This window comes from Lacerta agilis, chromosome 4 (assembly GCF_009819535.1).
Source record: "Lacerta agilis isolate rLacAgi1 chromosome 4, rLacAgi1.pri, whole genome shotgun sequence".
Lineage (NCBI taxonomy): Eukaryota > Metazoa > Chordata > Lepidosauria > Squamata > Lacertidae > Lacerta > Lacerta agilis.
The window spans coordinates 51,925,049-52,069,227 of NC_046315.1; the positions used below are offsets into that span (position 1 = coordinate 51,925,049).

The 144,179-nt window shown below is 40.6% G+C and overlaps 2 protein-coding genes across 2 annotated transcripts in view; one reads left to right on the plus strand and one right to left on the minus strand.

Annotated features, from left to right (window-relative positions):
• The first annotated feature begins 13,173 nt into the window (after nt 1-13,173).
• Nucleotides 13,174-70,352, plus strand: DYRK1A (dual specificity tyrosine phosphorylation regulated kinase 1A). Its single transcript, XM_033147017.1, has 11 exons — nt 13,174-13,261; nt 52,566-52,765; nt 58,937-59,029; nt 59,437-59,625; nt 60,101-60,248; nt 61,998-62,284; nt 63,100-63,246; nt 63,499-63,639; nt 65,069-65,375; nt 65,732-65,856; nt 67,092-70,352. Exons 1-11 carry the CDS (start codon nt 13,252-13,254, stop codon nt 67,710-67,712), a joined length of 2,268 nt encoding a protein of 755 aa, XP_033002908.1. The 5' UTR covers nt 13,174-13,251; the 3' UTR covers nt 67,713-70,352.
• Nucleotides 70,353-87,660: 17,308 nt separating this feature from the next.
• KCNJ6 (potassium inwardly rectifying channel subfamily J member 6) overlaps nt 87,661-144,179 on the minus strand; it is a 61,097-nt gene continuing 4,578 nt past the window's right edge. The window contains 3 exon segments of the mRNA XM_033147018.1: nt 87,661-88,433; nt 88,435-88,564; nt 106,853-107,770. Of these exon segments, the coding sequence (XP_033002909.1) occupies nt 88,241-88,433; nt 88,435-88,564; nt 106,853-107,770 (1,241 nt within the window). The 3' untranslated portion in view covers nt 87,661-88,240.

Consider the following 144,179-nt stretch of genomic DNA (forward strand, 5'->3'; position numbering starts at 1 on the left):
CCCTTGCGGTAAGACTTGGAAAGTATACTGTCTTCCCTCCCATGTAAAAGCAAACTGATCTTGCGATTCTGCATCAATTGGGATAGAGAAGAAGGCATTTGCTAAGTCAATTACCGCATGCCACACCCCGGCGTTCTTCTCAATATGTTCTAACAAAGTTACCATATCAGGTACAGCTACGGCCAGGGGCGGGGCATGTTTGTTCAGTTGACGATAATCTACCGTCATCCTCCATGTACCGTCAGGCTTTTTCACTGGCCACACGGGGGCGTTAAAGGGAGATGCAGCCGGCCTTAATATCCCCACCTCAAGGAGCCCTTGGATTGTACGAGATATTTCTTCATGGCCACCTGGAAGCCGATATTGTTTAACATTTACAGGCTTGGCAGGTGGTGGTATCTTGAGTGGGGTCCACTTGGCCCTACCTACTGTGATTGCTCTGACCCCAAAAACGTATCTTCCTAGCGGGGTATAAAACTCCCGACCTTGCAACAGGTCTATCCCAATGATGTACTCTGGTACATGGGATATGTAGACTCTTGCCCAAAAGGGGAGCGAATCCCCCAAAGCCACACGCAGTCTTACTCGGGTGGTGAGTTCTTCCCCATCCCCATACGCGTTAATATATACAATCTCTCCCTTATGTTTTGCTGGATTACCATATATCAGAGTGACCTCAGCTCCAGTATCCATGAGAGCTAACACTCGCTGCACATTTGCTTTGGACCAATGAATGGTTAAGGGAATGTGTGGGCGCGGGTCCCCAGGGATAGCCGTCTTTATTGGCCTCACCGCTGGAGCCCTGCCACACCCCTATCCAGTAGGTTGGGGTATTTCCCACCTATGTTCTGACAAAGAGGGGTACAGTGACTCCGGGGGTGGGGCAGTCGGCGTAACCGTGCCCCTGACCCGGGGGCCAGTCCCCTCCTTTTTAATTTTCCCTGCACATTTTTGCTTCCACAAGTTGTACATTTCTGCAGTGGGAATGCCATCTATATCTTCCTTGCGAACCCCTGCTTCCAATAATTCCAAAAACATCTGCTTCCTCGTCACCTTAGGGGTGGAGGATGTTTTATCTGTCCTGGTGAAGGACTTCTTATCAGTCCCTGACTTTCCCTTCTCCTGTGCTATTCGGGCGCGGGGTTTAGCGACATTTTCTCTCTCTGCCTCCCCTAATTGTCCTATCAAGAGAGCAACTTCACCAACAGGTCTCCCTTGGGCGGGGCCCAGCAGCGCTAACAATGGGCCACGCATATGTGAAGGTGCGCCCTTTAACAGCCGCGCCCTCATGCCGGCAGTGAGACGCTGACTCTCTGGTCCCTGGAACCCTTGCTGATAGATCCCAGCCTGCAAAGCCATGCCACGCAGCTGTTCTATGGCTTCCTCAATGGTTTGCCAGGGGCCTGGCTGTTCTTCCCAATCCATTGGGGCGGGGTATCTGGCGTATACAGCCTCTACACACCACTGAAATAGGGAACCTGTTGCACCCAAATTAGGCATGCGCAAAAACTGATTAACCAATGTATCACGAGATAGGGTCCCCAATTTTACCAACTCCTCCCCCGTCAAGTAAAGACTGGTAGTTCCCTGGTCCCACAACCTAACCAGCCATTGGCTCAACCCCTCCCCGGGTTTTTGCCTGTTTGTCTTTGCCATTTCCGCCAACTCCTGCTGAGTGTAATCCCGTACTATCCGGGTGGCCTGGGCCGCTTGTGGGTTACCTGGCGGTCCCTTACTCTTGTTGGTCACTAGAGGACGTGCCTCAGCAACCCATTCCTCTTCATTCCCCTCATCTTCTCCCTCTGTCCATTCTGACTCCTCATCACTAGAATCCCAAATGTCCCCACTCCATGTCTTGGGGTCCCATTCCCGGGAAGCAATGAGGGCTCTAACCTTCCGAGGGTTAGGGATACACTTCTTTCTTACCCGCTTTGGGTGTTTCATTTTAGCGAAGCGAATAGCCATAGTGGCAGCCCGCTCCTTAGCCAGTTCTTCCCTCCCCCGAGCGCTTTCTAGCACCTCCTTAAGAATTGCCTGCTGGTCCTTTAAAGCAGCGATGTCCTCTAATTGCTGCTGTACCTTCCTCTGAGAGGCTTCTAATTGCTCCCAAACACTCCGGAGCGCAGTGAGTAGGACCCATCCAAGCCCCCCCACTGTCTTCTGCCCCGCACCTTTCTCTATCCCCATTAGCTGCAAACACTTAGACACAGCCATAGGGGTAGCACCTCCAAACCCAGCCATCTCAGCATCCCATGACACTGGTGGGGTCAACTGGTTCAAAATTTGAGCCACTGGTGCCCAAGCACTAGTGCTGGGCCAACCAGGGATATGGCTCTGGCCATCCTCCTGCCTAGGGCTTTTCTTCTTCCACCAGGGCATTGTCTCCAGATCCTGCTCACAGCGCCAAATGTTCTGCCAAGGGGCAGGGTTCTCCTTTTTTTGAATCTGGATCCAATAAAACACACAGATGGAAGAAGAACACACAAAAAAAGTATGCTTTAATTTTCTAGATACAATCAGACAAACGTAGCGTACCTGACCAACGCCCAAACACAAATCTCCTCCTCTTCTGCCGCCCGGGGCTTCAAGAGAGCAGCGGGAGAGATCCCTTACACCAGAAACCCCACAGCACCCAAGACCTAGTCTGTGGCGAAGCCCCCAATCTGTCCCCTCCATTCCCTTGCTTATATAGCTGACTTAAGTTTGATTGTTTTCACCTGGCTATCAGGCACCATTCCCGAATGGTCAGGGAATCAGGCACCTGAGTGTGGCTTGGCCAAGGTCATTGGCAGCTGAAGGTGTTCTCGACTAATTGCATCCTCCTCACAAGCAACCTTACTTTGCTAATTAGAGGAGGAAAAGGGAATAGGACATGTAACCTGACTCCTCGTGATTACAAAGATCTTCCGCGAGTTTCCACTACAACCTGTCAATCACCTGACATCACTGTGGCCCAACTTTGAATGAAAGAATTTGATTTGATTTATTATATTTCTATGCCATTTTCATTCAAATGAATCCCAAAGTGGTTTACATACAATAAACAACAATAATATGATGGAACATAACAGAACATCACAAATACAGCCTAAACAATATAGAATGAGGTTGTGTTTTGGATGTGGTTGTATCTTGTATGGTTTTGGAATTGGAAGGGCAGTCTAAGTGTGCTTCTGAATCTTTGCAGCCTGACTTGAACTCCAGCTGAGTTGCAAAGGAAGATCTGTGCCAAAAGGGGTTTGCAGTCAGTGCTAATCAGCTCTCACTGCAAACCCTGCTGAGATCGGATGCACTCAGATCAGCTGATAGCGCTGACTGCAAACCTCACTTTCAGCAGGGATCAGTTCAACTTTGGAGCTTCCAATTAGAACTCCCAAGCGGAACCAATCCCAGTGTGACTTGCATTTAGCATCAAGTTTCAAAGGTGCCAGATGAAAGCCTCACTTGCAAAGGAACAACCAAGAGCTCATGTCAAGGCTCCCTATTTTTCCTTTTCAGTTGTGTTTTTACCTTTTCCACACCTGACATCATATGTGATGTAGGCATGACTTGGGGAAAACTTCCCTGAAGGTCAAATCAACACCCATGCAGGCTGGAGGTTCTCAATTTCTGTTGTTTTATCTACTCAAGTGAAAAGAATGTAAACATGGGATGAAGGGAAAGATGAAGACCTGCTAGGTAGGAGATAGATTCTGCTGGGTGTGTGTACACTTCACATCTGTGTGACAGTGTTCGCAGTGCCATGAAGGGACTGTCAGTGCAATGCAGGCAATTCATGTGTTGATTGGTTGTTGCATGTTGCAATCGTTGCATGGAGAAAGCTGCATCGTAAAATCTCCAAGCAAGTTGCTGTGATCTCCAAGCAGGCCTGTGAAGACCCCGTCTAACAATCTGTGGAGTTGCCACAGTTGTAGATATGGAGCTAGATGGACCAATGATTATCTTACCTGGCATAAAGAAGCTTGCTGTGCTCTATCATTTTGCTTCTACTAACTTGGGCAAGAGACTGTTGTAGACAGCTCCCTAGAAACTTTATTGCAGACTCTGTACAAAGTAAGGAAGAATTTACACTTGATTAGGAAGTGGGCAATAGAAATATAATGCAGCTATAAAAATCAAGCATGCTTCTTCATAAAGTACATTTTAAAGTATGGAAAAGTGCAATAATAAAATAATTGGGAGATTGGAAAATATTATTTGGAAGAGAACTATAGAAAATTAAAATTCCTAAAATGTAAAATGACTGCTAAGCAGTTTTTATTTTGGAGCTGTGTAAATATATTGTTTAACAATTGGTGAATTATATATTTTCTTATTTGAAATTAAAACTAGAAAAAATTATTCTTGTAACTCAGTTGTAACCTGGGAAGAAGAAGGTGTAAAATGCTCATTTTCTGGAAACTACTGGGAAACGATGACTGAATCATTGTGGGTTGCTGGCTGTAGTCTTTTAATACAAGTGCCTCACCCTCCATGCAGTACAGTACAGTAACTGTTTTAACTACCGGTAACTTCTCCAATGTAGGGGTGCTTTCAATGTCAGAAAGTGATCTAAATCAGTGTGCGCACACCAGTGGTTTTCAACCAGTGTGCCATGGCACCCCTGGGGTGCATTGAATAAAGGTCAGGCATGCTGCAGGCAACACTGGCCTCCATACCCTTTTCCTTTCCTCCCTCCTCTGATGCCCTCTCTGCTTCCCAAAGTCTTGCACAGCTGTTGGTTGCAGTAGCCCTGGCTACAAGCTCCCCAGGCAAATGCTGCCTCATGGGCTGGCCTAGGGATGTTGGTTGCCAGGAGCTGAAGTGGCCTCAGAGTAAGCAAGCAGGTGGGCAAGGGAGCCCAGCCAGCCAGTCCACCAGCGCTTGCTGTTGGGAATGGATGGACAAGTGGGAGGTCGGGCAGGCAGGCAAGTGCCGCTCTGGCCTTTCTTGTGCTTGCTGTGTGCATGGCCTGCCTGGGAGCTGAGTGCCTGGTGCCGAAGGGGAGCCTTTCTGCTTTGCAGGCCTGGCAGTGCCCGCTGCTGCCTCCCAAGTTAAGGTTCTAACCTCACATTCACCTTTGGCCAGTCTCCGTTGGGCCACTAAGGCTAGGCGCATCCTCTTCCCAGGCGCCTGTGGGGCAGTGTGACAAAGCACCTCTCTTTGGGGCAGCTCAGAGACCAGAGGCGGCAGCAGCAGCTGCCCAGGGGACTCCCAAGGTGAGAGGAGAGGAGAGGAGGCTGGGGGAACACTCTGCAAGGTAGGGTGTTCAAAAAAGAGTGAGAGGCAGCCAGCTCTGCAGGCAAGGGGTGACATAACTGAGCTCCTGAGCCCCACAGGGGTGCCACAGAAAGAATGCAGTTGGTCAAGGGAGTTGTGGACTCAAAAAGGTTGAAAACGTCTGGTGTACACCACTTGAAAATTGCTGGAGACCTTGGGGGCTATATAAACTTTTTCATTTGATCAGTGGAAATAGATTTTTTTTTTGTAATGGATCCAGCAACTCCCTTTGTATTAATCTACAAGAATTTTCCCCAAATATTTTATATTGTATATACATAGCACCACAAAAATAGCAACTATACACCTTGTAGTTAGGAATATTTGTTGGAAATGTTCAGGAAATGATCCCAATTTCACTCACCCATGATGAACTTGTAAACAAATAACAAACCCCAAAACAGGAAACTGGTAAACTGAATTTATTTATTGTATTTATATATCACCTGGGTGGCATACAACAATATTAGTTAGATGGGTCCTTAGTTTTGCCTAGTGCAAGTCTCTTTGGAGTTTATAAACAAACAAAAAACAAAAAGCCCAATGTTGAATAATCTTGATTATAAAGTTAATCTTAAAGAATTTTGTAACTTTGCAATATCCCTGGTTATGTTAAATCAAAGAAGTATGTTTGTCCATAAGGATAGGCAGCGTTAATACAATTATGCCAAGGTGGCCTCTGAGCTTCCTAAGTGAGTAACATGATGCGCATGGACAACACAAAGCTCTCAGACATCCCACTTGGTCCTTGTCACACTTCCTTCTCCAGTTTTTAGAAATTGAGGTATTTTTTGCTTCCTGCCTTTTGCTTTTATTTGATGAGTGCAACACTTGCTTGTAGGAGAGATGTTGCCTGCTTATTTCGGGGTGGGGTGTAGATGTTTTGCAACAGTTTTTCTTCTGTGAAATGGGTGGATTGTTGTGTCCACAGCAGCTTTTTAGATTTTCAGATGTGCCCCAGGCCCCAAAAGGTTGGGGACCCCTGAATTAAAGGGACTGAGGATGGCAGAGGCTAAGTGCCAATGTATCTTCACAACAGGCCTCAGAAAAAATTATTATGCCAGACAGTCCTATGTGAGAAGAGCCCAGGAGCCAGTCCTGCCTCCATTCTAGATTATCAGTTTTTTGCTTCCAGATCTTTGACAGAGATGATGATTTCTAGTCCAGTTGAAGTTAGCATTTTAGGAATTCATCTTTAACACCAGCCATTTTCACAGAGGATGGTGGGGTTAGGGGCAACAAGCCTTACAGGAAGCCTGAGCTCAGTTGATTCCAGATCTCTGCTTGAGTAATACTTCCAGTTGGTTGCTTTGGGGTGCTTTGCATTCAGCTTGAGCTTTGCCCAGTCTCACTTGGAGCTATCTGTGACTCTGCTTCCCTGCCTGAACTCTTGCCCTTCTTTGCAAATACAGGCTTGTAGATGCTGCCTGTAGCAGGATAGTCTCCACCTTGAATCACTCCCAGCTTCACTCAGAGCTGTCCGTGGTACTGTTTCCTTGCTGAACCTTTGTTCTCTGCTTATTCTCCCCATGGACTCCATCTGAATATCTTTCTAGCTAACTGTGGTTTGAACAAATCACTTTCCCGTTTTGAAAGCAGTGGGAAACTGGGTTATTCCAAACTGCAAAAGGAAGTGTTACAAATATGCTCCCCTCCTGTATGAAGGAGGGTAGAATGTGAGCCAAGGCTTATTTTTGCATATTCTCAGAACAGGAAACAATGGTTTCTGAACTAGGTCTCTGTGTTACTTGATCAGGGATATTTTTGGTTGTTCTCATCAATAAACACAACCTGAATAATGACAAAACTAAGTTGCTATGAGCAGATGGATCCCACTTTCAGTTAGTTGCTTTCCTTCTAAATAGGCAGGTTTGAGATTTGTGGGCTACCCTAGATCCTCAGTTATTTCTGCCCCATGGAGTGTCTTTCACCAGCTATGGCTGGTTCACTTACTGCAACTGCTTATGGACAGGGTAGTCTAATCACACTTATCTGTGCTCTAGTAACTTTCCTCTTGTGTCAAATAGAAATCTCAGGATAGGGGATTTTGGGACAATGGTGTGGGTAGAAAGAATTACTCTGCCCACTTCCACAATTCTGGTGAGGAGTGCAATGGATGCTACATGTGATTTTAAATACGATGTCAGACTGCACCTTTGACTTTACTAGTTGTTTAGTCCTTCGATATTTAATAAGTTTGATAAACTTACTCAACAGAGACAAAAATATCTGAAGTGCCATGAACTCAAGCACAGAAACATTAGGTTTTGTATATGGATTTTTCACTATTACAGCATTTACTTTTGCATGGTTTGTGCCCTTTTGATTTGCACATGGATGTTCTGTGACCCATGAATCACACTTGGTGCATCATGCATACCTGAGGAGTAAAACAGATTTAGATTTCAGTGTAGTCCAGCTTTTTCCCACCTCACAATGACCCCTCTGATGGTGAAGAGGGCCTCATATCACCCTTGCTCCTAAAAGCATTGTTGGGCAGGACTGGGGTGGAGGCTGAGAGGCAAATTACTTCCTGTTCAGATATACAGTGAGGAGAGACAGCCTTTGCTACCAAAAGGATCTGGGTGGTGAGCACGGGTGTGTTATGCTTTTATTGGAGAAGCCCTGTAGCATATGTCCTCAGACACAAAATCCTCTTTTTTTACAGTAGTGAAGGTGGTCTCTGCTGTCCTTTGGTGCTGAAGGAGAGAAGTTTGGATTTAGAAGTAGCCCACTTTTCCTTCCTGTCAACCCTTTTTCATGAAATTGGTAAATGGGATAATACAAAATATCCTGATGATTCTTTGCGGTGGCATAATAGAAATCGAATTTTCTCAACCCTCACAAGTGCCCCACCCCTTCTGGGCTAGTGCATGTATGCTGTCCTCTTGTCAGATATATTTCACAGTGGCATGAGGGAAGTGCATGTGTACAGATCATCACCACAGTAGTGGAGCATTGGTATTTCTTATCTACTGATCTTTACTTGGGGCATTTTGTGGTCTTGTTGCTTATCACCGTATTCCTGTTTCAGTTGAGAGCAGCGCAAAGAGGTTTTCAGGTTGCATGGAATTTGGCTGCTTAAATTAAGGAGCCTCAGAGTGGAAACAACACACTTTCACAGTTGTGAACAGTATTCTCACAGCACTTGAGGGCTGAAACAGCAGTGTATACAAGCTCAATAGCGCTGAAAATCTAAAAATAGCATTGGTGCTATTATGCTTGCATGTGCTTGCATTGTGCCATTTAAAAAGTGACAGAAGAACAACATCCATTGTGTTTCAGTAATTGCTACTTCCTCTATGTAAGTGTGCAAATAGCCTTACTTGGATTAGGCTTTCTGCAAGAAACCTTAATCCCATGCATAGTTAAATTGTGTTTAATATTGAAGGAAGTCTATGTTGTAGTAGCCTTGGTGTTTGGTTTCAACCATTATTTTAAACTTTTATTTCCTCATTTTTGTTACTATTACTGAGTACTTTCTCCCCCTTTAGTTCCTGTGAATGTGTGATCTTTCTATCATGGGAATTTAATTCTGCATTCATGATACCCTTCTGGCTTGTGATCAGCTGTGGTTGGTTGAAGAATTTTCACTTGCCTTAAAGGAAACATCCTTCATTACAATGCTGGTGTTGCTTTTCAATTTATTTTTAATCAATGATTTAATATATAGTAAAAGCAGAAAACTGTTTAATATCTTATTTTGTACAAACATTTAAATAACAATCTATCTGATCACCTGTGGTAAGAATGCTTTCCATGTATCCAGGAAGTGAAACTTTGCACAAGTTGTTCAGTTCTCCTTTTTGAGTAAAAAAATTGATAGGTATGAGTGGGAAGGTGGGCTAGTATTTTTTCTGGGCTATATCATATTTGTGAGTTTGTTTTTATAATTGTTCTCAAGAGAGTGAAACAGTTGTGAGGAACCTTTGGCCCTACAGATATTGCTGAATTACAGCTCTGACAATCTTCTGCCATTGGCCATGTTTAGTGGGGCTGATGGCAGCTGTAGTTCAGCAACATCTGGAGTCCCAAAGGCTCCCCATTCCTGGTGTAAAATGTTTAGTGTTATGAACTGTATCTTTGAATTGGATCTGTTTAAAAATTCACTAGCTTTCTCAACTTTTCCTAAATTTCTTTGTCTTGGCTTGTAGGTAAAGCTTTTTAGAAGTTGTAGTACTATTTCACTGGTGTTGCATATTTTGAATACTCAATGCTATTATCTATAGCTCTTAGAAAAGTTTATCATAATATAAAGGCTGTTGTCTGACAAAACATACACTACCGAAAATGTCAGTAAAATAAATCTTGCAATTATAAACACCTTGGCTTTTAATGTCAAAATAATTAAGCATGCTGTTGTTTGTAGCATGCTGCATAGACTTGTTACTAAAAGTAAATTTGTTAGGACTGGGACCAGATTGCCCTGAATCCAAAGAAGTATACAACTAGTTCTGTGTGCCAGAGGGAGATTTAGACTTGTTTTTCTTTCCCCTCCTGTATTCCACACTGTAAAGTTTGCCATCCAAAGGTTAAAAAAAATAAATCCACTGGCTATGTTCAGCTCTTCAGCTTCTTCTACCACCAGTCTACTATTGTTACAGTATAGTAATAAGATGCTGCATATCCTTTGTTGCTCAGTATCATCATGTTTGTAGGTTTGTAATTTATTTTAAATATTTTATCCAACAGAAAAGGTGTCTTCTGTAAACTGTGTGATTAAAGCATTTTGGTCAGTATCCAGTTAACTTGTCTAATCAGTGCAAAGGTGTACACTTGCACAATGGATCTTCCTTCTCTTATCCCCCTGTGTGCCTCCTAAATCTGTCATGTGTTCCCCCCTCCCCAGCCCTCTGCAACAGATGTGGGAAGGACACAAGACATGTATGAAGAGAAGAGAGGTGGAAATTTTGTTGCACAAGTGTAGATTCTTGCACTGATGGAACAAATTAGTTGGATATCATCCCTTTCTGTGTAAAATACCAGTAGGTCTAATGAGTAATTAATTGCCTATGAGATAAGCTTGATTTGGTTTGTTTATCTAGCGTCCACATTTTTCTCAATTAATTTTCCTATTCATAGTGTTAACTAATATTTTGGAGTTCACTGGGAGTGCTTTCTAGTGTGTTTAAGCAACTCATGCAACTCTCATTGTGGAGCTTATGGGAGCTGAACAAAATCTGGAAGGCCACAGGTCCTCAAGCCTCATTCTAGTAAAAGTGACAGTTCTAGACCTGGGGTCAGCAAACTTTTTCAATAGGGGGCCGGTCCACTGTCCTTCTGACCTTGTGGGGGGCCGGACTATATTTTGAAAAAAAATATGAACGAATTCCTATGCCCCACAAATAACCCATAGATGCATTTTAAATAAAAGCACACATTCTACTCATGTAAAAACACGCTGATTCCCGGACGCTTCGCAGGCCAGATTTAGAAGGCGATTGGGATACGTTCGGCCCCCGGGCCTTACTTTGGGGATCCCTGTTCTACACAATAAACTATAACTTAAGAGGAAAATCAGATTCAAAGCCTAGAGTTTAGCAGAGTATATTAGCATGCATGTGTGTATTTTTAAAGTCCCTGTGACTGAGATCTCAGTGTATGACAAACACTTTCAGGAGAAAGTGAGTATAATATAATAGATATTTGTTAGTCCATTTCAAATGAAGAATTGGTTTCATTGTGTTGTGCCTTTATATTTTTGCCCCATTCTTTTAAGCTAGTGACTTTATTAACTGAAGTGTGATCAAGGTGAGTTTGAATTCATAAGATGGTAGAGTTCAGCCAGGATTTTGGTCTTTCTCATGACTAGGCTTGGGTTTAATATTGATGTATCATCCAAAACCTGTTTGAAATCCGTATGGTGATATCAGTATCATAATTTTTGACGTGGCAAGATATTGCAAATCATGGTGTGTGTGTGTGTGTGTGTGTGTGTATGTATGTGCACGCGCTATGCAAAAATCACAATGTGGGAAGCCAGCCAGTGCCGCTACATAACTCCATCCTTATTTCAGACACCGTGATATATCAGTATATAATGATATTTAGCTGGTGATGTATCATGATGTTGAAAACCAGATATCGCCCAGTCCTACTCATGACAAAGGAATGTGCTTGGTCTACAGTCTGGTAAGCAGACATAGGAAGTAAACAAAAGAAGCAGAGTGTGGAAAAATAAGTTACATTGTACAGAGCAACATAAATGACCCTTCTGAATTTATGGATTAAGGTACATAAGTTGATTCAGGAAATTATATAGATGTTGATAATAGAAAGAATCCTGCATAGGGCAATTATAACATTGTTACCACTTGGAGATGGCTGAAGTACTGTATTTTCCAGCGTATAAGACGACTGGGTGTATAAGACGACCCCCAACATTTCCAGTTAAAATAAAGAGTTTGAGATACACTTGACTGCAGATTCTCCACCCGGCATATAAGACGACCCCCGACTTTTGAGAAGATTTTCCTGGATTAAAAAGTAGTCTTATACGCCAGAATATACAGTATTTCAATATGACAGCAGCTCCATGTGAAAACCATAATTTCTGAAAGCCACTCTCACTATGTGTATTGTGTTTATTGTGGAGAAGAATGCATGTTGCTGGCATTGAAACTCTCTATATGATTTAGACAGTTTTCTTGATGTGTGAATTTCAAATGCTCTGACCAATATTTGGAACCATTGCACACAGAATTGTTTCCAGCTATATCAATGTGCTGGTCATCGGCCACACTGTACTAAGTCATCTGACTGTAATAGAGAATGGCCATTCTGGAAGGATGGTTAGCACAGACACAGTCTGGATGAACATTTCTAGGGTAGGGACCATGTTTCAGTTGTAGAGCACATGCTTTGCATGTCAAAGGCACCAGTTTCAATCCCTGGCATCTCATATTAAATAGGATTACAGAGCAGATGATGTGTAGTTCCTTAGGGCTACTCCAGTCTTGTCAGGGAGGCTTAAAACCTGCCCCTGTCCCATATCCTCTCTCTCTTGAATTTTCTTTGTCATTGCCTAAGAATGTGAGGAGGAGTTTGTCATCCTGTTTTGGCTCCCACCCCCCTGTATACCTGCCATGTATAACCCCTATATAAGGATGTAAGTGTGTGATTCCAGGCATTGTTAAAGACTTTTGTTAAATATCCTGGACAACTATTACTAGTCAAAGTAGCCTTCACTAGTGCTAGGCCAAAACTTGAAATTGTTCCCCAATTTCACAGGGCCATTCACTCCTGGAGAATTTGGGAGCTATTTATTGCACCTTTCATAGGTGGAATGCAGATTTCTCATAACATTTTAAAGAGATGTATATTCTCACCTTATTTTACTGTACAATGTGGCCTAGGAAGTCTTTTTTTAAATGTTGTGAAAGTAAAACCACTTTGGCCATTCTGGCAGCATGAAACTCTCATTCTGGCCTTTCAGCTTGGCAACACTTCTTGGGGTGACAACATGATGTTGTGTAGTCATATGGGTGCTAAGCTCTTAAGGTGCTTTTAAAGCTTTTTAAAATCATCATGCACACACTCAGCCATGCAGGGCTTCCAGTGTGGCAGCACTTCCTGAGTTTCCCACATGACTATGCAATGCAGCTGGCATGAGAGCTTCATTCTGCTTTTACTTTACACAGTGCTTGAAGAAAAAACAGTAAAATGAGGTAAGCACAGCCCCCTCCTTTGAAAACAGGAATAAATTTATCTGAACTTTTCTCCCACTCTATCCTTTTTGAAAGCATGTTCTGTGTCTTCCCCTTCTCAAATTGCTAAAAGAAAGGCAATTGAAGGTTTTGAACATCTCTAATCATTACTGGTTTAGATACTCTGACCTGGGATAAGCCAGGTTCCTGTGTTCTTACTCCATTAGATTTTGTCTGAATCCACACAGGTAACTAATGTTTTTTGTTTTCACAGTGTTTGCTGCTGGCCTCTCCCCACGTCCCCACCCCCCACCCCACAGGATGGTATGATATTTGAAAGAAGACGATGCATACAGGTAACTCTTTAAGTTTCAAAGTACCTAAAAGTTTCCTGATTTATATTAATCGCTGTATAATTTGATTTTATTAAGTCAGACTTGTAAATAGGCACTCTCTTGGTAACCTGTGGCAAGTAAGTCACCAAACAAGAAAGCTTGTCAATTGGAATATAATTCATTGTTGTATTGATGTGCTAAAACTGGTTAACATCAGCTGGTTGTACATGAAGCATAATGAGGTGGTAGAATATTTTTATGTATTTAGTTAGCTTTATATTCCACCCACCACGGAAGCCATGGCAGGATACATGTTTCAGTAAACTAGCACATGAGGTTGAAAAGTTCTAGCTCAACCGTTTGCTGTTCTGTTCCATTTACATAAAACATTTTTAATTAGGGGATTGATTGTCTGGTCTGAAGTGGTATGTTCTCTTATATTGTATCTGTGTGCTACCATTTCATTCTGCTGCATGTTGTGGGCAGGAAAATCAGAAACTTGCTTGAGAGGCATAACTTAGATAAAAATATTAAAATGGCAAGTTTGGCATCTTGTAAAATAATGGAAAAATGGTTTCAAGTTACCGGTATTCAGAGTTTGATCAGCTTGTGAACCACAATCGTTTCCCCCCCAGTAACATGGATTACAGAATAATGTTGGCAAAGATTATTTCTTTTCAGATAGTTTTGTACTGCATTTTTTATAGTGAAAGTAAAGGGCATTCCCATCAACTACAGCCAACATGGCCATTGGTCAGGGATGATGGCAGCTGTAGATCAACTGCATGTGGAAAGCCAAAGTTTACCTACCTCTACTGTTTATGTATAAACAATATATTGTACAAAAAATGGTTTCAACCATCACAATGCCTCCCCTAAGGGTTCTCAATATTATAAAGCATTTTTCTTTGGCTGAAGTTCTATTTTATAAAACAATTCATAATGAGAAGACAAATGAAGTGTGTTTTTTGGGAATAGTGCAGAACTGGAAAAGTTTGTGGTTCATTGATTTATCTTGTGTTTTTGTATATGTAGTTTACAGTGGAGTCTTCAGGCTTTGCTGTCCTGAGATTTACCTTTAACCATCACCTGGAATATTGGATATATATTTTTTAAATTAGCAAGCTGGTTTTTCTCACATCTCTTCCACTTACCTCTTCTCCACCTTTTTCTTTTGCTTAAAAGTGTGTTTAAAAAGTGTTCACACTTCTTGAAGCATCAGATGGACAAAAGTGAACTTGAACACACAAGACAGTGATGGCCAGCAACTTGAATGGTTTTAAAAAAGGATTACAGGATAACAGTGGCCACCAACCCTGATGGATACCATTTTTCCTCCAGTGTTGGGAGAATTTAGTACAGCAGCTTGCCCCACCCCCTTCCCGCATGACACAGCTAATTTGCTATAGAAGGACTCTGGTTTACAATCAGATAATTTTTTTTGAAAGATGGATATCATTTTTCATGTGCTGAATCCTAAAGTTCCAGAATAATGTGTCACGTATCTTTTTAGCTCTTTTGCAGAATGATTGTAAATATATTATCTTTATAATGCTTTTTCTTTTGTATTTATCTAAAAGAGAGTGGTGTGTGTATATGTATACACGGACACATTTTTTGGGGGTGGTGGTGGTGACCCAAAGCCTTTTGGCATTATCACTGTGTCCTTGGAGAACTTAGTGTGTCCCAAGAAAGAAATTAATGAAAATAGAGGCTCCTATAAACCAAAACTACTCATCTAAAGATATGGCTGCATGTTCTGTGTTTGCTTCTTTCCTGTAAGGAGGCTCGCCAAGACCAGAGGTTCATTTACCTAGTGGGTGGACTCTTAGAGAAAAGGTAATCATTACTCCTCTGGAGAGAGCAGGTTAGAGTGAAATATACTTCTGAATTTAATTAAAAAAATAAGAATGCTTTGGCTGTTCAGAAATACTGGTTTATTCAGAATTTATGTATTTCCAAGTGTTGTTGGTGAGAGAAAACTCATCAGCTGGCAATAGTGGCAGTAGTACTTTAAGTCAAGTATCAAAAGTAATGACTGTACTTGATTGTTTTGGCTTCATACATTTGCTATCTTTAATGGAGGGGAAACTTCCTACTTTGAGGTGTTTGGGATTTGTGCTCATTGAGAGGTAAGAAAACTAACAGTTTATTAAGTGTAAGTCTTGACTAATGCACAATAAGACATTGGTTACCTAATAAACTTAATGTATCAAATCCTAAATCTGAGCATTTATGACTTCAGTTATGACAGATTGTACTGACAGAAAGCTTTATCTTAATATAATTCATTTTGATACTTTATATTAAGGCTTTACTTAAATATAATATGAAATTCAGAAGAATATGAATCTGTCAAAGCTGTAAATACCAGTGTCTCACATCCCATGGCAGGTCTTCAGATTTGTTTGCTTCTGTTTAAAACCTATGCATATTTAATTGAGGGAAAGAGGAAGATAGAGGGATTTATGCATGCATGCCAATGATCTCCTGATTGACAATTCTTGGTTGCACTAGTCCTTCATGCAGAAACAGCTTTACAGGTTATATTTAAATGAAACAAGCAACACAAGAAATTAATATTTTTCTCCCCAACAGTTTTATTTTGACTGTCTGAGAAACGTATAGTTAGACAATTCCTGGTCTAAATTATAAAATGTAAATTTATCTCTAGATTATGATTTAGGCCGTAAACCTGTACCTACTTACCTTAGAGTAAGGCCTAATGGGCACACATATATAGGATTGCATTTTGCAGCCCTTAGCCACTTAGCTTATTGGCAGAGCTATCATTTAGGCTTCGTTTTCAGGAATGAATTTTTCATTGGTTATTGTAAATCAGTGCACTCCCATAGAATATAGGGGCATGCTTGCAGCAATAAGAGAATAGGCTACTATTAAAGTATCATGCTTTATCCTTTATTTGGTAGAAGCTCAAATTCAAAATACCTAGCTGAGAATGTAGAAGAAAAAGACTGTCTTTTTCTACATGATAATAAATATTGAAAATAATAATAATTATAATATCTATACATATTAGATAATAAAATAAAGCCTTGTTGTGTGAGAAAGTCTCTAGCTAGTCAAGCTTCCTGTTTCTACAGAAGGCTAGTTGCAGACCTTTATAGATGTTGAAATATTTTGGCATTATATAATGCCAGCAAAAAATGCCTCTTCATCATTAAGAGTTAATAAATCCACTCATGAATCTAGGTGGAGAATCCTTTACCCTGATGACAACACATTACAAGTCACCATACATCCATTGAATTGCACACTGTTCTTCTGTGCTTATTTCCCAGCACCAACCAGTGAAATCAAATTATATATATTGTTGCTTATATATTGCTCATATAATATATTGCTTATATATTGTTGTTATACAACTCTGTGGTGCAACCACATTCAGAATACTGTGTATAGTTTTGGTCCTCTCATCTCAAAAATGGTATTGTAGATAGAGGAGAAAAAGGTTGTAGAAAAGGGCAACCAGAATGATCAAGGGGATGGGAAAAGATAACAGTATTTGGGACTTTTTAGTTTAGAGCAGGGGTAGGCAAACTAACGCGGGTGGTGCTGTGAGTTAAATCACAGAGCCTAGGGCTTGCTGATCAGAAGGTCGGTGGTTCGAATCTCCGCAACGGTGTGAGCTCCCGTTGCTCGGTCCCAGCTCCTGCCCACCTAGCAGTTTGAAAGAATGTCAAAGTGCAAGTAGATAAATAGGTACCACTCCAGCGGGAAGGTAAATGGCATTTCTGTGTGCTGCTCTGGTTCTCCAGAAGCGGCTTTGTCATGCTGGCCACATGACCTAGAAGCTGTATGACGGCTCCCTTGGCCAGTAACGCGAGATGAGCGCCGCAACCCCAGAGTCGGACACAACTGGACCTAATGGTCAGGGGTCCCTTTACCTTTACCTAGGCAAACTAAAGCCCAGGGGCCAGATGCGGCCCAATCACCTTCTCAGTCTGGCCTGTGGACGGTCCAGGAATCAGCATGTTTTTACATGAGTAGAATGTGTCCTTTTATTTAAAATGCATCTCTGGGGTATTTGTGGGGCCTGCCTGAAGAAGAGGAAGAAGAAGAAGAGTTTGGATTTGATACCCCACTTTATCACTACCCGAAGGAGTCTCAAAGCGGCTAACATTCTCCTTCCCCTTCCTTCCCCACAACAATCACTCTGTGAGGTGAGTGGGTCTGAGAAACTTCAAAGAAGTATGACTAGCCCAAGGTCACCCAGCAGCTGCATGTGGAGGAGCAGTGATGCGAACCCAGTTCACCAGATCACAAGTCTACTGCCCTTAACCACTACACCACACTGCTTGGTGTTTTTACATGAGTAGAATGTGTGCTTTTATTTAAAATGCATCTCGGGGTTATTTGTGGGGCATAGGAATTCGTTTTCAAAATATAGTCCAGCCCCCCACAAGGTCTGAGGGACGGTGGACCGGACCACGGCTGGAAAAGGTTGCTGACCCTGGTTTAGAGAAAAGAACTCGTGGATATCCAATGAAGCTGAATGTTGGAACATTCATGACAGATAAAAGAAATTACTTCATGTAGTGCATAGTTAAACTATGGCACTCGCTCCCATGGGAGTCAGTGGTGGCCATCAACCTCGATGGCTTTAAAAGAGGATTAGACAAATTCATGGAAACGAGGGCTATTAATGGCTATTAGCTGTACTCTGCTTCCACAGTTGGGGACAGCAGTGGTTCTGAAAACAGTTGTTGGAAACCACAGGAAGAGAGAGTGCTCTTGTGCTCGAATCCTACCGTATTTTACGCTCCATAAGACGCACCTTTTCCCTCCTAAAAAGGAAGGGAAAATCCCTGTGCGCCTTATGTAGCAAAGGCTTCGCTCCGCGGCCTCCCCCCATTCCCCACCACATTCGGCGGGAGGTGGGGAGAGGCAGTGGCGATGTTGCTGGATCGTGCCAGTACCTCTGTTCGCCGAAAGAAGCTTCTTTCTGCGAGCGGAGGTGCTGGGCACGATCCAGCAACATCTCCGCTGCCTCCCCCCACCTCCCGCCGAACGCAGCGGGGGATGGGGGGAGGCAGCAGGAAGCGACGGGGATGTTGCTGGATTGTGTCAGCACCTCCGTTCGCCTAAAGAAGCTTCTTTCTGCAAACGGAGGTGCTGGGCACGATCCAGCAACATCTCCGCTGCCTCCCCCCACCTCCCGCCGAACGCGGCGGGGGATGGGGGGAGGCAGCAGGAAGCGACGGGGATGTTGCTGGGTTGTGCCAGGTGCTGCCACGATCCAGCAACATCCCCGTCGCTTCTTGCTGCCTCTCCCCATCCCCCAGTGCGTTCGGCAGGAGGTGGGGAGAGGCAGCTGCGATGCCTGTTTTTGGGATTGGTGGGCGGCAGGGAGGTTGGTGGAGGATTTCCTCCACCACCCCACGCGCTGCCCTCCGATCCCAAAAGCAGGCTTTTGGGATCGGTGCAAGGTGCGGGGTGGTGGAGAAAACAGTGGGGATGCTGCTGCTTTCTCCACCACCACGCGCGCCAATGCCAAAAGCAGGCTCATCCCCGCATGCTTTAAAGGGACATGGGGAGGAGGGGAGAAACGGAGCGTTCTCCTCTCATCCCCATGTCCCTTTAAAGCAAGCGGGGATGAGCCGCTGTGAAGGGAGAAGGGGCTCCCCCTCCAGCGTTCCCCTCCCTGCCTTTTAGAGGAGGAAAACCAGGAAAATATATTTTTTCCTGGTTTTTCCCCTTTAAAAAACAGGTGCGTCTAGTGATCCGGAGTGCCTTATGGACCGAAAAATACGGTATTTGCAGGTTTCCCACAGGCATCTGTTTGGCCACTGTGAAACCAGGATGTTGGAGCAGATGGGCCATTGGCCTGATCCAGCAGGCTCTTCTTATGTGCTTATAAGGATATCCTAAAGACCATAAATTTGGTTGCAAAGACCAACCAAAATGCAGGGACCACTGCACATCATGGTATTCTGTGTAGCAAGCATGTACTATATAGCTTGGACATTTCATATCTGAACTACTAACAACCTGATGCCCCTAATTAGCCTACTCTATATTCCATAGAGGCTAGCCTAGTAGGAGTAAGGATTTTAAAAACAGTGCTTGCTTTCTAGGGTTGCTTGCCATCCCACTCACTTACTTTGTTCAGAAAACTAGTTAAACCTTTATCGTTTTTTAGAGCTTTGGAACTGGATGGATAAATATTTCTATTTATGTCTAATTGTATTTACTTTCTACTGTGTTTAACAGTATATAATAATTATGATAAAAAACTCTGGGTTGGAAAGCTATGTTAACTGAATTGTGTAATCATTTTTTTTTATACTTCAAGCTTTTCTGTTTCATCTTTTCCTTGTAAAACATTTGAGGGCCATGTATATATAAAAGCGGTCTCAAAATGTAATAAATAAAATAGCTTTAGGTGCCCAAGGTGGATTATGAGCTTCAAAATATTTTTATTTAAATACTGAAAGTTAATGTAGAGGTCCTTTGTATAAGTATTCTTTACTGAAAGTGAAAAAGATATTGGAAAACAAGTAATAAAAACTATGCTAGCTCTTGTGGAAGGTGTAGGTGGGACTGAGGTGATACTTGTTTCCATTAGGGTACTTCCAGGAGTGAAGTTTTCCTTTCTGAGATTCATGTGGCTAACAAAGAAATCAAAGTATATGAGCATTTAAAAATTGAATTTCATTCAATGTGCGTGACAATATTTTGATTATAGCTGGAGATGACAAACTGTGGAATGATAGATGTCTGGAATGTTGAGAGTTGGAAATTTATGAGCAGCTGTGTGACTTTTTAAAGTTATTTCTATTTTGAAACTCAGACAGCATAATAATAGTTTGTTATTTTGAAATTGTTGACCAAAGTATTACTGCCAACATGAGAAAGAGAAGCTATAGCAGCCATAATTTCTGACAGTATATTAAAATGTACTGGGTATTCTACAGTACCATGACATGCTCTGATCCGAAAGTTGAAGACACAGTGGTTTAGACATCTGAACCCAACCAGGCTAACTAACTACTGATTCCAGGTCTGCTAGTGTTTCTATATGCACATATGCATGCACATGTGCTCACAGAAAAGCTAGTATGTAGTGGGAGGGAGCCAGTCGGGTTGGGCTTTAGGGCCCTACAAAGTGATTGAAGGCAGGCATAATGTCTTAGGAAGCAGGTGACTCCCAGGATGCACCATGTCACTTCAGTCTGTCATGTTCTTGCTTTGACATAGGCAAGTCTGTCTTTCCTGCTTGATTTGCTGTTTTCTCTCAAACTTTTCCTCTATTAAGGCTTGTTTTTCCATTTCTCTCCCCTCCCCATATCTTTGTGTATGTGAATGGGGTCTGGTATGGCCTCCTCCCGCACTTCCCATGTGGGTGTATGGTTGGTCTTGTCTCTCCTTTGTTACTCTGGCTGCCATTTGGGTTGTTCTCCACTCTGTTTCTTTTCTCCTTCTACTTCCTTCAACTGCCCAGACAAGCAGGCCATCGTCTCTTGCCACTTGGTAAGGATATGTGGATCCAGGGTGTGGTCAATGTGTCTTTGCAGAAGTGAGGGATCCCAACTGCCTTGAGAGAGATTGCCATCCAGCCGCTCCTGAAAAAGCCCAACCTGGACCCATTTATTCATAGGAACTATTTGTCCAGTTGCAAATACAGTAAGCCTGCAACTTGTGTGCATTTAACTTGTGCACGTTCAGCTTTACATGCTTGGCATTTTAAAAATCTAAAATAAATAAAATGGGCAGAAAGAGGAGAGGCACCCAGGAAAAACGTCATTGGCAATCCCAATGTGTTTTGACTTTAAATGCAATCCCTGAAATGTAACCCCTGCATAAGTTGCAGACTTACTGTACCACTTTTGCGGGGTAAGGTGGTAAAGAGGATTGTAGTGCGACAATTGCAAATACTCTTGGGTGAAACAGATTATTTTGACCCATTCCAGTTTGAATTCAGGCCTACATATGGAACTGAATTTTCCTTGGTCACTCTGACCTTTATTGGGAGAAGGATGGCAGGAATGTGACTATTATTACTTTATCTCTTGATGGCTTTTGATACCCTTGACCATGACTTCCTCCTGAGCTGACTTAGTTTTCCAACCACCCAAAGATAATAATCTCACTATCTCCAGGAACTGTTTTGGTAATGCAATGGAGTGATTGTATTTTGGTCCCCTGGCTATTGTGCTGGGGAGTGCCACAGGATAGCATTCCCCCCCCCCCCCAATGCTATTTAACATCTGTTTGACACACTTGGGAGTGGTCTTTAGCAGTTTTGGGTCAAAGTGTCATTAGCATAAAGTCATACCTCTGGTTACGATAGCTGCAGGTTGCGTTTGGCATGGGTTACGAACGCGCCGAACCTGGAAGTACCGGAACGGGTTACTTCTGGGTTCTGCGTGTTGTGCATGCGCAAAAGCGCTAAATCGTGCTATGCGCAGAAGCGCATATTCTGTGCTTCATGTTGCGTTCTGCTCATGTTGCAAACGGGGCTCCAGAACGGATCCCGTTCGCAACCAGAGGTACCACTGTATTTCTTTGTAACATCTGAATTAGTAGAGGCCATGTGTCATGGCAACCTTGCCTTTGGTGTTGCTGTGAGATAACAGCCGGCTCGTTTCTCGACTTTCAAAGCATTTTATTGTCCTTACTAATTACAGAGCTATAAAACACGTCTGCATTCCATTGCTACAAACATCCTAACTGCTGTCTTCCGTTTTGCGCCTCTTCCAGCACAATAACCTCCGGGTGCCTCGGAAGTGACGCGTAAATCTCTTCCTGTCTCTCTTTCTCCCTTCCCCCTGTTTATTACTGACGTCAGTACTCCCCCTTTCTTCTGGCGATATCTCTAAGAGAGGGCTGTCATCATCGGACGTATCTGTTGAGATTAATGGGGCCGGTTCTCTATACCCAGCCCCCTCCCCCTGCCTGTCTGCTGTGCCGCTTTCCCTCACTGTTCCTCCTCCCACGCTCCTTTTCCGATCCAGGCTTGTCTCCGTGACACCATGCGAATGCTGGCCAACCCGTGCCTGGACTTGGTGGTGGACTGGATGAGGGCCTACAACCAGAGTCTGAATCTGGGCAAGATGGCAGCCCTTGTGAATGGGTGGTTCACAAGTCTGGATATTTGGTTAATTGCCTGTTTTGAATGGGGTTGTACTCTTCCTAAAAGAGCAGGTTCATAATCTGGGGGTGCTCTTGAATCCATCTGTTGTTAGAGGCCCAGGTGACCTTAGTGGCTATGAGTGAATTTTACCACCTGGTAAGAGAGATATCTGTGGCTGTTTCCAGACCTGGAGAGCCTGTCCACTGTATTCTATCCTCTGATTGGTTTATTGCAATGCACTTTTATGTGGGGCTGCTGTTGAGGTTGGCCTGGAAGCTGCACGTAGTGTGAAATGTGATGTCTTGACTACTCACTGGGTCAGGTTATCTTTGACATACTATGCTGCTTTTGAAAGTTATCTGCCAAGCTAATTTCAAAGAGCTAGTACTTGTGTAAAAGCCCAGTACGGCTTGGGACAAGGATAACCAGAAGATCATCTCACCTCTTACATACCCAACTGTTCACTGCACTCTGCATGATAGGATACCATTTTATAGGAATTGGGACTTAAGTGTGGTGGCACTTGCCCTTTGGAATTGCCTCCAGCTACTTATTAGACAGGTACCATTTCTATTGCCTTCTTGGTGCCTACGAAATAACTTCCACGCTCAATAAAGGATATCTTTATCCTAGTCTGCATCTGTATTGGATCTTTTTAAATTGCTTTTACGTATAGAATTGTATTTAATTGTTTATATATGGATTTGTTTTTGTTTTACAATTTTCTTATTATATGGTTGTAAGCATTTTATAATTGTGTCTTTCATTTTTATAACCTATCCTGGGACCTTATGGTAAAGGACAGTCAAGAAATATAATAAATAGAGAAACTAGAAAGAGCTAATAATGCATCATACATTTGGTCCATATGTCTGCTACCTAGCTCATATACCTAGTTACTGTTGTATAGCTAGAGAGGGGAGACAGAGGGTCATCTAATGGGGCAGAGTAAAGAACCCGGAAGGGAATCCAGCAGGTTCTTCTTACGTTCTTAGGAAGTGCAGTTGCACAGTTTTTTGAAAAAGTGCCCACCAGCCATACTCTATTCCTGTTGTACTCTGTTTTTGTTAACAATCCACCCACCCACTTTCATATCCTAAGGACCCAAGTTATTCCTAACACCCTTGTTTTTGCAATTTATGGGTGAAATTTAGTACAGAACTGAAAAGTAACAGGGTCTTCATTGCAAGAATGACCTCAATGAGAAATACATTTGTTTTCTGGGCAAGAGGTTTGGGAGAAAAGAGTTCACAAAGGGAGCTATCAAGGGAGAAGTGGGAGAAACCCTTAGGATGGCATGTTGCTTAGGGGCATGCCAATAGTGGTTGATAATCTCTTGGAAGGAGAGTGTTGTGTTTCCCACCCCATTTCTGTGGCTATTTAATGTGATAGAACTGATGATACGGTGATAGCTTGACTTTGCAAAGGTCCTCAGTATAGCAACTAGGTGTTCATAGGAAATGGTAGTAAAACAAGCCAACATTAAGCAAAACAAAACATGGCTTGTTTAAATGAGCCTGGCCCTGGCTTGTTTAGCAAAGAATGTTAAAACAAATTATGGTTTAGTGTTAACATCCAATGTGGGTCATTTCCCCCCCTTCTGTTACTTAGTTAAAATGTTAAACCTAGAAGATGGCAACTAACCATAATTTCCTGTTTCCCTCCAAATCAGGAATCTATGGTTACAACATTTGGAAGAAACTAGGATCTTTAACTTCAAGCTGTGGTTTAAGATTTGGCTTTTTGTAAAACTGGTAACCACTGTTTCCTAATTCAGGCAAAATGGGAAGCTATATTTAGTTGGAGATCTCTAGGTTTAATTGAGGTGCACCAACTTACTGAAGTAGATATCTGCAGAAGACTCTTTACTCATTGTCAGATAATTGAGGAGCATCTTCCATTTAAATCTGAGGTGTTAAAACTTATGTTCTTTGTGTAGCACAAATTACCTTTTTAGAAAAATACAGACAAACCACAGTTACATATACTAGATTGATTTTAATTTTTATTAACTTTAAGACAGATCTTGCATTCCATTTGCTTACTTCTACAAAATCTGTTATGCTTCTCCAAATGTAAAATACTATGGAATCATCCAGCTATCCCTTAATTTCCTTTACATGTGTAAATCCCAGCTGTGCCCCAAGCACAAGCACACACCCTTTCTGAGGCTGAAGCCAGACGGATTCCTTCACCACTGTATCCTGAGGACTAGAATAACATGTGCATATTCATGTAATATGTGGCTGATAAATCATGTTTTGAGTATATATACATGGAAGGTAATATGAGGGTTTATACAAAATTATAACTAAAAGCAGTTTAAAAGCCACAAAATTAGCAGAAAAGATGCTTGGCACATATTTATAAGTGAATATGCTTAGGTCATAGTGTTAAAATAAAGAATTGATGAACACAGGTTTTTAGCATAACAGTCTGGCAATTGTATAGGTATTGGGAGGAACTGGGAATGCATGATGCACTGGGTTCTTGTCTGGGAAAAGCAACATCAGGACAAGAAGTTGTCGCCAGGGGAAGACAAAATATAGGGAGCCAGTTATAAAAGGCTCTCCTGAATTTGAATTGAGAAAGTGAAAGTGATGAAAAGAGCAGCTGGCATGAGGCAGAAAAAGAAAGGAAACGTGAGTATATCAGGGCCCAGAAGATCTAGACTGGAACACTTGAGGCAAAGTTGGAGGGCTCCTGTGCAGCCAAGCTAAGAGATCAGTACATGCAATAATCAGTATCTTTGTATACTTATTTGATTGGTGGGTGGACTCCTATGGACTTAATAAGTGCATATATTTAAACAGGGTTGTAGGATGTCTGCTGAAAGTTTTCTAATTCAAGATCTCACTACAAAATCCTACACTAATTGGTCTTGCACTGTGAGAAAAGAAGGGTGAAAGATAGGGAATGACAGCCAAGCACCCTCTGCCAACTGCACAGGATAGTCATTACCGTATTTGCCTGAATATAAGCTGCACCCACAAATAAGTCACATCTTTAAAATTCAAGAGGGGGAAAGAAAAAAGACATTACCCGATTATAAGTTGCTCCCTTAAAATTCTGCAGGTGCTCACACCCGTAAATGGCAAATGTAGAAGAAAATACTACGGGTAATAGATAGGACCCGCAAGTGAAAGGGATGAATGACATTAGAATTAATTGCACAACAGTTTCAAGCTCACAAATCGGCAATAAAACATTTTTTGTTCCATTTTACCATATGTCTGTTTCAGCAGAGATATTGTAAAAGCCAATTTTTGTAAGGTCGCGCATATAAGCCACACTTTAACTTTTCATGGTCGGAATTTGGGGGGAAAAGTGTGGCTTATATTCAGGCCAATACGGTATTTAATACTGAAAGCAGTTGGCAATTAGAGATTAAACAAACACTTATTTTAAAAATTGACAGGCAAATCTATTGATCACTAAGTTATTGGTGTCTCTTCTAAAACTACACTCTTTGAAAATAACTTCTGTGTCTTCATTAAAGAGGGTATCATTATTATAGATATTTTAAATCAACAATTTGTAGTTTAGTGCATGTATTATCAATGCTTTGGCTCCAGATAAGGGCATTTGCTAATGTTTGACAGACACATTGACCAGTAATGGAGGTTGGAACACCCCCCCCCCCATTTTTTTCATCAAGTGTATAGGTTACTTCATTCTCTTAAGATGTCCTGATATTTGTTCTGTAATCTCAGAGTGCTGCATCTTGTTTACTAAGAGAACAGCATCCTGTTCTCACAGTGCCCAGCCAAATGCCCATGGGAAGCCTGCAAGCTGGACAGGAGCACAACAGCACTCTGCCCACCTACAGTTCCTAGCAACTGGTATTCAGAGGCATATGGCTCTGACAGTGGAGGCAGAAAATATTTTTTGTGGCTAGTAGCTGTTGATAGCCTTGCCCTCCATGAATTTGTCCAGTCCTCTATTAACGTCATCCAAGTTGGTGGCCATCATTGCTTCCTGTGGAAGCAAGTTCCATAGTTTAACTATGTGTTGCGTGAAAAAGTACTTTCTTTTATCTGTTCTGAATATTGTAGCCGAGATAGAGGCAAGACTTAATGAGCGATGAATGAGATCAAATTTAACTATACATACTGAGATTTTATTTTGTTTGTAGATGAGAACTGCAAAAGAGGCTTTATAGAAAAGGTACATTTTAGGAGGGACTTGAAGGAAGAGGGAGGTGGTAGTATGTATTTCTGAGAGGGAATTCAAATCATTTAAAGTTTACGCAGGCAGCAAGAGAGAACAAGCAAAGCTTTATAGAAGAGCTGGAGACCTTTGGATGGTTGACAGTCTGGAAGAGTGAAGGTTTTGAGCAGATTTGTATCAAAAACCAAAAGCAGAAAGATAGAACTGGACAAGTAGATTCAATTCTTTAATGATCAGGAAAAGGAGTTTGCATTGGATGTGGAAGACAGAGAGTCACTAAAACAATTTGAGGCTGCATAAGCTTTGAGAAGGTGGGTGTGACAATGGAAGCTCAGGAAGGAAAATGTAAGTGGTAACAAGAATAGAGCATGAATCAGAGCATAAATGGTATTATAAGGCAATGCTGTATAGAGAGAAGCAGCAGGATTTGGTGACAGATTGAATATAGGAAGGAAAGCAGTGGGGAAAATTGATGATAAAAGCCAAGGCTATTTGCCTGTCAATGCTGTGATATCAATGGATACTGAGCAGAAGGCATGGGATGCATTTGGGAATGCCAGTTTATGTGGGTGTTATTTGGACTTTGTTCATTGGACTAGCTTTGGCCCCTATTGTGGCTGAGTCATGCCAAATGCTCATCACATCAAACTTCTCATAGCTTGATGATACCTAGGAATTTGAAATTTCCTTCCAACGATGTGCTGTTAATTGTTCCTGATTATTTCCTTGTAGTTTGTCAACTTCCTTTCACATCTTTTTGTCTGTTGCAACTGATGCCATTGGTGCACAATTGAGGAGGGTGCTACATCAATATGTTATGAAGTTGTTGCATGGTGCCACAATATTGTACTGAGTATGTGATGTGTGAAAATACTGAAGTCTGTGTGTACTGTGCACTAAATCTCTGGCTCTCTTTAAATTGATTTTAACTGCTTAGGAGTTGTGAGAAGGCATTGCTGTCATAAAAAATTAATAATTACTAAGAAATGCCTAAATGTTTTCCATTGATTTGATCTACAGTCTTTTTTTCTGGATCAGGCATATTTTGTAGTATTACATCTGCTTAGCTACTTTGGTCAAGACAATGGCAATATCCTGAGTAAATAAATTACTTATTCATAAAATTTTAAACCTGACTTACAGGTACACTGCCCTCACAAGGCAGTTTGTGAGAATTTAAATCCCACCATAAAATGAAATATTCCATCAATTTAATAATTTGTAAGTAACAACAATAAATTTTTTAAAGCACATCACATTATAATTAACAAAACACAGACCGGAACAAAATATCTTTTGAAGTTCTCTAGAAGACCAACAATGACATAAATATTTCCCTAGGAAGGAAGTTCCTATGGAGCAGGATCACCCCTGAAAAGATATTGTGTCCCCAACGTTTACCAGTCCAGTAACAAAGATGAATAAATTATTTAAAAAATATTGCTAAAGTGTTCTCCTAAAACATAATGCTATAGTGTATTGGAGCTTCGCCTGGGTATAAGGTGTGATTAAATGTGGGGTGGCAAAGGAAGGGGTTTACCAAAATATGTCACAGCTGTACTTGGTTCTGAGTGATGCATTCCAGATTTTAGAGACAGTACTAGGCCTCTGTTTTATTTATATATAAATACTTTAAGGCTACTTTTTAGGCAGTACTCATCCAAAGTGGCTTATAAACATAAAACAATAAGAGAAGAGGCAAACAATAATACATAAGCTTAAAAACAGTGACTCAGTAAAGCTCCTCATGAAAATATTAAGAGCCATAAAAAACAACTCAACCAAGCCAAACCACAGCCTGTAAGACATCACACATGGAAGACCAATAGAAAAGGAAAGGTCTTCAGTGCTTTCCAGAAACTCAGCAATGTCAAAATTGGCACCAGTCTGATGGAAAGGAATTCCAAAGTTGTAGGGCCACTATAGAGAAGGACCTCTTCCTTGTGGTCACCTACCTTGCCAACATAGGATTATAAACACCCCAAGAGAGGCTCTGAAGCAGATCTTAAAGTGTGGGCAGGAAGGTGCAGACTGTCTAATAAATGGCTGGGGTCCAAAATATTTTGGCCTGGAAATGCTGTGCAGCTGATATATTAAAAAACGTTACAGATGCTGATTGTCCAGCCACATACTGGACTAGCTGAAATTTCTTTAAAGGCAGCCCCATGTAGAGGTCATTGCAATAGTCTTTTCTTGACATGACCAGATGATCAACCCTCTCCAGATAGGGTCACAATTGGCATAACAGCCAAAACTGGTTTAAAAACAAACAAACCAACAACAACAACCTTGCTACTGATGTCCTCACTGGATCCAGGGGCATTCCTAACTGCATACTTAAGACTTGGGGGGGGGGGGGGAAGTACCAGTCCAGCTTGTAAATTGCCTTCTGGAGCTGAGGCTATGCACAGCACCTCTGTATTGCTCAGATTCTACTTCAACTAGTTTGTTCACACCCACTCTAAAACTGACTTCAGGCACTAGTTCAGGATTTCAACAGCCTCCCTGAACCTGAAAAGGAAGAGGAAGGTAAAGCTGAGTCTTAACATACTGATGATCTTCAGATCACTTACCCCAGTGGTTTCATGGAGACCAGGGGTCAGCAAACTTTTTCAGCAGGGGGCCGGTCCACTGTCCCTCAGACCTTGTGGGGGGCGGGCGGACTATATTTGAAAAAATAATAATGAACGGATTCTTATGCCCCACAAATAACCCAGAGATGCATTTTAAATAAAAGCACACATTCCGCTCATGTAAAAACACCAGGCAGGCCCCACAAATAATCCAGAGATGCATTTTAAATAAAAGGACACATTCTACTCATGTAAAAACACGCTGATTCCCGGACCATCTGCAGGCCGCATTTAAAAGGCGATTGGGCCGCATCTGGCCCCGGACCTTAGTTTGGGGACCCCTGATGTAGACGTTGAGAAGCATGAAGGACAAATTAGAGACCTGAGGGACTCTGCAAACCGTAGGCTCTGAGGCAGAGCAAAATTCCCATAGTGTCACGATCTAAGTTTTATCATCCTAGAAGTAGTGGAACTGTTATATAACAATGTGTCCTAAGCCTGATCCCAACAGGTGACCCAGAAGATTACCATGGTTGATCAGAAGCCATAAATGCCTTCTGTAGTTGTTAAGTGAATTCAAGGTAGCATAGATTCATGAGACCTATTCCCATTGCCCATCACTGCTCATGCACTGGAGCGTTCAAGGCCTCTGAAGTTTCAGTTTGTATATAGTCAATGCACACTGCTGCCTAGAAGCCTCTTCAAAGGCCTAGTGAAGCCCAGCTAATCAAAGAGCCTAGGGACATTGGTATGCCATTCAGTTCCAGTGGAATTTATATTGCGTCAGGAAATTCCATGGAAGCTGTCCTGAATTTGAAAATAATGGATTTGTCAGCATGATTGCTACATGGGGTTTCATCCAGTTGCAGGCATATTTCATATTCTATTACCTGGAATGATTTAAAAAAATTATGTATACATGATGACTATTAATCATAAGTGAAATCCAGGAGAGGTGTGATTAAGGGCTCATATTTCAGACAATTAATGGATATCCATAACTTAACAATCTTTAGCCACATTATGATACTTATAGTCAATATTTTTAAGGACTGGTAATGTCTAACATGCTTATGAAGGAAATGAGAATGTGAATCACTGTTTGTTTCAGATTCATTAACGATAGAGTACATGAATAAGATTTTTATTTGTGGTGGTGAAAAACATGGTAGCTCTTAAAAAGAGCTTTTGAGATAAAAACAAAACAAAATATTTCTTAAAACCTTCTGTATGTCAGATCTCTTCTAACTTGGAGCATACAGGCTTTGTTGAGGAATAGAGTATCCCCCCTCCCCCAAAAAATATTCATGTCCAGTAAATTGGACAGGTCAAATTTCTTCCAGCACAGTTTGGATTAAAGAAAGGACACATAATTATGTTGAAGATGATTACCACATATCTTATAGTCTTGGATGAAGCTGATTATCTGAATCTGTTTCAGTATGTTTTAGGCCTGGCCCCTTTGGAACTGCAACCCTACAATTTCTCCTGAATCTTTCACTCTTGGGCATCATCAATATGCAATATACACTCAACACTATTGGTTGCATTCAAAGTAGCATTAAGCAGATTGTTGTGTCAGCATAAATATATCACCCTGCACAATTGAGCAATCTCCCCCTCTCTTCTCCTATGCCCCCATCTGTTCTGGGTTTCCCTTCAACCCTCAGGAGGAGATTTGGGGATGGTACAGGTTGCTTGTTGGAGGAGGAGAAAGGGAAAGCCCATTGTGCTAGTGCTAATCCTTGTGCTAGTGCAGTTACTTAGTTGAATACTGCCCCATACCGTAACACCCCATTTCTCTTTTGTATTGGATTCAGGATTGATGTTGAAAGGAGATTCTTCCACTTTAAAAAGGTGGTCCTCTAGTCTTATAGAAGTATATATTTTACAGTAAGTGAATTTCTACTCTTTGTGGACTAAAAAGTTACTACGAAGCCTAGATATAGTCATTTAAAATTCCCAACGCCAGGCACACAAGTGAGAAGAAAGCTTACAGGACCATTTCTTTTATCTTAGTACAATCTTGTACAAGGAGCTTTGTGTTGTTTTGTAACCTGTATTCACATGCTCATCAAGAGAAGCTTCAAAGATTTTTATGTTTTACCACTATCAAGTGATCTTTCTAATGCCCAGCAGTGAATGGTACCAGTTTAGGTTTAGTTTATCCAGTTTGGTTTCTATTCACTAGGATCATATATTAGAATGATCTCCCCAGGGGCATCTTTCCTAGCTCCAGAAAATGCATATGGATGGTGTTTCTTTATTGGTGTTTCACTACATTTAGATTACTAGGTAAAACTTATTTTTACTCCAATGTTTACTTTACACAATAATACTGTATGTTATAAAGTGATAGATCCCGAGAATTACCAGTAGTTGTTCTTGGGTTCCAAATGAAATATGAGACTGAACTGTACAAACACTCAGACCTTGTTAATGTTGCTTCAATGCTTTCATTTATCTCTGGGGGGAAATGATGTTGGGGACACATTTGTTCATAGGAGGATTGATGGAGTAGTAAATAACTATATAATTATTTTACTATTCAATTATTTTATAAATAGAAAAAGAATGATTTATTGGAAATTTGGTGAATACTTTCTGTATGTGATATGTTTTAGAATGTATTGCCTCTCAGTTTTTAGTGTTATTTGAAGGATCAAGGCCTGTCCAAGACATTTCTTTGCCTGAGGCAAAGGCCAAAATGGCACACACACGTACTTATTCCACATATAGTAGCAAATTCTACTTTAATGCTAGCAAAGGGGCATTACACTGCCTCTGAGGGTGATAAGCAGGGTAGCTATAAAGGTGGAGGGCTAGGTGCATGTCAAACAGCTTTTTTCCAAGGTATGGTCAGGACGTTTGGGAGGAAGAGCTGAGGGTCACCACCGCCTCCCAGCATATGCTGTCTGAGACACTCACCTCACTCTGCCCAATGGTAGGACTGGCCCTGTGAATGATGTTTTTATTATATTGTAGTGTACTGCCCTGAAATTGATCAAGATGGTGAGTAGCTATGACAATTTTAAAAGAAACAAAAAATAAGGGACGTGACTCACATAACAGACATAACAAGAGACGGCTGTTAGTGGAAAACAGAAGCCAAAGCTTCTGTCTTCTCTCTGCCATACCAGAGGAGGTGAGGGGTATGATAAAAGTATGGTTGAGCATTATGCGAATGTAACCAAGAAAAACCGAAAGGAACAACAGAATGATATTAACAGAATTCATTTAAGTGGAAGCAATTTGAAGGATGACATAGTTTCAATATACTCAAATTTTAGAAAGCAAATTTCAAACAATGCAATATAACATATCACTTGCTTATCACAATTTTTCTATACTCACTTACGGATTTTCCCCAGTCTCTAGACTGTTTTATGGAAGAGAGTATTAAATGATTTATGTAATGTGGGTATTGCACATGATGTATTCATCCCTTGTTTAGCTCTTGCTGTAATGGTTTGGCATGCTTGCTGTACATTGATAGGGTAGATGCTTGCCATTTTTCTCTACCAACTGTTCAGATATATCTTATGTCTTTGCATCTACAAGTGAGAAATGGCTTGATTTAATTTCTTGACTTTTTTTGAGAATTTACACACATAGGTAAAAAAAATCTAATTTGTATTGAGGACCAATAAAGCTTTTGATTAGAAAGTTCAAATGCTTTTAATTAAAGTTGCAAAATGAAAACTAAAAAGCACTATTTGTTGCCCACAAAAGAGTATACATTTATGTTTGAATTTAAATTCAGCCATTTAGAATAGAGAATTGAACAACCTGTTAACAGTTGTACATTTATGCAGTATTTCCAATTTATACCCCGCCTTTTAGATTTGCCTTTGTAACCTGATTGGACAATAATCTCAGACTTCATGAACCATGTGCACTGGAACCAAACCCTCACACACCCCCTTGCCTCATGAGCTGCTTTGGTGTTTTGTTTCTGGCTTGTATTAAGCAAGAGTTCTTGGCTGTAGCGCTGTAGCAGTACTGGAGAACTCTGGTAAAATCCCAGTTAGGAAGCCAGAATGGAGAGCCAGGGAAATTATGGATTAATACAAGTCAGAAATACAGTAAAGTGCCAATGTAGTGTACAAGGGAAGGAGCATTCAGCCTCTATGTCCTTTCCCAGCTTTTAGGAAATACGGTACTAGCTTATGAAGCCCGGACCAACTGCCTGAACTGGCCACTGCTGCATACAAAACATTAAATTAGCTTAAATGTACTTAAAGCAGAACAAAACATCTGCATCATCAAATTAACTTAAAAACAAAATAGTAAATGCATAAGGTAGCCAACTGTTTACTAAATGGCAAAACAAAGTTTTTATCACATTAATAAAAAGTATTGTATTCACTCTGTTTTGGATAGGACTGTACTCCAACTGAAGGAGCAGGTTCATTCAGCCACCCTGACCTTTCGCCCCTACACCATCTCCATAAGCAGCAGCAATGCCACTGTTTGCAGCTCAGCTTTGCAGTGCCAACCAGCCCTGCTGGCTGCTCCTGTTTGGAGCTGCCTTTTGAAGACAGTTTGGAAACTGCAGTCAGCAAACTATCAGCTGCATTCTGGGCTAATTGGGTGTAATGATATTGCATTGGTGCTTCACTAACTGAGCTGACACACTGCTCATTCTTGGCCCAATTCAGAGTCATAGCTTAACCCTTTGAAGTCTTTTAAGTATGGGCCTGTCTGTTTTCACTTGTGCTTGTCTGTAAACCAAAATCTACCTGGTTGAATTGGAGGAAATTCTGTGAATAAGGTGACACCTCCCTCTGAACATGATGGGCAGGTTTTTTGTTTTGTTTTTTAAAACTTTGCCTCCTCCTCCATGGAAGGAATCATCCTGCCCTGCAGATCTTACCTTCTTCAGGAGATTTAGGTCAGGTCTTTTGTTCCTTAGGGAGAAAAGTCAGCTTTTTATCAGTGTTGTGAGTTATTTGAAGTCTGGGGGTTTTTTTGTCTTGTGGTTTCCCCTTTTTATGAGCTAACTTATGGAGTTGTCAGAGTTCTAAAGGGTTTGATTAGTTGGGGGTTCAGAAGTAATTTCTGCTCTTCTAGTTGGATCCGGAGGGTAGGACAACTTCTCTTTCTGGAAGAGAAGGCTTAAAAAGAAGAAGAAGACAATACTTATTGTGTTCGGAGGAAAGTGTCACCTTATTCATAGAACATCTTCCAACTCAACCAGAAAACAGAAATTACTGTATATACTTGAGTATAAGCCTAGTTTTTCAGGACATTTTTTGTGCTGAAAAAGCTGCCCTCGGCTTATACTCGAGTGAGGCGGGCGGTGGGGGCGGCGAGAAAGAAGCCCTTTCTCTCCGCTCGTGCCGCCACCCGCTCTCCCCAGTCAACCATTCCTTAAGAAGCGTACAAGAATGGCGGTTCTTTGCTCTCCCCAGGCAGCTTGTTCCATTCCTGAACTGCTCGCATAAATGCAAACTTGGCAAAGGAGGAAGAGGAAGGAGCAGCCCAAAGGGCTGCTTTTGGGCTGCTCGTTCCTCCTCCTCCTCCACAGCGGCAAAGGTGAACTGGCTTATACTTGAGTCAATAAGCTTTCCCAGGTTTTTGTAGGAAAATTAGGTGCCTCGGTTTATATTCGGGTCGGCTTATACTCGGGTATATACAGTAAGTACTAATTTCCATTTTTTTCAGCAGAGGCTGTTCTTTGGGTACAACTGCCATCTGAGATATGTTAAGGGGTTTCTTGGGAGAAGGTCTTCTCATTGATGACTTTCTGATTGTGAAATATTCTCCTTGGGTGTGTTTGCCTAGTGTCTACCTTAATATCATTTTGGTGCCAAGCAAAGATCTTTTAAATTTCTCAGATCTTTAAATCGCTCTCTATCTTGGCTGTTTTATATGCTGATCTTATATATTTTGCACCCTCTAGTATTTTTTTGCATGAGTTTAAATTGTTTTCTTATGTTTTGGAGTTTTGTAGGGGATAATTTTGATTGAAGGGCAGTATGTAAATCCTTAATATTAATAAGAAAATGAACATGAGAAAGACTGGTCTCTTTTTTAGGAAATTCTATCCCAGAGAATGCTGTCTTCTGAACCCCAATTCAGCTTGCAAGAGGAGGGTAGAGGACAGCTGATAGGGCTATCATCTGCCCACCTCTTGTGAGTCAGGGCTGTTAGAAGTCATTCCCAAAGCATGGAGGTGTGGATTCATGAGGGAGAAAAATGTCTCAAGAATGCTGAGCCTAGTCTGTGCAGACTTTTCTAGGTCATTGACAACACAGTGAATCAAGCTTGGAAACACAGTAGCAACATACACAGGCACTGCTTGCTTTGAACCCCGGAAAAGAGGCATACTTCTGTGTTTTGTACCACGTGAAACTTCTGAACAGTCTCCTGGGACAGTCCTTAAAATGGAATTAGTACAGTGATACCTTGTCTAGCATCCGTCTCGTCGAGCGCCCATTCTGTCGAATGTCCGTGGCAAATCCGAAAGTACCGGAACGGGTTACTTCTGGGTTTGCCACTCACTCGTGTGCAGAAGCACTAAATCGTGCTTCACAAGTGTGCGCAGATGCAGAGCTTTGTCCAGCGTCCTTTTCGGCCAGCAACTGGGACTCTGGAATGGATCCTGGTCACAAAACAAGGTACTACTGTACTCTTAACTGTTGAAAAATATTTATTCCTGGGGAGAAGGACTTGGTTGACATCCCAGATGGAACTGGAAAAAGCACTCCTGGCCACTGCCACAAAATGATCCCCTCAGAGCAAACTAAAGTCCAGGAGCATACCCAGGCTGCAGCCCTGCTCTTTTAGAGAGAGGAAGGACATGCAGTGATACCTCTCCTAGATTGACTGGGATACCAAACATCATCATTTCAATCTTTCCTAAGTCAAGTAAAAGGAATTGTATCTAAAGAAAACAAACTAATATATTAATTTGCTGCACAATGTGAGGTTTTTGGTTTTACGTGCGCATTTGATGTTCCATTTATAGGTTTATTTGTCAATCTGTTTGTACCGCTATTAACTCTGACACAGCTTCTGATAGTGCTTCAGGGCTTCACCTCTTCTCCTCATGCCTACCCCAAATCCACTGTAGATGGTCAGGAGACTGCCTAGAACAGCGTGTAGAGGGAGGAGAGTGGGATTAAGTTTGTCTGGCAAGCAGAAATGCTTGTGCTGATGGAACAATAAGAAGAGTGTGACATTGAATTCCTTCCTGAATGTTGAAATATCATAAAGAAATTTGGTACAAACATCTAAAATACAATTCTGTGTTTCATGGTTGAATATCAGTGTAATCATCCCTGCATCTCCTGTTCAAAATGGAGAGGAAAATGTAAGATGTAGCAGAATGCAATATTGGCTATGAAGATTTGAGACATCAGGATGAAATAAGGTGTGAAAAGTTTTTGTACTTCAGTGATGAACCCCAGGTCAGCTAGTGCAACAATTTTGAAAGCAGGCAGGAAAGAACTAGAACACATCTTAATATAATAACTAATTTTAAGTTTGAGAGTTCATTATGAAATGTGGTGTATATGTCATACTTCTTCCAACAATTAAAATTTGCTTCAAGCTTACATGACTTTATAAAAGTTAGATGACAAATTCATGGATAAGATAGTTATTGATTCCTGTTGGTCATAATGGCCATCCAGGACCAGAGACATCATGGTTCTGAATACCAGTAATGGGAACCAGTGCTACCTTAAAACTAGTTATTACCTTCAATCTCGTGACTTTTGTCATCTGGGTTTCTCCTGTTGTTATTCTGTCTCTCACAGCTACAATAAACCTACCATTACAATTATGGACTGGTCATTTCTTCGTCAGAGGGCAAACAGGCAAATTTAGCAGGGGATCAAATACTTTCCCCCCTCACTGTACTAGTGCTGTTGTCCTTTTTAAGTCTTAATAATAAAAGGTATTAAAATGAATAAAATAAAATAAACATAAGCAGAAATTGCATACCCACCTGGAAATAGGTTTTATTGAATTCAGTGGTGTTTACTTCTGAATAGACATGCATAGGATTTGTGCTGACAGTTTCCTGTGAGTTAAATAAGCAATATAAATAAAGACTATTTCAATAAAACAGTATTGCTGAGAATTCTGAATTGTGGCTATATTATATTTTAAAAATGGTTCCCAAACGTTTTAAAACTTACGGACTACTTAAGGTGCTTTGCATGTTAAATGAGTGGAAAACGCATAAGTAATTTGCACATTCTGTTTCTACAAGTATAGACAACTGGCAGAGTAGGTTCTGATTAGAACTAGGGACTTAAATTTTTGCAATGAAATTTTTTCTGGAGATTTACCTAGCTTGCAGTTTGCATCAGATTCCTAGAGAGCGATCTGATTTACAATGTTTGTTTTTCATGTATTTAGTAAACAAAGCCAAACACTTTGAAACTGCAGGACTGGTCTAATATTGTATTGGCATCCATTCACTTCTACTTACGAACTTATGAAATGGAAATCTAGTGGATCTGCATTTGTCTTGAAAATTATAACCTTTCCATCCTCCCAAAGCAGCCCAGAGTGGCAAACAGCAAGCACATGGGCAGCAAACAAACAAACAATAGAATTATCACCACCACTACTACTACTACACAGAGATATAAAGCATTGGAAATTTTTCCACTGCACGTCTCTAGTTTGAATGTTTCATAAAACAAATCCCCAAAACTGAACAATGAATAATATGGTACATAATACTATTCTCATTTCGCTACGTATTTGCTTATCTTTTAATTGAGCATGTGCCACTGATATTAACCTAAGGTGGGAAGATGTTGTCCAAAACAAGTGATTGGGTCGTACTTTTTACATACTTGTCCTCCTGTGGCAGCCATAGTGCTGTTCCTCAGTTCACTGGTGCAGTTCACTGTGAAGGCCAGAGCATACCACAGCCATAGGTATTATAGTGCTATGCTATGTACAGTTTTTCACACATGGCCTTTCCATTTTGGCTTTATTTCTGTTAAATAAATCATGACATGGTGTAATATGTCATGTGTTGTTCATCTGAGGTTGCATTTACATAATTTTAAGACCACCTGAGGAACCTAAAACCACAGAATTCAAAGAGGGTGCACTTTCTTTTCCCCTTGACTGTATGTAACAGTGAACTGAAGCACAGCACTATAATGCCAGTAGCTGTTGTATGCTCTGGCCTTCAACTTTTTAAAAACAAGATGACAAAAGAGTTCTAGGAACAGCTGCCATAGTGCTTTGCTATGAGTGAAGTATAAGAACACTATGGTTAGTCTCTTGCATGCTCCCCAATCCACACTGTTTAGGCCAGAGAGGGAGGTGAGTATTCACTCTGTAATGAGCAACTGTAACTCTTTCTCCAACTTGGGAAAATAAAGCACTGTGCAGTGGCAGTTGAAAATATTTTGTGTTTTTTATCCTGCCTATACAAGGAAACTTAGTGCTGCTGTCCTGTAGTGGCAAGGAGAGAAGGGTAATGTGCTAGTCACCATCCCATGGAAACCTAATTGCAGAGCTGCTTTAAACCCAACCAAACAAAATAAATCAGGGTGTTGTTTAATGTTAATTGCACAGTTATTCAGAACTCTAGAGTTTATAAGCTTATATTTTCAAAAAAAGAAAAAAGAAAAGTTATGCATTTGGATCCTGAGATAAGGCGAGTCAGCTAATGAAATGATAGTTTCCTACCCTGCATCTGCTCCTTGAACATACCATTTGAGACCATATGTGCACATTTACACATTCTGTTAAACTGCACAATTTGCATTTTCCTGACTTGAATAAGGATTTTCTTGGTATGCATCAGGTTATATTTTGGGAAGAGGTGGTGAGTTTAAAGGCTATCTGCACCAAAGTTAAGGAAAATCATGGTATGATTCCCCCCCCCCATCTCTTTCTCCTCATTGCAGCTATCCCTGACCCCCATAAAGCATTTTTTAATGAACTTGCTGCCAGATTTTCTATACCATTTAGATAATTTGTTTGTAGATTTTGTGTGCTCACATTGGTGTACAGTATTATGAATAGGAGGGGAACATGTTATGGAAAGGAGCACCATTTGCATTCTTCTGCTCACACCTTTTTTAACAAAGAAAAAAGGGGAAAGTAGGGGAAAAGTACAAAGATGTATATATGAAAGGGGGGAAAGCAATATAAAAAAATGGATGGCAATATACCATACATTCTTATATAAATTGATATAGTGTTATTATCCTAATACATATTTTGATGTTAATAGCCTTCAACATTCCGTATAAACTCATTCCAAATGTTGTCGTATTTATCCAAACAAAGTCTACATCTGTAAGCAGTCCGTCCATAAGTTGCAAGTGTTAACATATTGTCGGTACATTGATTAAAGTGTATCATATCTTTATTCTGCCATCAGTATCAGTCTATTGGCCACCATTAGGGCACATAGAATCCATTTTTGTTGTCCCAGTGTTAATTTCCATACAATAGGAATACTCTCCTGTTCATAGTGTCTGGGGTAGGACAATGCAGCATCACCAGAGAAGATAGAACCCATAGACCAGGGCAGAAGCTACCATTCCAGCTACATTCCATTTCCCCCAACCCCTTCTGTACTTGCAACCTACTATGGGAAGTGTCTTACGTAGGTAGGAATGCAGCAGTGACTGTGCATTCTGTTATTGCTAGCTGGTAGATGCTGTGCTTTGCATGTTGCAGAAATGTGGTGAGGCTGAGACAAGAATGGTGTCCCTTGCCCTGGCATAGTTCGTTGATTTACAAATGAGTTGTTGCAGAAAGTCAGGTTTCTTGCCAATTCTGAATAGTAAGATACTTTATAGAACTTTTCACATACTGTATATTCTGGCGTATAAGACTACTTTTTAATCCAGGAAAATTTCTCAAAAGTGGGGGGTCGTCTTATACGCCAGGTGGAGAATCTGCGGTCGAGTATATCTCAAACTCTATATTTTAACTGGAAAAGTTGGGGGTCGTCTTATACGCCCAGTCGTCTTATACGCCGGAAAATATGGTAGATCACAGTTGTTCTAGATGTTATCACTGCATTGTTTGCAATGCTGTCTTTCCAATAGCGAGGGCTAGAAACTTGTTTTAAAACTAAAGCTGGGTGTCTTTGGATTCTGTGTCAGCTGTTACATGTTGTTAAATTCTGTGAGGGTTTTTTATATATGTGATGAGCTATCAGTTCTGATTATGTTGCTCTTGACACTAATCCACTGAATTTGTTAGTTGAATTGTCGAAGTTCCTAGGAGGAAATTGGGAAATAAATATATGTAGTTGATAGTTAACATACTCCGAAATTTCATAATTTAGGAGTTTGGGGTTGCATGATAGTACAGATACTACCCATCTCACTTACTGAATGAAATGCTTCTCAGTTGGTTAGAGTGTGGTGCTGACAACGCCAAGGTTGTAGGTTTGATCCCCGTAAGGGACAGCTGCATATTTCTGTATTGCAGGGGGTTGGACCATATGATCATCAGGGTCCCTTCCAGCTCTATGATGCTATGGGAAATGGACCAGTATTTCTGTAAGCATGTGCAAATTTCGGAGGTGGATAGGGTGTTTCATCAAGGCTTTTAAGCTATTATTTGTACCTTTCTCTTAAAATTTAGCAGCATCTGTTTATATCTGTTTTGATAGTTTGAATCAAATTTATATCCCACCCTTTCTCCTGAAGGAACCAAGGGCAGCAAACAAACAACATTTCAAATACTGAAACCAAATAGCTAAACATTCTAAACATTTTCTATGACTATCTGATGCTTTTTACAGGTATTTAGGTGAGGGAGTAATGAAACAACAAACACAGATGAAGTGAGTTGAGTTTTCTTGTAATGATTTAATAATACGTTTGACTTCTCTCAGATCCTCCCTCCTTTTAAATACATTAAAACACCTGAATATCACTTTAGTTTTCAGCCTGATGTGGAGCTCTGCAGCTGCATTGCACTTGTTCTTGTAAGAGGTTATGCTTTGAAAGTAGAAATTAGTATTTGTGTCTTGTAATAAGACTTTTGGGGCACTCTGTTAGGAAACATATCAATATTTCATAATTCCCATAAGAAATACTGATGGTCACAATATTTTTTGGTTTTATGCATATTGTATCACATCTATATTTATACTTATTCATGTTTTATTGTCCATTTGCACTTTGAAATGCAATGCATTTGTGCTTGTCTTTACATACCATTTTTTTGCTACCTCATTATAAAAACCTAATCATGTTGAATGTTTTCCTCTTATATGAAGTTGATGTATGAGTATTCCCAATATTATTGTTCCTTAGTAATTCTGGATTGCTTATAGATTGAAGAGAGACAACTTAAAGTAGTGGATTGCCAGCAGCATAATGTCTTGTATATTTTCTGAGTTTTTAATTGCTCTTTTTCTTCACAAGAACAAGCTATGGTCTCTATTTCTCCTCTGTTCTCCTTAGACTTAAGTGTTTTATTTATCTTAATAATTATTGAGAAATATTTTAACACCTCTAAGACTAATTAAATGCTCTAAAATATCCAGCAAACCTGCTGTAATACAGCTGTATTGTGAAAAGAGAAATCTAACTCGTAATGCAGTAATTAGCTCAAATTCTTGTGTAGCATTATTGCATTGCACTGCCCTTTCTTTGGGGTGGTGAAATTTAGAACACTATTCTAATCCTGTGCGGTTGTGGCTAATTTTGCTGTAAACTTGAAAGTGTTAACAACAACTTGAAAATGTGACAAAGCTCAATTTCATTTCTTGTTTATTGCTTGTTTTCCTATTGGACAATGGGAAGCAGCTCTACCCTGGCAACTAAAGCTTCCTATTTGCATAACCTGCTTTGATTGGCCAGCTCTCTGACTAACTCTTCCAATCATACGGTGTCGTTTTAGTGGTAGGCTATGCTAATTAGCTGCTGTTGCTGGGGTTCAGGGTGGTTTCTGTGTGCTGTTCTGCTGCATTGTGTTGCCTGGTGAGAGACATTGATAAATGAGTATTTAATGATCTGCAGCAGTTTCCACTCACTGCAGGCAGACACAGATTTTAGAACAGAAGTAGAAATAAGGATTTAATTTCTCTTACCTACCTACATTGAAAAACACAGATATTTAAAATCTTTATGCTAAGATTTTTATGCAGACAAAATATTTACCATTAAATGTGCATTTTATAGGATTTTGTGTTTAGAAGTACAGTGTTTGGTGCTTTTGAGGGAGAAGAGTATTGCAGTTTTTATCTTTGCTACTATTTACGGAGATGAGATTAAGGACATTACTTACTGTATTTGAGAATGCTAATGCAGTATTAAAACCTGGGATACTTAAAGGAACAGAAACAAGTGCTTGAGGATTCTGTTTGAAATAGATGTGAATTGTGATATATTTGTGTACGGACGGTTATGTTTGGAAAAAATGGCTCTTTAAAAAAATATCTGATTTTATGGATATTCATAAAGGGGTTCATAATATACTGTAAAGTACATAGTTCTGTGCTTTAAGAAAAATGTGGGTTGTTTCCCCATGCAATAGAAGTCCTAAGCTCTGTTCTTTCCTGTCATCTCCACTTATATGTACTATCTAGCCATCTATCAAATTTTACTTGTCCTGCCTTTTTTCTCATCTGCTGATCAATGACTGTCATCTTTCTTGCATGATACTAATAATCATGGGGTTATCTTATATTTGCTCTTAATTTGTACTAAGAATGTTAAATTTATTACCTTTATGTCATAATGAGCTTGCAGTTATTTGATTAGATAGGACAGAGCAGTCTATAATGTGTGTCAATGATTTTCTACACATACACGCAATTTAAGAAGCAGAATATGACTATGCATCTCTTCCCTTATTAGTAGTATTGGAGTTGTATTGATTTAGGGATGCACTACAAAAATAATTTGGATATTTCAGTAGAAGGAAAGGAATTAAAGTTTGATTGTGTTTGAACACAGAAGTAAAATAGTAGAGTAGAATCACACTTTTATTTTTAGCACACTTGTACAATATAGTGTTTAATGGAACAAGGCCAACAAAAAGTTAATTCATGACTTGATTTTTTAAAAATAATAATTCCTTTTGTTCAAGAACATTCATAATGAGATAATTGTACACTGCCCTCTGACAGATGTATACTTTATGCAATAATCCTCACTTGGAAGGATAACTTGGTGGTTGCCTATGGTGGGTATGAATTGCTTCCAGGCAGCCATTGAAGGAAACTTGGTCAGTTGGAAGAGAATTGCTCTTTTGGATTGGCAAAATATGCCACAAATTTCTGACACATAGGTGGATGTGGGCAGGTGTGCCAGTAATTGTTGCAGACCTATTCAGTGGTAAATAGCATGTCTGTATCAATGTAAACTGTACTTGGTATCATCAAGTTTTATCCCAAGTTCTAAACCAGGGGTTGCCAACCATTTTGGTCCTGTGAGAGCATTAGACTTTTGAGAATGCAATAATTCCCTCTGGTTGCTTGTTTTCCCTCGTCACTCTTCCCCTTCCTCTCTCAAACAGGCAGACCTCTTTTCCAAGGTATATAGATGCTAGTTGGATCCAGTATAATTTAAACATAACCTCTTGAGTTCACATGATTCTGCATGTGGTCCTCTAAGAGCACCTACAAATTAAAGCTTAGAGTAGACCACACAGTAAAATCCACAGATCTAATGTTTCCAGCACCACAAAAATATTGACTGAAGGCACAGATTCTCATGGATCCCCCCTCCTTTTAGATAGGATGATCAGAAAGCCCACCAACATATCACGTTTATGGACACAGAGAAGACCTATGATTTGATGATAGTTCTGAAGACATCCTTTAAAAAAATCGTGGTAGCATTGACTAAATGCATAATCCATGGCAGATCTGTGATTTGATAACAGTTTTTGGGTGGTGGTGGTGGTGGTGAGAAACAAAAAAGAAACAATTTGCAATGGAACCCTTTTTACTGGATTCAGCTTATGTGCACATGCACATTCTGTCTCCTGACTCCTGTGGAACCCTACTTCCTCCCTCCTGTCCACTCTGTTTTTCTCTCCCACCCCAGTCAAACTGCTTTTGTTCAGCTGTTGAAAGCAAATAGAGCTGAAAGAGGAAGCAGGAAAGAACATCATCTTCCTTCAGCTTCCTTCTTAAGCTCTATGAACATTTAACATTGGAAACAAAGCTAACCACCTCAAGAAGAATGAGACTGAGCCATGGTGTATATATGCAGAAGCTTCATGGGCACCAGGGAATGTCTTCAGGGGCACCATTGCCTGTGTTTGTACTGTGCATAATCATTTCCCCTGTATTTTACAGCCTGAAATATTGAAAATTATATGTCACTGATAAAAGAATTATGGTAAAATAAAGTTTGTACTCAAGGCAATTCTTTTTATTATTATTTATTAAATTTGGATTAACACCCTTCATCTGAAGATCACATGGCAATATAAAAATACCAACAGCATATATACAGTAAGTAATGGTCATTGAATAGCATGGTACTCTGTGCACAGTGTCAAAGAGTCAGCATACATATCCTGATCTCCTTCATATAGAAGCAAACCAAATTATGTTTCTAGAAAACAGACTTCAGCTATCTGCTGTGTCTTATAGTCATGTGCACTCTTCTAAAGTTTGCATTACTATTTTGCACATTTCTTTTGGGACAATTCTTAATAAGATAAATACACCATCAGAGCCTGCTGCATCCAGCCAATGGCTCATCTAGTCCAGCATCCTGTTTTCAAAGTGGACAACTAGATACAGGTGGGAAACCTGCAAGAAGAACCTGAGCACAAGATCTCTCTCCCCTCCTGCACTTCCCAGCAACTGATATTCAGGAGCATTACTGCCTCCAACTGTGGCGGAAGAACATAACCATCATAGCTAGTAGCAATTGGTAGCCTTTTCCTCCATGAATTTGTCCAGTTCTTTTTTAAAGCCATCCAAGTCAGTAGCCATCACTGTCTCTTGTGGGAGCAAACTCCATAGTTTAACTATGCAGTGTGTCCTGTATCTTCCAGCATTCAGTTTCACTGGATGTCCACAAGTTTTAGTGTTATGAGAGAGAAAACTTTTCTCTATGCATAATTTTATAAACTTCAGTCATGTCACCTCACCTCTTACTCGCATTTTCTCTAAACTAAAAAGTACCAAACACTGCAATCTTTCTTTGTAGGGGAATTTCTCCATTCCCTTGATAATTTTGGTTGTCCTTTTCTGAACCTTTTCCAACTCTACCATCTTTGAGGTGAGGTCACCAGAACTGTACACAGTATTCCAAATGTGGTTGCACCATAGATTTGCATAGCCTCATTATCACAACAGCAGTTTTGCTTTCAGTACTTTTCCTAATGACCTATAGTTGGGAAGTTAGATTTTTCATAGCTGCCATGCACTAGGTTGGTATTTTTATTAAGCTTTCTATTATGACCCCAAGGTTTCATTCCTGGTCAATCACATCCAGTTCAGACTCCATAAGCTTACATAATAAGTATTCTTTTATTCCAACATGCATCACTTTTCATTTATTTATGTTGAATTGTGTTTGCCATTTTTGCTACTCATCCAGTCAATCTGTAGAAGTCCTTCACAATCTCCCCTTTTTAAAAACAACAACAACCCTGAACAGTTTAGTATCATCAGCAAACTTGCCCCCCTCATTACTCACTACTAATTCTAGATTGTTCAGGAATTATAGGAAGTCAGGTGATTACCCATGCTCTCTTCCTTTAACCATAGTGTTGCTTGCAGAATTAATTGGTAAAAAATGAGTAAATTAGTTATGTTTTCTTTATATAAAAAACTGATGTGCATTGCTTTATACAGTTTTTGCATAATTGTGCATTTTAAATTTTAAGCTACTAGCTTTTGAAAAAAACTTTAAACAGATGGGGTGATGGTATTTTTCAATTATGGAAAGATCTAATATAAGTCCTGATTTTGAGAATGGGATCAAGGTGTTTTGTAAGGCAAACATGCTATAAACTGGAATGGAAGTACTAGTCAGAACTATTCATTTTCTCTATTGTTTCTTTCTAATGAAACACTCAAATAAGATTAGAAAGGAAACTAGAATATACATGCAGATGATACTGTTTCGTATACAGCAACATATTATATCTTTAGAGGAAATAGTTATAGATAATTTCAACATGCTTGTAGTGTGGAACTGCTTCACCACAGACCTATTTAACACCCTGAGCTCTTTTGAGAGTTGGGACAAGATATAAATTTAATAAAAAATAGAATAATATAATTAGATCCACCAGGCCTCTCCATGTGACCTGCAAGTCCACTTTATCCAATGTATGACCCCAGGTGTAGGATAATGGTTTACTCTGAAAGTAGTGTTTGTAGGCACTGCCAATCAGTTGTGCCTCCGCCTGCAGAATTTGATGTCAGGCTGTGCAGGCAAACAAAAATGGGTCACATAATGTCAAGCTGACATCAGGTGCATGACAAGTGACTGACCCTGGCCGCTTGTTGAATTTGGCCCATGGGGTTGGGGGAACTAAGGATCCAGCTAGTTGGTTGGATTTTGTTCCCCACCCTTGCAATTTGGTTTTAGTTTGTATTGTCATATCAAAAAAGGAATGCATTACTGACGTCACAATTTCTTTATCTCCAATTCCAGCTACAACAAATAATACATAGCTGAGTTTTTTTGAGTTACATGCATGTAGGAATTTTCAAAAAGCATTTTTTTCTTTCCTAACCTTTATCTAGATCAATCTGTGTTGTATTCCAATCTAATTAACAAATTGTGTTAAATCATGACTACCTATGGAGTAAGGGGAGCGAACCAGTGACCGTCTAGATCAGTAGTTCTTATACATTTTTTCCTGGCCCACACTTTCAGAATAAAAATTTACTCGTGTCTTATCTTATTGATAAGAAATACATTGGAAAACAAAAATAAACAAACCCTAGCAGTACTTGATTTATAACATAGAACACAATTACTTTATAATATGATCATGGGACATAACAATGCACCTACATAAGAACATTAATCATTCCCAAAATATAAACAAGTTTCTTTGATTTTCCTTGAATCTTCCAGCCACACTTGCTATCCTCTCCAGTCACACCAGTGTGGCGTGCCACACCCTTCAAGAAGCACTGGGTTAGTTGTTAGTGAACTCCCAACTCCCAACATCACTAACTAGCATAGCAAATATTCAGGGATGATGAGGGTTGCAGTCCAGCATCACCTGGAGGGTCACAGGTTCCCTGCCCCTGCTCTAGAGCAAGACTTTTTTAAGGGGGGGACCTATACTCCCCCTCTTTGGATTTAGAATTTGAATGAGAGATTGTGATAGATTTGCTACCACCAATGTGCTGTGACAACTCAAAAATAATAAAGTTAGATTTTGACATGGTACGTAATACTTTACACTTGTACCATTTTTGTTTAAAATTTTTCTCAGAGAGCTCTTCTCTGAAGTCTCTTCCTTATTGTAGGGGGGGGCGGGAATTCTAGGACTTAATAGCTCTTTCAGATATAATAGGTAAGATTATGGGGGAGGGGATTCATCCCAAACATTAAAAGTAAAGCATGCCTAAAAAATAAGGGGTGAATTTTGAGTACTGTCTCTCCCCACATATGCTCATAGAGAGCTCTTCTCATGGGGCCTTACGGAGCCTGCTGTCCTTTCTCCATATTCCCTGTTGCACATGCATCAGAGCATACTGGTGATTACTAGGAGCAGGAAGTCCTAGTATTTCAAGTAATGGACAATGTGCTGTGTTGTTTGTGTGCCCATGGGGGCATGACAAGGTGGTGGTGATTTTTTCTGATTCTGCAGTTATGGTTATTTTATTACCTATACATTCATGCAAAGAGATAAAGAATATTCAGTATACATATAGTTGGAATCCTTACAGAATCCAGTCATGTATGTCTTCTTATAAATTTTGAAGGGGTTTTTTTTTTTAACACTAAGTTAGAATAGGATCTGATTTAGCACATGTGGATTGTGTATTTCTTGCCACCTTTACAATTAGACCTGATTAGTCTTGGGGTGTTCTCGAAGCTACTAACATGAGTTTGGCCAAACTGCGGGAAGCAGTGGAGGATAGGGGTGCCTGGCGTGCTCTGGTCCATGGGGTCACGAAGAGTCAGACACGACTGAACGACTGAACAACAACAAGTCTTGGGGTCTCTGTCTTGCACTCAGACTGTCTCTCTTATATAGCCTTCCTAGGGATACTGAAAATAAGTTACATGCAACTTTGAAACTTGGCAATTTCATTGGTTATTAGTAATGTTAATTATGTTTTAATTTTATGAAATAATTCCATTTTAGAAATGGAAATTGTTCTGTGGGAAAATATAGTACACTCGATTCTCAATTTAACATGTGTTTAACATGTTCAAATTCAACTTTACACTGTTGAAAGCTGGCTGGTTGAAATAAGATACATGGAAGGCAGAGAGTTTTCCCAATGCAGAAGGTGCTTTGAAGCTCCTAGACTGGCTTACTCGGCTCTGGGAGGCTCTTGCAAGATCTTGGATGGCCCTGTGAAATTTCGTGAGAGCCTCCCAGAGCCTGGTAAGCAAGAGCTTCAAAGATCTGTGCCTTGCTTGGGTGGGGTAAGATCTGTTCAGTGTGTCAGCTTCAGAAGGTAAGATTGCTCACATAGGGTCAGTTCCAATGGATTGTTTTGACTATATGCAATTTCAGCTTTATACGCTATCCCTGGAACATAACCCCTGTGTAAGATATGACTGATTGGTAGCAGGAAATTTTCCATTACTCATAATTTCCCATCCGACTGCAGAATGCCAGTACACTCCTTTTAAGTAGCACATTGCCTCTAAGTAGAAGCTAAATTTTCTAGAGTGTTGATGAGTGACTGTTTACTTCTGTCATCTAGGAAACATAATACTCATAAAAGTCAAATCCTGTTTAATTTTGCAACTTAGTGTTGGCACTGAATTTAGTATTACTTTCAGTTTTTCTCCCAGAAGTGTGGGTTAGAGTGCTGATAAAAACAGGTCTGTAGGATGCACAAGTTTTAGAATTCTTCATTTGGTATTATTACTTTGGGAAATGCACCTATTTTTGATTGCAGGATATGGAGAGAAGCAACTGATCACAGATCACTTTTAATGGGAAAAAATAATTTTCTCTTTTCTGTTGGGCCCTGAAACAAATGTTAGCTTTGTGAACCTCATGCAGTTAAGTGTGCTAAGAAGGGAGGAGTTCATGTAAGTTAAGCTGGGAACAAAAGAGTACGCAGCTGCTGCTCACTTACTCTTCCTCCTAAGCCTCCATGCAGATCAGCACTATTGACTGAACATTGCTGCCTCAGGTTGGAAAGGAACATGTGCCCTGCCACTTGTTCCTGTTCAACTCCAATCAAGGCTCTGTTTCTATGTCTACCCTCTGGTTTTGGGGAAGCAGGCACAGAGAATAGCTGCTGCCTCTTAACCCCCTTGGTCCCCAAACTCCCAAATTCAGTGGTTAAAGTGGCATTCAGGGGTTCTACCAGCTGTTTACTAGTAGCAGCATGCTGAAGGAAGTAACAGCTGGATGGAGCTTTCATTGGTTGTCACTCACATGTGATTCTTCTTTGAAGAAGCCCCCATCCTTGGCTAATCATTTCTTAAAGGGCATATTTTTGTTCTAATTCCAATTTAGTGAAAGGCGAAAGATTTATACGATCTGAAGAGAAACCAAGTAGTGACTGTATCTCCTGAGGGTTTTGATGTAATAGTTCTGCATTTAATCTATCACTCATTGATTTCCTATAAGAGATTTAGCATGGTTAATTCAGAGTTCTGGTCCTATTCTTGGAGTTACTGTGTCCATCCCAGCCTGCATCAGTGTTAGATTTTTACTTGATCTCAACCCAGATGGAAAAATGCATTGGGACTGGAATACCCCCTTTCCTGGAATTATAGTTAAGAATTGAGAGAACATTAATATTTCAAACCCTTCTAATAGCAAGGCACTGTATTTCTATGCATGCATACTTGGGAGTAAGTCTTACTGGACTCAGAAGAGCCTTTTCTGCATGTATAGGTTCATACTGCAAGGGTTATAATAGGAGTTGTTTTGTCAACAATCTTTTGCTGTTCCAAAGATCTGAACCGGACAGTGCCTGCCAATTTTACTATAAAAGGGTCTTGGAGAGTCCAGGCTTGAATGGAGAGTTTAGCACCAAATCTTTCCAGTCAAGGAATGATCAAGAATTTTGAAGAAGAGTTGTGTGTTACTACTGGCTGCACCCTCAATTGTAGTTACTCAAACTGCAATTGGTAGTTTTGAGTTCTTGGTATCTTTTCAAATAGAAATACTGCTTTAGCATATATGTTAACATGTACCAATCCACATGCTGCTTCTAGAGAAATCAGTTTTCCTATGTGCATGTTAGCTTTTCTACCTGTGTTAATACATGAGTCATGTAAGTGTAAGTTTTCTCTAAATATTTTAATGAACTCTAGTGTGTGCATTAATTTTGCAGAGCAGTTTCCTAGTTGAAATTTTGTAGAGTTTTGTAAAGGTGGGTATACTTACTACAATGCTATTTTCCATCAAGCAAAACAACTACTGTAAGCTTGCTTCTAGTAAGAGGCAAACTTTTACTTGATGGAAAACATTAAGTTACTTACCAGAAACAAACAAAATAATGTTGTCAAAAACATTCCTATTATTTACAACCCTTGTAGTATCTTATGTTTATCTCTCTCTTTTTGCACAGCAGTATGATGGCTTCAGGCTGTTTATAAATCTGTCAAACAAACAAACAAACAAACAAACAAACAAAACTTCCTTACAATAAGATGGTGACTGCTGCAATATGGACATTTATTATCTAAAAACAGAAATTGGTTTAGGAATTACATCAGATACCAAAACCATTTTCATGCAACAATAGATAGATGGAAACATTCTGTATTATATAGTTTTACATATGTAGAAACACCTTCAGTTTTAATGATGCTAATGAGATTACAGTACTGGTATCTTGCATCTTCATCCCCATAGTGGCAGTATAATATTATTGTTGAAAAATTGTAGCAAGGATGTCTTTCATATGTATATACTTAGTGTCAAGTGGACTACAGTCAGATAGCAATATCTCACTGGTCGGGGAATGGATGCCAGTTCAGGTGTTTGACATTAGTATCTGAATAGACTTGGACTTCTAGAAGTGTTTAGACCTCATCTACACTATGACTCACAGTACTGATATCATCTTTCTAAATAAAACAGAAGTAGAACCATTACAAATAACTTTTATTGCCTAAGAGTTTCAAAGTTATATTAACAATTAAGGTGCAATCCTATGTATGTCTGCTCTATATCATTGAGTTCAGGGGACTTACTCCGAGGTGAGAAAAATTTAATCTTAGTGTCTTTTTGGTATACATCATAGTATGGCATTGAAATTTCACGACACTTTATATAATTTTTGTATTGTCCAAACTGATAACAAAACTCCATAAAGCAGTTACTAAAAAAAGAAGAAGAAAAAGAATGACCAAGCAGTTAAAAACAGCCTATAACTGTGCTATATATAAACAACAGAAGCAAAGCCATAAAATATTGTCATAAAATAAATATATTTTTAATGTGTTCATTAAAGGTGTCTGCCTCATCCCCTGCTTGTTTTGTGGGAAAGAATATTTAATAATTAATTTAAATCAAGTTTCCCTTTTATACTTCACACAATTCTTAAACAAACATACATATTCATTGTTTAATGAATATTTACAGCTAAATACGCTCTGAACACAGTCAGGGAGAAAGTCTCATCATTGGAGTGGTTGTAGTTAGTATTGCTGTTAAACTAACATTTATTTTATTTTAGGAAATTGCATATATGATAGTGCATTCTGTGCTCACCACATTGGAATGCTTATTAGAAGTCAACCACATATAACAAACAACTATTTTTATTTCAAAGTCTTTATATATAAAAGGGCACTGTCAAAGTACACTGACTTTCAGGCAACAAGGGCTGGTAACTACTGCCAGGTGCCAGGGTGGAGGTGCAAGATACCCCAGGTCTTCCTTTCCTTGTTATGGCCCACAAGCTTTTGAACATGACCAAGGTAGGAAGGGAAAATGGGCCCCTATTGAGTCCCATGAAATTCCCCACATGTAGACTGCACCACTGGTTGGACTGGCCATATCGGTTATTGAAAAGGCTGAAGAAAGTAAATGTTGATGTAAAATCTAGTAAGCAGAAAGGTGTATCTGTAAATTATATATCTGTATCCATCCATATAATAAAATCAGTCAATGCATACACATGCTCGCACACACAAGAAAATAAATATTATACAGACATATGCAATTTCCTCAACTACGGTAGGTTAATCAACAGTTTTTAGAAATGAGAAACTTTGACTCACCCATATCCAGGTGTGTTTGTTTGTTTGTTTGTTTGTTTTAAAAAACCCTAAATGAAAGCTGATCCATACTGAAAAATACCTCCCCCTTTTTGTATGTTTGACATGAAGGTAAAGCTCAATGGAATTAAGAAAGCTATACTAAATTCTTGTGCTGTCCTTTCTAGGAGGAGAGACTTCAGCATGCAAACCTTCATCTGTTCGGCTTGCACCGTCATTTTCATTCCATGCTGCTGGCCTTCAGATGGCTGGACAGATGTCCCATTCGCATCAGCAGTACAGCGATCGTCGGCAGCAAAACTTAAATGACCAACAAGTTTCTGCCTTATCATATGCTGACCAGATTCAACAGCCTCTCACCAACCAGGTATGCGACATTTAGGAAATAAATATTTAAGCTGAGATAGTGCTCATACACATCAGTCTGGAGTTCCATACCCTCCTGCTAATAGTTCATATCACTCCCACCTGACTCCGCTTCTTCACTGCAGAGTGGCAGCTGGGCATTTGATGGTAACACATGATTCTACTATCAAAATATGAGTGGGAAAATGCCTTTTTCATATCTCACCTCAGCCATTAACTCACTAAAAGTATGCATAATGTTGCTGATAGCTTAACTATTTCTCTTAATTGTGCTTGGAACTTTGTTTAGTTCTTGGTTAAGGCAAGGAGCTGGGTTAGCTTTAATCATGTAATGTGTTGCTGACAATAACTCATGGTTTAGAGTGGTTGTAGCAAGTCATACTCCAGGAAGGATTGTGGGGTTTGGAGGGTGGAGGTATGTGAGGGGGAAGAAAGATTCCATCTCTCTCTTGATTTCTTAACCATGGTCATGTAGCAAATGCTACATTTGTACTAAACCTAAGTGGCCTTACACAAGCCACATGTATGTGCAATATAAAGATAATTATAATAATCTATAACTTAGACCCATAATATAGATAGGGATGGATCAAGGGGGAGAAAGATACTGATAGTAAGCAATATGCAGTGTTTTTTCTGGGGGGATGCAGGGGTATTGCATACCCCTAAACATTTTGTGAATCTAAGTTTGGCCTCATTGAGGGCAGTATTTCAGTATGAGTAGGAAAATTAGAGCACCCCAAACATTTTTTTAAAGAAAAAAGCACTAAATATATGTATTGCCTTGTGTATTCAGGAATTACAATAATTAGATTTTAAAATTTTTACATGGGATGGAAACTTCAGTCCTGACTTTACATTCACTGATTTTCTATGTAACTAATACCAGATTCTTCTTCCCACAACCATTAGTCCACTGTGATTATAGTAGTAGCATGGTGTTTTTTAAAAGTGTAGTGTAGTCTCTAAAATACGTCATGATATTATTCCTGAGGAGCAACTTCATCAACTCAGAAACGTCTATCCCAAAATTTACCTTGCCTATTCCTTTGTGGTTCTATCTCTCCATTCCACAAGGTGTTCTTGCATCTTCAGTCTTCATTTGGGTACCCAAAGCCAAGTGTTTGTTAAACTAGCCTATCTATAACTGCAAATTAGACTTCCTTCACCACTTAGATGATACTTGAAAGTAGAAAGTAGAAGATACTTTCAACCCATTTACGGTATGGAATTAAGCAGTTTAAAATATTTGATAATTGGTGCATTTAAGCAAAGGAACCAGGAACAAAGTCTACCAACTAATAAATTGTGCAGTCTTACAGCCTACCACTGGCCTCTACTGGTAAGAGTGCATTTAGTATGCATCCTAATTCTATGCTAGTTGACATTTTATTGTTTAACTGTTTAAAATCAAGCCTAAAACACATAGTTCTGAAGTTACTACTTCAGAAACAAATTCTCTTCAAATGGTAATAATTTGTTAGACATCTTTGCTGCATAAGATTTCCAACATATAGTCTCAGTGGATGAGATACAGTGATGTCTTCCCACTTGTGCAAGAGGAACTCCAATAGTGAAACAGAACTTGTACTTTCTTTCCTCCAATCCACCCATCCCCAGATCTGCTATGCGGGTTCCCCCAACCCCCTGGAGAATATTTGAGGTGTGTGGGGAGGGGTGGAAATAGAAAGGGAGACCAAGAAACCCCATTGTGCTGCTAGACATCTATTCATACAATGTTGGATCATACCTAGTATTTCTATCTATTATCATTTCTATATTCTTCATTCTTGAGGCCTTCACATCCTGTTCATAGTTTTCCTAGAACAGGCACGTCCAACAGGTAGATCGTGATCTACCGGTAGATCACTGGACACCTGTGGTAGACCACTGGCTCCTCCCAAAGAAGCTCAACAACTGTGGCTCCCCTAAGAAAAGCTCAACATTTTTGCCCTGCACCCCGCAAAAAGGGGCCTCCCTTCCTAATAAAGCTCAACAACTTCAACCTGGAAACCCCCCCAAAAGGGGGTAGATCACTGTCTCTTGGGAGTTGGCCACCCCTGTCCTAGAACATTTGGCTGGCCTCTGTAGGAATGAGATTGTAGACTAGCTAGAATCTCAATCTGATTTAGTGGGGCTTTTCTTTATTTTCTTTTAGTCACTCGTCTCCTGTTTTAAATCTTCATTATAAAATTCTAAATTCCTTGTCTTGGGATTTAAATTAATCTTATCCATAGCATACAGTTTACTTAAAACCCCATTGAAAGTCCTCCTAATTCAGACCAAGTGTCCATCTAGAATTGAATGCTTCTGGTATGCTTCTGCATGGCTGCAAGCACACAGGAAGGCATTAACCACCTTCAACTGTTTCCTTCCACCCCCTGACAGGTTTTCTCAGGAACACCATCTCTGAATCTGGAGGTTTATTTTGGCTGTCATGTCTGACCCATTGACAAACATGTTCTCTATGGATCTGTTCAGTGTCATTTTAAAGCTTTCTTGGCACATGGCAATTGCTTCATACTGCGGCAGCCGTAAAAATTGCTGATCAGTTTTGTTGGTGTCCCAGAATTCTAGTTGTATTAGAAAGGGAGAATTTCCATCTTGTTCTACACCATGCTCTCCCTCAATTGTCTTTTTTCTAAGTTAAATTAATCCAAACACTTTTCTTTATCCTTCTACCCTTTAATAATTTTGTTGACCTTTTCTGCACCAAATCCAACTCAATTATGATCTCTTTGTGATGGGATTGTCCAAATTACATAGTATTTCAGGTGAGGCCAAACTGTATATTTCCACAAGCGCATTATTTTAGTTGTCTTTTTTTTAGTCTCTTCCTAATAATTCCCAGCAGTGAGTTTGCCTTTTATACTGTTGCTTCTCACTGAGGTGACATTTTTCTTGAGGTGTCTGCAGTGCCTGTAAGATCTCTTTCCTAGGTATTCATTACCATTTCAGGCCCCCATCTTTGCATATGTGATTTTAGGATGTTTTGTTCCCAAGTGCATCACTTCCTTACACCAAACTTAATTTGCTATTTAGAAAAGTTATTTTGGTTTGTTCTTCACTGTCTTCTTGAGCTTCTGCTATTCTGAATACAGGTGGTGACCATTTCACACGGGGCTCCTGTCCGTCCGTCCCCATGTTGGTGGAGCCCCACCCCCTTCTGTGTCAATAAGGACCTGTGTGCTGGCAATCACACATCAATTGGATGCACTTAAAATGGTCACCACCTGTAATTTGAAGTCATCAAAAGTTTAGCCAACTTCTTACCCCAATTTCATGTCATTTATGAATAAATTAAATAAAACCTATCCCTATTGCTTACCTTCCTATTGTAAAAACTATCTGTTTACTTCTATGTTCTGCTCCTGTTCTTTAACCATCACTAATTGCTAAGATTGTGCAGGAGATGTTGGTTGTGAACTTTGTCAAAAACTTTTTTGAAATCCATATGTAGAATGTCAGCTACACCCACACATTAGTTCTCTTAAATAATGTGAAACTTTTGGTGATGCAGAACTTCCCTTCACAGAAAAAGTCTCCTTCATGTTGGCTAGTTCTTCTATATTCATTATATATTTTGGAAAGTGGGCCTGTTTGCTGTGTATTTTGACACCTCTTAAGATACCACAACCATCTTTTGCATGATGGTTCCTGAGATCAAGGACCAGGTTCTTAATTGTGTTTGGATACAATTGAACACCATTTTGAATCAATATATTGGACTGAACCTTTCAAAACTGCACTTATTATTTGGCTTCTTAGAATTTCTGAGCAGCACCAGCTATGAGACTAATAGTACCTAATATTCCCAGCTAATACAGACTAAGTGGCCCGCAACTTCCTGACTCCCCTCCAATACCCCTCTTTTTTAAAAAAAAACAACAACAACACTGTTGTTACATTAATGTGTAGTCAAACTTCTAGTACAGAAGCCAATTATAGTGACAAATTGCAGATTTATGTAAGGAAATCAATATACCATCTGGATCTGCTGGCCTGTTAATGTTCATTTCATTTTCTCTGGAACTTCACCTTTCATCACTTTGATTTGAAAAAAACCAAAAACACATCACTTCAAGCATAGATATCTTCTGACCAGTATCTTTTGCTGTTAAAAAAATACACAATGAATGCATTGAACTCTTCAGTCTCCCCATTTTCTTTCAATAATCCTTTCAATCTTTGTATTATCTAGTTGTCCAACATCCACTAGACCATCAATCACAATTCTATCAGCATTGTTGGCTTGTGTTTTTAAAGGAGTTGCACTCCTCTTATATTCCAGTCCTATGTGGATACTGGAAATATGATTACAACTGAAAAGCTTGTAGGATGATTCTTCAGGAGTCATTTGGTTTTAAGGTGTCTTAGTGAGTCAGACTATGAAGATTTCTCCCTCTTTCATTTCTTGTTGGAAAACTGTTATCACTCACAAGGAATATGTTAAAACCATTTGACAACTTGTTTTACAGGCTTTAGGCTCCATCTGCTGGCCAGATAAAATTGTAACACATAGATCAGGTTCACAGCCTCTGCTAGCAATTATATTTATTTTGCTGTTATAGGGTATTTTAAAACTTGGGAAGATTCACTTAAAATAACAAAATCTCTCAACCCAGTATCCCTTGTTTCTGCCACAACCTTTAAGTCAATAGAAAGTAGCCCTATTTGCCTCTAGTTTTACCTATTCAGATTAAGTTTTCACTTTCCCGCCAGAAGGTTTTCACTTTCCTGTTTGCCTGTGTTCTATGTCCACAACTTTATTTCCACTTCTTTTATCCTAAGTAGCTTTAACACTTGTGAATATCCCATAGCATCACAACAGCTCAATAAGTGGCTGGGATAAAGAAGAAGGTGGACAGCAACCAGTTTTTATTTATTTATCTATCTGTCTTTCTGCCTATTTCTCGTCAGTTTATATTGGCATCTATAAATATAGCAACAAAATTTTAAAAATTCCTTCCAGTAGCACCTTAGAGACCAACTAAGTTTGTTATTGGTATGAGCTTTCGTGTGCATGCACGCTTCTTCAGATACCTGTAACTATAAATATTGAACTATTATAATGTGAGCTTGGAAAAAATTAACCTTTGAAATTCCAAAGCATTTTGAATTCAGTATATTGAAAAATCTTGCATTTATGCAAGGTATATGGACTGGTGCATATGTCTGATATATCTGGGACGAGTGATACATGAGCAATAGCCAGAGCAGATGACATCTGCTATTTTGCATTCTGTGATGGGTATCCATGTACATCTGTTTGGAATGGCTCAACACTCCTTCAGATACCTGGTCAATCCATGTTCACAAACCTTCAAAGGAAAAAACAAACCCAAGCCGCCTAAACATATTTTGAATTTTTCAAAATACCAGAATACAGAAATATATATGCTCCATAATATGACTTCACAAAGTCTCTTTAAGTTTCAAGTAAAATAGTTAAATTCGGTTGTTAAATTCAGACTAGAAAATCCAGTGAAAATCAGTAAGAGGGCCCAAGCAATATTTTTACCTTTTTTGGGTAAGGTAATAGTGTAGTGGGTAGTTATTAACATCCAAGCCAGGTCTTCAGTGAAGTGACATAGACGTAACTAAAATAGAAGCTTGGGAAGTGATACAATGTAGTTCTTGATAACCTGAGTGGCCAATCATCATTAGAGAGGAAAAATACAGGATCAACCTCATGTTGAAGTCTGTGAATCTGTCAGTAAAGAAAGAATTATATGTTTGCTGCAAGATCCAAAATGTGATGTGCTTAATTGGTTAAGTAGTATATTGGAGAATTATTTTTTTAAAAATAATAATAATAATAATACTTGTGGTATTGTTTCAATGCACCATTTCTGAACATTAAATGTTTGAATGCACCCTTTCCGCGTGCCACTGAGGCACGCTTTCGCTATTGGGGCCCCCCCACTGCCGCCGTGCTGCTGCTGCATGATTTCCGTTCTCTTCCTGGGGCAAAGTTCATAACCCGAGGTACTACTTCTGGGATAGCAAAGTTTGTAACCCGAAGCATTTGTAACCCGAAGCGTTTGTAACCCGAGGTACCACTGTACTCTTTTGAGGAGCATAGAATAAGATAGTCCATTCATTTATTTTAGATACTGTGTTAGTCTTTCCCCATTTGCTTAAGGTAATATTTGATATTGCCGTTTTACAGAGGCGGATGCCCCAAACTTTCCGTGATCCAGCAACTGCTCCTCTGAGGAAACTATCTGTGGATTTGATCAAAACTTACAAACATATTAATGAGGTAAAATTTACATAATTCACCCAGTTGCGTTTTATTTGCACACAAATGGTTTTGTTTATTATAAGTAGCATTTTAACAGGTTTTGTGTTTTCTGTACATGATGCATTTCCTGATACTAAGATGCTAATTGAGTTGTATAGTTTTACTCTAATAAGGTGGTGGGTTCCTGTTGGCATTAAAGATTACCAGCAAAAGGTAATCTTTTCTTTTCAGTAGTCATTTTGGTGGCCTTGTTTTGCTTTCAGAGTGATTGGCATGGGGCCACTAGGTCAGTATTAGAAGGCATAAGTTGTGCTTCATTACAATTTCCCTGAATTGAGTTTTTTTATGGGAAAATACAGTAGTGTTTTAAAACAACAAAATATTGTCTGGTGATTGGTTCATGTAATTATGTTTTGTAACTTCAGGTTTACTATGCAAAAAAGAAACGGCGACACCAACAGGGCCAAGGTGATGATTCGAGTCACAAAAAGGAGCGAAAGGTTTACAATGATGGATATGATGATGATAACTATGACTACATTGTGAAAAATGGGGAAAAGTGGATGGATCGCTATGAAATTGACTCTTTAATAGGCAAAGGTTCATTTGGACAGGTAAGCAACCTCATCATTTGGATATGGCAAGTTGTAGCCACTGTGTGCACAAGTTGCTTCACCATTTATATATAATCCGGGCTACAGATGGGAAAAATATGGGTGGCCTTCAGCGCTGCACTTTGATGAATGCTCTGTCTGCACAAGCATTGACACTTCCCAGATGGAATGATCCCACCTCTCCTTTCCCTGCATGACGGGGGAAAGCTCTGTTGTGCAAGCAGAAGTCCTTGCACACGGCTTACACCGATGGGGCTCATTAGGTGAAACCCACCCATTATTAATTTTACCAGGTTGACTCAGCATTTGATATGCCCCGTCCAAAGTAAAGCTATGAGGGATCATTGGTTCTTTGTTCAAACTGCTTCTTTGAGAGATTCTATTGCTTTGAAGAAATATTTTATATAGATAATGATTTTTGTGCTAGAGATCTTAATATACATATGTGAGATGATAATGTATTTTCATTTTACAGGTTGTAAAGGCATATGACCGTGTGGAACAAGAGTTTGTGGCTATTAAAATTATAAAGAACAAAAAGGCTTTCCTAAATCAAGCCCAGATTGAAGTGCGACTTCTTGAGCTTATGAACAAACATGACACGGAAATGAAATATTATATAGGTATTACTGGAGAACTTTATATCTGCATCTTTATCACAATGATGAGGCATTGCATTTTCTTTTTCTTTTTTAAGTAGTTCAGTCAAATTTTTCAATAGGAAGAAATCATCTTTGCCAATAAGCACTTTATAACTAATGTTTGGGAAACAAACTATAGGAAGATCTCTTACTTAATCTTTCTTGTAATTTCTTGTTCTCTTGCTTCTTTCCCCTTTTATCATTGTCCAGATGTGTTTCCTCACTTGGAAGGCCAATCTATAACATCCTTCCCTGTTGTGGTACCCTCCAGATGTTTTGGACTACCGGCTAACATCTATCCACATCAACATTGTCCAAAACATGTGGAGGGCATTAGGATGGGGATGGTTGATCTATAAGTTATAATTACAGTCATACCTCACGTTACGGCCACTTCAGGTTGTGCGATTTCGGGTTGCGCACCGTACCAAACCCGGAAGTACTGGAACGGGTTACTTCTGGGTTTCGGCACTCACGCATGCGCAGAAGTACTAAATCACGCTATGCGCAGAAGTGCCGAATCACAACCTGTGCGTGCACAGACGTGGCGCTGCGGGTTGCAAATGCTGCGGGTTGCGAACGTGTCTCCCGCATGGATCACATTGGCAACCCGATCATCCACTGTACCTATAATAGGAGAAATTCATTCAAAGATGCACATTTCAGATGACTGCAATTGTCTTGTTCAGAGCATCACCTCAATTAATTGCAAACAGATTGCAAAAGGTATCCAAAGTTGTTGCCAAATCATTTCTCATTATTGATCCAAGTGTGGAACTTTTGACAGCTATATAATCTGTAGCTATTTAAACAACTGTCCATTTGTGTTGATTGCTCATTTTAGGTTGTTCTAATAGTAATTATATTTTGGCAGCAGCTTTATATTAGTAGCCAAAGCTTGACTTTGCTCAAATTCAGACACATTTATATTGCTGCTTTGCTAACTTTGCTTGGCAGTTAAAATTCCTCACTAGTCAAATTCAAAAGGGACTATGTTGCTTGTGTATCTGGAAACAATTTCAAACCACCTTTTACATAGATCTTTCTCAGTAACTTATGTCCTAAATGACCACCTCAGTTCTGTAGAACAGTTGCTAATGGTGGCTCAGTAGACACAGTTTTTATGAATGAGCTGTTGGGTCAATCCACCTCCTTTCCAGTAGTAAAATTTGGGTTTTTAGGGTAGAACTAATGGTCTGGGGAACTTCCAGTAGGTTTGTTCTTTTTTTTAAAAAAAAAGAACAGCAACCACCCTCTTTCCAGTGTATTTGTTGAACATGTCAGTTACTGATTCCCCCCCCCCAATAATCGCCTCCTGTCTTCACTTACAACAAATCATATCTGCTTATACCTCCTAGTGAAAAGTGGGTTTCTAACACTTTCCTTAGACTACATTGATGCAAGTAGTTTTAATTTATCAGCAGGTGTAAAGCATGATCCTTTGGCCAAATTGGTAAATCTTCCGTAATAGGGAAATGTAAAACATGTTGGGGCAGACTTTTGTAGACACTTTAGGAAACTTTGTGCTCTGTTGACTTGTCATCAATACTGTTATCATCTGGATCATTGAATAATATGTATCTATCTCGACATACATGATGTAGGATGCTCAAATAAAGCTTTAAAGCATGAAAATTTATGGAAATAAATTACCTTAGCAACTGACAATTTTGTATTTATGATTTTCACTTATGAGAATACATTTGTAATTACATTGTTTTCTTCTTTTAGTGCATTTGAAGCGTCATTTTATGTTCCGAAACCATCTTTGTCTAGTTTTTGAAATGCTCTCCTACAATCTTTATGACTTGTTGCGGAATACGAACTTCAGAGGGGTTTCACTGAACTTGACACGAAAGTTTGCACAACAGATGTGCACTGCACTGCTTTTTCTTGCAACTCCTGAACTTAGCATCATTCACTGTGACCTAAAACCTGAGAATATCTTGCTCTGTAACCCCAAACGAAGCGCTATCAAGATAGTTGATTTTGGTAGTTCTTGCCAACTTGGGCAGAGGGTGAGTATTTATAAATGTGTTAACATTTGATGCAGGGCAACTTGAAAAGCAGTATAAATTTCAGGATATTTCAATAAATAAAACAGATTTTAGATCCATAATTTGTATGGGGAAAGGATGTAAATAATTTCTTCAGCAGATAAAAAAGGAATGCCAGAGCTGCTGCACCCCCCCAAGCAAATCCTAAGAATTTTAAATGATTCACTGCTTTTATCATGACCAGTATATAAATACTTTGCTTTACTAAAAAGATTAGTTGATGTGTTAACATGGCATTCAATAAATCTTGAATGTGTGGTTCACATGTCAAAGTACTTCCATTTTTTGCAGGGAAGAAAGGGAAGCTGCAGCAGTTTAATATATGAAATATTTGGTTTTTGAAAAGTTGATCAGAACTACCTTTTCTAAAGTTGTAATTTCAACATAAAGTAGGGTTTTCAGTTTTTGAGTGCAATAGCAAAATGAACTTACAATGTATACTAAAACAAAATATTTTGTAATGTTTACTCTAATACCTATCACATTGGTCACCTTGAGATTTCTCTGTAGTTTTTTAATAACTGCCAAGCTTTCTTGCAAATAGTTTTCATTGTTTCCCCCGTATCTTGTACTTCAGATAACAATGCTTGGCTATAAATGATTTAATACCTAAACTAAGAATGAGTTTGGCCAAACTGTAGGAGGCAGTGAAAGATAGGCATGCCTGGCATGCTCTGGTCCATGGGGTCACGAAGAGTCAGACACTACTGCACGACTGAACAACAACAAAAAGAATGGACTTAACCTTATCTAATAACATTGTTTTTACAATACAGATATACCAGTATATCCAGAGTCGCTTTTATCGATCACCAGAGGTGCTATTGGGAATGCCTTATGATCTTGCAATTGACATGTGGTCCCTTGGTTGTATCTTAGTAGAAATGCACACTGGAGAACCCCTCTTCAGTGGTGCAAATGAGGTATGTAATTCCAAAAAGGTGGGGATAATATTATGGAACTTTTTAATGTTGTGTAAAGCAAAGGCTTAATGTTATCTGGAACAGACAGTATAAATTGTGTGATTGTGTGAATTAATCCTTAATTGGTATCTTGGAATGCAGTCTAGAGTGTAGGGTTTAAGCTAACCTCCACATGCACTGATGTTACATGGTGTTGCTTAGTATTTTACCTTCATAGATTTTCCTAACTGGTTTCTTCTGCTTCCTAAACAGGTGGATCAGATGAATAAAATAGTGGAAGTTTTAGGTATTGCACCCGCTCACATTCTTGACCAAGCACCAAAAGCAAGAAAGTTCTTTGAGAAGTTGCCAGATGGAACTTGGAACTTAAAGAAGACCAAAGATGGAAAAAGGGTAAGTTGCTAATTCGAACCTCAGTCTTATACTAATTTGTTTATAGCTCCCATTGATTTAAAGATAACTATTTCTAAGGAAGAGACAATGGAAATTTGTCTTACCATATATTTCTGTTCATGGACAAAGATGGTGGACATTTCTCTGATGGGGTGATGCCTTCTTCTGGAGACAGCGGACAGTTCCTAAACAGCCTTCTGCCTCCTCCCCAGGGGAAGGGGCCATTGCACCCACCAGACCAACTGGCTAAGATTGTGAGGGAAACTCCAAAGAAAAAAATGCAGGAGAACTCACACCACTCAGGAGAAAAACTTCCCTAAAACTCACACCATTCAGGAATAAAACAAGCTGAATGGAAGGGAAAGAAACACAAACATGCTATAGGGCCACACACTCAAATTTGAGGCTCAACTTTATAGAATAAAAATGCCAGGACAAGAAACCTGGAGAGAGCAAGTCTGACCCAGCTACCACCAACTGTAAGCAGGGTCATTGTGGTGAGTGGGATGTCTGCTGGAGAAGAAGCAGGCGACTATTCAGGACCATGCTTGTAAACACCAGTGGGAAATTATCCCTATCAGAAAAATGTCCTCCATCCTGATCCAGCAAAATTGGCTTTTGATACTGGTCTGTTACCAATTCTCAGCCATAGTTTCTTTCAGCTATGGTTTGTTCAACAAACCACAAGTCATCTCATAAGTAAGTAAACAAGTCAGCAGCTTAGTGTGCTTTCCAGCTGGTTTTGCCTCGTGCCTTTGGAGCCTGTCAAACATCTGGAGTGAGGTGGCCAAACAATCAGTGGTTAAGTAATATGGTAGGGTTCAGAAGTAACACAAAATCATAGTTAAAACAAACAATTGTTTGTAAGCCAACAACAAACCATGACCGTGTTTCTCCTAAAATAAGACACCGTCTTATATTTTTTTCCGCTCAACAAAACACAGTATGGCTTATTTTCAGGGGATGTCTTATTTTAACCGTGTCGCATTGGTACGCTGCATAGCCATGCCTCTCCAGGCTGTTTTAATGGGAGGTACCACGTCACTATGGCTTATTTTCGGGGTATGGCTTATTTTTGGGGAACGGCTTATATTTCGCAAATGCATAGAAATCCTGCTATGGCTTATTTTATGGCCATGTCTTATTTTAGGAGAAACAGGGTGACTTTACATTGTGGCTGGCTGCCAGAAGACAAACGAGGGTTGGGTTCAGAAGTTCAAACAAATCACACCAGCTAAACAAACCATGGTATAGCATTCTGTGTAAATCACACTACTGTATTATATCATAAAATATGTGGTGCTTATATTCATTTTACAAAGAGAGTCTTTTAAGTTCAATGAAAGTAAAATTAAAGTACTTAATATTAAAATATTGTCAACAATATTTTGAGAACTGATAGCTTAAGGAATTTCTAATTTCTTAACAGGAGTATAAACCACCTGGAACCCGTAAACTTCACAATATACTTGGAGTTGAAACAGGAGGCCCAGGGGGACGTCGTGCTGGGGAATCGGGTCATACTGTAGCTGACTACTTGAAGTTCAAAGACCTCATCTTAAGGATGCTTGACTATGATCCGAAAACTCGAATTCAACCTTATTATGCCCTGCAGCACAGTTTCTTTAAGAAAACAGCAGATGAAGGTACAAACACAAGCAACAGTGTGTCAACAAGTCCAGCTATGGAGCAGTCACAGTCTTCAGGAACCACTTCTAGCACATCTTCAAGCTCAGGTACATTCTGATTATCACATTTAGGGGGGGAAAGCTAAAAATATCCAATGTTAATCATGCTCACTATAGACCCACTGAAATAAATTGACTTAAGTAACTTAGTTAGATACCACCCTAAGCTTTTGTCAGTATATTTGCTGTCTGAATAAAATGGCATTATTTTCTCTAATCTTAAACCTCCCAAAAGATTTTAGACATTGCTTTAGATTCCTTTCAATGGCAACAGCAAAGTCTTAGCGGACTGTGTATCAGAAACTTATTTTTAGATGGAGCCTTGCTTTCTTGACTCATTATGGACGTCTTGATTATCACGTTAATAGCATTTTCCATACATTTGTTCTGCTTAAATTTAAAAGGTGGCTCTTCTGGGACAAGCAACAGTGGAAGGGCACGGTCAGATCCTACACATCAGCATCGACATAGTGGTGGACACTTCACTGCTGCTGTACAAGCTATGGATTGTGAAACACATAGTCCACAGGTAAGACTCTTGAAGTCTCTCTCTTTCAGACCCTTCTGATTTCAAAGAATTGAACTGACCAAATAGTTTGTTGGGCTATACCTCAGGCTGGCCTGTTCTCTCCTACCTCTTTTCTTGCTCTGAATTCCTTTGCATCTTCTGGTAGGTTAGGCTGTGAAAAATAGTGACATACCCTTGCCACTTTGGGTGTAATTCAGCTAATGAATCCCATCAGCAGAAGCCCCATGCAAGGACCCATGCCCTCTGCAATTGTTTTTGGCAGGTGGGGGGGGGGTTTAGGAGGAACTCCCAGAAGAGTGCTTGTTCTGTCTGGCAAGTTAAAATGTTTGCCCTGACAGAATGATTGCCTTAGCACAACATTGAATTCCTCTCTCTGTGAGCTAGTAGCAGTATGGAGATTTAAACGAGGGCCTCCTACATTCAAATCCAGTTCAATTTATATGTTATCATACTAATAAATTGCCTCTCTTTTCTAATCCTTAATTTGGCAACATTATTCCTGAAGTGAGCTATCTAGATTATTGCACAGTAAACCTCCACATGAGGATTTGCAAGTGTCAAATCAGTTATCAAGGTCTTAGATTAGTATTTGTTTAATATACAGCAATGACCTTGTTCACATCTGCAGCTTGTTTCATTATCTATGTACTTTGACACCTAAATTATTGCCAGGATAAAGAATAATTCCTTCTAGGTCAATAACTTGTTAAACTGCTACCATTTAAGCTACCCTGTGACACCTAGGAATATGTGAATGTTCATTGTATGCATTTTAAAATGCAGATCTGCTAGTCTGAATTAGAACTTAAGTGTATTGCAGAACAAGGAAACTAGTGATCAGTGCAGCAAAGTGTATCACTTCTAATTTTTTACTCTGTGATCTGAAATTTTACTGCCCCTTTTGTGTTTGAATGTATGGTATACAAATGCCAGACTTGTTTAGATACCTATTTGGAAGTATGGTCTGCCTATATTAATGTTTATGTTTAATTTAGGATTGATGCAATAGTTTTATTAATGCCAGCTGACATTGTTTCCCTCCTGTTATGATTGCAACAGTGTTTCACTTTTGAATGTTCATACTAAAGTTTGCTTTTTATATTTTTTCTTTGAAAAAACAAGCAAGGTATCAAATAAGGGTCAACATGTTATGTTTAAAAAGCTACTTTTTATATTTAGCTTGAAGGGTATGACATAAAATGGAAGGATTTTAATTTATTTTTTTTAAATAATAGGTTCGTCAGCAGTTTCCTCCTCCTCTCGGTTGGACTGGCACTGAAGCTCCCACACAAGTCACTGTTGAAACCCATCCAGTTCAAGAAACCTCCTTCCACGTAACCCCTCAGCAACAGAATGCATTACACCATCACCATGGAAACACCTCCCACCACCACCACCATCACCACCACCACCACCATCATGGACAGCAGGCCTTGGGTAGCCGGACCAGGCCAAGGGTCTACAATTCTCCAACAAACAGCTCCTCTACCCAGGATTCTATGGAGGTGGTTCATACTCACCACTCCATGACATCCCTGTCTTCCTCAACTACTTCTTCCTCCACATCTTCCTCCTCAACTGGTAATCAAGGCAATCAAGCCTATCAGAACCGCCCAGTGGCTGCTAATTCATTGGACTTTGGACAAAATGGAGCTATGGACGTCAATTTAACAGTCTACTCTAATCCACGCCAAGAAACTGGCATAGCAGGACATCCAACATACCAATTTTCTGCTAATACAGGTCCTGCTCATTACATGACTGAAGGACACCTTGCAATGAGGCAGGGAATTGATAGAGAAGAGTCTCCCATGACAGGAGTTTGTGTTCAGCAAAGTCCTGTGGCTAGCTCGTGACTAAACTGAAACATATTTGTTTCTTGTGTGTTTTTATAGAAGTGGTGTTTTTCCAAAAAAAAAGTGCAAAGCTGCTTGAATCAGAAGGAGATAGACTAACTGAACCGCTACAGAAGGGCAAAGCTGATTATTTTTTTAAACTTGAACAGATTGCAAAGGGACAGTAAAGTTTTTAGAGCCATGATACGTATCCTAGATAGCTTTGAGGTGATGTCTCACCTTGCTGCCCCTATTTTAATTACCAGAACCAAGTCATAGATTCCTTCCCCTCACCCATTCAACAGGAGTAAAAGTTCAAATGTTGGTCTTAGTTGCAAACAGCTTTTTAAAGGCACTGCCCAGGATCATATAAATGGGCTTTTGGGGAGTGTTTTTTTATATAAAATAATAATAAAAATATAGAGGGTGGGAGAGAGTCATATGAATTTTAATTTCCCGAACACACATGAGCACGAAAAGGCAGTACTGGGAGGAAGAGGGACCTTCAGATTACAAAATATAGTCTTCAGCTGTTAAAAAAAAAGGGACGGTTGTAATGGTGTTCATGAGGCACATTGAGCATGCTAAGTGGCGGTGATCAGGATTCTCCTAATCTGAACCTACTGAGAATCAAAGCAGCAATTATAATGGGATTCTGTGTGTCTCGTATTTTGAGACCACAATCAGCTAGTATTGAAATATGGCTGGTCTTGTAACTAAGGTGCACTGAGAAGCAATCAACAGGTTGGTCTTGGCCAGTCCAGGGGGAAGTCTAAGTGGTGGTCTTTGGGATAACCTTTGGCCTTATGGATTTGGACTCTAACTTAGAGGAGCCTACCATTTCAGATGCAATCACTTTTGGACATGCTTTTGCAGACAGTCCTTAATGCTGAAAACACAGAATGGGTAATTCAAGAGGCCTTTCTTTTAAAATAGACTTTTGTGACCCACTTATTGTAAGGTATTGCAAGGTCACTTTGCGTGTGTCATAAAGTTGACTTCCTTATTAGTTGAAGGTCACAGGAGTAGTGGTTTGCTTTTGATGGAAATAGCTACAACTGTGTCCCTCCCTGCTTTTTACTTTTTTTGTTTTGTTTTGCTTTTTCTGGGCACGTGGTTTCTCCACCATTACTTCTGCACAAAGATGTCTTCTGTTCATCTTGAACATTTTTAAAAATGCAGAATTTTATGTGACTGCTTTTTTGCCTCACAATTATGCTGTGAATTTTACAAAAAATTATTTTCTTTTTTGATAATTTATTGTACCAAAGCTGTTTTTATAGCACATAGATGTCTGTAACCAATAATGTAGCAGTTCTGCACTTTGACACAAGGTGTAACTAGACCATTTTTAAATGTCAGTTGAAAATTATGGCTGTACTATTGCTTAAACAAAACTGGAACTGTTGTTGAATTCATAGCCAATACATTTACAGCAAACTGTGTACTGAACATGATAGATTTGACATCTAATTCAAGACTATAACAACATCTGTTACATTATAAATGTGTTCAGGCTTCTGAAAGTAAAAGGGACACTAGATCCAGAAGCTATGAAACCAGCAGTTGATTCTTGTATTCCTTATTAGCATAAATGTAAACTTGAAGGCAAGACCTTGATTGCATGAACAGGTCCAAAACGTTAGTATGAGTAAAGCAAAAAGCTTTTGAGACCTGAGGTTAGCAGGCTGTACTTAACAGGTGCCTAATGTTTGGGTTCTGCTGCCTTAATATAACACAGTCAGCTTGGCAGTTGCTAAATTTGTGGACCCACATAAAATATTAAAATTATGGATAAAAACACAGTGAATAAAATTGAGGGATTGGGGTAATTAAGTGATTATCTTTCCTTAACACTGTTTGCCCTTTATGTGTTAACAAAAGCAGTAATCTACCTCTGCCAGTAAACTAGTTTTAAAAAGGTCATTCAGCAGAAAACCATGTACTTCATACTGGTCAGTTTCACATGACCCAACTAGGTCAGGTCTTCTGAACAAAAGGTGTTTTTTTTAAAAACTAAAAAACTAAAAAAAACAAAAACAAAAGCCAGTCCTCACAATGGCAGCAGAGAGGCTGAATACAGTGCAAGTGTGAAAGAATGCTTTGGGAATTAAACCATTTTTGTAAATCAATTTTTTTATCAAGGGATCCATATTTCTTTTGTACTGAAATGTCAAGCATGTGAGTTAAAGTATTTTTGAACTTTTGTAGTTCAAAGATGTTTGGTGAGTGAAAGGCTGTCACCTTAGAAATGGAACACTGAGCTTAGCAATGCAAAAAGGAATCCAGTAGTTACTGCTGTCCAGGAATATAAGGGTATCAAATATGGGTAACTTTTTTTTTCTGTGCTGGTTGCCACACCTTAGCAAGCACCAAAAACTAATACTGTTTTTAAACCTACATAATCAAAAATCATAAATTCCAGTGCTTCTGCATACTGTGTTATGTTACAGTCCAGTTTTGTGTGCTTTACTACACAGTTTGGTTACAGGACTTCTGTGCATTGTAAACATAAACAGCATGGAAAAGGTTAAATACCTGTGTTCAGATTGTAAGATCTAGTCCGGACTTGCTGTGTATATTGTAACGTTAAATGAAAAGACAAGCCCTTTGTATTATAGTCATGCAGTCTTATGTATGATAAACAGTTGAATAATTTGTCCTCAGACTCTTTACTGTGCTTTAAAAAATAATTTAAGAAAAAAATGTAAACATAGTAAAATCTTCCTATGCAATTAACGTACTTTAAGGCCTGGTCTGCTAGGTATGATTATAATCAACATGTCATCATAGATACATTTGACACAGAATTTTAAGGATTATAGAATTAAAAGTTGGAGGCAGAATACATTATTTTGAGTTTTTAATTGAAATAGCAAGGTACTAATGAAATGTTCACACCTTCATATTGAAAGGCAGTATTATTTTTAGTTTGCAAATTGTATACAGTTTTGCACACACTATTTCCTTTTGTCTAACTTAGTTCATAAAGCAGGTTATATATGTACTCAAAAAGCTGGGGCTAGATTAGTCTAAGGGCACAATCTATCCCCATAAAGGTTCAGTCTACTTGGAGGAATTGGCAAAGGGCTTGATGGAGCTCTGTGAACCCTCAAGTTTATAGTCTCATGCTAGTGCCATTACCAAGAATTAGGAGACACATGTGACTCTCTGTCACCATCAATCTTTTCTTTGCAGCCAGGTGAGCAAGATGGGGATGCAGGTAGAGACTGTATGAATCCTATTCCCATGGTGGCATGTGTGTTTGCCTTGGAGAGTTGACTCAAACAAGCTGCACTGAGAGTGTTGCCCGTCCCTCCATGCAGCTATGCCTGTATTAGGGCTGGATTATGTTAGAAGGACAGGTTTTGATCTTGGTAGCTGAGTAGATTCTAGCATGCAGAAGGCATGGCACAGCCCTTGAATGAGTTGCAGAAAGGGGATAGGCGGCAAGGATTGGGGGAAGGACTGTCCATATCCATTCATCTTCACAGCAGTGCAACTCCCCATACCTGCAGCTTGAACTCTCATTGCCTTTTTATTCAGTTTGGTATACAATAGGAAGTTCCAGGTTTCATTTGTATCTCCACAATTACTGCTGTTTTCTCGCTTCCAACAAAGTCAGCTGATGCATTTTCTTCCAGCACTGGCTCTGTATTGTGCTTTTGTGCCTTATACCTTTGAGCCATCTTTGTCCTCTTTTCTTTTTCAGTTCTTCTAGCAATTGTCCTTTTCTAACTGCACCCTTTTTGAAATATTTCCAGAGTTACATTTTACTTCCTTTCCAACCTGGCCTCCCTTTGGTCTGGGCATTAATTCCATCTCAAAATTGCTGTAGTATTGCATTATTACATGCCCCAGATAGAGCATGTGGCCCTATTCAATAATTTGTGTCTAATGTATAGCTTCTGCAAGAGTTTTGATCATTTGCTTGTCATTGCACCATTTCTTGATAATCAAGTGTTAGTAAAGCTAGTTTGCATTATTTATACTATGCACGATGAATAGCAATTGGAAATGCAACTAAAAGTTAGTGATCAGATGAATTACAATTGGAAATGTAACTAGAAACTAGTAATCAGAGAAGTCCACATATATTGTGTCTTATTTTTAGCAATTTCCCATTGACAGCCCAGCAGGTATTATCAGTGCATTTGCCATGAAGACCAGAGTAAAAAAGGATAGATGCTTCTCCCCTAAAATTTATCTCTTGACCAATTAGCTTAGTAAAATAACAAAAGAATAAAATGGAACAGTTGCAAGTGAAATAAATGAAACCCAAGCTTCCAATCATTCCTGGTGGAATTTCTTTTTCATGATCCCACATCTTGCCCTACTGATTATCCAAGCTGTAAAAACCCCAAATTCTTCACTTTGCATATATGCACAGACCTAGTACCTCACTGCTAGGTTGAGTATCTTAATTGTTATAAAGTCTACATAAATGTTTAGAGTGCTCATCCTTTTATGTACTCAACAGAATTTAAAACATGGTACATGGGAACTGGTGTCACAACTGAAGGTACAGTAATTTAGTTCCATTTGTTTTACTTATTTGGGCCAATTTTGACTTTTCAATGTTTACAGTTCAAGGGATTATAAAAATGTACAAAACCCAACAGTATACTGGGGCACCCAAAAATAGCAAGTACACTCGCAAAGCTCTGCATTGCTCCCTCAAAATTTGTAAAGCTATAATCTACACAAACTCAGTAAGTATTGAGTTAATTAACATCCCACACACTGCTAACTCTATGGGTAGGTGAAACAATAAAAAAAATAAAAAAAATCATTCCAGTAGCACCTTAGAGACCAACTAAGTTTGTTATTGGTATGAGCTTTTGTGTGCATGCACACTGTTAGAGACAGACATAGGAATATGTAGAATAAACCCTCAATGGTCTGGTTCATACATCACACTAAGTCAGATTGTGGCATACTGTAACTGCATGAATGTGCTGCCTCCCACCAGTGAGCTTGCATATACTTTGTGCCTCCTTTGACTTTTTAGGTCAGCACCTTAAAGACAGAAGTTTTAAAAAAGTTACTCAGCTTTTCTATTACAGTTTATTTAAATAAGACAGAAGTAAAGGCCAGCACAACTCTTACTGTTAAAAGAAAGTGCATATTGGGCAATCGGCAACATAATGCAAAACATAATACTAGAAATCTCATTTTCCACCATGCATGTGCTGATGTGTGTGAGTACATAAAATCCCCCCTAGCTTCCCTGCAGCAAAAGGAGAACAATAGCTTAGTAATTCTCATTTAGAATTAGATCTGATTTAGAGGACTGAATACACAACTTGCCAGAGCGTGTTTATGTTCAGATATGTTCCATTTGCAGAATTGGTCTTTTGAAAACCACCGGCATTAATACAAATATGATGTGTTTTGCACATTATTTTATTGTTTAATGCTGTTGTAACAGTATACAAATATTTCCCAGGGCAGTTTACAACCAGAATTTTTTTATATTAAAAATATACCAATTGTGTAATCACAATTGACATTAAAAACACAATTAAAATGAATGTGCTTTCCAAATCCACCAAAGGAGCCAACAAACATTTTAGCAGCGGGGTATTCTTGTTAAAGTTGTTGCTGTTCCAGAATGAACATAGGGAGCCTCCTAACTTGGGTAAATCAACTTTTCCATTTCTGCCTCCAGTGTGTGGGTGAAAGGGACTTTTGCCCTTGTAAAAAGTGGTGGTGTAAGGCTTACACAATATTGCAGGGCTGGGGAACGTAGGGTCCAAGTTTATAGACTTCCAAAACCCATCATCTCTGACGACCATTCTGCCTGCATCTGGAGCTCCACAGGTTATTCCCACCTGCTCTAATAAGAAAATGTAAGCTAAATTGTGACTATCAATATTGATGAAATATTTACCCCCTAATGTGAAGGCATTAGATTCTGAAGTTTTTTTTTTAATCACTATGGAAATAGCCTCAGCGATATTTTTAAGAGAAGGATTTCAATTTTTCAGAAATCGTATTTTTTAAGCATTCACTTTCCAATTAAGAGAATTTATTCTATGCTTCCTCGCTACTGCCATCTAGAGGTGGGTGATTCGTAGCTCACGAGGGTACATAAAAATGGTGTGATGTGGTTTTCACCAGCAAACCAGACAAAATTGATACTGATGCTTCAACTATGGTTTGTTTCAATAAAAAGAAAAGCTTAACTGCTGGACTCTATAACAGATTTTTTTTACCCTTTATTATAGTGCTGACAGTGTCCATTTTTGGTGTAGTTGCAGCTAAACTGCATCAAAAATTCATAGATGCTAAAATGGTTTTGGTCATGGTAAGGATGAAGATGCACTACTTTATTACATTTATGATGTTTTTAGTCATCTTTTTGAATGGATTGCATTTTTTTATATTGTGGCCTATGGTTTCAACAATAAAATTTGATTGATAGAAAAATTATCTGACCAGAGATCTAGATTTAGTCAGATTTGAGATAAATGGGCAAAGGGTTGCAGTCTATGCCTCAGCTTCCTGTAGCTATAATGGATGCCTATTTTATGGGAAGTTGTGAGGAAAACTGGGTAAAAGACTATTTGTTGTTACATGGAAAGGATATTTAGCAAAATATTTTTTTGAAGGAAGCAGTTTAATGAATCCCTTCTCACACATGCAATCCCTTCCCACCACATGAAATTATTCAGTTATCGTCATTGTGACATGTTGTCTAAGCCACTGGATGAATTCTAAAATATGAGACACATTAGATGCTATTATGGCATTATTTCAAATTAAAGGATTACTGTATAAGCATTTTGGATGGCAGGAGAGATTATCAGTGATGCATTACAAGCAAGGAGAGCTGACAGTCTGATTTGTTAGGTTTTAAATAAAATAATTCCTATCCCTAATGTTGATTTCTTGAGATACTTTAAAAATTTAATATTTATTGATCTATTATTTAGGGCATTTGAGAAAACCTGGTTTTTTTTACCTGCACTGTGGAAAAAGGGAATGAAGGGACTGTAGGCATTAGGTTACTGAAGTTTAATTATCATTTTCATTACTGATTTGGAAATAATAGTATCTTTTATCATTCTAATACCCAGTGGAACCTAAAATATGTCTAAAATGAGAGGATGTATGTTTTAAATTGTGCAAATTCAATTGCTCGTAGTGCATCCCAGAGTTGAAATTGGTGGGTTTAAAAATCTACCCAAGCAGTTTACAAGTAAAATCAAGACCCAATGATAAAAAGACATATTTTAAGTACAAAACCCAATCAGGATCCTTTCCACAAGGCAGATGACCTATGGGTTGGGACCAAACTGTCCGGATGGAAAAGGAGCAGACTCCAAGGATTACCTTTGCCTGTGATCTCTACAGGCTACACTCCTGCACTCGTTGGTTTGCTATGTACTATTGAGAAATCAGCTGGATGCTAGATGACTGGAGCTATACTTACTTGGAGGGAGACAGTGAAATACACAAAATGTTTCAAATTAGAATTTTCTAGAAGAACAGGAACAATAAAGACCCTCAAGAGGAGTTCTTTAGTTACTGTTTTTAAAAAATACTGAATTGCAGTCTGAGTTGATTATTTTGGTAAGACAATTCTCTATGCTAGCTCTTAACAACAAATGGATTATTGTTTCTCCTCTTCCTCCTCCACCTTCCCCCCACAAAAGCATAAATTTGGGGTGGCAAGTCTTGCTGTGGGAGACCTATTACATGAGCCCATGGAGAGTTTCCCTGAGTCAGAATAGAATAGTACTGGGGAAGACTGCAAATTCTTTGTTCTGGTCTAGGGCAGCTTTATCTGTTCCTAAATTTGAATTTCATTTCTCTTGAGTTTTAAGGTTTCCCATTTCTAACACAAGCACCTTACAAATTAGGTCCTCATCTAACTACATTTCCCAGAGATGGAGAAGCATGGAGTCCCAAAGGCAGCTTCCATTAACAGATTGTGCCAGGCCAAGCCCCACGCCCCTTTTTATTTTTTGCTTTTAATATTTGCAAGAATTAAAAGTGCTGCTGCTTAAAGTGCAGTCTTAAGCAAGCAGAGGCTTAAGAAATAAGCCTTATGTCTCTTGACGTAGTTTATGACGGAACTGAACCCTCCCCCAATTGTTTTTGTGAGACAAACTGGATATGTAATCCTTTTTCTGGTGGTTTCAGCTCTCTTGGTCAGTCTAAAGTGTTTTCATTCTCACATCTTATCCTATTCAGTAAATGCCCCTTTATTACTAATATAGGCATGGATCCAGAGAACCCTGATTCGATAATCACAAAGGAGAATAATACTTGTTCTTTTTGAACAGCAGCCCCCACCCCATATGCTGTCTGGAATGTCACGACAATGTTGTGATGTGGCAAAAGAGCCAAGCTGTTCAAAGAGAATGACACTTTCACTTGGCTACCGAAGAGCTCCTTGTATGAACTAAAATACAACGGCTTGGATCATGAGTTCCCTTGTGTCATGCACAGGAACATAGTAAGATGCCTTATGCTGTCTAGGGTCATTGGTCCTTCTAGCTCAATGTTGTCTACAGTTTTGCTGCTGCTCTCTACAGTTTCAGATGAGGAATATTCCCATTCTTACCAGAAGATGCCTCACATTGAACCTGGGGCTTTCTGCAGACAAAACAAGCTCTGTCACTGAGCTATGAATCTTCTCTACAATATTATTTGATCATGGGATGTTCCCACTGGTGGAACAGGAATTTTCACCTCTTTCCCACAATCCCTGAATGTCTTCAGATTATGGGGTTACCCTACAGAACAGCACAGCAGCTGGCTCTGGGACCTGTGAGAGAAGTGGGACATGGTGGAGATTGCCTCCATCTTGCCTTTCACCATCAGATGTTTCCACAGGACAGGGTTCCCTTCCATTAACAGAGAGCACTTCTGTTAATGGAACAGCTCACGATCCAGCCAAGGTGTGTGCATGCATAGAGCTTTATGTGAGTTTTGATCATCGTGGCAGGCAGAATGATAGACTTTTACTAATAACGGGTGGTATAAATGTATCTAGTTCTCTCTTATAAAAGAGGAAGGATGTTAGAAAAGTTACTGACAGCATTATGAGTACATGTCAAAATATGTTCAATTTCTGTTGCCAGAACAGGACTGAATCACTTACAGCACTGCAGTACCTTTGCCTTGGTTTGCATAATAATGCAAAAACCAGTATTCAAATCTGCAAATATACAAAATTTCCATCAACTAATAAAGTTATTTTTCACAACGGGCAAAATGGAAAATGGTGCTTTTGTGGAGTGGAGAACAATTATGTTTCCATGAAAAAAACATAAAAAATATGAATAAAGTCTTGCAGAAGATTCGTATTTAACTGTATCAATCCATTGTTTAATTTGATAGGGTTGGGATGGGTGTCAATAAAAATATATAGGAACACTTGTGGACCCCCATAACTTAACAGCATAACTCTTAACAGCGCAACCACACATTAGCATCCCCCCAGAGCAAGCAAGCCAACCAACCAACCAGCAGCAATGAAATATCAAACTTCTGATAAGCAGATCTTGTTAAACACCTCCATATTATTTTAATTTATATATAATATATGTATGGCAATTTACATATCCAAGGTAATTCACCACATTTACTGCTTGAAGATCTTGAGGGAATAGCTCCTCTGAACTTGGTTGTTGAAATTCAGATGTGCCTTCAGCATGTGGCATTCAGTAGAAATGGGTGTCCTTTTATTTGTATTTGGAGACCACTGGCAACAAAATAGCTTGGTTGTGCTCAGGTAAGGAAGAATTAAACATTGATATATGGTGACAGAGGCCCCCGAGAGAAAAATGTCACCATAAACATGGCAAACCACCCAGCAAAAGCTAAACAAGAAACACCGATGAGCTTCCATGCTAGCAGTGGCTGTGGATAAATAAAAACAAAAAATAAAAAATTCCTTCCAGTAGCACCTTAGAGACCAACTAAGTTTGTTCTTGGTATGACCTTTTATGTGCATGCACACTTCTTCAGATACACTGAAACGGAAGTCACCAGACCCTTATATATAGTGAGAGGGTGGGGAGGGGCATTACTCAGAAGGGTAGTGGGAATGGGTGATTGGCTGATAGGTGTGGAAAACCTGTTGACGACTGCAATTGGTCTTACAGGAAAAAGCAAGGGGTGAGATGGCTAAATATGTGGATAAATACTGAGCAATGTGTGTGGATGCTGCAAAAAAAGAAAAAGAAAGAGTATGTGAATTGCCCTGATACTACAATAAACCTCTGTCATTGATGCACCTGCAGTCAATACTTCCAAAAATTTACTTAGTTCAACAAGACCGACTTGTGTATTCTTGCCATCTCTCAAATTAGAAATGTATTTTGCTGTTTAGCTTTGCATGGACAAGCATACATGGGAGTTTGACTCCTTTTACAGGATTTTAGTAATCTGCAATGTAATTTGACCATAATTCTCCTTCAACTTATTAAGAAATTTTGTTCCCAATATTTCAAGGGACAAGTTTTAACAAACCAAAATGTAATATTTCTGCTCAAAACAAATAAAAAAGGCAACATAGCCATCTGAAGGTTAGCAAGAGGCAATAATGCTTTTCTTAAAATCCACTTGTTTGTAGTACAAATGCTCACTTCCTTCATATTCTCCTGTTCATTTCAAAGCATGATAGATAGATAGATGATAGATAGATAGATGATAGATAGATAGATAGATGATACACACACACATACACACACACTCCGCTAAAGCATAATTGCTTATTGGCATTTGGGGGGCCCTCTTTCTTTGATATATGTGGGGTGTCACAACACACAGCGGTGGAGGAAGGTGCTGGGATGTCTGGGGCAGCGCACCTGGGGGCGGGGTGAGTCGCCCATAGGGGGAGGTGCACTGCGGGGCCTCTGGAGTCTGCCTGCCTCCTCCCACTCAGCCACCCTACAGCTGCCGGGGGGGGGGGAGGCAGCGGGTGGACTGTTTGGGCAGCCGGGAGCCTGCGTGTATCCAAAACACTTTGTCTCTCCCAGGAGAGACGCGTGGCTCGGGTGTGCTGCAGGCCCTGCAGTGAGTGTCGCCTGGCATTTTGTCAACCCCCTCAGTGGTGACACCCAGGGCAGCCTGCACCCAGCACACACCCCTTCCTCCGCCCCTGCCAACACCCACTGCCAAAAGTAGCCACCTCATTCTAGCTCTGTTGAAGCATCCCCTCACCAGGGTACAGTAATCATTCAGGGTAGTGGTGGTGTTGCTCAAGCATGCCAACTCCACCCTCCCTTATCATCCTAGCTGCTCTCCATGTGTGAAGTGGGGATGCTTTTGTACCTTTGGAATGTTTCCTGCATGTTTTTAAACCCCATTTTTCTGAGGTACTAAAATGCATGGGCAGCTCTATGCATTTCTCTTGGTGCTCCAAAAGGCGTTGTTTAATATGGAGTACGTGACAAAATTCCTAGCCACATCAATGCCCTGTGAAAGGGACTTGAGCACTGAATTACTGCAGACAAGCTTGAATATGTCCCTTGGCTCTGCCAGCATTAATACATTAATGTGTTTTAAATTCATAATTGAAGAACAGCAGCTGGCTGGGAGAACAGAACCATTGATTGCACTTCCTGTTCCTGTTCCATGAAGACTCAGTTGAACTCAGAGTGTCAACAGATTGCCGGCTTCACAAATCTGAAGTAGGGTTGCAATCCTAATTGTCATTGTGAGAGAGTAACTGCCCCTGGTTCATTGGGGCGTGAGTACCTGTAACTGGTTTTTTTGGGGGGAGAGTTGGCTTGCAATACTATCCTTGTTATCTTTACTTGGAAGTGTGACTACAGTAAGTTCCATTCCATTGCTTTCAACATGAATTTGTAATCTAACCTTGGCTTGATTGTGACAAATTGCAGGCCAATTTTTTTTTTAAGGCTGAGATTTTTACACTTATGAATAACTGAAAACAGTTTCATCAAGGTGCTGTAGTATCTAAATGTATGTGAATCATAGAACTGTAGAGTTGGAAGGGACCCCTAGGCTCATCTAGGTTTTTTTCTAATTGTTATTTGGTCCATTAAAACTTGGTAATTGGACAAAAAAAAAATTTGGGTGAAAAATTGGTCAACTGCTCTACTATAGTAGACTGCATTTTATTTTAAAAGTTCTGTCCTCCTTTGTGTGGGATAACCAGCTTTATATAACAAACATGCTTAAGTCTAATTAATGCATGAAGATCATTTCCCCTCACCTGGGGAGGAAGGTTAAAGGTAAAGGTAAAGGGACCCCTGACCATTAGGTCCAGTCGCGGATGACTCTGGGGTTGCGGTGCTCATCTCACTTACTGGCCGAGGGAGCTGGTGTACAGCTTCCAGGTCATGTGCCAGCATGACTACGCCGCTTCTGGTGACCCAGAGCAGCACACGGAAACGCCGTTTACCTTTCGCCAGAGCGGGTACCTATTTATCTACTTGCACTTGACGTGCTTTCGCACTGCTAGGTTGGCTGGAGCAGGGACCGAGCAATGGGGAGCTCACCCCATTGTAGGGATTCGAACCACCGAACCTTCTGATCAGCAAGCCCTAGGCTCTGTGGTTTAAACCCACAGCGCCACCCTGTTGGGTGGAAGGTAATCAAGCTTATTGTTCACCTCTTAGTCTACCTGAGAAGCTCAGTGTGAGCAGGTCTGAGCTGGTTGCCCCAGTTCAGACTAACCAGCCTCCCCTGAGTTCCTATGCCAATAATTTAGGAACTTTACTGTAACTAAGCCAAGTTTTACTGCCTGTGTTTTTGACTGCTATATGGAAAATAACATGAATCTGACCTTTGGAGAGGTGTAAGTAAACAATTTTTGACTTACTAAATGTCTGGTCTTTTTCTATGTTAAGGGAAGAGGGTAATTCTGGAAGAAGCGCACAAGTGCATATTTAAAAGGTTCTAACAGACTATATTTCCATACTTACTTTGCTGCATGTTTTTGTGAATTTAAAATTTCCTTGCTACCAACACTTTTCAATCTGAATAATATCTCTCAAAGTCTCTGTGGCAAATGCTTTTAAAACACTAGGAAATTCAGGCCTCAATTGGGGAACTGAACTTGTGCTATAGAGATATACATAATAGCTTTACATCCTGTTAATATCTGCATGAGGAAAAACACTTGGAGCAACACAGAATTAGGGGGGTGAGGGAAACCACCACACTGTAAATATATTGGAAAAACTTTTCATCGGTGACTTGGGACTATGGTGCCGGAGCCCTCACTTTATAATAATACATTGAGGGTTCCTGAAGAGAGGGAGCAGTCTCTGTGTTTCCCAGCCCAGCGGCCTGTCAGTTCCCCGGACCCTTCATCTTTCATTGTCTGCTATGGGGTATCACAGTAGACATTGTTAGTTCCTTGAGGCTAGCAGGTTGGCAGACAGGCAACAGTAGATGGAGCCAGAGTCAAAAGTGCCAGCTTGACCCCGCAACCATGGATGCCTGGTGGCCATACGTGCCCATGGCCCTGCACCAAAATTCATGGGGAATTCTGTGGGTGCTCAGGCACCCAGGGCCCCAGGGAATTGGCCCCCTATGGAGGAGAAAGGTAACAAACATTGCCATGCTGTGGACTGAGTGCAAGTAAGAAGGCAGGCAGCTGGGGTTGGCTGATGGCAGACTGAGGTTGCTGAGGCAGTGTGCCATCTGCCTTAATGGTCAGGCTTACTGGGCACAGGTTCTCCATCCTGGCATAAAGGCAGTAATCTGTTGAAAAAAGGGGTGGTGAATAATGCTGGCCATGTCATGAAAAAAATAATACAATACATATCTGAATCTGTGTTTTCACTTTTCTTCAATAGTGGGGATATTGAAATGACAAGACAATGTGTTCTTTACTTATGTAATTTTTTCATCTTCATCAGATAGTTAGGAACAGCATAATCATTGCCATGTATACTCAGAAGTGTCATACTGAATTGAGGTAAGTGGAGTTTGACATGCAGCCTAAGTTATCAGGATGGCTGTTGCAAACTGCATGTCAGTATAGGTTGTAAAATAAGTAAAAGTATGCAGAAATCCACAGGGATGCAGCAGTTTAGGGTACTGTTTTTGCTCGTGTTTGTGAAGTGAAAAGGAAACTGGAGCTGCAAAATAAGGGTGATTTAAAGTATTTTCTTAGGGCCACGGGTGGCGCTGTGGGTTAAACCACAGAGCCTAGGGCTTGTCGATCAGAAGGTCGGTGGTTCGAATCCCCGCAAAGAGCTAAGCTCCAGTTGCTCGGGCCCCTGATCCGCTAACCTCGCAGTTCGAAGCACGTCAAAGTGCAAGTAATAAATAGATAAATAGACTGGACCTAATGGTCAGGGTTCCCTTTACCTTTACCTAAAGTATCTCTTAAGAAGGATTAAGTGACATTAAACAGGGGCATAATAGAATGATTTAAACTGAAACAACAGAAACCCTTTCTTGAACTTGCTAGTTTTGCTTCTCACCCTGAATATTTGTGCATGAAATGATGGTGTGAGACATCTGCAATTCCTGAATTTTAGTTATGAGAATTGTTGGAAATGACATCAAATCCACAATGCAAACTTTCCTAGAAATGGACCAAACCAAATAGGGTATCGTCCATGAAGGCATTCTCCAGTGCCTTGCCTTTGGAAACAAATGGAGCTATTCCAGGGCTCTAAGTGAATGTTCCTGGCGATTGCAACCAAAGTGTATGAGCAATTGGCTTTTAGAAAAGAAAAGAAAAAAAGAAAAGAAAAGAAAAGAATTCCTAAAAGGAAACAATTGAAGACCCTCAGAGCCAACTGCACCATTCAAAAAGGAATTTCACTGAACTTCAGTTAAATTAAGATTAATATTCTGTCCTTTTGAGTGTCAGACAAACTGGTTACATGTTAAAAGTAATTGGTGACATATTTATGTAGGAACTTCACTAAGCAGCAATAACATATGCACTGGAGCCAGAGATTTGGTTCTTGTAGTACTGATTTTTGTTTGTAGAGGGCACCAGTGAACCTTCCGGATCATTGGTATGTATTGAGAAAAATCCTAAACCTGCATGCATTGAAGCCCAGTTGGGACTTGATTTATGGTTTTCATACTCTAAGCGGGTAAGTTATTTACATGCATAAATATTTGCAACACTATTGATCAAGATCATTTAGGGATTAGTTTTAGTACTGATGTAACTTTTTTTTGCTCATGGCCAGAGCTTAATTAACCATAGAACGTGAAATTAATGGTGGGCATTAATTGCAGTTAATTAATGTAATTCTGGTTCCATTAAAATCAACAGCAAACTTCCCTTGATGGTTTTTATTCCACCAGGGGCCACAGAAAGATGAAAACCTGCACATGTTCCATTCAAGTATGATGAAGATGCTTTCCTCTCTAGTCTAGAAAGGGTCTGTACGAAGCAACACTGAAATGAATGCTGCACAGTAGTGGTACACAATGAATTGCACCTTGCCGCACATTAATTGCCCTTTTGCTTTTAAAATTGTGGAAGATGATTTGAGGCAGGGAAACGGAAATATACAGGAAATACACATATAGGGATTTCAGCTTGAACTTGAGGCATACATTTTAGCAGCTGCATATGAGAAGCATGTCTATATGCTTCTGAAATTTTGTCTGTGTTGGTACAAGGCAGTGCATGTTGACTCAGAAGTAAGTCCCACTGTGCTTAGTAGTGTTTACTCCCAATAAAGATGTACAGGATTGCTGCCTTAGACGGTGTAGTCATCCCAATTAAACAGCAAGATCCCACAAGTGTTATTGGTCAGAAAACCCACCCCGTTATTTAATAACCAAAGACTGCCAAACACTTTTTGTTCTCCACACCTTGGTATGGATTAATTCTCTCCCCTTCCATTTATGTGATTTTAATATCTGGTTTCTGGTTTTTAGCTTGTTTTTTTTTTGGGGGGGGGTATTGTATATTGCTTTTCATTTATGTTGTGAGCCCCTTGTGTGAGGGAAGATGGGGGGCCAAAAGGCAGAATATAAATACTTAAATAAAGAACATAAAAGTAAATTAATTATGACATATTTCTGGGTCAGTGTGTATGTACTGAAATAATGAAAAACACTACTCATTGTTGATTGGCTTTGAAAATCCATTGTTAATTAACAGCATTCCATTCTTCTCTGCTTTTCAACATTTCAGTGGAAATAATTGACACAAAATACATTGTTAAACTTCTTAATCAGTCATTGTAGAAAAATAGAAGTGTGTGGGACATTCTTAGTACAAAATTTTGGTGATGCCTCCCCGTTGAAAGCATCGGAAGCTTTGAGTTTTAAGCTTATATTACAAAAACGAGATTCCGTAAACTTTACAATGGATGCGTCATTGATAATAACAGAGACAATTTGAGAGAGACTTTTATGCTTTGTGCCCTACTCACAATATTACAGCTTACACATGCATGTGTCAGAATGATGCAGCTTCAGTTTATGTGCTAAAGGTTGCAAAGAAAGCTCTAAGAGGACCTTCAGACAGAATTTTCATATGGCACGCTTTTAATCTTTTTTCAAACAAAACAAACCTTACTAAACCTGCCACAATTGATTACGGAAAGAACCCCAAAATCACAAGAGCAAAAAGCTGCTTTTCCCAGATAAGCTCACCTTTTTGGTTTTGGTTTTTAATCTTTTTCTTTTTCATGCATTCTCATTAGTAGAGTAAGTTGGATCTTTAGTAGAACCTTGTTGGAACTTTCCACAGTTCTCTGTTATAAGGCCAGCTCTGATGTATGTTAATGCACCACCACGAAATTTTATGGAAATTTCATTCTTAGTCCTCAGAGTTGTGGCTGGAGGGAGAAGGCTAAACCAAGCCACCCTTGTCAAAAATATTTAAGACAAACAAAAATGTCCTCTTTTTCTACACTTTGGGCCCTCTCCCCATAGTGTGGGGGCATGGCTGTGACTATAACAATCTGTGATTGGGATGCTCATCCATTCCACTGAATCTAACATGGATGCATCCCCTGCACCTGGGGCTCCAGGTTGCACATAGCAAAGTTCTACTAAAGTTGTGCTGGGATCTGGGTATGCTATATAAGCATAAATAACCGGCATATTCCAACACAGTGACGGCATACAAAGGACATATTAACATAATCTACAATGAAACTACTGTAGCTTCCCAAAGTGGAAATGAAAGGAAGTAGCAATTCTATATCTTCCTAGTGAAACTTGACAACCACACACACACACACCTTTTGGGGAACAGCCAGGGCAGTGAAAACCATATGGAGGCCACTTCTTCTGTGAAAGTGACCAGGAAATATTTTTCCAATTCTAATAAGTATAAGTGCACAACTTCTTCAGCTAGAAGTGAACACAGCTCCTGGGAAGTGCAAATGACATATTTGCCATAACTCCATAAAACTTAAATAACTGGAATGGCATTAAGAGAAAACCAGCACATTGATGCAAACTAAATGTGAAGAATCTATCACAGTGCAAAATTTCTACCTGCCTAATAGATTTCTCCTGAGTCATGTATTTTAAAACATGATTATATATATTAATCATACAAAAAATAATTGAACTTATCAATGTACTTTTAATTTTCAGATTAGGCAGGCATAAACACAAAATTAAGGCTGTAATTCGTTTGTTTTGTTTGAAAGGGCGTTTGTACTACGGAGTTACAACCATTGTCCTCTATTTACACTGCCAACTTTCTGCCAACCTTACTCTGACTGAGCAGTAATATACTCTGGATGCTACCAAATTCAGCAGGAGTCAGTTCAGGATAAATGGTTTTGATTTGAACCGCACTACTTTATTTCTACAGAGAGATTTCCACATGCACAATTACACGATGTGGGTTCCTTTGGGTGCTGTAATCTATCCTTGACAAAAAAATCTATCCTAGTCTCACTGCCTTAGCAACTAAATGTGTACCATGCAGCAAGTTATGTCAATGTACCATTATGCCACCAGCAGACATGACCACCAGCAAATGCTGCTTTAGCCCCATTCATAGATCATGGTACGCCATGGTTTGAAACAAACCATGGCTTACCGTGAATGAGCAGCATGTTTACATTGCTGCTATCCTGTGCCCACCTCACCGAGCTGGGAGGGGAACAAACTATATGTCTAGTTTAGCATTATATGTGAAGCAGGACTGATCCGTTGTTTCTCTCCAAACAAATCACAAGCAGTGAGCCAAGAACTGCCAAGAACAATTTTCGCCTTCTGATCATGATTGGTTTGAAGAGAAGCAAACCACTAGTGATGGTTGGCAAAGTGAGGAACAGAGAGGTGCGATTTACTCGGCACACACCGCCACACTACTTATTCATGGTAAGTCATTGTTTGGTTCAGACTATGGTTTACTGTGCTGTCTGGACCTGGCCGTTATGTTGTCATGCAAAAATGCTCAGCAACCCTGCAGTGCTCAAGGTCTACTTACGTCGAGGGCAAGGAATAGTATTAATGCATTAATCCATAATAAATGTAAAAGGCTAATTCCACCTGACATATATATGGATTGATGTAACACACTTGCCATGTAAACATTTGAAGTAGTTTCCTGAACATGCCATTCTGATAAAGTTGGTCTATCCATATTTAATTGGGATTTGGGTGCCAAGATAGTACTTGGTAAGCTTTCTTAATGACCAAACAATAATAAAGAACTTTGGGGGTAGGGTTGCTCAATGATTAAATCAATGTCTATGTATATGTTACAATGTTCTTAATGTTACAATGTTCTTATCTGGTAGTATATTAATGGCTCGCCGCAGCGGATTGCTCTCTTAGCCATGAATCCATGGATGAGTAGCTAAACATTCTATTAGGTCTATTCCCTGCATGATAGCCTGAAAGCTTTTTGGTGGAAAATCTTTGCAAAATTTTTTCCAAGGAAATACTATGGGAACAGAATAAAAATCTCTTCTGTTTTGTTGTTTTGTTTTTGTCATGGCTAAAATGCTGATCTGAGCCATGAAGATGAACACAGTACTGTATGATACTGCTTGCTATGCCTTACACTGGTGTTTTTACTCTTTTTTGTTGGGAACTGCCCATAGTGGCTGGGGCAACACAGTCAGATGGGCAGCAAATAAGTAAGTATGTGATGAGGACTAAAACAATTCCAAATCTATTTCCTCAGGAGATAATTCAGCTTTGAATGCATGAACTGGTGGCAGTTGGGTCAGGGATTCTGTACAGCTACTCATTTGCAGTTGTCAACCACTGGGAGAATGTAACACTGGAAAGCACTTAAGGCACTACTCATTATAAGTAAAGATGGCAGAATGAGGCCTACAGATTGTGCTCATTGACACCACAGAAACGACACATGTGCAAGGCTGACATGCTGGGAGATCTTTGCAGGGAGTATTCAAGACATATGAAGTACCTATTACGATAATGAAATCCAGATAATGAAGTCCAGTTGTTTTCTTTCAGATAGAACATCAGCTGCAAATGTTCTCTGCTGAACTATGGTATAACATTCAAAACTTTTCATGGCTTATATAGGTTATATAGCTATAGATATAGCAAATTACACAGGTGTTTTTTTGTTTTTTTTTTTAGCTGAATGGTTTGAAAACCAAAGTTTCCCAAAGTATTGCACTTAAAGGTTAATAGCCCGACACAAAATCTCTGAAAGACAAATGTCATAACAAAAGGAATCCTTGCCTTGGACAAGAATCTGCCACAGTTTAATTCTAGCTGCCTGCCAAGTAACCAGAAGTGGTTGTTTTTTTAAAAAAACCATATAACATTACAAAGAAAACAATTGTTTTGTAAACAGTTTCACAGTTTATCAGGAATCGTGTTGTAATTTCTCTGCCCTTATCCCCCCACCCCAGACCTATGGCTTTTTAGAGTCAGCTAAATCATCGCTTAAGAAAACAGTGAGGTACTCTAAACAGCTGCCAGTCTGGTACAATGAGGAAATAGACATGCATTCATGGGGCAGTTATAAATGGGTGCCAAACTCTAATAAACGTCTCGTGTTAGAAGAGAACCACCTTCCTCATGAGGTGGTCGGTTTTTTTTTTTTGCATCCCATTATTTTCTAAATTATATCTCTAAACCTACATTAATTACACACGTATGTACATTATTTAGAGGTTCTTTACTACAGTACTTTTGTACATGCTGGGTTTATTACTAAACTGAAAGAGAAAGAAAATACATAAGGCATATGTACAGTATCTCATTGAATTTCAGACCTTTCTCTTCACCTCCTTGGGTCTTAAAACTGCAACGCAGGCATCTCATTCAAAACTGTCTCAGAATACAGTATATAAAAACTGGAGTTAAAGCTCAGGACGTGAATGGACTTCACTTACAGTCCCTGTGTTTTGCTTTTGGCCCAGGATAACAAACTTCTGCCCTTTATCTTAGAAACCAGCCCCAAACCGCACACCTGCATGTGTGAACACTGAGTTCTCCAGCTGAAAAAATAGAACAAGGATAAGAGATTACACGGCAACATTGCAGGGATATTGCAGCTTTAACCCAAATCTTTGCTTGCCTTACGGGCAGGGAGGCATGTCACACCTTAATCGGTCCTCCCTCTTTTCCCCTTTTAAAGGAAGATTAGTGGTCCCCACTGTCCCCACTGTTAAGTTCTAAACTTTGGACTCATTCTCTAAGTTGGCCACATCACCGTTCCTTTCAGTTTGTTCTTCGTGGTCCTTGGTCTCCTCTTCAGTATCCATTTCGGTACGCTGGTCTAATTGGCTGGACACAGACCAAGTGAGGGGTAATTCTGCTCGGCTGGCCATCTCTGCCAGTTCTTTGGCACTATAAGATGGTGTATTGGTTCATAGTATCATGAAAGCTATTGTAATCAACTTCATAAAATCCGTCCTCTAGGGTGAGAACAGGTGTAAAACGGTAACCCCACAGGATCTCACTGGTAACATAAGAACTTCGGGCTTGGCACGTCATCCCTGGGGAAGAAAGGAAAGAGAAATCAGAAGCAACATGGCTCCTAGCAGGTCTGTTGTATGTTAAAGCTACGGTGCACACATAACCATGATGGACAGGAATGTCGTGCTAGATATGCAACACTAAATTTGCTACACTGGCAATCTGTTAGTATGTGAAAATAATGATCTAATAGTGAGTTTAGCAGGCCAATTTTATTGTATCCCTTCCCCTTTTTTACATTACTGTATTATGATATCAGTTCAAAATTCTCTCTTCAGTGCAATTTCTCCCCTCCCCCAGTTGAACTCAACAAATTTTTCCATTGGAAAATGGCTAGCAAAACGTTTGAGACCTTTAAAAAACAAAACAACAAAACCAAACACCTTTTTATCATTATGCTAATTTACCAATTCCCAAATGAAGAAGAAGTGGAATCTACTTGGTGCCCTCAGGCTAATGGTGTTCGTGGATGCCTTCGCTAACAGAATTGAGCTATAACAGGGATGTCCAACTACCTGACCACGATCAACAAGTGGATGGCCGGGTGATATCTGCCCGCCTCCTCACTCTGTCCTTCATTTGCGACGATTGCAAAAACGGAAGACGGTGTTATTGCTGCCCGGTTTATTGTTTGGTGAGTGGTTTATGCCCCCCCAAGAAGCTCAAGAACTTTGGTGCCACCCCCCTAAAATTAGCTTTGGGTCCCCCCCCCCATGGGTAGATCACTGCCAGTTTTTTTACTTATTTATTCTGGGAGTTGAACATCCCTGAACCATAATATTCATCTATTCCCCCTTGCCCTGCTCCTGCATCCACAGTGGCCTAGAGGGTCCCTGAATTTTCTGGAGCAATTTTTTCCACGTAGGGCCTATGCCCTGCCCCACTTAGTGGAAGATTCTGCTCCATCAAAAACCCTTCTGTTAGCACAAGGAAACCACCTGGCTTCTACTCACAGTATTTAACTAACCTGGGTCTTCATTATCTACCATCACTTTCAACTAAAGATGAGAAAATTATCCACGATGCTTCATTTTTTAAGGCATGGATCTAGTGTTTATCCCACCTTGAGGTCTCTGGACAAATATTTATGTATTTATAAAAAATATCACAATTTCACTAAAAAATGCAAAGCATTTTTCAACTATACATATTTACAATAGAAACCATGTAAAAAATAAAAATGAGAGATCATCAGCAAACTGTCACATAATATTCTTTCTAAACTTCTGCATAAGCCTGGCAGTGTAAAATACCGTACCTCTTAAAAAGTATAAAAATTAATACTTTTATTCTAAGTATAGCTTGCACTATTTCCTCTCACATTTCCTCTCACATGTTGTACCAGTCATTGTTTCAAAAGTCCTGTCAATGAACAGGCAACCTCAAAGTTACAGAATCTGACAACTTTGAAGGTTGCTCCAGAAAATCCTGAGGACATATTAGCATCCAAAATTTCAACACAGGATTCCTAATGGGTTCCAAAACAACCATTCTGGTGTCTTGGTCTTTGGCCTGAAATGGACTCTCAAGTAATGCCTTCAAAAGAATTATCATAGAAGTGAAAATGGAGCCCTGCATTTAAACGCTGGCTGGCTGGCAGGCAGGCAGGCAGGCAGGGGGGTGGGTAGGCTGGGCCAACTGTTAGAGCATCTTCATGCTCATGTGCAGTCTTAGATTGCTGCTTCTGATCCCAGAATCCTGAGCCCAGGCCTTCTCCCCGATAAACATTTCAGGAACCCTGAAGCCCCTCTCTGGCGTTGGCTTGATTCTTGTTTCATTATGGGCTCCTTGGGTGACTGGACTAATTTCTGCTCTCTTCCCGTTGCTGATTATATGCTGTCACTTTGCTAGACTAAAATTTGGCTTCCTCACTTACAAGACAGTACATCTGTCATTGTTCTTTGTGCAGGAGCCAGGCCCAGGCCTGTCTAGCCAGCCTTTGGCTTCTCTTCAAACCATGCTCCTTCCTAAATCATGTCCCTAGCTGGCTCCACTGTGCACCCTCAAGTGCTTTTGCCTGCCTGGAATGTATCCTGGAACTGAGTATGGCTGGATATGCATGCAGAAAACTCTGGGAACTGTAGCTCTGTGAGGGGCAAACTACAGTTCCCAGGATTATTTGGGGAGGAAATGTGCTTTCAATGTGCTTTAAATATATGGCAGGTACACAGCCTGACAAGTGTCCGAGAAAGACTATTGAAAGCAATAGGCTACAGGTTGTGGTGGGGAGGGTGTTGCCTTTGTGGCATGTACAAAAAGATTGCTCCTCACATTATATGTATATATTGTTTTAATGTTTTAATGGGTGTGATCAGCAGCATATTACTCCTGCCTTGCTATTTCTAAAACCTAAAGGAGCATGATATCAGGAACAGACATCAGGATAAGATCTCAGATACATTGTCACCTGCAAAGTGGAATGTTCCTCAGGTAAGTTGCATCTGCTTTCCCCCCTGAAAAATCCATGTGGATTTGAGTCCTGACACATCATCCCTTGTGTATTCCTCCTAAAGTGGTCCCATGGAAAAAAAATGTTGCCTTGCAAGGAAAAGGCCTGGAGAATAAAAAAGATATATCTTCTTTGAACCAACTCATTTGGAATGAAAAGCAGTGGGGAGAAACAAACAAACAAACAAAAAACAAATGGGACTTCAGGTTCATGTATTCAAGATGAGGTCTGGAGTCATTTTGAAGAACTCCAAAGAAGAAGAGAAAAAGAAAATACAAAAGGCAAAATGTGGTGAGTTAACTGTCATTTCAAAGCCCCAGATGCAGAAGAGTGCTAGCTTGAGGAAATATTTAGCTAGAGATGCCAGGAAGAATAATCTTACTAAATGATGTACTTCTATTAATACTATGGTTTTTTGTGTCTCTTCTTTCAAATCAAAGATTCTTTTTTTTTTAAAGGGGGGAGAGGGTAAATGTCCAGTGTTCTCTTAAAATCCACCTTCGCGTCCAACATGGCTGCATCTGCCTATGGATGGTGATGAGGTCACAGAGGAGCTAATGCCAAATTGGTGTCAAAGAACTGCTGCTGCCATCACCTCTGAACTTCACGACTGACAATGACTTCTCTAAACAATTTCCTGTGAGGGTATGCAGCCAACAATACTCCATGCTGAATGTGTTGTGATGTGACCTGATGACAACTGTCATAGTTACATGGGGAAGGGCCATACCTCAGCGGTAGAGCACCTTATTTGCAGGCAATCAGCTCCCAGCATCTTAGGGCAGCATCTTCCCTGCAACCTTGGAGGAGCCACCACCAGCTACTGTAGACAATACCAAGGTAGATGGACCAATAGTCTGACTTGGTATAAAGCAGCCTCCTATGTTCCTATCATTGTTGTGGAGTGAACCAAGTCAAGTGGGGCCAAGACAATGAATCAGAGAATACAGCGATCTCTGTGTGATTATGTAATCACATATAATATCACTGGATTTCACCACCATAAAAAGATGCACTTTTTGAGATGTGTCCAAAATAGGGGCCACAATTGGGGTGGCTACTTATCCACCACCAATAAAGACAAGACAGTTCTGCATTAGGTGACTTATATAAAGATGCACATTTAGAAATGATTGCTGTAGATTGCTGGAGAAGACTGTGACTAGGTGCCATGTTCTCTCTTCAGTCTGTTGACAAGCAAATTCAAGGCCCTTGTCTCCCTTCTTCTGATTCTTTAAACTGGCCTTGGACTGGACAACCCTAACAAGAGGACTCCTACAAAGAGAGGATTGTCCTCTGATGCAGCCTCTAAAATGGAGGCCTGCCCTTTGTAAAGTAGGACACATGGTGAGCTCTTCTACAATGGTTGCACTTTGTAAGACTGGACACAAACATGGATGAGTTGTTTCAACTCAGCTGTAACTTCTGTCACTCTTTAGAGATTGTCATATTGCCCTGTTATTTCTATATTAAATTAAACTATTTTTTTAAAAAAACAACCTAGTTAATATACCTTGGAGAAGGGACCACTTAAACAGCACTTTAAAGCTATTTAATGTAATCTTGGCACAGTTATTTATTTTTATTTAGATTCCTACCTCATAATTCAAAAAAACATTATCAAAACTGCTTGCAATAAACTTAAAAACACAATTAAGTAATGAATACTTAAAAAAAAATAGAACTAAAATCAGCAACTCTATAAACAAATCAGCATGAGCTTACAAAAAAGGCCTGGGAAAATAGTTAAATAGTTTGTTAGGGGGAAATGATGAGATATAAAATATGTTTTGTACTGACACCTATGAAAGGTGTAGGGTGTTCCCCCCTCCCAAATATAACTAACCAACAACAAACAAACAAACAAACAAACAAACAAACAAACAAACAAATGGTATGTAGCTGCAGCTGCATTTACTTTAAATAACATTTTTACATTTGCAGCACACTTGGTGGCTGAGAGGTTGACAAGATGTCAAATTCATTTGACATCATACAGGTGGATTCCACATCATGTATAAATCTGTATGCAGGAACTGGGAGCGCTTAGTTTAAAAAGGCCACTGTAGATCAATAGCCAGAGACGCACCCTCAGCTCAGTGTCACATCATGGCTGCTCCCTTCTGTTTGTGGTTCAGGACGCTGCTGGAGCCCCTGCCTGGCTTTCATCAATTCCGTGGAGCGAAGTGCTTTGTTCAACCAGACAGTTAATGAGACATGATGTCTGGAAATGTAGCATAAAGCAAAGACGTGCTCTTCCGCCCTAGATCGTTTGGATACATGGCAAGCGGTGTGTGAAATTTGCCATTTAGTAGGGTCAGTCAGGCAGCGCAGAGGCAACACTGCGGCTTTAAAGTGAGGGAAATGAACGACAAAGAGGTGTGTGCTCAGAAATGATCGCACAGAGCAGCAGTGTGGGAAGCCGCCGTTCCCCAGGGAGGTGGAGCAGGAGAGGCATAAGCAGTGTGGGAAGCCGCCGTTCCCCAGGGAGGTGGAGCAAGGAGAGGCATAAGCAAAGGAAGAGAATGAAGGAAAGGGAAATATCTGGTACACTGGTTTTTCCAAAAGTGTTTAGCGGAATCACCAGAAGCTTGAGAATTACTAGGCTCTCCTCACTGAGCAGATCAGTAATGGAAGGAAAGCTTCTCTGAAAGACAACTGCTCCTACAACCTGAAGGTGCTAGAAAGTGTTGTGTGAATTTGGGGGGGTGGAGGGGAAGAACTCACCCTTGCCTTGTTGGCAATGGTAAAGCTGCCCTTTATGAATCCTTTAAGAAATGTGCTTTCCCCACCACCTTACCATTGGGGACCCAAACTCCGCCGCCTGCAAAAAACTGAGTCAAAAGCGATTTGAGAAACTTCATCCTATCACAAGTTTCAGTTTTGCCACCAAAAATGAATAGAAGCAGCTAGGATGCAGCAGGGGGAAATGGTATGCTAGTCTTGCTTGCCTTTTCCCTCTTCCTCTCCCTTCCTGAGATTTCATCATGAATTGCTCGCAGACTTTCAAGCCAGTCTTCACAGTCTTAAGGACTTGACGCTTGTGTTTGTCCCTTCTAAATGCAAGCTTATATCTTCAGAATGATGAATCTTTAGCCAGCTCCAAGTTCTTTCTTTCAGTGACTGGTGTCCTAGCACAAAGTCAGCATGTGGCATTCTTGGGCAGCTGCCATGGTCCCAGAACCAGAACAGCCCCACCCCTTTTAAATGTTTCCTGGCACTCCAATCAGCACCATGCACTATTTAAACTCCTCGCTATTTTCATTTATGTGGTAAGAAATTAAAACAATTGCCCAGCAACCCACCATTGATCCAGGATGGGGCTACTGCAACTGCTGGTGTGGCCCACAGGGGGACTTTTTGCTTAGAGACTCCCTCAAACCTGAAGCAGGACATGATGGTGTCAGAGCAAATTAGCAGTACTGTATTTTCACAGGCCCAATAATGACAGCATAAGGGTTCTGACTACCTGGCAATGCTTGATTAGCCACCTTACATGTTTCTAGGGGGTTGACCGGCTGAGTGTGCCACAAGCTTTCCTAGTCACTTAATAAATGGTTCTAGAGAAGAGTGAAGGGAGGAGCAACCAACCTCTCCGACATTAACTCCCCACCCTATCCCTTTGATTACTTGAACCCTTGGTGACCAGTCAGATTGGTGGGGTACAAATAAAACAACAACAACAACAACAACAACAACAACACAACAACAACTTTTCACATACAAGTTAAACTGACCCACAAAGTGAAAAATAAAATAAGGTTGTAATCTGAAATGTGCTAAATTGAAAGTCAACACAATGAAAAAACAACTTACTATAATAAGGACTTACTATAATGAAGGTATGTTGGGGTGGGAGCATTAATGTGAAATATGTCATTATTTCTGTCTCAGAAAACTAACATGTGGAAGAAATCTGTTCTCCTCTCATTCCAGCTGCACTTTGCCCAGTCTGTGAATCCCTCCATAATTATTTTATTCTGGTGCTGCCACTGAGGCTCCAATCCCATACACGTATGTTGTTGTTCAGTCATTCAGTCGTGTCCGACTCTTTGTGACCCCCATGGACCACAGCACGCCAGACACCCTATCCTCCACTGCCTCCCGCAGACACCCCTATCCTCCACTGCCTCCCGCAGTTTGGCCAAACTCATGCCAGTCGCTTCAAGAACACTGTCCAACCATCTCATCCTCTGTCGTCCCTTCTCCTTGTGCCCTCCATCTTTCCCAACATCAGGGTCTTTTCCAGGGAGTCTTCTCTTCTCATGAGGTGGTCAAAGTATTGGAGCCTCAACTTCAGGATCTGCCCTTCCAGTGAGCACTCAGGGCTGATTTCTTTAAGGATGGATATGTTTGATCTTTTTGCAGTCCATGGGACTCTCAAGAGTCTCCTCCAGCACCATAATTCGAAAGCATCAATTCTTCGGCGATCAGCTTCTTTATGGTCCAGCTCTCACTTCCATACATTACTACATGTATACCTGGGAGTAAATCCCACTGAACTTGCTGGAACTTAATTCTGAGTAGCCATGCCTAGGATTGCACCAAGTGACTTCCTTTGGGAAGAATGCAGCATAATATCATGAAAGCAGCTAGATCGACACAAGTGCTCTTGCTTCTGTATGTTTGTGGGGGTAATGTGGCGAGGTGGGAAGCGGGTCTTAATTCCTCTACCACCAGTGAAACATGGATTGAGGGGGCCTCTTGCCTGCCTTATTTTTCTGTATGAATTCTGTTTCATCTTCTCTCCAGCTCTCTGGCAGGAATCCAGATAGCACAAGGCTCTTTTCATAAAAGTTTATTCCACCCTTTGGCCCTGATTCAGGCCCCTCTTCCTCTCACTTTGGCTTCAGTGCAACCATTCCAAATAATTTGGAAAATTTTAGGGAAAGCTGAAAAGCAGTCTACAAAACATATGGAAGCACCTTCAGATGATCACTCCTTAAGGCAGCGGTCAGCAAACTTTTTCAGCAGGGGGCTGGTCCACTGTCCCTCAGACCTTGTGGTGTGTGTGGGACAACGACTATATTTTTTTGGGGGGGGGGAATGATGCAAGAGCACCACAAGCCCTGGTGGCTGCTACCTGTGTCTTGCAAGCGGCAGGGGATGGCGGTGGCGGAGGGATGATGAGCGGCATGTGAAAGGGCTCCGGAGAGGGGCTGCTTAAAATGGCGGCTGCTCGAGCACTGCTGCTGCTGGTACCAACAAAGCCCAGCCCCCTTCCTCCTCTAGGCAGGGCAGGGAGAAGCCAGGAGTAGGGAGGGAGGAGGCGCCGCTCCCGCCATGTGAAGGAGAGGGAAAGAACGCTCATGCTGGCGATCCATGTGGCGATTCCCGGACTGTCTGAGGGGCCAGATCCAAAAGGCAATTGGGCCTGATCCGGAACACAGTCCTTAGTTTGCTGACCCATGACCTAAGGAGTGCTGAGGTTGTTGCCATAGCCTCCTTGTCTACATGGGTGTTGTAGGCAGTGAAAGTTACTAACAGCACAATCTAGATAGCCTACTTAAACATAAGACCCCTTAAGTGTCAATTTGCAATACCATCTTGGCTGTGAGTCCTGGATGACCTGCTCACTGCCCTGCAGGCCTTTTGCCCACCTGGCCTGGGGGAGGAGGGCCTGACTGACTCCAGCTACAAAAGATGAGGCTGCAGAACAGACTACAGGCTGAGGTGTTGGTTAGGGTTTTTTTTTTTAAATTGTTGGGGAACGGGGGTGGGGTGGAGCGGGGTTTGTTGCTGTTACTAAAATAATCTTTGGCATCTTTATTTTAGACCTTATTATTTCTGTGGAAATCTGTTCAATTTGGTTTGTGTGCTTTTTGATGTGCTTATTGTTATGACTCTCTTTATTATATTCGTAATGTAAATCTTTCATGCTAAGCAGCCTGTGCATGGTGTTACCCAGTGCTTTTTTTTTCCTTTAAAAAAAACTGTTTAGGGGTACTCTCATTTTGCTCAAGAAATCACCATTTTATAGTTCAAATTGGGAAAATAAATACAGTTAATGGACAAAAGTACAAAGATTCACAAAATGTTGGGGGTAGCCTGCACCCCCCTGAAAAAAGCACTGGTTGTACATATGGAAGGCTGCATACAATAACACGATGTATGTATGGTAAGTATACTAACAGCACTTCCACCTGCAACACTCACTCAAACTGAGCAGGGCTTGGGAGAGTGAACTTGACGGTTATTAGCAGTACTTAACAGAGAAGGCGTAAGAGAAAACATTGCCCCCCTTTTTTGGTGCGAGCTAGTATTTATTGTGCTTCCATGCTATTCCTCTGTTTTCTGAAGAAAGAGAGAGCACCTCGCAACCCAACTGCAGACCGCATTGTTCTTAATGACAACAGAAGTCAAGCAATTGCATAGTATCTTTCTCTGTGCTTTTATTATCGTTGCCAAAGCAATGCTAATTTGGGATGTGTTGATATAGGGGTTGGCATTCTGAACCCATGGCTGAACTTGTCTGTTTTTCATTATCCTGACATTATCCTGTCAGTACTATGTGAAAATAAAAGGGCTGCAAGATTTAATGAATTGATTGGTGTGGTTAATTGATTAAAGTGTTGTTCTTTGATTAAAAATTCCTCAGTGTGATTTAAAAAGAAGAGGAGGAGGAGGAGGAGGAGGAGGAGGAGGAGGAGGAGGAGGAGGATTGCACTTTATGACAGGAAACTGCCAATCAGTTTCACAGGATGATCCTATTGTCAACTGTTTCCTCTCTTAGCAAGATAGAATAATTACAGACATTCTTTGTTGTCACAGTAAATTGCTAATGGATGCGTGTAGACAGATAGTAGAGTTTTCTGTATCCCATGGAATTTCATTGAACTTTGGCACTGGATATTCCATTGTTACTGATATTGTGCTTTCAGGACTTAAGGATCCTCAGTGGACAAAAAGACCTAGAATTTTTGGAACTTCAGTTTAGCTAAAATAATGACTTCCTTTAATCTGAACTATACCATAGAACTTATGTGGTCTTTCCCCGTAGTTAGTGACATGGACTGATTATCATAACGTGAAAATTACCTTTGTCATCTGAGGGGTGGTGAAGGAAATTTAACTGTCAGCAGGGAGGAGACAATTAGACTTCAGAGAAGCAGTGGGACAGTTAAGACATAGTTGCAAGAGAATAGGTAGGAAATGATGGATAGATCAGATCAGGCTATAATAAGCATATGGTGAAACTGAACAACAAATTACCATGAGATGCTGATGTGCTGTCTGCTGAAATTATGTGAACAAAGCAGTGAGAACGGTTTAATACCAGCCTTATAAGAGCTCCTCCTTAAGATGATGGATACAGTTACCCATACCTTTGATTGTGAAGAGAATTTTTTTTTGCATTTGTTCCAGTTATTGTTGTGTGCTCAACATTTATTGGCCAATTGTGTGTATTTTGAGTATTGTAGCAATGTTCATGTGTTGCTTTAATGCCACTTACAGAGCATATCATTGGGAAATCAGGGACAAGAACTCCAACATGATGGCATGCTATTGATTTGTTTCCATACTACACACAACTCTAGTCAGTTGTGTCATGAGTTCTGGTGCATAAATAATCAGAACATCAGTTTCATTTGATACTGTTTAGTAATACCGTATTGGGTTTACTCTGCAAGCAAGCAGGTACCAATTGTCTCTCACCAACAGTGGAACCTTGGTTCTCAAACTTAATCCACTCTGGGAGTCCGTTCGACTCCCAAAACAGTTCGAAAACCAAGGCGTGACTTCTGATTGGCTGCAGGAGCTTCCGCACTCAACCAGAAGCCGCAGAAGGCACGTCGGACATTCAGCTTCCAAAAAACGTTCGCAAACCAGAACACTTACTTCCGGGTTTGTGGCATTCAGGACCCGATTTGTTCGGGAGCCAAGCCGTTCAGGAACACGGTACCACTGTACCTTCAATGGCTATATCGATGGCTATTTATTATTTAAGGGTTTATATTCTGCCTTTTGATGAACGTTCAAGTTAGCTAACAAGAGACTATAAGCAGTGTAATAAAAACAAACACAATTAGAACAGCGGCAGGTGGTATTAAGATAATGACTTGGAATCCAGGTTTCTGTGACTGGAATATGCTCTGGTTCAAATGAGGGGAGGTGCTATTTACCAATTTCCCCCTTTCCTCTTCTGCAGATCTGCTCCATAGGGCCAGGAAACTCCCCAGAACAGCATGGATGGTGGTGCTACGGAGGAGAAATGATCAAAAACCACTTTCCCCATGCCACAGATGGATTAGAACCCTTCTGTAAACAGGAGCTCTTCATGCAAGGGCAACTCAACACCCAAGCCACTAAAGTTAACAGATTGGGAGTCATTAAAATAGCCCTCATACTCTGGTAACCATAGTGTGGTTACTCCCACCCCAGTGCTGGTAATGTTCAAAAGAGATTAACTACATAGAAGTGGCCTGGAAAGAAACACTGTCAATGGAAGTCACAATTTTGTTGGCCCATCGCATCTGATTACTTCTACGTTTCAAACATAGCTGGCATAAGTTAACAGGACTACTGAGCCTGAGTTCCAGCTTTGGCACATTTGCATATCTCTGTCTAGGGATCCACAGGGACAGTGGCATCCTGTTGATCCCACTAAACTTTTAAATTGCATTTGAAACTATTGATCATGATGTTACATACAATTTTCTTAGCTAAAGACTGCTATGCAGTAAAAGCCTTTATTCAAGTCTGTAAGTAAACAAGCAGCTTGTCATCAGAAGTGTGTGTGTGTGTGTGTGTGTGTGCGCGCATGCACCCAGGAGGGGGGGTGATTTCTTCAGTCCTCTATGCCAATCCGTACAACACCCACACATTGTTCCAAGCATGTAGAATTTAACAACTTGACTTGAAAATTGTTCATTTTCAGCTATCATGGAAATATATAACAGTTTCTTAAGCTAGCAGAGGAGACAGTGTCATTGAAGTCGAGCCAGTTATGTGGGTGTAAGATGATTAAGGTGGATGTTGTGTAGGTGGAAAAGGAATACTATAATTTTTATTTTTTTTAAGATTGTGCTTCTAACACGTTTAATATTCTCTTCCAGAAAGTCTGGAGTTCTTATTATGAAGGTATTGCCAACTATGAATCTAGGCCTTAATTCATTGTCGCACTACAGTCTGGGAGCCTACTTACAGCTAGGCTAAATAAAAATGGTGCCCAGAAGCTATAAAATGAGAATGAAGACATCTCTCTCTCTCTCTCTCTCTCTCTCTCTCTCTCTCTCTCTCTCTCTCTCACACACACACACACACACACACACACTTCTAGCATGACCATGAGGCATTTGAGGTGTCTTAAGTCAGTGGGACAATAATTGAAAATGTTTCTTCTTCCTCTTCCTTAGATTGTGATTTACTTAAATTCTAGCTGCCTTCCACACAAGTGAGAAAGACACACACACACACACACACACACACACACTGCTGTGAGTTTTGGGGAGGGGTAGGTTGTATGATTGAGCCCCCTTCTAATTCCTGGATCCAGCAATGGATTCAATTCCTAGAATAGCCAGGCTAGCTTTCTGATGAGGTAATGGTCCTCTAACTATGGAGCATTAAGTAACAAAGAAAATGACAGCAAATGGATGAGTCTCCCTCCTTCAATTTGCTGGTAGTTAGAAAGACAAAGACCAGAGTTGGGAGTTTGAGTTATGTGAACTAGAAGATAGAAGCAAGGCTGCAGGCTGGATAGCAGGGAGACAGAGCTATGCCTGATTTCTGCTGAAATCCAAGGCTGTGGCTTTGGGAGAAGCAAGATCCTCTCGGTGTGTTAATACTGTGAACCTCTCCATCGTAGGCTCAAGTTGTATAAATGTGTAAATAAACCACATATAAAGACGCCTCAGTCTCCGCTGTCCCTCATTCCAAAGGAAACACGAACCCAGGGTAAGTGCCTGGAACCTCTGGAATTTTGTACCACTCAGAGATTGGGGTGGTGTGCAACATATAATAGTTTGCAAGTAGCAGTGTGAAAAATCTGAAATCCCAGAATTTTTATTTTTTAATTCGGAGGGGGACCTATAGTTATGATGCAATGGTATTGAAAATGTTATCATTGACTTAAATGGCAGATTTGTTATTTGATTTGATTATTCGCATTTCAAATCCAAGGAAATCTACAGGGAATAAATGGACCATAAAATTTAAATGAGATTACGCAAAATAAAATATACCCTTTAAGTTTTTCGTTTCTATAAACTTAATGGGACTTTGGCATCCATCACTGCCTATCAGGAAAAGCTCAGAGCCAAATCTCTGTCACAATCAATCAGAACTTACTGTCTTGCTCTAGCTCTTAAACACCTCAATTATCTTTTACCTGCAGTAAAAGCTTTTCGAAAGAAATTGTCAAACAAAGTGGGTTCAGCTCACCTTTGAAACAAAATATGTCTGAAACACAGAGTGCACCCCCCTTGTTTTGTGGAGGGGGAAAAATCTGGACATGATGATGATGATGATTTATTCGACTTACTTGTTGCTTACATCAAAAAGGCCTTTAAGTGATTTGCATAAACGTTAAAAGCTAAAAAGCAACACATTTCAACAAGCTTCTCCGAAAAGCCTCAAACAAACCCAGCAGAAAAACAACTAAGACCTCAGCAGCAAGAACATTTCATCCAGAGGGCCATCAACCACTTGTCATGATCTGTCAAATGCCTGGGAGAAGAGATACGTTTTAACTTTGTGCCAGAAAGATGTTGTTGATGGTGCCTGGCATTGCTGCTGTTATGCTGGTGGAATGGCTGCAGAATCCTAAATCAGCTTAGCTGGGGAAGGGAAGATAGATAGGAAGAAAATACAACAATGGTGGGACAGCGACATTAACTGCCCTCATGCCCTTGGAAATACTCTCAGGCACAGTGTTGGGTGTCACCCAGCAGGGCTGGCCTATCAGGCAAAACAACAGTGGGAGATTGATCTCATAGGTGCTGAGGGGGAGGGATGACTCCCCCCCCCGTTCCATTACAAGAAAGACCTTTTCTTCAGCCCATGCCCTGTCAGCTTCTAAGAATGTCTCCCCAGTCTTCAGAGCTAGGAGTCTACTTCTGCCTCTTCTTCCAGGGCTTTGTTTTCCTCTGCTGGTCATAAGCAAAATGGTGGGTCTCTTGCCTTTCCCAGCGAGGTTCACTTCAGCTCACCAAACATTCTTTTCTGGATGCTACCAGCTCTATTAAGCTACCGTAGGGGAGTGTTCCTATTAATAGATGTCCACCCTTCCAGATGCTTGGTATACCTGAGCAAGCTCCATTTGTAGGTGCAGATGGCTGCATTCAAGCCACCTGACCAGATCTTAGCAGATGGGCCGCAGTGTTCTGCTTAGCAATTTCATAGGTCAATTTTTTTGGGAGTTATAATCAACACACACTTCTGAAATGGCAGTTTATTTTCTTTCTTTAAAATGTTCCTCTGAAAAAGTGACCTGAATATTTTCACATTAATTCACTCCACTTACACTGTTTGGGTTTCAGATATGCAGTGTTTAAATATCCTGATACTTAAATCAGTGCAAAATTCTGCTGCTCTGGATATATTGTAGAAGATTTTCTTCTTCTTTCGATTTCTAATTCAGATGCTTTCACCAGAATATCTGTATTTATGACCTTCATATTTGGTAGCAAAATTAACTTGTCTTTAAGTTCCTTGGTGGAAGAGAAAGATAAGTTGTTGTTTTTCTTGCTGCTGCTGCTGTTAAGCCATTTTCATCACAGTATTATTAATCAATAGCTATGCTATTTGGCATGCCACAAAGCTGAAATAAACACTGCCAGTTCTTCAAATTCTAAAGAAAGTTGCAAGAACACTGAATGTTGAAGTAACAGGATCCACAAAAAGACATACTTCAAACAATGATAATACAGAATCAGATTTGAAACATGAGGGCCGCAAGCCTAAGTACTGGTTTAGAATTCAGGGGTAGGAAGCTAGTGCCCCTCCAGATGTTGTTGGACTCCAGCTCCCATCAGCCCCAGCAAGCATGGCTAATAGTCAGGGGATGATGGAAGTTGTAGTCCAACAATCTCTGCCAAGCCAAAGGTTTTTTCATCCACACTTTACGATTTTAAGACTGTCTGCTATTCATTGTACCCAGTCACACTCATGGTGTTCTTTATATCTAATTCCATGAAAAATAATAATGTGATAAGTCGGGTATGCCAAAGATTTTATAGTTTAGTTAGAATAGATATGATTGAAAAGTTGGGTGCCAGGATGGCCAACTATTAATGGGGAGAGGTATCATAAGATTTGCATACATTACATTTCTGTGCAGAAAAAAGTTGAACTTACTGTTGGTACAGAATTTTTTGTATACTGTGAGACTCTACTTTCCCTTTTTAAAAAGATCAGGTTTCTCATTTTTATTGATAGGAAAATAGGCACAATATGGAGAATCTCCAAAATATGTGGGAATTTCAGTATCCATTGGGAAGGGTTTCGGTGCTCTGCATAGCTTCTTGCTCCCCACTCTATAACTCTATGATCTAGCTAAGAGTTCCTGCATTGCAGGGAGTTGAACTAGATGACCCTCAGGGGGTTGTTATGCAAATGTGAAATTGTGCTTAACCGCATACAGATTATAGAATTTGAGTTACCTTGACGTAAAACTTTATGGCTTTTTAAAACACAGAGGACACATAGCTCTGATGGTAGAGAACAACTGAAGTTATTCATTAGCACACTGTTAAAGGGACAATAAGCCATCAGTCAACAGGGTGATAGTTAAGAGTCGAGCCAGCTTTGTAAGGTGGCAATCTATTTGATAGCCTCATTTGGTATCTAAATAACGGTCTGTGTGCACAGTTTACTGCTTTCCAAACACATTTTCCACAGCTGGTGAGCATGCTTTTTATGTAACCGCAAACCCTTCTACAAACATTACTCTCGAGCTGTTCATCTGTCAGAAACATAAATGAAATTTCAAATAGATTTAGATGATTAGCTATAAAGAAATTACTTTTATACAGTTTTTTTTTAAAAAAAGAGTGATTGTGAACCTTTAAAAAAAATCTCACATGTAATTATCTTATTTTTTAGCAAACAAAAATGTTTTTGACATAGCACGGAAAGCAGAGTGGAAAGAGTGTCTATAACCCCCTGTGGCTACACATGGTTCAAATTCTCACATGTGGAACCACAACGAAACTTGGTTGCTTTAGTTGGGGGATGGCAGGCACACACATCAGCTTCCAGTTCCGTTGCTGATGACAAAAACTCTGCACTCTTGGATTACTCGATTGGGCTGATTTGGTTGCAAGCGACACACAAGTGTGAACATGCTAAGCAGTCCTCTCACTGAAGCCATGTGTGCCAGGGAGCTGAGCCATGGTCTGACTTAGCATTATGTCTAAACTCATGGTTTGTCTCATTCTAACCAAACCATGAGCTGTAAGCCTTGGTTACAACTTGTGGTTTGTTTGGAATGAAACAAACCATGAACCTGGGGCGGACATAACACTAAGCCCAAACTATGACTAAGCTCCTGGTAGCATGGCAACAACAGGGTTGGGAAAGGAACAAAGTGGCCAGGATTGTCCCACTGTGCACCAGCAGTGCATTCATGCTAAGCCAATATTTGGCTTCCCATTATATTCAAGGTAGATTACTCTCTAATAAAGTCTTCCAAACCTTACTGAACCAGACAGTTAGGAGGATAGACCCAGCCCCGTCCAGCTGAACTTCTCTGTGGGGTTGCCAGTCCAAAAGATAAAATGTGTTCTATTCAAATTTGCCTCTTTTTTTAAAAAAATTGAACTATTTGTAAGGTAGTACCAGCAGGGCCTGTAAGACTGCCTTCCTTTGACAGACAGACAGACAGACAAACAAGCAGACAACTGTAGTAATATTCCACTTCACAGGATAACTTGTGAAGGTGTTGGGGTTGGGTTGTTAGTCTGCTTAATCTGCTTTAATTGTGCATGATTTAAATGGATAAGACATCTTGTTGTAAACTTGACTATTACTCACGCCTTCCCAGTTTTATTATAGGTCTTACGTTATGTAAGCCATCAAAGAATTACTTCCAGTTCATCATTATAGTTCATGGTAATCATCATCAACATTTCTGAGCTACAGATTTAGGATTGTATTTTATTTCTTGTTGCCAATGTTCTCAAAGCAACATGGATTTGCAATATGGCTATCTTGACTGGTCACCTGTGCCTTTGCCTTGACATTTAGCAGGGTTTGTTTGTAGCTGCCTTTCCTTTTACTGTGCACACACCTGGTTTGTGCCATTATTCTCCTGCACTCTGCCTTGATGAATTTTTGATGAAATGCACTTCTGGGTTCCCAATGCCTATTAATGTCTTTTATTTGGAGAGAACAGTTTGCAGTGGCCCTGGCTGTGCCTCCTGTTTTTGCAATGTCAGATCCATCCGTCTATCCAGACCAGCCTCTCCCTATATGACTTTGGTCACTTGGTTTTCTTTTTTAAATGCGCCTGTTTCTTTGACATAATCAGTAGGCTGTATGGCTCATCAAATTGAGTTTCCCTAGGGGGTAAAGTTAGTCTAGTTCTTCCTGAAGATGGCAGTTGTGATTCTGTAACAACAACAACAATGGAAGAAGCATTCTCATTGCTATAGCAACCATGTTTTTCTTAATACCATGAAATGGAAGCATGACATGAACTACATGTGGTGGCTGTCTGGGGAGCAAGTGAAGGGCTGTGGCTCAGAAATCTGCTCTGGGCTTTAAGTCAGCACCCCCCACTGCACCAGTGGTTTCTGCTCTTATGGGGCCAAGACTTGAAAGGAGCCATCAGGCCATATAGTCCATCTACCTGCTGGCACATCTCCAAGGATCAGCCCATGCAATCCAAAGCACAGGGTGCCACAGTTTGAGGGCATGTACATGGAAGACCGTCTTACTGAATAATATGAATATATGCATTTTCCATCCAGCCAAGAACCATTTGCTACTCTGAGTGGCAGCAGCTATCTGAGGTTTCGCTTTGAGGCACCCACCCTGTGGAACGCCCTCCCATCAGATTTCAAGGAAATAAGCAACTATCTGACTTTTAGAAGACATCTGAAGGCAGCCCTGTTTAGGGATGTTTTAATGTTTTATGTTTTATCTATGATGATGATGATGTTGGGAACTGCCCAGAGTGGATGGGGAAACCCAGCCAGATGGGTCTTCTTCTTCTTCTTCTTCTTCTTCTTCTTCTTCTTCTTCTTCTTCTTCTTCTTCTTCACAATCATTTTAAACAAACAAACAAACTCCTTCTCAGGCATACTATTGGAAATATTTCATCTTTGACATGCTGGAAAAAGCATCTGGGATCTACTGTTTAGGGATTTCTATATGTGTTTGGGGGGCTAGCTAAATGTGGAAATGTCCGAAAATGTTATTCCCTCTGTGAACCGAGATTAAACCAAATGTGAATATTGAATTGACCTGAGCTTGCAAATAATTTAGCACAACATTTCTCAAAGGAAGCTAATTTGCTGCCCTGAATCTGTCCTAGAATTTGTCCTCACCGGGCAATGATTCAGAGCATCAAACAGTGATGGGTGGATTGCAGCTTTTGGGGAAGAAAGAAGCAACCTTTTTCTCTCTCCCACCACACACTCCATTTGCTTTGGAACTTCAAAAAGATCCAGTGCCATCTAAACCCTACTCTGAGTTGTTTTCTGCTTGCATCATCACCTTTCAAGAATGAATATTCCAAACTGAACCTTTTGCTCAACCTACATTTTTTGGAGGCCTGAAGACACTTACTGGGACAAAACTGGAGAGGATTAGCATCTTGCATTTTCTCTCTGATTATATCTTACCTCTTTCATAATGCTTATGCACCTTTAAAAAATAATATGTTATTAAAAAGTTGAACCTGAGAAAACATTACCTGTTGCTTCCACCATTCCTTCTAGGATGACCACTATTTCTAATTCCTCTTTGGGCAGTTGAGCTTTGGAAATCTCCCAGAATGGACTCTGTTGATTTATTTCATGGCTGATGATCAGCGGTGAAACCAAAAACAGACGATCGTCCCCTGTATAATAACCTACATTAATATCTGTCTGGTTGAGTGGTATAAATTCCCCCTCCTTTGTCTGTTTTGACTTGATCAACTTGGCTCGTATTGACGCTTCCACAATGTGTGAATTTCTAAGGTCCCCAACCCGGAACATCAGACACAGCTTTCCGTCTCGCATGGAAATTACGGCATTGGTAGAAAACACCAAGGTTTCCGCCCTCTTCTTGGGCTGGGATATTTTCACAAACATGCAGCCAACCATGAAAGCATTGACTATAGATCCTAAAACAGACTGAACTAAAAGCAGGATAATTCCTTCAGGACATTTGTCTGTGATGACCCGAAAACCATACCCAATGGTGGTTTCTGTCTCTATGGAGAATAAAAAGGCGGAAACAAACCCATTGAGGTTACTGACACATGGGGTCCATTTCTTATCCCCTATATGCTCCAGATCTCCTCGGATGTAAGCAATTAGCCACCAGATGAATCCAAAGAAAAGCCACGTCACAGTATAAACCATGACAAAAATAAAAAGGTTGAATCTCCATTTGAGGTCAACCAAGGTTGTGAAGATGTCAGTCAGGTAACGATAAGTCTCTCTTACATTTCCGTGGTGGACGTTGCATTTTCCATCTTTCCTAACGTACCTCTGGATTTTCCTCTTGGTACATTCTTTTAAGTGCTTTGGCAGATCTTCCCTGGCTTGTTTGGGCAACTTAGGCGGATGGATTGTAACAGGGCTCTCCACGTCCTGCTCCATTGAGTCTCCTTCCAGCACATTAGCTGACATGAAAGAAAAAAGAGAGCATAAATACTGATGTGCATGCATAAACTTGATTAATCAGCACCTTGATATTCACAATACCCCATGCATGAAACAACCAATGCTTTTGTCATGGATAACTGAGGATCCTTCCATGCATCCATTTAATTGTGCATTCAAGATGATTTGCACTCATTATAGCATCAGGGCGGTTATACTTGAACCCACTTTCCATGCTGTTTGCACCTGCAAAAGTTATGAGGTGGCCTTATTGCTTTGTCTTCAGTCAGTGACTTCCTGCTGAAATCCTGTCTGAAATTGCGTTAGCCCTTTTTTTTATTGCACCTGCTTCACTGACTGCCAAACGTATAAATAAACATGCTTACCACCTACATATACGGGAATCGCTTCTTTCTCCCATTTCCTTACTCTGTTTTCCATACTCATATATATATGTTGTCAGTTTCTTTATGAATGCATCCTATGCACAGGCATTCATATATATAAACATACCTAGTTCTCATAAATTCGAGCTGGGCTGGTAAACCTGAAATGTACCATTCCAGGGTAGAGGTGAAAAGCTCACAAACACTACTTACTGAAATAGGCATGGAGTTCTGGTAGGTAGGGTACCACGTTTACGGCCAATAAAGAATTTTGCGGTTGTGCAGCCAAGCCTTTTCTGCTGCCATGATTGAGCTCCACAATGCCAAGCTCGCAGGAACACAGCCCTTGAGACTTCGGCCCACTAATGATCCCCTTTCGTCCCAGATTACTCTAGACACTTCTCTCCCTGTTCAACAGGCATTGGTATTGGGAAGGGAACAAATAGGTTTCTTTTTCTTCTCCAACTTCTGTGAAAAGTTTCATTGGTGTGTGGGAGATAAAAAAGGAACCCATTTCCTTCCCATCATGGCATGTGATGCCTGGTCACTTACTGTTGCTCCCCCCTCCCCCCTCCCTGACTTACTAGACAGTGAGAAAGGAATAGTTGGATCTCTTTTTAAAAAATCTTCCCGAAATGTTTTATGAAGGTTGCCAGGCATGCTGGCTCAAGCGTGTACGGCAACCTCTGTAAAAACATTTGAAAAAGGGAAAAGGGGAACCCATTCATTCCTTTCCAGCTCCCTGGTCCAGCCTTTCACCCTGTCACCTGGTACTGGTGGCGACAACCTCCACAATGTCAAAAAACAACAACAACCTAAGTAGGAATGCTGCACATGGGGCCCAAGGGCACTCTGGGAAAATGAAGATGGGAGGCAGAGCTGTCTGAAGTGCATCAGCTCTGTACGAAGATTTTAAAAAATAAAGAAAAGATGTTCCGGCAACTGCTGGTGTGGCCCAGTCATGTTGGTTCCTTTTGGACTGTGGGTCCAGGTCCTGTGTTCTGGTAGTCTGGCTCTAAAAGTGCTGCTGCTTCAGATTTTAACAGCAGCCTTTTTAAAACCTCTCTTTTAAAATAGATAAAACAAGGATGCATCACATAGCTTTGAAAGGACAGAAAAAACTTAAAAGGTGTCTTTGTTCTGTAGTAAACATACGAAATATCAGTACTCTGTTCTCTACAACATGTTGAATACTAAGCGGACAGATGTCTGAATGTTTGTTTTTCTTTTGTGACTTTTGTTTCTTTGTAGTAGACTTGTTAAAATGTCTAGATGGAGGCAAACTGCTTCCAAAAGAACACACTCTCGGCTTTCCATTGTCTTAGAACTTTTCTAGCTATCAAGCATGTACTTCCTTTCCCAATCAGTCGTTTATTTCAAAGTGAGGTCTAACACTTTCCCGAAGAGAGAAGTAATATTTCTGTGTTTGGGTCTATCAACTTATAGGACACTTTCATTTTCTTTTGCCCATTTCATGAGGGGCTATTAGGATTGGCAAAGCGACTCTGAGGTTTCATCCACATTTCCACTTGTCCCTTAATTTCTCACCATGGGTCCAATAGGTTGCTTTGTCATCCTGCTGCTAATGTTTACTGATGAACTGGAACAAATGTAAATTTGGGGTGGGCGGTGGTTGGGTTTTGTTTTGTTTTGGCAGATTGATGCTTGTTCCAATTCAGCAGTAAGCATTGGGTTTTCCCGGGCAAAGGAGTGGGACAAAAACAAAAAACAAATAACTATGAGATCCATGCCTAGAAACCAGGGGGAAACAGGTTAAATCATGGCCCTTACAGCGAGGTCTTTACTACATTTGGAAACAAAGCTGCCTACCTGGATTACTCCACATTGGATAATGAAACGGAATAATGAATGCACATCTCTGTCTTTTCCTAATATAATAAAATAGCAGGGCATGGTGATTAAAATATGGAGCTGTAATGCCTCTGAAGTAACTCAGGAATTTATCTGTTATGTCCATACCACCTCCTGTTGCAGGTCTCCCCCCACCTCAATTACATTTCCTGCTACATAATTTCCATCTAAAATTGTATGAAGATTATCAGAATAGGTACTGCATACTAAGAACACAAGAATGACCAGCTCCTAAAGCAGAACTACTAATCCTGTATTAGATTCCTGAAGAGAGCAGTTCCCCAAGATGCTTCACTAACTCAAAGCTTTCTCTCCCTCTCTTAGTCTCTGCCCTAAAAAAATAAAAATAAAAATAAAATCCTTCTAGCTATCTCTCTGGCAGGGATGGGAGCAAAATTCAATTCTTTTTCTGCATTTAAAGGTGATCTTACCAAATCCACATTTTTTGGGGGGGAAACCATACCAAACCCCAAAAGACGGGCTTTCTTCTGAAGTCACAGTCTGGTGAAATGGAAAGCTCTTCCACTGCCTTACTAGTGGAGTCAACGGGCATAGTGTGCCCTCAGGTAGTATATTCACTTCCTATGTGGCCAGTATGGAAGCCAATGGGGCATGCAGAGCAGGGATGGTTCACTCTGCTCCATTAGCCTGATGTCCAGAGCAGGGATGGAGAGGGGTGGGGCTTCAGGAGAGTGCAGGAGGCCAGATGCCTGAGGCACCTAGTGGGCCACATCTGCCCCACCCCCCATTATGAGGAGCTAGAATCAGGAAACAAATTTATCTTGAGACAGACAAAATTGAGCTGTTTCCCAGCATCCCTCTTGAGAAAAGCTCCTTTAAAAAATGAAAATCTCTTCCGCGCTCCTTCTAGCAACATAGTCCAGGAGTATTTCCTCAGTCGCCAATCAGTGGATACTCTGATGCAGCAAGATGGGCTTCCAGTTGCAGGACGTATTAGCAATGTGGTGCCTCTTGACAGCTCACCAGGGCAGCCTCAGATCCCAAAGGCACACGCTAGCTTGGTAGGAGTTCCTCAGCTGGGCTTGTATTAGGGTGGTGCACCTGTTTCAGGTGGGTTTAGTCCAAAAACAACTTGTCAACTTTAGTGAATGCAGAGAGGAGTTTTTGAAAAGAAGCAGAAGCAGATGTAACTAAGGTATGTAAAGAGACATATTTTTTATTCAAGGTATCCTTATCAGTCCATTTCAGCCCAGTCTCTCTGATGAGACCAAGGATGACTAGAAACGAGACAAATAATTAAGGGGGGTGAGGATCTACAGGGGGTCTAAATCTGTAGACTACAATTTTGCTAGGGAATTACCTTTGAGTTTTTGAACTGAATGCTCCAGAGACAAAATTAGGGTATTGCTGAAGCCTACTTTGTAAGATGTAATGTTTGCTTTAGAACTGATATTTCCAAGGCTAATTTGCAGCATTAGTATGGTAGATTTAATTTGGGAATCTCAAATATGAATCCTTGCCACAGTGTGAAAAGTGGTGTATGTGTGTGTGAGTGGGAGTGTTTTTATAAGTGGCCATTAATTATGTGAAACTCCATAACGAGTGAATGCGCAAAGTGTAGGATTTTTCAGTTGGATTTGCCCCTCATCCACTGAAACAGGACTGGGAATGAATGGGAGAAAGAGAGAATGATGAATAATAGCAACTCCGAGGTAGATTTGCAACCAAAGTCCTCACTTTGCAGCAAAGCAATCTACACATTGTCCCCACGTCAACCTGAGAAATCCCCATCACAATAGGTCATAAGCAGAGACAGGTGTTTTTGTAGAACAATAGCTCCAGGTGATTTTTAGCACGTGGTCCAAGCCACATGATGGTATCATGATCTCGTGATTTCTTTAAATCCCATTTTTCCAAGGTGGCTCACAAAAATTAAAACAAATCCAAATAAAACACACATAGTTAAAAACATACAAAAGATTATTGTGTAAAAGTAATTAAACTAACTATGGAATTAAAACAATGTGAAAAACCTGTCTACTGAAATGCAGGTAACACTACCACTTCTAGTACCAATGACATGGTGGGGCTCTGTTGCTCACTTGATGTTCATGTTGATGCTGCTTCCAGAAAGTAGAAGGGATGGGTTGTTGTGGAGCTGCAAAAGCACTAGCAGGAGTGCCACATTGACTCTGCCAGTGGGTTTTCACTACACCCACCTCGCTACTGCCTCACACCTCCCCCTTTACTGCCTGGTGACACAACTGACTGGAGGCCAGGTGAGGGATGCCACCACACTAGGCCACCTGCTACAAAGTAATTGAATGTCATAGGATAACCTGCCTCAAGCTTTTAAAGGTCACTTGTTTGGGGCTGATGTCTCCTGAACAGCAGTTGAACCAAACCAGTCAAGCATCCTCACATATGAGCTTCAGCTGTGTGCTCCAGACAATCAGCACAGCAAGTTAAGGAGATCTCTTTCTCCTCTAAGTCTCTCCTCCAAAACTAAAGGTAAAGGTAAAGTGACCCCTGACCATCAGGTCCAGTCACGGACGACTCTGGGGTTGCGGCGCTCATCTCGCATTACTGGCCGAGGGAGCCGGCATACAGCTTCTAGGTCATGTGGCCAGCATGACTAAGCTGCTTCTGGCGAACCAGAGCAGCGCACGGAAACACCGTTTACCTTCCCGTCAGAGCAGTACCTATTTATCTACTTGCACTTGACGCGCTTTCGAACTGTTAGGTTGGCAGGAGCAGGGACTGAGCAACGGGAGCTCACCCCGTTGTGGGGATTCGAACCACCGACCTTCTGATTGGCAAGCCCTAGGCTCTGTGGTTTAACCCACAGCACCACCCGCGTCCTTAATTAACTTCCAAAATTAACTTGGGCCAAAACCTCCAAAATTAACTTGGGCCAAATCCATAAATGAGCGACCCATGAGCTCTATATCTGTAGTTTGCCAGCAAAACAATTACAAAAATTAAGGTTTCAAGGTAATAATCTTACATGGCTCTTTCCTTCAATCTCATGATAGCTGAGGACCCGCCAATCAAGTTTTTATTTATTTATAACCTACTCTTATCCTGCATTTAGGCATAGAGCACCAAGTACAGTATGTATTTATTTTAAAGTTTTAATTACTGGCTTGTTAACTCACTATTTATCAAATGGATTGGCTTATGATGTTTTATCTCATTTCAGCTGCTTCAGCTTTGAGATATGGGGAAGATGAGGCTTGTGGTTAAGGCCTCTGGTTTGCTTGCAAAAGATGCCAGGTTTGGTCCCTGGCATCTCTTGGTGGAGCTGGGAAAGACTTTGAAGTCTGAAGGCAGTTTGGGTAGCCAGTCTCTGCCAGTTTGTATAAACATTACTGAGCTGGATAGTATAAAGCAGCTTCTTATGTCCCTGTAATGAATATTGTACATTTTATGGAAATAGGAGTTTAATGCCTACTGTCTCATGTGGAAGCCAGTTTTACTCCCTTTTAAAAAAACACCTGATAACAGTGCTTAAATATTTAACCTTCCAATTATTTTCAGTCTAATTCGGTGGACTTGATTTGTACCAGATCAAAGCACACCTAAATCCAAGACTCCTAGATGTATTCTGTTTAATGAATCGTGTGCCAATGAGTTATATCACTTTTAATCACTAGCAGGCTAAAGAGAGATTCTCATTTTTCATTCCTTCAACTTATAAGAATGGATAAACACAAAATTTGTCTATTTGGGGTTTAGTCCTATTTCATCATAGCAATGATTTGCTAACCCAGTCTTGTGGACTTGTGCAGAAAAAGAAAATAGGAATCAACCAAGTATCAAAGTGGTGAAATTACCCATAGATAAGATGAACTGAACTTTAATCATCTTCTGTACTGCATGGGAAATGTTATCCAGTCTATCCACAAACCTTTGGATCAACAATATATAGGAATCCATATTTTCACCAAAAATTATGTAAAATGAACTAGACATGGGTGAACATAAAAAAGTGTCCTCTTGGATCAAACCACAAATGCTTATCTAGTTCTATATTCTGTCTCCGCAGTGACCAGCTGGATGTCCCCAGAAAACTCTTAAGGGGGTCCAGCTCTAGGTCCTGCACTTTAAGAAGGTTATTAACAAACTGGAACATCTCCAGAGAAGGGTGTCAAAGGTGTCAAAAAACTTGGAGACCAAGTCCTATGAGGAACTAGGTATGTTTAGCCTGGAGAAGAAGAGATGACAAAGAGGCAATATGATAACCATCTTCAGGTATCTGAAATGTGACAGAAATTTGTTTTCTGTTGCTCCAGAGGAAGCTCAGTGGGGATCCAATCTTAACAAATGAAGAACAACCACCACCACCACCACAAAACCCCACAATCAAGTCACAGAATCCTTACCCACAAGTTTATTCTGACAACAATTGCTTTGTGATTCAGCATCAGCATTTACATCAAGTTTGGGGGGAAGTGACTATTAGCTGCTAATGTATCTCATTCTCAGGAGCACAGCAAAATGCTCATTGGTCTCAGCTGGATATGAGAAGAAGGCAGAAACACCTTGTGCTTCTTTAAAGCCAATCTAGGAAGTTGCTGGGCTGGGTGGAGAACCATACCTACCAACTGGATTTGTTTAATAAGAACAACACCTATTATCTCTCCGTGTGTACAGGTTGCTAATGCATATTGCATATGTCTACAGGAGCTTATCTGCTTTCCGTGTACAATGAGAAGTAAGGGAAAGTAGTGTGCGTTTATTATTTGCCCAGCGTTCTAAAGATGCAGGGAAAGCAAACTCTTTTCTCAAGTCTGAAATACAGTACATTTATCTTTGGAAGGATGTGTTTGTGTTTGTTTGTTTCTTGCTATGGAAATCAGAAATGAAATATAATTTACAGCATTATGATCCGCTATGAATGCATAAGCAGTAATGCAACAGCCAAGCTTCTACTTGGATTGTACAATTTATATGCAGGTGGAACCTCAGCTCTGAATACTTGTCCAGGAAAATCCTCCACGTAGAAAAGGAGCTCATTAGGAAGAAAGCTAGGTTAGAACTCATCTTCTTGACATGCCAGCAGGACATTGGTATGACATTTTGGTCATGGAAGAGTAACTCAAGGGATATAGCTTCCTGTCAGCATTTTGAACTGATGTAGTCTCAAGAGGGCTGTTCCATGGGGATTTTCTGAATTTGCACTTACTTATCCTTTCTTAATAAGGGAAATTATATCTCAGTCCTTCCCTCCTCCCTTTTATTGTCACAACTACGCTGTGAAGTAGCTTAAGCTGAGAGACTGTGACTGACCCAAGGCCATCCAATGAGCTTCATGGCTGAGCAGGGATCTGCATTCTGGTCTGCAAACCCTAGTCCAGGCTTCCTCAACCTTGGCCCTCCAGATGTTTTTGGCCTACAACTCCCATGATCCCTCACTAGCAGGACCAGTGGTAGGGATGATGGGAATTGTAGTCTCCAAACATCTGGAGGGCCAAGGTTAAGGAAGCCTGCCCTAGTCCAACTTTCCAGTCCAGAGGTCACCGACCCAGTGCCTGTCAGCATCATGACACCTGCAAAGGCCTTTGTTGGTACCCGCAGGCAGGAGCCCCAGACTTTGAACGTACATTTTTGAAAAGTAAGTTGTTAGCCCTCCTACAAATAAAGTTACAAAGCAAAATGTGTAGGTAGCTTTCTAAGTAATTTCTGTGAAATGAGCCAGCCGGGCTACTTCTGCCTGTCAGTGTTTTTAGCCAGTGATTATTGAAGTTAGAGATGTGATGGATAAGTGAGTTGTTTTGACACCAGGCAACAGGGATTCAATTGCTGCTGTTTTCCCCTACCCTTTAAAACACTTTTCCTTGCCCTGTTTTTTAAAGTTTGATGTTTTACTAAGTTTTATGCATGCTGTAAGTTGCCCAGAGTGACTGGGGAAATCCAGACAGGTGGGTGGAGTATAAACAACAACAACAACAACAACAACAACAACAACAACAAATTCAACAGGTTGTCTTTTTTCATATAGAAATGCAGCTATGGTGTTGGGCAAAGTTTACCATGATTGTATTTTCTATAATGTGTTATGCAGTGTTATTTTTCTAGAAAAAGAGGTGCAGGCAGTGTCCCCTCCTGAGAGGTGCTGGAACTGAGTTCTGGTGAGTTCCAGCTGAAAAAAAGCTCTGGTGTTACACCATGCCCCTGATGGCAGCCATTTTGTGTTATGCCACACCCCATGGCCCCCATTTTGTGGCTAGATTCCCCCCTCAGAAGTCGAAATGTGCCCCTTGGTCCTAAAAGGATGGCAACCCCTGTCTAACCACTTCACCACACTAGCAGGCTCAGCGTAAAAATAGCCCAGGGAGACAAGAGGAGCCAATCAGTTATAATATGTGCCCAAACTAAAAGGGCACAGTCTCTTGGTTTTTTCTAAAAATAGTCCCCTTTCCCTGGGAGCGAATCAACTTTTTCACACACAGGAGAACTGGGTGAACTGATATATTTGGGAATCATCTTCATTTCATATTGATGCATGGTTTTTTTAAAAACCTGCTTAGCCAATACATCTTAAGAGATATCTAGTGCAGCTCAGCAGGGGCACAAATAATTCAAAGCTTCCACAGCTTTATGAATTCCAGATAGGAAATACTAGTTTTACTTTTTAAAAGTTTCTCAGTACTTTGCTTGGGGTCAAGGGACTTGCAAAAATATATGTGCTGTTTAAATTTTAAGGAACAATGTGTTCAGATTCCCATCCCCAACTGAAGGTGCATAAATGTAGAACCTGGTGTTTGCAGTGAAGTTCAGAAAATAGTACCTATTTATGTTTTTGTTGCATTTCTTTTCACCTTTGTCCCCTTATTCTCCAGATATTAAGTATCAATCTACATGTTCAGCTAATTTATTCTTAGCTGAATTTATGATGGCCTTTCAGGCTGATAATCTGGTGCTACAATCCCAAGAAAATGCAATCTGCCACCAGTCTTTGCCTTCTGAAAGACAAAGAGAGAGGCCAGGAAGATAGAGCAGATGGTGTTCTCAGCAAAATGTCATTTGGCACACCTTGGTTGCAGTGTGTGTGTGTGTGTGTGTGTGTGTGAGCTCTGCAAACAACATCTGGCAAGCCATTAATAGAACAGCTGACTGTGATAAATTTCTATTAGCTGCAACTGACTTTAGCATTACATGGTTGACCTGATATTGGGCAATCAAACTCTCAATCTCATTCACATGGAAATTTCAGACAAGTTCATGTTGAAGTAGCACTGTAGTTAAATGAGCAACCTTTTGCTTTTAATCTATGCGATCAGTTGTAACAATATTGCTACGCTTGATTGCTTCTGAATTTCCCTCTTTTTCTAAAAAAAGGGTGGGGGGAGAATTAATTTTTTTATACATTTAATCTGATGGAAACACATGTGGCCTTAATAATGGGTTTGGGAGATCTATCAGTGGCATTAGCTTACACTAGAACTTCCACATTCACAGGTAGGCTATCTCTGATGACCAAACATTGGAAAGATGGGGATGACTGATCTCCAAACTGCCCAGCTTGTTTGTGAATGTGCTGGATGGCATGGACATTTGGTCTAATGATCTAACATGGCAATTCATATAGTTTGAACTTTTTCAGACTGGCTCACATTGTTTTAAGCAAAAGATATGTGGGTTCTTCAAAGCATAATGACAAACCACAAGGTCGTGTCTTGTTCATTTGAATAAGGGTTGTGGCAACAGAATTCTTGCATCTAGCAAGAAAGAAGGGGTCACTGAGCCTGAGGTTAAATTTGGTCATAACCTTCTTATTGACAATCATTAAATGATCATGTGGGATCAGTCTTGGGGGAGGAAATCTTGATCTCTAGACAGCATGAAAGAAAACACACACCTTCCTCATCCTTTAAGGGGAGAGAAGCCTGGTATAACCCAACATCTACCAGCCAAGTCTTGTGATAGTCCTTCTGGTGCCAGTTTTTTTTCTTCTTCTTATAAGCCTTTTAAAGCTGACCCTTTGATACAATGGTTGTTCAATGCTAGTATTATTTGAGTTTTCTTTCTGTTTCATATTGCTTGCTTTATTGCTGTTTTTCAGAATTGTATTTTATAGTTTAATCCTTTTTATTGTGCGGTACATCATCCAGAGAACATTAATTGTTGGGTGACTAAGGCATACAATAAATAAATAGCCAGGCATTTCAATCTCTTGATGGCTGAGAGCAGCCTGAACATCCCAAGATCTTTCCTCCAAAGTTTCACAATGATCAGGAGCTGTACTCGGCCATCATGAGACAACTCTACCTTTCACCAGCCTGTGCCTGCCTCCAAAGAAAGTGAGTGGACAGGGCCACCTCTCTCTGCCCTGGAATCCTCTCCGGCCCAGCAAGTTTTGATATGGGCTGCAGGGTCCACTGTTCCTTCAGGTCAGCTTATGTTTAGAGACTCGACTCCTGAGTTGAGGTTTCATTTTCCCAGAGAGGCGTATGTCTGTGTATGGAAAATACCAAACCCAGTGTGATCTCTTTTGGGTCCTGTTGATAGGTTTGCCAGAAGCAACCTGGAGATTTAATCTGTCCCTTTAAAATTAACAATTATGCAGGAGATGACTTCCATCCTTTCTGTACAACTAATGAGAAAGATACAGAGAGAAAATGGACAAAAAGGACCAGGGAAATATGGAACCTAAGATAGCTTAAAAGGACAGAGTGAATCTCTAGGTTGCACCTTGGCAGTCTATCCTACACCCGAGACACCACCTATATCCTTACATTGTATTACAGCTTCCATGATTAAGTTCATAGTACTTTTAAAGTGTTTGCCGTGGGTCCAGTATTAATCTTGCCATGTGCAAAATGCATAAACTCTAATCTTATGGTATTTACTGACTTCTTGTTGACTTGACTATAAATGATTCTCTGGAAACTCTCCAGCAAGAAATTTCCTTTCATTTTTTTCAGTGTCAGTTAATAAAGCACTGAAGGATCTATGGAAAATACTTATACAAAATGCTAGTCCATTTCAATCTACAGCAATAAGATTTTGGAACAGCAAGCCTTTAACTGTAGATTAGTCATGGCAGAGGGTACACTTGTGAATTGTACACTGCGGAACCTGACATCATGTTTAAATAAGACACACACAAAAAATGAACTTGAACCTCAGAATAAATACTCAGAATTTCTGTAAGGGCTGAGATTGATGGAAGGGCTTGTGTAGGTTCCCCTAGTAAGACCATGGTTTGTGCAAGGAACATGGATTTCATAAACAGTATTATAAACATAGATGAAAAATTCATCAGATCATTGTTTTTGGTTGTTTCACAGAACACAAATACACAAGCAAAATCAGCAGACATCTTATTGCTTTTATTGGAAAGCACAGTCAATTTACCTTACAAAGAGTAGACTTGTTCAAGAATGTTTAGCACAACCTTCCCCACCTAGATGCCCTTCAGATACTTTGGACTAAAACCCCCATCAGCCCCAGCCAGTATTGGAGGTGTAAGTCCACCTGGAGGGCTCCAGGTTGGGGAAGGTTGTGCCAAACGTTCTTGAACAAATGTACCCTTTGTAAGGTAAATGTACTGTAGAGATACGATGGTGGCAACCTCCCTCCTTTTCAGTTGTATAAAACTATGCCAAATAGTAAAGGAAAAAAAATGTGTCTGGTTCTGGTTTTCCTGATTAGTCTCATATGATAATGAGGCAAGCTTTTCTGTCACTTCTAAGCATCATAATTTTTGATGCCATGCTTCCAGTGATCAGCTGTTCACACCCTTTTGCTACAAGTAACCTGGCAACTACTAACATAAATCCAACCAGAATGCTTGAGACTATTCGTTTAAATTAAACTGGGAAACTTTCTGTTCAGAAAAGATACAATTTTGGTAATGAAGTAGCTGACTTCCTTTCACAAGCAACATAATGATATTTTAGTAAAGTGACCAGATGCAAACTGAACAGGTGTTCTGTACCTTTAATATTACGATAGAAGAGGGCAAATCAGCTGGAGCAGCTTTTCACCGCTTTGCATGACAAACTGGCAAGAATCCCCTCTTCTACTGAAATGGCAAACGTGTGAAAGCCTTGCCTGCCTTTGCACCTGCCATGCTGGTTTTTAATGTATTCATGAACCAGACGGTATAGGAAAATCCAAAGAAGAAAAAGACTGGATCACCCACAACATTTTATTAAATGATAGTATTTTTTAAAAAAATGCTTTTTGCTAGATTTGAACATCTAGTAACTCTGAAGTGAAAGAAATCGTAATTCATTTTTATACCCTACTGATTTCTTTACAGTCCTTTGAATAATGGACTAAAACTGAACATTTCTCTTTATATGTTTGTACCTACTTTTGGTCTTTACAGCATGTTTGATATAAAAAGAGACAGAATAAATGTGACACCCATGCCCTCTCTTCCTCTCTTTCCTTTGGTAATCTCATTAATGAAGGTCTAAATGTTACTTCAACAATCTCAGATATGCTGATGACACAACCTAGATGGCAGAAAGTGAGGAGGAATTAAAGAACCTTTTAATGAGGGTGAAAGAGGAGAGCGCAAAATATGGTCTGAAGCTCAACATCAAAAAAACTAAGATCATGGCCACTGGTCCCATCACCTCCTGGCAAATAGAAGGGGAGGAAATGGAGGCAGTGAGAGATTTTACTTTCTTGGGTTCCGTGATCTGCAAGATGGTGACAGCAGTCACGAAATTAGAAGACGCCTGCTTCTTGGGAGAAAAGCAATGACAAACGTACACAGCATCTTAAAAAGCAGAGATATCACCTTGCTGACAAAGGTCCGTATAGTTAAAGCTATGGTTTTCCCAGTACAGTAGTAATGTTTGGAAGTGAAAGCTGGACCATAAAGAAGGCTGATCGCCGAAGAATTGATGCTTTTGAATTATGGTGCTGGAGGAGACTCTTGAGAGTCCCATGGATTGCAAGAAGATCAAACCTATCCATTCTTAAGGAAATCAGGCCTGAGTGCTCACTGGAAGGACAGATCCTGAAGCTGAGATTCCAATACTTTGGCCACCTCATGAGAAGAGAAGACTCCCTGGAAAAGACCCTGATGTTGGGAAAGATGGAGGGCACAAGGAGAAGGGGACGACAGAGGACAAGATGGTTGGACAGTGTTCTCGAAGCTACCAACCTGAGTCTGACCAAACTGCGGGAGACAGTGGAAGACAGGAGTGCCTGGTGTGCTCTGGTCCATGGGGTAACGAAGAGTTGGACACGGCTAAATGACTAAACAACAACAAAATGTTACTTCCATGCTTCAGAAAGCTTTTCTACAAAAAATACCATTCATTTGGTTTCTGTTCCCTGATACACATTTTCAGCTGCTAAGGAGTTAAACTGTTCTGCTCAAATGCTTAAAAAACAACAACAAACAAAACCTGAGCAACTATTGGTAAGGCACCTTTGTGCTTTAATAGATTAGCAAAACTGGGAAAGGTTCTTAAATCTCTGTTATACACACTTTTAATCACAGGCAGAGAACAGCTTGCAGGAGAAAATGAGCAATAACTTAAGGGGAGATTCAACTGAGGTGAAACCTGGGATTTTTTTTTATTTTTCTCCAAGTGTGCCATAAAGTCTTGTCTGGAATTAGGACTTAGAATTGTTAGGTTTATTATTATTATTATTATTATTATTATTATTATTATTATTATTATTTTGCATGCCGTATGAATTCTGTCAGCCTTCCTTTCAGATCAGATATTTAGCAGCTTCATGGACTGAGATGAACAGTCAGGAGTGAAATGATTTCATCATGCCTAAAATAAACACGAACATTCCACAGTGGAGAACATTAACAGGGTTCTATAGCAACAAAGATGAAAGATTTGCAAAAAGAAAGGGTTAAAATCAAGATGGAACGGTTCTTCAAAACGAAATTATTGAATTAACTTTTTAAAAGGGTGGCTGTGCTAAAAGCCCTCTGGTAAAGAATTATTCAGTGCTATTGAACTGAGACAGCTCTACACTACAAACCTACATTGGTTGAATAGAAGTATAATTGTCATGGTTTTCCCCAAAGAGTCCTAGAAATTGCAGCAATGTGACCGACTGAGAAGAGGCCATCTTGCATGGGCTCTTGGAGAGAACAAATACCTACTGTATCCATTTAAACTTGTAGCATGCCCCCCTTTCCCCCTAGTGGCAAAACCCAATGGCTTTTCTTCTTTAGCTAGGACAGGGACACATTAAGAACTGCTCTCTCTTTTGTGAACCTGCACTGAGTGTTAAGGTCTGCTTCAGAGGCTTTGATCTATTGTCCTGTTGCCATCAAATATATGTCTGGTGGATATGAGAGGCATGGCCTCCTCCATGGTGGCACAAAGATTATGGAACATCCTCCCTGGCGAATCTGCCTGGCATTTTCTGCTTGCATTTGGACATATATTTATTTGTTTCAGCAGGTCCGCGACTTCTGTTTGCTGTGCTATATTAATGGTGCAATCGGAATGCTGTTGCCACAAAGTTTTGTTTTTTAAAGTATGATTTGTATTGTTTTTAATATTCATGTTGTTTTAACTGGTTGCAAGCCACTTTGAATATAATATTTAGAGAGATGAAACAAATGATTTCTGCCCCTCTTTTGATGGGCTTCAGGCCAATCATAACTGGACAAATGAAAGGTTTTCATTCAGTGAAGGATATCAGTGTCTGCTTTTCAGGTCAGTGCATTCTTATCTGCCGTGCTTCTTCTATTACACAGTTAAAGGTACTTCACTGCAGGATAAATAAACTAAAGCAAAACATTCTACTGAAAGCAGAGTATAATGCAGATTTATTCAAACAGCAGAGCACAGTTTGAAGAGGAATAATTGCATGGGTGAAAGGGAAGAACAAGAATCCCAGTAAGATTTAGGGGGCAGCAGGGGTCCCTTTACCTTTACCTTAGATAAACTTAGAGTTCACAAATGATTTCTGAAAATCAACATGGAACTCTGTGAAGTACCCATGAAACTGACAGTAGCTGATGGTGGGGTACCACTCATCTTACCTCCCAGCAGCTAAGTCATAGCTGCTTACATGCTGGTGTGGTTAATACTGTTGTGAGTTTGGGGTGTGTGCGTCAAACTGTATGCCAGAAACTTTTTAGCACTTGCCTCAATCCAGCAAGTGTTAAAAGCTAATCAAGCCCTAATTCCTGGAATAGCCGAAATAGCTTTTTGGTGAAGTGAAGGGGGGGGGGTTAGGGATTTGGTGAGAGATGGCAAATGGCTGCGGTCCCCTCCCTCAACAGACAAAGCCAGAGTGGAGAGCAGAGTTTGCTGTGATGTGGGCCAGATGTAAAGCAGCAAGCTGGGAGAAAACAGAGAGACAGAACTGTTATGTATTCAATGGTCTGTGTTCGCCTGAGCTTGAGTCTGGACTAAGGAATCTGAACCTCTGTGTTCTGATTCTATACATGATATCCAATCACAGAATATTTCAGGATTTGGGCCTCTGCCATTGGCCCTTAAACTCTGAGTTATGATTCGCAGCTTGGAAGTTTAGACAGCCAATCATGTTGGGAGTGGGAGTGGTCCAGACCTTCAGAAATGTATATAAGCAGTTGCTTTGCCCCTCTTGTCTAGTTCTGCTAATTCAAGAAAGGTTCTTGCTGTTATCACTGTGTCTTGCCTCGTGGGCACCCACCCACACTTCAAGAACAATGTTCGGTGTCTGTTTAAATCCAAGGCTGAGGCTATGGGAGAAACAAGACTTTGGGGATGTTAAGGCTGTGAACCCCTCCATCATAAGCTCAGGATGTATCTATGTGTAAATAAACCATAGATCATAAAGACACCACAGTCTTTGCTGTGCCTCATTTGCAAATGAAACACAAACCCTGGGCAAGCATCTGGAACCCCTGGAATATCACACCGCTTGGAGACTGGGTTGGTGTGCAACAATACTGTGGTTTATACTGCAGGAACAAAGGCAGAGTGAGCAGGCTAAGAACTAGCTGAAGGCTGGAGATCTCTAGGTTGCATCCCTCTGGGGATCTGATGCAAGGCAACAAATTTGCTGCCTGGTAGGATAGGAGTGTGAATGCTGCATGCTTCCACTTATTCTCACTGGTGCTCTAGTTACTGTGGTGCTGACTTGGGCCCCAGACCGTGGGTGCCCAGCGTACGCATGCCACACCACACTGTGATGACATCATGACATGATGTAATGGCAGTGCACTGCGGTGTGCATGCTCCAGTGGCAGCAGCAGTGGGGGTGGGGGCCAGGCACCCACAGCAAAAAAATAATTTGTGCCCCCCCGGGCCCCCAGAACCCCCTGGAGTTGGTGCCACTGTGTAGTTGTTTATCTGTAAGTGAACCAGATATTGCAAATGTGTCTTTGGGCAAATGGGGAGCACATACCACTATAATAGCAAGGCCACTTGTTTCAGAAGCTGTACATTTTAAAACTGCAGAAAAGCAAGAGGTTGCAAGGACAGAAAAAAAACCCAGAATTGGGGCATATTTATGGGCAGATGATCTTGTTGTGCCTTTTGAATATGCCTCAGTGGAAAATTAGTTTAGAGACTGGGTGTGATACATTCAGTCTGTGGAGGTTGGTAATACAATATTATTGATGCTGTTAAAAACCTGAGCTCAAGCAATGTAGCCTTATAAGGAAAACTTTGACACCCCCAAACAATATTATCTAGCCTTCTCTGCTCTTCTCCGTTATTGTTCATCTCTGTAAACATTTCCTGATCATAACTGAGGTATTATTAATCTTATAACTGCTCATGCCTACTGATGTGGCAGGAGTGAGGGAACTGAACTACTAAAAAGTGGCTTTTGCTAAGCACTTTAATCTGCAAACCTTCCCATTGACTTGTGTGCACCAAGGACTTGAGATATTTGGGTATTAAATCAGAATTTAATATCCTTCCAGGTCTTTAGGGGATTTCATGCTTTATCCTGATCATTTGTCAGGTGTTACTCTTCACCTGCTCCAAAGTTTACCATCAAATTGCAAAGAAACCAGGGCAGTTTCTTTCTACTCTCAGTTTTCTTAGTTCATAGAGGTGGAGCTAGAAGTGCTTTGTGCGGTCAGTTTACAGTGTAATCAACACATTGCGGCAAGCAAGGTGAATGTTACTGATGCATAAAGTGATGAGCAATGGTCTTTTCTGCAAGCATCGCTTTGAAAGCATAAAAAACAAAATACTCCCTCCCCCCAACTTCTGTGGTTTGTATTCCCCTACTGTGCAACTCCTGTGCTAGAGTGTTCATCCAGGAAAATTTGTTTTTAGAAAAGAGTAGCAAGGTTACACACCACCCTGTTCCCTGTCATTTTGTGGATCTTTTCTTTTCAAAAAAGCTCTTTGGAGATTTTCCCTTACCCCCCCCCCCCGCTAAGCTGCATATCTTGCAAGTTTTATAAGAACATAAGAAACCTCCAGCATGTGAAGTACTTGCTTTTGTCTGCTCTCAACCTTCCACTGTTCAGCATCATTAGATGGAGAAGTGGACACAAATGTCCATCTCCCAACATCAAGGTTATGTCACTTTCTTCCTAACCTGTGCAGTCAGGTCACTATAATATGGTATTTTACATGGTTGTGACCCGCCTTGGGATCTCATGCAATAGGGCAGGTAAAACAAATTAATAATAATAATAATAATAATAATAATAATAATAATAATAATAATGGCATGTGGGTGAATAAAATGTAATCGGGGAATGCTTTATTATGTGGAAAAGCCTAAATAAGTGTTCCTGTCTAGCAAGTGCCTTCTTTTTACAGTGGAACCTCAGTTCCTGAATGCCTTGGGAGTTGAACGTTCCAGCTACCAAATGAATGGAAATCGGAAGTAATTGTTCCAGTTTTCGAACGTTCTTTAGAAGCCGAACACCCGGCACGGCTTCTGTGGCTTCTGATTAGCTGCAGGAAGCTGCTGCAGCCAATCAGAAGCCGTGCCTTGGTTCCCGAACTGTTTTGGGAATCGAACAGATTCCCGGAACGGATTAAGTTCGGGAACCAAAGTTCCACTCTACTTACGAAATATAATGGTTTCAAATTAACACTGCTGGTCAGCTGTTAATCTGGAATCTCCTGTTTTACAGTGTATTTTTGCATACTTACTCCTGTGTGTCTATGTGTTTTCTACTGAAGTGTTGCTTTAAATAAAGTTATGGCCCGTTCAGGTGTGGATGGTGGGATGGGGTTGCTCTGCTCACCTGACCTGCATCTGACTGAATAGCTACAGGATGCCAGGATGGTTGTGGTGGAGGCAAGGCTGGCATGTTGTAAATGCGCTTGCAGGACACTGGATTGTCTCCCCTGGTGTGTTTGCACCTCGCTGACCTAACTGCCATGCTCTCCCCCCTCTCTATTCCAGTAGAGTGGAGTGACTGACTCAGCCAAATGGAGGTCAGGTTAGTGGCACAGCTCCAGCCTTCCATTTGCTGCTGGGCATGTTCCTTTAGTCTGGCCCTTCCTTTTGTAGAAACTAAAAAAAACAACTATAAGCTGGTTTAACTCCTGAAATTAAATGACAATATTTTATTGCTTGTACTGCTTGTGATTCAGGGTACATTATAAAAGAAAACTGCAGTTTAAAATAATAAATGGGGTGGACAGTTTGGTGACAACATTGATTTTCATCTTACAGAGATTAATACCTTGTGCGGACATATTGCAGTAAAGCCAAAAGAGATTTTTCACACATTTCAGGAGAAAAACGATTATAATGTAACAATCTGCAGCTGAATTAATGTATGGCAGTGCCAACAATGATTCTATGCTTCCCGTTGAGACAAGTTCAGGAAGAATGCAATCTCGTATTCTTTCCATACTTAAGCAAACCTTTTCTGGCCCAAAGGAGTGAAAAGCTGAACTAAGGTGATCAAAACAAAGGAAGCCAGGTGCTCTGTCAAGCCCCTTAAAGGCCACAAAATATGGTTTGATGACTATGGCTTTGTCAGGCTCCATTAAGAGTACTCATTTTCTGCAGTTTTGAATGCTTGCAACTATGCCCACAGGCATCAATCCGTCTTGATCCTTAAAAATACCCCAACACTTCAGCAGAATATAACTTGGTTCAGTAATAGACTGCATTATATGGGTTGATCTGTTAGGGGCATATTGGACACATTTTTTTTTTTACCCTTACTACATGGATGGAGACATAAATAGAGTGATCTGCGTATTTACAGATGTACCGTTCTGTGTAACACTCTCCCCCGCCCCCGTTGCATTTATTCTAAATGCTGCTATAGATGAAGGGGAGAATCTCCCAGACAGTGTTCCTGCTGAATGGCAAAAAGTAGAACTCACCTAGACTTTGTAAACATTTCCTGCAATTCTGTCCAAATTGGCTTCCAAAGTGAGCTTTCCCCTCCCCCATATATTTTATACCAGGCAAGATTGTTGAGCTCTCAAATGGAATATTCGCATTACGTTAGCATTCCAGATGAGTCTCTTGTACGATTACAAAAATGAGTGAATACAAGTATTCCCTTAGGTAGGGTTGCTAATGCAGATCAATTTATGGATATTAACTTGGATCCTGGCCAGATTTCTTTTTTTAAAGAGTAAATTCCATGTTCTTGATTGTAAAACAAGCACTTTGCATTATCTCAATCCTACCAGCAAAACAACAACAACAACAAAGGACTACGTTTCCCCCTAACTTCTATTTCAGGGAAAGCAGGGTGCAGGCCTGGGGGGGGGCGAATGTCAAATGCAGCCCCCCAGACTTTTAAAATCTGACCTGTGGGACTCTCCTGAGATCACATACTTCACAGCCATGACCCTTCTTCCCAGGCCATGCTGTTTACTGGTCCTGCCCCCACTTCGAGTATTTTTGCTTGGTTGAAATGTGTCCTTGAATTCAGGTAATGCTTCTTGCTTGCCTGGATAGATAGGGTACCGGTATGTTCAGAAACTAGCCTACTGTACAAAGGTAAAATTCAGATTAGTTGCTTTCCCCAGTTTTACTTCTGGCCTTGTCCATCACTGGTCACATGCACTCATCTCTCCTTGGAAAGGTTGCTGAACAGGAAATGTGTTCCTCTTCCTAAGAAATGTTCCCTTTCCCCTGATCTATTTGATGGGTTTGCAATTGAGTGTATGCAAAGCGAAGTTTTTTAAGATGGCTGTTTCTGCTTTTCAGGTGTGCATGGTTTTACATTATATTATTTATTTCATATTCATTAAAAAGGTATCTGGGCTGCCTTTCAGCTAACACTTCAGGATATCAAGCAATGCATATTTTAAAAATCCAACAAATTAGTGTCAAGCTCATTGAAATTCATGCAACAGTACAAACAGCAGCTAAAATCAGAAGTAGAACCAGCAATAAAACAAGAGACTGCAGAAATTAAATTATCCACTTAAAAGCTCAGGAGACTAAAATTGACCTCCCTTGGTGCCAAACAGGCAACAAATTTGGTGGCAGCCAAGTGTCTATGCAATAGTGCCCCTCCTAACTCATGATATAATGTGAAATAAAAAAGGAAAGAAAACAACCATATAGTGAAGCTGATCTGTACAGTGGTACCTCATCTAGCGTCTGCCTCATTGAGCGCCTGTTCTGTCAAATGTCCATGACAAACCCGGAAGTACTGGAACAGGTTACTTCCAGGTTTGCTGCTCGTGCATGCGCAGAAGCTCTAAATTGTGCTTCATGCATGTGCAGAAGTGCAAACTGCTTCTCGTGCGTGCACAGACATGGCGCTTTGTCCAGCGTCCTTTTCGGCCGGCAACCTGGGCTCCAGAACAGATCCTGGTCGCAAAACAAGGTACCACAGTAAAAATAACATAGATGAGAGGCAAAGCTAGAATGAATAGTTATACAGAGTCAGGACAAGGGTCACTATGTTAGTATTTGCTTATTTATCTAGAATATTTTTTATGATACCCTTTGTTTGAATAACACCAGAGTACTTCACACTGTATAAATATAATAGAGAAGAATCCACGTATTAAAGATTTCAAACACAATGATTTTGCAGCTAATTAAACATTATAACAAAGCTATGCTTTAGCAGCCAGCAAATTAATGGGTGAACTGGCAAGTTTTAAGTGGGGATAGGGGAGAAATTTGATGCAGATCACATTTAAAGGTGAACCTTCCTGGTTTGCACTATCCAAAGCAATACCCAAACTGAAACACAGACAGCCTCCAAAATTCACACTTCTCTGAATTTTGCAATGCACTTCTCCAGCCAAGTAGTGTGTAGAAAATTGCATGTACTGGGGTGAAGTGTGCATTAAAATGCATATGGTGAAAATAACATACAATAATTTGTTACATTAGGAAAAATGTCTTTCAAAAATTGGTATATCAGAGAAAAATGCTATACAAAAATGTGTATAGCAGGAGAAATTTGCACTAAAATGCTGAGAATGTTCATGTGGAAATGTGGAGAGCTGATCTTAATATTGAAAAACTCATTCCTAGTTTTAAGACAGGATCAGTAACACAGTTTCTGAATTCTGAATGAGCTGCAGTTTGTCCTAATGAAAACATTCCAGTACAAAGCAGTAAATCATAAGAGTGTAATCAATACCCATCTAAAGGAGGATGGAGTAGGAAAGTGGCCAGAATTTCTGTGTTCCTTAAGTCTTCATCAGTTTCAACCCTACGTCTGACTTTTTTAAGAAAAGCATTCCCCCCTTTAGAGACTGGGAATTTTTAATAGAAAAAGATGAATACCTGAAATTTGTTTTATATGTTGTGAGAGTCACACAAATAGTTCTGACTCTGTCCCTTTTTAAGGCTTCTATAATAAAGATTGATAGATACAGGTAAGACATCATGTTGGTCAGACAGATATTAAAAAGCCACCAGCTTGTGAATAGCTTTGTAGGAGTCATTTAAATTATCTGCGGCCTGATCTGGTTCGAGGCATAAGTCTATATGGGCTAACCTGTGCCCCTGCAGATGTTGCTGAATTACAACTCCCATCAGCCCCAGCAAGCATAGCCAGTTGCCTAGAAGGATGGGAGTTGTGGTCCAGAAACATCTGCAGGGGCACAAGATAGCCACACCTGGCAAAACGGACACTTGCTGATTTTGTTTATTCCTAATTTTAGATCAGATGTATCTGATCCATACTTTCTGGAGCAGTGTGCAGATTATAGCTATGTGAATTGGCCCACAGTTTATAGATCTTTTTGCCATACACTTCAATTCTTATAGCTTACGAGGTGGTCCAAGTACTGCCTTTAATTCCCTCCGCCCTTCTTTTCCTTTTAGCCACTTGGAGAAGTTATAAAGTATTGCATCCACCTCCCACTTTGAAAAATGCATCTGAAAATGTCCCTGGAAGCAATGATATGTCATGACATTCAGTCCCTCTCTGGGTAGTTCTGCAGAAAAAAAGATGGCGGCCCCCATGTGTTGATGAAGGGAGTCAACTCCCTGCCTCCCCCAATATCCCTGATAGGCTGTCCTTGAAGACAGCTCAGAGGACTGCAGCTGGGGAAGAATCTTGTGCCCCCTAAAGGCACTTCAAGGCAGAACAATTAATTCATTGTTCCCTTAAGGAGCGACCTGCAAGTATGGAGTGCTATGTGCCACATTGAGAGAGCACATGAATCTTGGATATGTGCCTCTGGAGCAAACAATTCCAAATGACACAAAGAAATGAACTACATTTAGTTGACATACTTGGCTGTTAAAGTGAAGATTAGCTTTGCAGCATTCCCTTTCAAAGTAACCTCTATCTCAGTGATGTAATAATGAAGCCCTGTGTCACTGGATGCAAAATGTTGTTTTGTGTGGCATTTAATGTGCCAAATGCTATACAGCATATGTTCTCAGACAAGCACCATCATAGTGTTCTTGATTTTTTATTTTACTAGGAGACTTTGTGTCTTAACTGAGTAACACTGAGATCCAGGTCTCGCCTGAACTCTTTGTGCACTGACCACTGGACTACCCAACACTTTAATTAAAGATCAAATTAAAATGTAACTTTAAATTCTTAACAAATATTTCATTCATATACATAATTACACTGTAGCTGGGATAAGAGGTCTCCATAAATCTTGAGCCATCCTATTGAGGATGATTCTATAAAGACACTTTCTGTAGGCTAGGGATGAGGAACTTGTGACCTTCCTGCGGTGGTGTAGCTAGCCACTTGGGTGCCAGGTGCGGCGTGTGTGTCCTGCAGCCAGGGCCGGGGGGAGCCACCCATGGGGGTGGGGCGCACTGCGTGGCACCTCTCCACTGCCTCCCCCTCAGCTGTAGGGTGGCTGAGGGAAAGGCGGAGGGCAGACACAAGTCCCACGCTGCCGTTTCAGGCAGCGTGGAGCCTGCAGGCACCCAAGCCACCACGTCACTCCCAGGAGAGATGCATGGATCGGGCATGATGCAGGTCCCATGGTAAGTGCCAGCCGCTGTGGTGTGGCACCCAGTGCCAGCTGCCTAAAAAGTTTTGTGAGCCCAATTTTTTATTTTTATTTTTTAAAACTCATATTTTTGTCATTTTGTCACCCCCCCATCAGTGATGGCACCCGGGGCGGCCTGCACCCCCGCACTCGCTTCCTCTGCCACTGCCTTCCTGGTGTTTTTTGGACTACAACTCCCATCATTCCTGACCATTGGCCATACTGGGCAGTGCTGATGGGCATCAGAGTCCAAGAACACCTTGAGGGCCACAGGTTTCTCACCACAGCTGTAGACCCTTCATAATAAGTTAATGTCATTTATCAAATCACTAAACACCAGCCCACGATCAAGAATCCATTCTCTGAAACATGTAGTCACTAATAAAAAGTCAGTGCAATAAGGGAACTGCAAGAAAGTGGGCAATTTTGCTTGGCAGGTAGCAAGAGACCATGAAGATAAAATTTGTATCAGATTTTGCAGACTATCTGGATGGTTGGTCAATTGAAAAGTTGTTCATCAAGAGATAAACAAGTGAGTTAAATAATAAATTCTGCATTGTATTTTATCCCTTTTGTGCTGACCTTTCTTGTCATTATTTTATATAACTGCTCAGTAGTGTGATAATCAAAATATAATTCAATTCATTGTTTCCTCTGTGTTTGGCAGACCACATTATTTATGACTGTAATAACAGGCAAACGTATGAACTAATGATGCTGTCCTCTATAAAAAAATGTCACGATACCGTATGAGAGAGAGAATGTGTAGCTCTGGAGAATTTGTAATGCATTAATGAAAATAATAGCTGTCTAGATGTTTCATGTTCAGCAGGAATTGACACCCTTGTGGCAAATTTCACCGCATGACTCCTGCCCATCACATAGTGATTTTCCCTGCCAGTGGCTACTATTAATGCTGGCTGCAATGTGGAAACGTGGTATATGATGGGCAGGATTCCCATGGTGACCTTTTGCAATAATGATATAGCAGGGTGGCAGAAAACTCACTCTTCTTCTTTGGGGATCACTTGTAGCTGAGTAAGATTGTCTTCCATTAACACAGTCTTAATGGTGTGTTCACAGGTGACTGTGGAGACCAATTCTGGATCCACACATCCTTCCACAGTGGGGACATAGGTTTCTGGGTGGGAGTTGATCATGGTGAGGGTTTGCCAAATGTGCCTTCCTCTTAGCACGTTTCTCCCGTTCGTCCTGAGTTTGAGCATTTTCAAAGTCCATGACACCTTTGGTAAAGGCTGTTCTGCAATTGGACTGCTCGCAGGCCAGTGTTTCCCAATTGTTGGTGTTTATACTACATTTTTTAAAGATTTGCATTGAGAGAGTCTTTAAACCTCTTTTGTTGACTACCAGCATTATGCTTTCCATTTTAAAGTTTGGAGTGGAGTAGCTGCTTTGGAAGACAATAATCTGGCATCCCAACGAGGTTGATGTTGAAGAATCATTGCTTCAAGACTGGTGATTTTTGCTTCTTCCAGTACACTAGCATTAGTTCACCTCTCTTCCCATGTGATATGTAATTTTTTGGGGAGATATTGTTGATGGAATCTTTCGAGCAGTTGGAGATGGTGTTTATAAGTGGTCCATGTTTCACAAGTAAGGTTGGTAGTACAATAGCTTTGTAAACAAGCATGTCCCAGTTGTCAAACACTCTGCACTTCAACTGGGAGAAAACTGCACTCGCAGAGCTCAGGCAATGATGGATTTCGGCATCAATGTGGAAAGATAACTGCCCAGGTAGGAGAAATTATCAACACTTTCCAACGTTACAAAATTGAGTTGGATTTGTGACACTGCAGAGGGGTTGTTTTGTGCTTGTTGGTGTAGAACTTTGGTTTTTTCTATGTTGAGCGATAAGCCAAGCCTTTTGTAAGCTTTTGTGAAGATATTTAGGATGGTTTGGAGGTCATCCTCTGAGTGTGCACACATTACGTTGTCATCAGCATACTTAAGCTCAATGGCGGAAGTTATGGTAACCCTACTCATTGCTTTCAGCCTACTCAGATTAAAGAGCTTTCCATCTGTTCCATATGTGATTTCTACTCCAGTGGGGAGTTTCCCTTTGACAATGTGTAGGATCATGAAAATGAAGATAATAAATAAGAGTTGGGGCAATAACACAACCCTGTTTAACACCTGATCCCACTGTGAATGGTTCACTTTGAGAGCCATTGTTATCTGTGATTGTTGTTGACATATTATCATGGAGGAGCTGAAGGATATTCACAAATTTATCTGGGCAGTCAATTTTCAGAAGGACAGTCCACAGGGCATTACGATTTACAGTGTCAAAGGCCTTAGCCAGGTCAATAAACGCCATATACAGTGGTTGGTTTTGCTCTCTGCATTTTTCTTGAGGCTGTCAAGCAGTGAAAATCATGTCCACTGCCCCCCTAGAAGGTCAAAAACCATTTTGAGATTCCGGAAGGATAGCCTCGGATAGGAGGAGACTGTTTGCTACAATCCTTGCAAAATATTTGCCGGCTGCAGCCAATAAATATTTTCCGAGAATTTACTGCAAAGATGCCAATTCTCAAAATGAATGCAATGTGTAGTCAAGTTCTGATTCATTTGCTCTTTGTTTCTGTTGAAGTATCCAGAACTTTACATATTCTTGACATGGGAATATGTTATAAAATGCTGCTGGATTGGACCCTTAATTTTATACGAAATCAGACTTTTTTTTTTACACTCATAGTATAGCAGCCATAAAAATGTGTGAGAAATGAGATTTTAACAAAATACTCTATCTAAAAACCAAAAACACCAGAAGGCATCTGAGATGTGAGAGCACATTCCAAACCTTTTTTTAATAAGATGTTTTTAGCGTAATATCCGGACATAGCGTAATATCCGGAGGCTACTTCTGTTGCTCTGTACAATAATAGGCTATATAATGGTTTTCAAAGTAGATGCATTTAACATAATAAACTGAACTACAATTTCATGATTAGTTTCAGCCATAGAATTCAGAACAGTAATTTGTGCATATGTATGGTGTATAAACGAGCAGGGTAATTTTGAATTGTATGAACAGAACACAGGACTCATTTTCCATAGCCTCTCAAACTATGGAAATTAAATAAGTGTTCCATCTCATAGCCTCTTGATTTCTCTACATGTGTCTGTGTAAATATTAATTGCAATGTGGGAAGGTATCAGCCTGGAGCGAGAGGGTCTCCTGTGGTGGCCAGTCATGTGGATTACTGAGCCTCCAATTAGAAAGCAAACCTTGAACATCCTGCGAGTCCATTTTCATGGGTACTTTTGCAAAGCATATTTGGCCTAATTTAACACTACGGCAAATAAGCTAAAGCCAATTTATTTATCAATCCATTATGTGTCTGGAACTGCACAGAAGCAGCCACGAAGCGAAGTTCTGAAACTTAAAAGGAATGCAAGTAGTATTCTTACGCTCGGAAAATTAGCAGAACTGTTGCCCTACTCCATCATCCATGACCAATGAAATTAGAGAGTCATTGGTCTCAGGGAAGAGTATAATGAGGGGAGTGAGGAAGGAAGGTAAGGTAGCAATTTATTCAAATAAAGCCGTTCTACTAATGCCTTGTGTTTCAGAACCACTAACACAACATGATGTATATGTTTAATTTCAAAGGCTACGCAGAAAGAAGACTCCACCAGGGGGAGGGGGATTTGTTTTCTTCCCAGATGCATCTTTCCAGGGTTAAGCCTGTGCTGCAATATGTGCTTGTGAAGGGCAACTCTGAACTATATGTTATATAGGCTACATGTGGCAAAGCCCCAAGACAGACCCTTCTTCAAAGGGGTAGCAGCAGTGGGAGCGGGCAGTGGGAAGCAGAGAGATGCTTGACCCTTTCCCAACTCTCCACTCTGTGCTGCATGTCTCAAGCTGCTCCCCTCACTGCTGGGTTCCACAAGTGAGCCTGGCCTGGAATATTGCAAAAATTTAAAAAGCAGCAACTGAGGGAAGGGAACTGCAGCAGGAAATTGGTAGACAGGGATAGGATGAAAGGACCTGTTTTCTCCCACCATTTCTCTGTTACAATTCTCCCGCTCTGAAGCTGCCTTTTCTTATAAGGAGGGACAATTGTGTTTGATTACAATTCAGTGGTTCACAACTGGTGGTCAGTGGACCCTGGAGGGGGGGGTTCCACATAACCCACCCAGGGGGTGTGCAACACCATTCACATAACAAAAACAACCACAGAAACTATCAGAATGTTCCAAAGTAGGGGGTCCGTGGGTTGGCTTCTGAAAAACAAGGGGGCCCACAATACTTAGCTAATTGGGAACCACTGTATTATATGCATTGTTGAACCTTAGAACAAAGTTCCCTTTTGTAAGTTTCACCCCAGGAAAGGGGAACAAGGGTGTTGAGTATATTTAGAAAAACCTTTTGGCATGAACTGAACTCAGCACAGTCAAATACACCAGTTGCTTTTCCCATAGGAGTTTGGCGGGTGTGTATGACTGCCTATCTCTCCATAGGTTCCCTGTGTTCTCTCCACAGAAGATAATATGGACAATCAATTAATAAGTCTTATTAGACTTAAAAACACAGAAACAAGCAATGCTACATTGTATGCAGAACCATGTTCTTCACCTCTGGAATTTGTACATTCCTTGGTCTGCACCCAACCCTACAGAGGCAGTCGCAGAGGGACTTTTCTCTAGGTAGATATGATCTTGAATAACTCTGCTCAATCAGCTACCACATGTTATGTACAATATTCAGCACCACAATGGACCTAGTTCCGCTATTAAGTTTTGTAAGGCACATATCTACATTCAAATGATACAATGAGATGCATGTAGAAGCAGGCAATTCCTGAAGGAACCAGCCTATGAATGCTTCCTCCTAAGCATATGAATAAGCACTCTGCCCACTGATGGCCTGCTGCGGAATCAAGGGGAGAGGGGATATAATTTCCTCCCCTCCCTGCTCTCCCCCTTTCACAAAATGCTTAACTTTTCATTAAAGGAGAAAAATCAATTCTAAATATCAAAACCCAGCAGGCAAGCCATCTAAGAGAGCAGCCTCTATCTCTCTGGCTTTGCTCATTCTCCTGCCTAATTAAACAAATGCTCCTGCAGGCTTGGACGTCAGTTGCAACAATGTATTACCTTTAATGCTCTTAGGCACTTGCGCTGCCAAAGGGAACACAGCAGCTCACATGGAGCCCAGATTAGTTCATGTGCTCACACTGCCAGAATTTTAACTTCCTGTCATCTGGAATATTTGACTTTATTGAAATATTTCACCCTCCCCCATTGGATGAACCAGATTTCCCAGCAACCCAAAAGCAGTTACTTTGTCCAAATTACCCAAGCTGAAGGTGCCATGGGTATATAACAAACATATCTGATTGCAAAATATATCCCGTCAGAATGTATGGTGCTTTACTTGACGTACCTCTCAAAGATTCTCGCTGAACTGTGATCTCCTTTCCCACTTGTTATATACCTTACAGTGTTGTAGAGGTAGGTGTGTGTGTTTTAAAGTTCCCAGGAGCTTATCATGACAGCCCTATAGCTACACCCTAAGAGGAATCCAAAAATGCAAGCAGCTGTATTGACACCTCCCCTTTTCCCCTGCCTCCCGAAGCATACACCACAAATAGAAGCGGCACATAGCAGAATGACCAGTTTATCAGGTCATTCTATGCTTAGTTGACTAGGATTGTATGACTGCAGTACTATCCATATTTCTTGGGAATAAGGTCTTTTGAACTTGTTGCTACGTTCTTCTGATTGCATAGGTGCAACTTTTAAAACACACTGAGCCTTAACAAAAGATTTCTTGCCAGTTAAAATGCATCCTCTTCTCATTGGGAATGCAAAAACAAACAAACAAACAAAAAACACCTTGCAAAAAGTTACATTTTAAACAGCTGGTTTGAGATTGGAATGTGGTCAAAGAAAAGGAAAGATGTATCCAACCTCTGCTCATTCCCCTCATTCTTTATGCCCATTTATTGCAAAGAATGGAAAAATATGAGTACAGTGGTACCTCTGGTTACGAACTTTATTTGTTCTGGAGGTTCGTTCTTAACCTGAAACCGTTCTTAATCTGAGGTACCACTTAACTAATGGAGCCTCCCGCTGTTAGTGCGTGATTTCTGTTCTCATCCTGAAGTGAAGTTCGTAACCTGAGGGTTAGCAGAGTCTGTAACCCAAAGTGTTTGTAACCCGAGATGTATGTAACCCGAGGTACCACTGTACCTCATTGACTAGCCAGAGCAAGAAAAGTCCATCAATTACCACGGTGTGTCAACAGAACACATCATCATTCCTGCTCTCTCAAGAGCTGCTTCCCCACATTCCCTCTTCACTGCACCACAGCTAACCTCTCCTTATGAAAAACCTGTCCTCTGTTATATGGGCTGTGACAGCAATGTCTTGGTATGATAAAAGTTAGCAAGGAATGTCGTGTTACATTCTTTTCTTGAGAGCGGCTAGAGCCACAAAGATTCTATGACAAATACTTTGTTTAAAGTAGGCGGCCAAGCCTAATGGCTAATGATAGACCAAGGCAGAACACTAGGAAAACTCTCAGGAAATAATTTAGCTGCTCTTTAAAAAGAGTATAAGAAAGATATGCGCATGGCATGACCTTGGAGGCAAACATGTCTGTCTTTGGTGATCACTAATGCCTTGTTCTCTCTGAGCAGCTTCTTATATTTATGTGGCAGCAGTCAAATATTACATTTTGAAATCGATTCAGTTAGCCACCACAAGAGGATTCTTGTTTAAACAGAAGAGCACAAAATCAAAGCTACAATCCTGTGCACGCTGCTTGGGAGCAGGCTCTGTTGACCCCATTTCTTGTGAGTAAACGTGCACAGGATTGCACTGTAAATACAGCTAGGCCTAGGATTCACTGACATGCTAGTACAATCTGCACCTGGTCCTATGGTGAGTATCTCCAAGTTCTAGTTCAATATCATATCAACTACACACTAATTTTGCAGCAATATTACTTGTGTCACCTGCACAGGCATTGTGAGGCACATCATGGTCTCTGCTGTCTTGCCACTTGAAATAGCGGTATGAGGGCATTTGCTAGAACACCAGCTCATGAATAAGGACCTTAGGCTCCCATTTCAAGAATCAGGCTGGAGCCTTTATCCAGGGGAAATTTACATGTGAAAAATGGCATTCCTGCCTACTCTCCCCCCCCCCCGCAAATTCTCATAACTCTTTCCCCTTAATTACTCATGTGCTGTTTTGTGTGTGTCACAGAAGATGCAGCACTAGAACAAATAGCATCACGGGAAGAATAAAGAGAAAATTCAAAATAAGGTTCAGCATGGGACAACAGCGTAAACAGATCCGAAGGCAGCAATCCCTTGATCCAAAGCACATTTTTGGGAAGCAATGTTCCTAAATTAGCTTTTAAGCCATGGGTTGGTAAACTAAGGCCTGGGGGCTGGATCCGCCCAATCGTCTTCTAAATCCAGCCCACGGACGGTCCAGGAACCAGTGTGTTTTTACATGAGTAGAATGTGTGCTTTTATTTAAAATGCATCTCTGGGTTATTTGTGGGGCATAGGAATTCATTCATTTCCCCCCCTCCAAAATATAGTCCGCCCCCCCACAAGGTCTGAGGGACAGTGGACTGTGCCACTGCTGAAAAAGTTTGCTGACCCCTGTTTTAAGCAAATGCACACAGGATTTGGTCATTTGGTCATAACCTGCAAGCGGTTTCGAAAGTGAACATGTGGCTGGGGTTAGGGCGATGGTGAAATTGGGGCTGCGTGTGCACATGGGTGGAGCCAATCTGGCACTCCCACCGGTATGTCCATGCAGACCTGACCTTGCCAGCACCCTGTTGCCACTCCAGCCCCAGTGTTGGAACAGCAGCTCTGCAGCTCCACCCCACCCCACTGTCAGTTACTAGATTGGACAGATCAAATGCTCATCACAGCAGCATCAAATAACATGCCACGTTACAGCTACAAGGCCCCATAGATAGTTTGGGGTGGGTGGATATTCAATATTGTCAAAAATGCTACAGAGTTAAAATCAAATATGCATTATAGGCTTTGAATTGCTTTTCTCTAGATGAAAGTTGTATCACTTTAGTCATTCTAGAATATCAGTGCTATTGAAGTCCCAAAATGTCATATTAAATATGTTGCCCCGAATTCTTTTTTCTTGTCTTTTTTTTTTAAACCCAGAAGTGATTACAACCAGTCTCATTCTTTTTAAGTGGGAGATGTAAAAATGGATCAGTTTTTCTCTCCTGTCCTGGCTCCCCCAAGCAGGTATGAACTGGAAGTCCCAACTTTGGTTTCCCCCAAGACTTTTATTTTTAGATCAGATTGGTACATAAGGCAGGTCAGGGGTCACAGGAGTCAGTGGGTGCATGAGAGGCAAAAGCTGTTGGTAAGTACAAGCCAGGATGATGAACCAACCATTCTTTTGAAGAGCAGGGCAGGCACCACATCTAGCATGGCAAATGGCTGGGGTCCCTGAACTGGGCAAGTTAATGGGTATTCCTTTAGTGATTTGGCTAAGTGAGATCTGTCAGCTCTGGCACTGATGTCTACTTCTAGGCAATGGAAGTATGCATCACAGTAAGGGCTTTATTTGAAATATTTAGGGCTTGTCCATGCTGAGCTTTTTGGTGCATTCTCTGCTACTCATGTGTTTATGCTTTTTGTTGTGCCCACATATTATCTACCTCATCAAAATGCCAGTCCAACACCCCCCCCCCCAATTTAATCCAGAAGTTCATGTTCTAATCCAATAAGGAAAATAAACCCAATTTCAAATTGCAGGCAGTGCATGTGTGGGCACAGTGTCACACCATGTTTTGGTGGGTGGTTCTTCACTGTCACTTGGGGACAACACAGAGGTGGGCCTTCTCAGTTATAGCACCCAGACTCTGGAATGTCCTCCCTCGGGTAATTCAGGACATGGAAACAGTAATTACCGTATACATCTTTAAAACTTCTGCGTCTACCCAAGCTATTCTGGATGCCTACGCTTACTTTTTTGTCCGTTTTACTTGTGATAATCATTTCTTCTTAATTTTTATCAAATATTTAGGAACATTTATTAAATGCAGTGCTTCCCCCCCAAAAAAGTTTAGGGGTACTCTCATTCTCTTACTCATAATGAAATACTGCCCCTCAATGAGGCCAAACTTAGATTCACAAAATGTTGGTATGCGTACCCCTGCATCCCCCCCCAGAAAAAAGCACTGATTAAATCTTATTATATTTATTATTATTTTAATGTAAACTGCTGAGAGATTTAAAAATATTTTAAGTGGTGTGTGTGTGTGTGTATATAGTTTACATTAAAATAATAAGAAATATAATAACATTATATATATATATATATATATATATATATATATATATATATATATATACATACACACAGACACACACAGATCAAGAACATCACACCACCCACCCACACCCACCAGTGTTCTCTATGGCCACATCCCCTCCTGTTTGGTCCTTGCCTGAGCACAACCTGGACATTTTGTTTTGGGTGGTCCAAATGATGATGGTGTGTTTATTTCCCTTTGTTTCCAGATACCTTTACACAGAAAATAAATTGTTCACACATTTTATCGCCTCTGCCAAAGATTAGCTTTCTGGATTTTATAAGGAAGATAAATTAAACCTTGAAACCATTGGAAAGTGGCTACTGCCCACGAACAATGATTTTTAAGCGGGAACTGCCCACACTTCTGTCTATTCTCTTTATCTAGCCAGTCAATACTTCACATCCAAAGAACAATCTACATGACAGATTGCAAATTCTAATGATCCCAAATAGGCAAGAACTCAAAATTGATTCCTAATTATGAGAGTTCAATAAAGGTCACCCTTCTAATAACTTTCTCTGGGCTTGTAGTGGCAAAAAGACATCGGGATGGCAGTCATTCTTTCGTTTCTACACTGTGGATGCCTGCTGTATGAGTATACTTCTTGAGCCATGAATTAACTGGAGAGGCTGGTGAAATTTGCAAACAAATTTTGTCACTCTTACTTGGTTCGTAATTGATAATGAGACTTGGGTAGGGGGGAACAAGTGGAGCACGTACATTTTATCTGGGGTGAGTGTGGGAAGCTGCCATCTGATGCCTGGTGGGTGAGGTGGCTGCTTCTGCCAATGCTGCTGGAGTTGCGGGCATCTCTTCCTCCATGTTCCACCAGGCAATCACAAGCTGGGCTGCCAGGATTCATGACACACAGGATTGTTGCACAGATGTTTAGGCAAGGCGCCACTGCCATCTCACCAGCCCCGGCACTACAGCTCCCAAGTGGCATTGCAAGAATCCATATGCACCAAAACATATGAGCAATCTTTTCTACCTCCTGCTGATCATTAGTGGAGGATGCTCATTGGTTTGAGTGGGGGGGGGCATCACACATCACATCCAGATTCGTGCTGGTGATATTTTTATTTTCTTTTGACTCTTTCCTGGGAAGTGACACTGTGGGGACATACTGATATGTCTCCTTTACCAAACGCACAGAGCCTAATATAGCACGTTGCCTAACAGCTGATTCTGGAAGTGGAAATGCTGTGATTTTTCTCAGCGGTGTCTTGCAATTTGGCGTGCCTGCTTTTAAAGTGCTGAGTCCCAGATGGGTTCATGGCACAGTTAAATACTCAAACATTTTCTTATCAGAAAAAAAGTCCGACCTTAAATCCCTCAGTTGTCCTCCCTCCCCCCCCCCATCTACTGCTATTGCTGTAAAACCTTTGCTTTCAGCTCCTGATCAAATAATTGATGATGATTTCCTTGATCAAGTATTTGTTCAACTGGCAGACCTCATAATTCCCACTTCCACAACCCGACACAAGGGCTGGTAGTTCTCTGCCTCGAGAAAGCTTAAATTCTGTGCCAAGATGATGCCAACATGTCACATTATGCAAACTGCTGCTATTTTTATGCAGATGCGGTGCCTTTCCCCTTATTGTGTACATTTGGATTTCGGCTCTGTCTATCTCTTTGGATACAGCCAAATTTAAGGGTTTCTTCAAAAGTGCCTTACTGAAAAGTGTGTGTGTGTGTGTGTGTGTGTGTGTGTAGTAACCACATTTTGTGATCTTCCCTGTGAGTAGAACATTATTTTCTACAAGGAAATGTAGCAATATTTTTTAATGTTTGAAACAAGAGACTATATAAAACAACGGGGCATTTTGAACATATGTTACCTGTTGCACTTGAACATAAGAAAGGTCTAGAAAAAAAAAAATCTTTGCTATTGTTATTTGCATTCTTCCATTTGGATGAGAGCAAGTAAGGGAGACTCATAGTACCTTTATCCCTCCCACTAATCTCCATTGCTTCTCCTACAGTGCCTATTGCTGACCTGAATCACCCACTAAGGAGGCAGCCTCACAGTTCTTTCCTCACCCTTTCAGCTCAGTTGTACAGCACACGCTTTTTGTGCATAAGGTCTGTGGTTCAACGGCTGACATCTCCAGATAGGACTAGGAAAGGCCTTTGTCTGAGACTCTGTAGAATCATAGAAACATAGAATTGAAGTGTTGGAAGGGCCCACAAGGGTCATCTAATCCAACCGCCTGCAATGGAGGAATATGCGTCTGTACCAAGACAGGAATCGAACCTGCAACCTTGGCGTTATCAGCACCATGCTCTAACCAACTGAGCTGAGAGGTGCTGCCAGTCCAATCCAGAGAATACTGAGCTCAACAGATTGTCAGTCTGATCTGGTATAAGGCAATTTCCTTCTTATGTTTCTGAGGCTGTGCACACACCATACATTTAAAGCACATCTCCCCCCACCACACGAAGTCTTGGGAATGGCACACACACACACACATATTATCCATTTAAAAAACACAATTATAGGGGTTTTCTTTTAATTCCCAGGCATTGCTAGGCATTCCCTGCTAGTGCACACTAAAAAGAATGCCAGGGTGGTGCTGGTGCTGGGTTGAATTCAGTCTAAGTAAGTCAGGTCCCTTTGAAATCATTGGGGCATCTTAGCCACGAATTAGTCATGGGACTTAGGTGCAACTAGCAGCCACTGTGGTGTAGTGGTTAGAGTGTCAGACTAAGAGAGACCCGAGTTCAAATCCCCACTTGGCCATGTAACTCACTGGGTGACCTTGGGCCAGGCACTGCCTCTCAGCCTGACCTACCTCACAGGGTTGTTGTGAGGATAAGATGGAGAGGAAGATAAGCATGTATGCCACCTTGAGCTTCTTGGACAAAAAAAGGGGGGATTTAAATGTAATAAACAAGTATTGTAAAACCAACAAATGCTCAGGAATAAGCCCCACTGTGTTCATGAATAGGTGTCCTAGTGAAGGGGTTAATTAGCTAACCTGTATATATTTACCTGAATGTATTGTTAGTCCAGAAGTATAAAAGAACTCTTTAAGCTTTTCTTTATGAAACCTCTCTGTAAAGCTGTGAACTTTGATCTGCATTGCACTTCTTTCTGGCAAGCTATGACTAAGAGTCTGGAGATAACAGTAGAAGGTCGACCTTGCACAGAGAGGAACTGTCTAGGTCAGAGATAGGATGGCCTTGCTGGAGTGCGCATGAACCAACTCAGGGCTAAATGTCCTTTTGCCTTATATGTACAACAGGAAATGTTCCTTATATGGACAAGAGGAAGATTCCTGGGATGGGAAGATGAGCCAGGGAACTGGCTATAAGAACTGTCTGAAAATTGACTTTTTTGTACTTGATTGGGTGTCTGAACACTGCAAGTGCCTCTGCATGCAGAAATAAATCTCTCTCTCTCTCTGAAGCCAGCAGCCTCAGGTGTCTTTTCTGCTTCCATGTTTTCTCACCGGGCGCAATTGTGGGAACCCGTAGGGGCAAATAAGGCTCCACTAGTAAGTTGGTTTAGGATAGAATGCTGGAAACAAAAATTCCA

Bases quoted from the DNA above. Each gene is read 5' to 3' on its own strand.
- DYRK1A (XM_033147017.1), top strand. The intron at 63,247-63,498 runs GTATGTAATTCC...CTTCCTAAACAG, and splicing joins TCTTCAGTGGTGCAAATGAG to GTGGATCAGATGAATAAAAT. The intron at 65,376-65,731 runs GTACATTCTGAT...TAAATTTAAAAG, and splicing joins TAGCACATCTTCAAGCTCAG to GTGGCTCTTCTGGGACAAGC.